This window comes from Pimephales promelas, chromosome 2 (assembly GCF_988280905.1).
Source record: "Pimephales promelas chromosome 2, fPimPro1.hap1.1, whole genome shotgun sequence".
NCBI classification, from domain to species: domain Eukaryota; kingdom Metazoa; phylum Chordata; class Actinopteri; order Cypriniformes; family Leuciscidae; genus Pimephales; species Pimephales promelas.
In genome coordinates this window covers 37,329,417-37,473,595 of record NC_142770.1, presented here as the reverse complement: position 1 = coordinate 37,473,595, position 144,179 = coordinate 37,329,417, and the positions used below count along the sequence as shown (strand labels likewise).

Sequence of the window (144,179 nt, the reverse complement as noted above, 5' to 3'; positions counted from 1 at the left end):
CTAAAATGTAAACAAATACTGCGCTGTGCTGTCTCTCTCGCTATTTCTGGCATATTTAGTCGCGCCTCTGTGTAGTTCTGAAGGCGTTGCCCTTGGCAACCGATAGTGTGTCCTCCCAAAATTGCCGACCGGCTCAGACCCCGCCCAAATCGGCACGTGACTCCTCACTCTCAATAGTGAGCCTACGTGTGACGTAGCCCTACACTATCACACTACGTTAACTGACTACAGGCCCATAGAGAAGGAAGTGAATATTTGAAATAAAGTCGTTATTTTTGTTTGTTTTTGCGCACAAAATGTATTCTCGTCGCTTGATAAAGTTAAGATTGAGCCACTGAAGTCACTTGGACTATTTTAACAATGTCTTTAATGACTTTTCGATGCCAGCAAGTTTCAATCCCTCAAGAAGCCTATGGACTAGTATACAGGAGTGATCCAGCTCTCAGATTTAATCAAAAATATCTTAATTTGTGTTCCGAAGACGAACAAAGGTCTTACGGGGTTGGAACAACTTGAGGGTGAGTAAATACTGACAGAATTTTCATTTTTGGGTGAACTAACCCTTTAATAAAACTGACTGTAAGATAATTTTGAGGAAATTAAATAGTTACCATCTCGAAGAGATTGTGGATCATTCACACTCCCTAACAAGTCACAAAAACATTATTCAGATTAACATCTGTATCAATGTGTCATCAAAAAACAACAACAAAAAAACATTTTAATGTACCTTGATTCTGAAAGTTGGCAGAAATGGACTGATGTGGCTGCAGTTGTGATAAGGGAGATGAAACTTTAAACACATAAAATAAATCATTAGATTAAAATAAAAATGTATGTAAGACCCATTTTTAGTCCAACAGTTGAACTCTTGTACATGCTTGATCTGTAGTTGTTTTTCTTTTTATAAGCCAGAAAAATGTTATTAGCATATGTGTAAATCATGTGACTACAGTATACATTTGAAAACAAAGTATACAGTATTATACCACAAATACTGGAATATTCCTTTCATTCAATGGTACTTCCATTGGGGCAACTATATGACTAAAAACATTTAAATGTACTCACAGCGAGGTGCTTCAGGCAATATAGACCTTTTTGTTATTTTTGTTATAGGTTGTACTTCATCTAACATAAAGAAAAAAAACTGTGAGTAGAAAAATAATGATAAAATAAACATATCAAAGTAAATCCGAGTGATTTTACCTTCATCAGGCTCCTCAGCTAAAAAACAACAACAACAACAACATTAACAGTCTTTGAAAGTTTTTTTTATATATATTTCTAAATGTGTAGGCCTTCTTTTGAGTTTTTTGCACAACATAGAAAGGGACTTCTCTGTACTCTTCAAATTATCATCTAACATATAATTATAATCAAATATTCAACAGTTTTTTTTTTAACACTCTACTTATACTCAGATCTAATTGGTGTCGATCTTGACCGTTTTTGGGTTTTCTTTGCTCTCAAGCTGGACAGCTCATCTTCAGAATCAAATGCAATAGGGAAAGAAAAAAGTTTTAATATAAATTAGAAACAGATGCAAAATGTCTCTGTTCTAAATCCTTTATCATGCCCGCTGTTTAATAATTTAACAATATTTAACATGGATGTAATGACAGTAACATACTGATTTCACCTTGGGATGATTCACTGTCCTCCTGAACTGTAAAACAAAATGATCATTTAAAGAAAATATGTATAGACAACATGCATTTGACTTTCCTTGATCATTTCAACTTCATTTGTTTAATGATGTATGTACTGTATACTTACAGTGTTGTGCTCTTCTGGGCTGGATTTCTTCTTCTGCAAAAAACAAAGTTAAAACTGAAATTGTCTTTCAATGTGACCAACCTTAATTTATTTACAGTGTGAGCACAGATCTAATACCTCTGAATCGTCTTGGTGGGATGATCTTTCGTACACTGTTTTCATCAGAGTCCTCAACATGAGAGGTTTCCATTGCTTTTTGGACCCGGTATCTGGCCAGGTTGTAATTGTCTGCTCTCAAAATAGCACAACTTTTGCTTAATATACATTATATAAACAATTTATATTTTATGAATGTTGCCAGTATTTGATGAGCTTGAAGATAGCCTTGTTTTTTACACTTTACCTGTGTCAGAAAATACTCTGACTGCATATTTTGTCCAGAGGTGTTCGTCTCGAATGGCACATTTTTTGACCTTGGTCCCAACATTTGAATTGGGCCAATAGCAAAACAGTACCTTTCAGACAGAAACAAGGATGTTTGCTTAATGTTTTCTGTATATAGTTGACTTTGTTTTAATGTTTATCATTTATAAATAAATATAATATCTAAATCTTACCCCATCGATCCACTCTAGCCATGAGGATGGTGCCACCTCGACCTCATTTTGCTCAATGAAATTGAGTACTACGTAGCGGAGATAAATCTGTAAGTAATATTCAGATAACTCTGTTAGTTCAGCTTGCAATACAAAAATTTTATGTACACAATTAGCTATTAATAGACAATTATTTGCTACTTTCTCTAACCTCATGCTTAAATTATATTTTTCCAATGTTGTTTTTTGTTGTACTGGAAACATCTAGGTTTTCAAAAGTTAATGGTGCTGGATAGCCAATCACTAGAAGAGGCAGGAACTCATGGGGCAAATCTTCAAAAGGCAGAGACTCGGGGTGCAAAGCTTCAGGAGCCAGACACTCAGGGATGAAGCCAAAGGCGTTAGACACTCAGAGGGCAAAGCTTTAGGAGGCGAAGACTCAGGGATAAAAGATGTAGAGACTCGGGGGACGAAAGGAGTACTTCAAGTATGTATTCTCACTCAAATTGTCATTCTCTCATCATTGTCAAGCTCTAGAAAGTATGAAGAATGGACACCACAATTTTGGTCCCATAGTTTTCCTCCACAATGAATGCCCTCGTCTGAAGTGACTGTTTTTCTAAGCAGAGCATTTTAGAATGCCTAATGTTAACGGTGTATGTTCCATAGAGACGTGAATCACACGGCGTCATCAGATATGGCTGTAGATTTGTGTACACTCTGCATAACACTGTGTTTCTGTCTTCTTCTTCTGACACCACCTCGCAACATTGTTCAGGGCTTAACACAAACACATTGTTTGGGCACTTGACTGACATCAAGATTGTCTTGTTTTCCATCTTGGACTTTGATCTTTCCTCCAGTCGATTTGCAACTTGTGCCAAAACATTTTTCCCAGACCGCACCATTTTCTTCATCTGATGAAGATAGCTCTCAAATTTAAACGCACTGCAGTTATCAAGGCTGCCAAAGTTTTGGGCATCTTCTGCAAGGTGCAGCAAGGAATGGACATTGTAAACCAAAAATGTCTCTCCATACAGCTCCCGTCCTCTCTCCACAAAATATTTCAGCAGCTGGTTTGCATAAGGTACTTGTGACTTTGTAAGGTCTGGGCTCACTAAAATGCAAAGAGCTGTGCTGAAACACAAGAAGTGTTCATACAGCTGATCGTTGAGAACTCCCTTTAGAACAATCTTCCCAGTGTACAAAGCAAACTGTCTGAACTCTGTTGCTTTCCAGCGTTCAATTTCATTCAAACCCCTTGGCTTCCTGGCAAAACAATCAGGAATGGACTTCTTTAGTGTAACCAGCCTCTCACTTACTCTGGTCACATCTCCTGATGACATCCGCAAATCTGTTCTACCTCTTGTCCACAAAAGCAGCAACTTTTTCATTACCCCAAGACAGCTCTGGTGCATATAATCTATGGGGAAGGATTTTATCATGTCAATCGGGAGGACAGAGAAGGGTGAGATCTGCTCTTCTTGATGGTGTTCAGGTTGCCAGCACTCCCTGAATGATTCATCTGTCCTCATGGTCAGGTTATTTGTTTCTTGATATGTAATCCTACCACGCCAGGATCCCCTCTGGTTGCATCTATCGCACCCATAGTATCCAGAAAACTGCTTTACACACTTGACCATAGCTTTTGCTGGAGCGTCGCAGGTAATACATCTTACTTGGATGTTTAAGCATCTGCCTCCCCAGGTCAGACCATTCTGGATTAGTTCTCCCAATTCCTGAATAATGTCATCAACAAAGTTTAGTGTTTTGGGTTTGGATGCAGCAATGGATATGCAGAGGGGGAAAATGCATTCGGGTGACAAGTTTATGGAACAGAGAACTGGCCAGAGGGATAGGTTCGTGCTTTTGAACAATGGTAGCCCATCAATGTTCATCGAAAGGTCAAGTGACTGCAGATGCTCTGTCACAGATGCAGGATATCTGCTCAGATGCTTTGACAGTTGATCTGCCACATTAAACTTAACACTCTCGACACCATCTTTGTTAGAAAGTTCATAGTGGTTTTCGTTTCCAAAGAGTGTCCTTGCTGTTTGGGGGAGTTCTTCATGTCCATGTTTTTTAAGTATGCTTAAGATAGCATCCAAAGCATTATGTTTAATTTGAAATGCACATGCCCATTCAGATAGTTGTTCTCTGAGAGGCATGGTTATACTGTCTTGTTCACTCTCAGAACTTGACAGGGTTGGATCTGAAAAAACATGATTTTCCTCCTCAAAGAGCTGGTTGTGACTAAAACTTTCAGTATCAGGAACGCTGGCCATCTCATCTGAACTGACAGTTTGTTTGTTGGCTGCCTTCTTTTGTGCCCTCGACACTCTTGTCCAAATTCTTTTGTACTGCCTCCTACGCTCTTTGGATGTCATCAAGCTACTGTACTGGTGTCTCTGCCAATGATCCAATAAATTATGTTTTTCAGTAAACTTGTAGATTTAATCTATTTATTCTCCCCTCAAACTACCAGTATCAACCAAACTTGATTTGATTCTGAACTTACCTTTTTGGATGACATAGTTGCAAGAAGTATACTGGCTGAGAAAATAGAAATAAGTATAAATTACACACACACACACACACACACACACAAATATACATGCATATATATATATATATATAACAACTTTTTTTGTGGCAAAGCATATTTAAACTAAAGCCTTAACGTTTAAGTAAACAATTACTTTTTTAAGTAAACAATTTGTAAATTGTCCCTAATTAGATTTTTTGTTGTTGTTTAAATATATAATTTAAATATAAATTGAATTAATTTAAGTTTTCATGTAATGTAAAGGTTTAACCCTCTGATGGTCTTCAAAAAAAAGTCACACTTGTGGTCTTCGGGGTCTATTGGACCCCAGACAATAAGATCTAATTTTGTAACAGAATAATACATATATTTTTTAACAAATATAATTTTACTCTGTTTATTAATGATTTTACTCAACATTTGTGTAGTTTTTGGAGGATTTGTGATTTTTTTTTAATTTATTTCTATAAATAAATAAATAAATATTTATTTAAATAGGATATTTACCAAAAAACAGCATTTTATGTTAAATAGACTTTATAACAGACCCAGATTTATAACTTTCATTCCTAGGGGTTACCATGGATAACTTTACAAGGTTGAATGTAAGATTTTTGCCCATTTCTTTAAAAAAAACAGGTTAAAATTTGTAATAAGTCACTTTAACCACTAGATGTCTATATTGAATTACTGAAAGATTTTGTTTCTAAACTTGGATTCAGTTGGATTCATATCTAAATATTATAAAATTACAATTATAACAAAAATAAAATACTTTTTGTCAAAGTTTAGCATTTGTTTTTGTAAAAAAAAAAAAGTAAATTGGGAAGAAAATCGAACAACTAGGAACAATAGTTTGGAACAATAGAACAATAGTTGGTCTCATCTCTTTTATCTTTTTTATAGCCTTACAAATGTATTCCTGAGTGTGTGTGTGCACATTTCCAATGTGTCTTAGTGTTACCAATTTATTTTTGCGGTGGTTCTGCATTTTAGAGTATTTTATTTTACAAATGATAAGAGAACAGTTTTTATAGTCTGTATGTATTCCTGTATATTGTATTCCTCTATATGTGTGTGTTTGTGTGTGTGTGTGCATGTGTGTGAGCATGATAATTTTGGATTGTGGATGTTTTTTGCATTGTTGGAAGTGTGCCACTTCATTTCTGTCATTTCTGTCTGTGTTCTGCATTATTTCTGATTTTGATGATGAATTTTGTCTATTTTGAGTCCAATGATAAATAAATATTTATTTATTTATATATATTTAAAAGATATCATAAATCCCCTAAAACTGCACAAATGTTGAGTAAAAACATTAATAAACAAAGTAAAATTATATTTGTAAAAAAAAAAAAAACAATTGTTCTGTTGCAAAATTACGTTATTATTTTTTGGGGTCCAATGGACCCCGAAGACCACGAGTGTGACTATTTTTGTCACGCCTACATAAAAACAGATAGAATTCCATTTTTAATTTTTTTTTTTTTTTTTGTAGATCTAGACAGTGTTGAGAGCCGTAGGAAGTTTCATACCATTTGGAAAAAGAGAACATTTTTTTTAATTCAAGCAAAAGTCATTTGGGGTCCAATAGACCCCGAAGACCATCAGAGATGATTCTATAAAGATATGTTTCAGGCTGAATGGTCTGCACAGTCTACACTCAGCTGTGACCTTAGTATTAAGTTCAAATTAACCACATCTCTCTACAAACAAAGGTGAATTAGGCTATTATTGTGATTTGTCCTATTGTTTTTATAGTACACTTAAATAAATACTTTTCAGTGTGTTAGCACAATCCTAGACCTCATTTTAATTAAACTCCAGTACAATAGGTGGCGGTATAGTGTGCTGTCTGCCCGGGGCAGTAACCTTATGCGTTAGTACATCCACAGGTGAACAGGAGCCGCACACACGGCTTGCAGATTGCGGCTACAGAAACACTTTTAAATGGTAATATGTTTCATAATTTAAACGTTTATTATGTGTTTAATTATAATTATATCAAATGTTAGCTTTCTTTTATTCAAGAATCAATTATTTGGATAGATATTGCGTCGCGAGCCCGGGATTGCATGATCTCGCGCAAGAAATGTAATTGTCTCGCGCACTTCACCCACAGCATAAATATGTAATTGGCATATATAACGTTAGCTGTGGACTAGAGGTTATAATATAATAATACATTTAACGTACTTACCAATGTAAAGTATGTGTTCACGGGGACAGTGATGTGATGGGCCTGAATTATAAAACTAAAATTACAAAAACGGTCCACTCGTAACGTTATATGAACACGACGCGTACCAAAACAAATAAGTAAATATAGCTACAAACGGCGTATAAACGTGCTAATCTTATGTACACAAACACGTAAACAACGTATATACACACAACTTAACTGTACACTAAATCTAAGGGTAAAAAACTATGACCTAGCTGAATATCGACCTTATCAATGTACACAACTAATATAAATACGTTAACTAACTAATCCTATAATGTAAATCAAACGAAGTAAGTAACTTGTCTAACAAAATTCGCGCAGTTTATATGAAACAAATAAGAAATCAACTCGAGCTCGTCTACTTCTACCACCGTCTTCAACCAACAAACATTAATTCCGTTATGGCAGTTATTTATCACTGACGTGGAACATTTTAAATGTCTTTGCCGCTCATACTGGACATAGGCAACTTGTTTGGAACTCAAAGGCCATATGTAGTGCACTAATACACACCTAGTTTAATTGTGTGTGTGTAGTATGATAATTATACCAGTATTGCTTTACAACCCTAATCATGTCATAATTATAGCTTGTGAAGGATGTCTAGATTGAAAGAAAAGGATGAGAGACATTAGAGGGGATCCAATGTCCAGCTGAATCAAGATGTATGCTGCCTCACCACCAGAAGATGTTCTAGGATTCATGTATTTAACATCTAGGATGATGATGAGGATGACCCTGCAGCTAATGTTGAGGCTGTTACTCTGTGTATACATGCATAGTTCATGGGGAAATTGTTTAGAGAGCGCATTCACTCAACCTAACAATTGATGCTCATTACTGTGTCCTCTGTTTCTGTGTTCAAGTGCCTGATGACAGTTTATTTTATGGCTTGATGGATGAAGCTGGAGGTAAGCAAATTAAAATGCCACACCACTACCTGACACCTTATCACTATTATTAACCACTAATGCCATGTAATGAGTTAGTAGACATGTAATGAGCGAGAGTTAACAGATGAAATAAAATAAAAAAGTCATTTATTAAAACAATTTACTAAAAAAAAAAAAAGAAATTATACTCCAGAGTGATAAATCCTAAAACAAGCTATAAGCTGGACAGACATAGCAATACCAGTGTTTGTCACAGGATTTTTAGTAAAACTGTGGTATGGGTGGACCTCGGTCCTTCTAGGGGGGTCTCGCCAACCCCCCACCCCAGAAGAGTTTTTTGTGCATTTTAATGTTAAATTCATCAATCTGGTGCACTTTGAGAGTTCAAAATAAAAAGCTCTAACCCATATTCAGTGTGCAAATTGAACAAAGAAAAACTCAATCCTCTTTTAGTTAGTGTCTGTCTACATTGCACTAATAATAAAAGCCATTGTAAAACAAATGCACTGATAAATAAAGGAAACATTCATAATTAGTTTTCACACGTTTAACCTACCTGTCAGTCTCGCAGCTCGCATCAGCTTCATGTGGCCAATGAGAAAGACACATAGACCTTTCTCATATCTTCCATATTTGTGGCCGGAAATACGCAATTGTCGTGGTGATCTACTTCCGTTAGATCCATTACAATTTGCATATCAAGAGGGCAAGGGGGTAAAGGATGCAAAGCTTTTCATTCTTGACAGGGTGTATAAACATCTTGAGAAACCTGCCTCACACGTAAGAATTTTATTTGCTGACTTTAGTTCAGCTTTTAACAAAATGCAGCCCCATATCTTAATTGAACGATTAGCCTCACATTTTAAGTTACCCGAGCAGATCTTATTATTAGTTTTAAAATTTTTAACAAATAGAAGGCAGCAGGTATATGTAAATGGTAAAATGTCATCTGTCATCGTGTCTCTCCTCAGGGCTGTGTGCTTTTACCCTTGCTGTTTATATTATACACCGACAACTGCAGGTCATCTTGGGAGAACAGCTATTTGGTAAAGTTCTCAGACGACACAGCCCTGTTGTCCCTATTACAGGACAACCAATCTGATCAGGTACAAATAGCGCAGGCAACTAGTAAGAGTAGTTGCGTACCAATCTTTCTTTTTTTTTTTTTCATTATTCCCAAAAGCAGCCATATCTGTCGTTTTCATTCGTACTTACTTATAATGTCACCATTCACTAAGCTGTCATTGTTTATGTTTATTATTTATGTATTATGATTTGTATATTGAAGTTGTTCCAGTTTACTTTATTAAGATCCCGGGCAATTTATATGCAGCATTATAAACACATAAAAATATACACCATAATATAAAACAAGATAAATAAGAACACACAACAGAATGCTACATATACATTTAAAATATTAATATATATATATATACCATTTTGAGTATTAAACAATCTGAGTGTACAAGGGATAAATTAATATTTGTATAATTTGCTCTTCATCTTTGATAGTTCTATAGCAAGAGCATTGCAAAAAAGGTCATTCCCTAAGAGCATAACTGTTGAATAAAACTGACAGACTTCTTTCTGGTATTCACATCAAAATGCAGTTTATTGTAAATAATACTCCCTAAATATTAATAACTTTCCACACACTCCACCTTCTCATCTTCAATGAATGTATATTGGGAAGAATGAGCTTCAGTTCTGAAATCAATAGTCATATCGTTGGTCTTAGATACATTCAGCTGCAGACAAGCATCACCATGACATTTTACAAAGTCATCAACAACTGGACCATGACAAGTTTATATATTTTTTGAAGTTGTGAAGACTTGCTGGTCGATTGTATCTTCCTCGGGTATGTTTTTCTGATGTGTTGGCTGTTGACAGGAACTCCGCTTCCACAACGATTACGTGTTTCCGGTTATCGTGAGAAAGGGCCATAAGTCCGGAATTGGACTATACAACAATATACTTAACCCTCATGTGGTGTTCGGGTCAATTTGACCCGGAGAAGATTTTCTTTTTCCTAAAAATACTAGTTAATGTTATCGCTTTAGACTGAAACTTAGTGACTTTGTTCCCAAGCGGTATAACTATATCTCATTTGTTTTTTGAACATTTTCGTATTTTTTTGTGGGAGTTCTGTTACCTTGTTACACTTGTGGTGTTCCCGGTCAAAAATGACCGGTCTATAAAAAATAACTTATAAATCACTCATTATACCATATTTTCACCCAATCTTGGATTCAATCTTTTTGTCAACTTGTTCTCTTTCAATTAGGACTGGTTTTATATTTCTGTTTGAATCTGATTAATCGTGGGCCTCATTTATCCGAGAGTAGGCATCTCATTTTTTGAGTAAAAAATAAATAATTTATGAATAAATTTGGGAATATGAAAATTTTTTTTGAAAAAAATGGCTACTGTTTATCACTCTAGTCTACTCTAATGATTTACCAGGAATTTTGTTTTGAAACTTTTGTTTTGTAAAAAATATGGAACATAGTCACACTTGTGGTGTTCCCGGTCAAAAATGACCGGCCTATAAAAAATAGCTTATAAATCACTCATTATACCATATTTTCACCCAATCTTGGATTCAATCTTTTTGTCAACTTGTTCTCTTTCAATTAGGACTGGTTTTACATTTCTGTTTGCATCTGATTAATCGTGGGCCTCATTTATTTATACGTCAAAGTGGTGAGTATGCTGTGCTATCTATCTATTTATAACCTTTTCTATTAATTTGTGGACTAAGTCCTTAATTGGGAAACCACCTCCGTCTAACGGTCACATTGTCTTTCTTTTAGCCTGGTCACCGCAAACCCCTCCCCAATGAAATCGGCCTGACATTGATGGCCAACAAGGGTCACCAGGTTCCTGAGATCATTAAACTACTGGACTGGGAGGACGACTCAGACCACTACATCATGGTCATGGAACGGCCATCTCCTTGCATGGACTTGTTTAGTTTCGTGGAGCTCCATGGAGGGATCCTCTAAGAGCAGACTGCGCGGCATGTCATGCGGCAGGCCGTTCGTGCTGCTCAAATTTCATGCGAGCGTGGTGTCTTCCATCGTGACATCAAACTGGAGAACTTCCTGGTGAACCTGGACACCATGGAGGTCAAGTTGATTGACTTTGGGTGCGGTGCACTCATGAAGAACACTGCCTTCGATGTCTTCAGTGGTATGTATTATGAACATTATGACCGCTTTGTTCATTATGTATGGTCAACATGCTGTGGAAATGTATTAAATATCAAACATAATCTTTTTCCCCCAGGCACAGAGCTGTATGTCCTCCAGAGGTCGAGTTCTACGGCAAGTACTACGCCAAGCCGACGACAGTGTGGTCTCTAGGCATCCTGCTGTTTGCAATGGTGTGCGGAGCTTATCCCTCAGACAGCGACCTGTACATGGTCAACGCAAACATCTGGAGCAGTCCTGGCCTATCACAAGGTGAGATCTTCATCCAAGAGCAAAGAAGGACAACTGTCCAAGAGCTTTAATATGTAAATGACATGTTAATGTTCATAATGTAATCTCTCTTGTCTTTTTGCACAGAGTGCTGCCAGATGATTTGTGATTGTCTGCAACCTTGGCAACAGCAAAGACCCATTCTGAAGAAGATGCATCTCCACGACTGGTTTAAGGTTAGATTAGCTTAAGTTTTTCAGGGCCCGAGCACCGATGGTGAGAGGACCCTATTGTTTTGGCTCTAGTATGGTCATTTTTTTTAGCTAGCAGATATCAACATGAAACTTTCCCAGTTGATTACCTACATTAAGATGAGAAAAAAAAATTCACAAGTTTTGTGTAATTTTATGTTTAAATATGCAAATTATCTAATAGTAAATAATAGTTGATTAAATTTGAGAGCTGTATAACTACCACATTGGCTCCTAAGGGACTGCCTCTTGACGGCCCAAAAAGTCAATGAAGAAAATGTTTAAATATCCCAAGTGACTACCGTGGCTCAACTATATGTTTATCAAGCGACGCGAATACCTTTTGTGCGAAAAAACAAACAAAAATAACAAGTTTATTCGACTATTTCTTTTCTTCCTTGTAGGCCAGAACGAGACTTCCTTATAGATTTCCACGACGCATGCGCGAGAATTGCGATCTAAGCTGGCGTAAGCAGATCGCAAATCTCGCGCATGCGTCGTGGAAATCTAAGGAATTCTCGTTCTGGCCTACAAGGAAGAAAAGAAATAGTCTAATAAACTCGTTATTTTTGTTTGTTTTTTCGCACAAAAAGTATTCGCGTCGCTTGATAAACATATAGTTGAGCCACGGTAGTCACTTGGGATATTTAAACATTTTCTTCATTGACTTTCTGGGCCGTCAAGAGGCAGTCCCTTAGGAGCCAATGTGGTAGTTATACAGCTCTCAAATTTAATCAAAAATATCTTCATTTGTGTTCCGAAGACGAACGAAGGTCTTACGGGGTTGGTACAGCATGGGGGTGAGTAATTAATGACTTAATTTTCATTTTTGGGTGAACTAACCCTTTAACTTGTGCCTCATGTCTCACTTTACCCCATAGTATTTGTCTCACTTTACCCCACTGCCACATTTTAGCAAAAAACGATCTCTCTTAGTAATTCAGGATACTCTTCAGCTTTCATCATCACATGGTTTTATATGTTAATAGTTCATCAACATGTATGATACATTTTTTCTACCTGAATCAATTTGCTTTACCACAACAGTTGATTAAGTTGACAGCAAGAAAATTTACTTTTACATGCAAAAAACATATTTTTGTGAAAAAAACATGTTTATAACAGCACCATGAGCTCCTCTCCTTTATGGCCAAGGGGAAATGGAATGGGCTTAAAAACATAATGGTCACACAACCACAAATGTGTTTTGTTGACTAGATACAGGGGGTGTCTCACATTACCCGATGTCTCACATTGCCCCGCTCTCCCCTACATTGAACTAGAGTTACAACAGATATTGGAAACGTTTTGAGGTTTGTAGCCTAATAGTGTAGTGCCTCTTTAAGAGATGAGTGTGCTGTATGCAGATCAACTGCAAAAACAAATCAAACAAAATGTTACAAAACAGTTAAGGCATCTGACTGTAAAAAAATAAAAAAAAAGGTATTGCATAAAATCGCGCTGAAATATGTTCACGTGCTCTCTGGGAAAAGCTCCACCCACTGAAAACGAAGAACGAAGACGCCATCTCGTGAGGGTTACGCCCGTTTCACACATACTCCGTTTGCAGTGCGTATGCGGTCCGTATTTTTTTCCGTACCCATGTTAACAGGTTAGAGCTTTCACACTGCACGCGGATGCAGTCCGTCGGTCCGTTCCAGTTGCGGCGCGTATACAGCAGTGCAGAGATCGTTTCCGTACCGAGTCTATTTTCTGCTGTGCTGCACCGCACTGGCAGTGCATTCTTCACATTGAAGAAGACCTAGAGTGACAATAATTTCGTCCTATACGCATAATTACAGTTAATGTGTTCCACAGTTATTACATTACAGGGTCAAGAAAAAAAAAAGTATGTTAATAGTCCAAAAAGTTGCAAAATGCCATCATATATCTTTTTTTGTTTGTTTTTCCCCATTAAAAAATACATATATATATATATATATATATAAATATATATATATATATATATTAGGGGTTTCATCAACTAGTCGACTAGTCGACTGTCACAACCACTAGTTGGCGCTGTTGGCCTTAGTCGACTAGTCGGAAACAAAATGATGACATATATATTAGGGGTGGCACGGTACATGAAAAAACACCCGAACCGTTCGGTTCGCTTGTCTCGGTTCGGAGCGCGTGTGCGTCTCACGGTTCGACGCATGCGCAATGTAACCTCGTGCACGTATGTGACGTGTGTTTTCTTTTCGCGCGACATAAACTTGTTCGACTTGGACCGGCGCTCATCAATAACATCAATCTAGCGCGATTCGGCTCCGTATGCATTCATCACTTTCGCGGTATTTGATGTCATTACCGATCGCTCTGTGCAGCGCCGGTTCAAGTTAATAAACAAGCCAGTAAAAGTGGAGTATGGAGCGCTGCAGGTCACGGCACGCGGAGAAATGGCAAGTGGGAGAGATGAGGGAGTTGGAGGATGCGCCAGCGTCGTATAAGTCTATGGTATAAGTCCGGTGTGTGGGAACATTTTGGATTTCATGTTATGATATTTTAATTTAACTACAGTGGCACTTTATGTATAGATAAGAGCTTCAGTCATACGTTTCCAAACCCTGCACTTTAATTTTAAGTGGAAAAAAGTACCCTCACATTTTGGGAATAGAAGCATTGTTGATACTGTTTTTGTGTTGAGGTTGAATTTCAATTTCACTTTATGTTTATGGCCTTTGCTATTGCTATAGCTTAATTATCTATAGGCAATGAGGTTTCATGTATATTGACATTTAAAAGACAGTGTTTTAAGAGTTCCTCTCTTTTTCTTTTAAAAGATAGAATTTTGGTAAGAGCTACAAAAGTTAGCAGTTGATACATGAAAGTTAATTTCTTTGTGTAAATAAGATTTATGTGATAAAAATGCACAAGTTCTTGTATGATAGTGATACACATTCTCCTTTTTTGCCAAATAAACAAAAAGCATGTCAATTTCTTCTCTCTTGCTGTATCTAAATCTGAGATGAAATCTAAAATTCAGTTTGTGCATGATTGCATGAATATAATATATATTTTTTAATACTGTATCCTAAAGTGTGGATAATTAAGCTATATATCACATGCTGAAGTACATTTCTGGAGTGTTAAAGATTAAAAGAAAAAATAACAAGAACCGTACAGAACCGAAAACCGTGACCCTAAAACCGTGATACAAACCGAACCGTGGGTTTTGTGAACCGTGCCACCCCTAATATATATAGATATATTTTTTTGTGAACTATCCCTTTAAGTACAAGCGGCAGTACTATATACTATAAGCACTATAAGGCGCACCTTCAATGACCTATTTTAGAACATTTTTCAAACGTTTGACTGGGTTTGCGTTATGCATCCACTAGATGTGCTAAAGGGAATGCAGTGAGTGCGCGGCGTCGGAGATGAGGCGCGTGAGCGCGCTGGGGCGGGCACGTAACTTACATTCGCAACCTGACTCGCAGACAGCAACAGCTGGCTGAATGAGACGACCCGGTTACTGTGAACGGGGAGCGCTTTATGCACATTCTGTGACGCCGGGGACAGTGTGTCTGTTCGTGTGTGTAAGAGTGAGCGCTCGTGAGCGGGAGACACACATAACCTACCTGATTTACACGAGGTTGAACTGGCCATATGACAAAGCGGGCATAAGATGGACATGAGCGCGAGCAATTGATCCATATATAATGCGCTCGGATTATAAGGCTTGAGAAAAGGCCGGATTGAGAAAATTAAAGGCTTTTAATTGCGCCTTATTGTGCAGAAAATACGAGTATTACTACTTTCGCTTTTAGACCATGCGACGTGTTTAATAGCCTATAGACGCATATTACACCAGATTTTCTCTCAAATGTTTGCTTTCACTTTAGACATAGCCATTTCTGTTTATGTAAATATTGTGTGTATTTAACAGTATTAGCATAATAAGACTCGAAAGATAACTTAGTCCAGTATTCAGGCGCTGTTTGACAGGCGCCTTTGAGCGTCAGGGGTATGCCGTGAAGGGGTGGTCAAAATCCCTTGCCTCTTCAGCATATATATATCATAATATCCTTTTGAATGATTATGTATTTCTTTTATAAAATCAATAATTAAGTGTATTCATTGTTACTTAATCATTTATTGACATAAATGTATTCTTTGTGCTTTTGCTTGTGAAATAATATTCTTAAATGCATGCTGATGTACATGCACAAGTCACCAGCTTCTTTTAGGTGCACAAGGCCATTTGTCTCTTTCTCTGGTCTCAGGAGAAATGTTTGTGGATCCTAAAGGCGTCGTGAACACATATGTCCAACACATATGATACTTCTCTGTACAGATGGTCAAGCTATATTGAGCATTGCTTTATTGAACTTTAATTGTTATATTTAACTGTATTCTTTCTATTATATTTGCTTTCTGAGAAGCAAATGTTATCTGTTTTTCTCCCAAACGAGTGAATGTTTTACCATTATGTTTTGGTACACTTAACTGATAATAAGACGCTCAGACTCTCTTCAGCCTTGATTAGAGCTCCTATTTGCTACACGCCTAGGTGAATGCAGTAACAGTGAAAATAATAGGGAAATGTGGATTTGGTTTATGTTTGAGTGTTAAAACATAAAGGGGTCATTGAAGCCAACAGTTTAAGGCACCATTTCTTTGTTGAAGTCTTACTCCAGTTAGACTAAAGTTTAGTGCTAGTCTTCTTGGTTGCAGGTTAAGGAACCACTGCCATTATTGGAGATTGAATGAGTTGTTGTTCTGGACACACTGGCGCCAGCAACCCAAATCTGTGACCTGGAAGGTCATGACGTGCCTCATCGATGGAGATATGTTTCGTCTATCTGTATATGTGTGGAAAATTACTGTGTTTATCTATATCGTAGCCAATGAGAATCATTCAACGTGTAAGCAATGACGTAGCTTAGACCTTGAAAATGGTATAACTGCTGTGATCTTTGTAACTGTAAGCGGGCGGCCTACGAACTCCTGAGGGAGTCTTGAAGCTGACTTCTGCTGATGAAATGGCAAACTATGTTCAGTAAAACTTTCTTTAATTTTTATAATTCCGACTCCGGGTCTTCATTCTTCATATCTGGTTCTGGGTCCTTTAACTGTTAACCCCTAACAGTTTGGTGGAGGATGCGCGGGCAATTATTCTCGGTGACACCCCTGGCAAATCAACAAACAAGGTAGTAAGCTTTTGTTAATTGTTAGGGCTGTCTGACTGGAAGAGATTTTGAAGGAGGTCGGGAGAGTCTTCACTCCGATGAGCGAGTGAAGAAGTTAATTATACTAAAGTTTAAAGTATAAAATGAAGTCGCTGATAGCATTGTTTAAGGTTTAAAGTTAACAAGAGCAGACAGCGCAAGTGAAGCGTGCTTTGTGGGGGCCCCACTGGGCATTGTTGGTGTAGCAACACCCCAGCAAAGTACGTCCCTGGATTGGGTTTAAGTTCCAGGGCACCGCAAACCTACTCTATCTCTTCCATCTCAGATAGGGGTACCCCGAATTTAGTGGATTAGGCAGTTAGGGATACTAACAAAAACAGGGTTGTTTGCCAGGGATGCATCAGGAATGATTCCGGGGAAAAAATAAATAAAAAGTTGGGACCCAAATTGGCGTGGACCAGTATATGTAACTATGATTTTGCAGTATACTTTGCAGTTTCATCACGCAGAAGCCAAGCTGAGTTGTTCAAAGATTGCCGCCTCCATTTCTGCAATAACTTCAGGTGAGTATGAACTCTGATTAAGATATGGCAGAAAAAAAAAATTGGATAACTTAATCAGTAATTTGAACAGTCCTAAAACAAATAGTGCGACAGAAGAGAGCAAATGCTGTAAACAGCTGTGCTCTGAAGCCCTCACTTTGAAGAAATTTGCAGAAATTATTAAGAAATGGTAGTCAGGGTTTTGAGTCTGATTGGAAATTTAAACGACAACTTGACTGGTTATAAAGAAACTGAAAGATGAAAATGTTTAGCCTCATATTGCTAATGATCATTACAAAAAGCAGGTAAAATAAATTCTGTGGCGGGAATAATTTCCCTAAGCAAGTGATTAAAGTTAAACTGAAACTTTGTGAAAACAACTTAGAAATATTTTGAGCATTTCGATACAGCCTCTGAAAATTAATGTTCTGTCAATAATAATGATGAAGATTATGATTGGGCTATTGTGATTAAATCCACCACTGGTGGACTGTAAAAGAATACAGAGAACTGCTTATCAGTGGCTCTGTGTGCATTCCTGAATGGGACACACTGCTTCAAGTGTGTGCAGTAAGTTGGAGCAGATAGAGAGTGTTTTAATTGTGTCAGCAGGATCATTTAACGCGTAACTGTAAATGCCCACAGAGAAGGTGTTTCAAAATGTGACAGACAACACATTTCTGGTATTAATGTGGGTTTGGAAGTAGATCCGTGTTTAAATGGCTGCATTAACATTTTTCATCTGAGAAATAAGAGATAAAAACTACGTCAAGAGATTGAAGTTTTAAAAAGTGAGTCCTTTTGAAGAAAAGATCTATAATAGTAATTTTTAAAAGTGAATTGATGAATAGGCCTACAGTTTGATGTAAAATGAATGACTCCAACAAATGTAAGTTGCAAAATATATCAAAGTAACTAAAAGGATGATTGCGTTTTAATTAAACATTTTAAAAAGGTGTTAGATGATCTAGAGAGACTAATCGCACAGATGATTTACAATAACTGCAAAAGTATCACAAGCAGAGAGTGCTTGCCTCGTCAAAGTTAGTGTGAATCCTAATTGGAGATTGATAAACTCCAAGAGAAAACTTAAGTCAAATATTAAGCAATGGTTGAGAACTTGACGATTAAAATTGAGATTGAGAAATGAGAAACGTTATTGAGAACTAGAATAATTATTTTTATTTAAGAACAAATAAGCAGAAGCAGTACTTTATTGGCAGTTGTTGAATGCTGATTAAACAAACAACTTGAGAAGTTGACCATGAAAGAACTAGAATCTGATGTTTAGCTTTCAAAAGATAAGTTTGTTTTGGGCTGTAATGTAACAGTTTGCTTATCTGAATCTGATGTGTACTGTGGCTGAAAACTGCCAGTGCAACAGAGACTCAATCTGAGAGAAAATTTGTAATGCCTTAATTCCCTGATGTGGGCAAAAGACAAATGTAAATAATGTTTATTTGAAACCGTATGTAATTTCTGGCAAAGATGCCTTAAGTTGGAATAGAGTTAAACGATGGGATAAAGTTTGATGTTAGAAGTTTATGAGCATGCAGTACCAGTCCTGAATACCTCACAGTCTCTCTCTCATTCAATGTCAGCTAAAGATGTTATCTGAGCCTGTGTCATTAGTGATAATAAGCTATTTGTATTAAAACACAGTGTTTCAGTTGAAGATCATAGACACAGAGATGTTAAGAGAAATCATTGCCATTCAGAGGCAATTTGTATTTTAAATGTTTTAAAAGTAAAACTGAAGGACTTTCAAGAAGTCTTTAAAATAATAATTAAACTGATGATGTGGATTTGTTTTATTTTATTTATATTTTTGAAACAATAATAATAAAACAGATGTAAGATGTTATACAATTAAACTGATACATGCTTTGTGACCGTAAACTGAATGATAATTTCAGTAAAGACTTAAAAGTGCTTGAATCGATTATCATGGATAATTTTTTGTTGTTATATTTTTGTTAGACAACCATTGTGTTTTGAACCTAAAAGGTCTATAAAGGGGATAGTGAAAATAATGGATTAACTATCCAACGTTGTTTATGATAAAAGGATTTGAAAATTATGTTTTTAAATAAATAAAAAATAGTGCTTATATTGTGGTATTCATGATTATAGACAATGTCCTTATTTAGGATCTGAGTAGTGACTCTGGGTCTAGCCCATGCTAGGAATACAGCAACAGTGCTTGTTTATTTAGCCCGGCTTCCAGAGGATAAATATGTACTTGTTTCGTAATCAGTTATGTGTTTTATAAAAATGTTAACCTGACTAATAAATTGAGGAAGAATGACATTGATGTCCTGTTGTGAGTGGAAGGTGGGAGAGCCTCTTAATGGGGACTGGAATTTTTAGTATCCAGCATGTCCGTGACGAGGTGAAGAGACAAGTGTGACCCGTCAGGGGATCATGCGTCACCACTCCCCCTTCCGTAGGGACCTCACTGGTTAGACCAGACGTGGCGGTATTGGACCCCACATTGGTCTAAAACGGGGGACTGAAGGGGTGGTCAAAATCCCTTGCCTCTTCAGCATATATATATCATAATATCCTTTTGAATGATTATGTATTTCTTTTATAAAATCAATAATTAAGTGTATTCATTGTTACTTAATCATTTATTGACATAAATGTATTCTTTGTGCTTTTGCTTGTGAAATAATATTCTTAAATGCATGCTGATGTACATGCACAAGTCACCAGCTTCTTTTAGGTGCACAAGGCCATTTGTCTCTTTCTCTGGTCTCAGGAGAAATGTTTGTGGATCCTAAAGGCGTCGTGAACACATATGTCCAACACATATGATACTTCTCTGTACAGATGGTCAAGCTATATTGAGCATTGCTTTATTGAACTTTAATTGTTATATTTAACTGTATTCTTTCTATTATATTTGCTTTCTGAGAAGCAAATGTTATCTGTTTTTCTCCCAAACGAGTGAATGTTTTACCATTATGTTTTGGTACACTTAACTGATAATAAGACGCTCAGACTCTCTTCAGCCTTGATTAGAGCTCCTATTTGCTACACGCCTAGGTGAATGCAGTAACAGTGAAAATAATAGGGAAATGTGGATTTGGTTTATGTTTGAGTGTTAAAACATAAAGGGGTCATTGAGTCCAACAGTTTAAGGCACCATTTCTTTGTTGAAGTCTTACTCCAGTTAGACTAAAGTTTAGTGCTAGTCTTCTTGGTTGCAGGTTAAGGAACCACTGCTAATATTGGAGATTGAATGAGTTGTTGTTCTGGACATACTGGCGCCAGCAACCCAAATCTGTGACCTGGAAGGTCATGACGTGCCTCATCGATGGAGATATGTTTCGTCTATCTGTATGTGTGGAAAATTACTGTGTTTATCTATATCGTAGCCAATGAGAATCATTCAACGTGTAAGCAATGACGTAGCTTAGACCTTGAAAATGGTATAACTGCTGTGATCTTTGTAACTGTAAGCGGGCGGCCTACGAACTCCTGAGTGAGTCTTGAAGCTGACTTCTGCTGATGAAATGGCAAACTATGTTCAGTAAAACTTTCTTTAATTTTTATAATTCCGACTCCGGGTCTTCATTCTTCATATCTGGTTCTGGGTCCTTAAACTGTTAACCCCTAACAGCCGCGAGCTCAGGAAAGCGCACGTTAGAACAGCGCATGAATTAATGTTTAACCGGCAAGACTTATGCAAATAATGAACTTTTGTGAATTGCAGTGTACCATACCTATTCCTTAACGTGTGATGTGTAGGCTACGTCGCGTTGTACAGTTGAGACAGAGGCGCCAGAATGCAAACACGATACTACAATATTTCTTCAAAAGCAGATCGTGGAGATATTTACTATTCGTGATATCGCACACCCATAGAATAAACCATTTAACGACTAGTCGACTAGTTGTCGACTGTTATGCAAAACTAGTCGACTAGCAAAAATCAGTAGTTGTGAAACCCCTAATATATATATATATTGTGGGGAGGGTTTTGGGGTACTCGCATCATGCCTGGTAATCACATGATACGCCGATAGAAAAGTAGCCTACTCAAAATCAAGGTGACATGGATGACACTCGTCTCATAGTGGAGGTGGAAAAACACAGAATTCTGTACGACCCCCAAATGGTGTTGTACAAAGATTTGAATGCCAAGGAAAGAGCATGGGAAGCAATTTCCTCGGCTGTTGGTGTTGATGGTAAGTTTTAAAGTTTCATGTGCGATGATGTTTACATTGCCTATAGGCCGATGTTGGCTAGGCCTATTTGATTTGACTAACGAATATATAGTGTATTATTCATGATTATTGCTTTTAAACGAGTTGATTTCTATTGTTTTATTTAAACTTAAATGTATTCTGTGTTTTCCTTTTTATCTATTGTGTTGGTCGTCTTTCACCTTGATGTCATGCTAATTTTAAATTTACCGTGTTGTTCTAAACATTAGAATAAACATAGAAAGTATGAATACATGCATGAACATGTGAATATGTATTTGTAGCTTGATTTCCTAAGTAAATCTTATTATATAATTTTCTTATTTTATATATACATTAGCAAAACATAGTGTTCTGTAATATAACTATAGTTATAATTTCAAAATGTACAAATTTTTGTTGCTACACCCAGCCTTTTAAACAGCAGAGGTAAAATACCTGTTTTTGTAGTGTAGGAAAGGGATATGTACTAATAATAACATATGTATTTCAATTCATTAATACATGTATAATTAATGTAGCTCTTTAATATATATATATATATATATATATATATATATATATTTTTATATTTATATATAATGTATGAATTAAACATGTTTGTTCTTGCATTTAAAAAAATGGTAGACCAGTACTGGTAAAATTCTCTTTATTTACATTTGTACTTCATCAATTTAACGTCAGAATTTTTTTCCCACAACAAATGAAAAACTATTTACAACTTAAAAAGTTCAGTACCATTAAAAACATTTGTGTTTTCTGGTACTTGTAGAAGGTTAAGACAGATCTTACATCATCTGTTCTTGCCAGGACACTCTGCCTTCTGGGGAGTTGAAAAATGCGCAAAATCTCTCGCGTACGTTGTAGGCTTCCCTGCATCCCCTGTTGCCCCCCATATTTCTTACATCTGGAAGCACTTCCCCTCTTTCTTCTGACTCCTCCAGCCGCCTTTGGTTCTCTGAAGGATTCAGGAGGTAGTTGTGCAGTGTGCAGGCTGCAGTGACCACGGAATCAGCATTTGACGGATTCACGTTCATTTTTGTGTGGAGTACTCTCCATCTGGATGACAGAATGCCAAAGGCACACTCAATAACCATCCGTGCACGAGACAATCTGTAATTGAAGATTCTTCGCCATTTTGGAAGTTGTTTCCCTGGAAATGGCCTCATCAGATGGTTCTTCAGGGGAAATGCAGCATCTCCCACCATGGTGTATGGCATCTGGCCTTGTGCCCCAGACCCTGGCAAAGCGCAGTCTGCAGGCACAGACAACTTTTTGGCCTCCATTGCTCTTCCAAGTGCAGAACCACTATATACTCCTCCATCACTTGTTCTACCAAAGTCTCCCACTTGTAGAAAAGTGAATCTGTACTCTGCATCAGCCAGCGCTAAGAGAACAATAGAGAATGTCCCCTTGTAATTAAAATACAAGCTCCCAGAATTTGCTGGTGACACTAAGGTGACATGTTTGCCATCAATTGCACCGATGCAATTTGGAAAGTTCCATTTCTCCCAAAATTTTGTGGCAATATTTCTCCACATTTCCTCAGTTGGTTTTGGGAACTGTGATGCCATCATTTGCCTCTCAATAGCTCGGCATGTCATGTGGACAGATTCAGCCACGGTACTTATCCCAAGCCTATATTGGAACGCTAGGCTGCTGAAACTCTCCCCTGTGCCAAGGAATCTGTGAACAAAATGAACAATAATTTATTAAAATATATATTCATGTTTTTCCAGTGAATGAATGCAAGCGGAGATGGAGACTACTGAGAGATGCCTTTGTAAGGAGTAAAAAACAAAAGAAAATGCCAAGTGGTTCTGCTGGTGGTACTGTTAAGGAGTGGAAATATGAACAAGTGATGTCTTTCTTGTTGCCACATATGCAGGCAAGAAGGTTAGTATGTTTGTAATGTTGAGAAAAAAAATTAATTACAAAAAAAAATGTCTAAAGAAATCTGTTTTGGAATACTGTTATACTGTTTTTTTAAATACAAAAGTTATTATATGTATTTATTTTACATTGTAAATGTACATTAATAACACCTATTATTATTTCAGTTCAAAAACAACTTTGCAGCTAGAGGAGGAACCAGTGGATATGAGTTTGGCTGAGCTAGGGGGATGTGGATCAAGAGATATGTCATCTAAGCAGACCATACAGTCCCTTTATGGCTATACAAAGACCTGCAACTCCTGGCTTGGAAAATCAATTATCTTTAACCCCAACACCACCCCCAACCACCTCTACCACTCAATTACCTACACAGATAGCTGACACCCCTGCCCATCCCAGAGTGCAGGCAATAATCAATGAAGGTCGACAGAGACAAAAAAGAAGAAGAGTTGCATCACCAAGTCCGACAGAACAACAGCTACTTGAAATAATCTCTCAACCAGCAACTACAGCTCCACCTCATGTACCGAGACAGAAGGATGAAATGTATTATTTTGCCCTCAGTTTAGTGCCTAAACTAAACAGGCTTAATCCCAGGAACCAATCGAGGGCACAAATCCATATCCTCAACTTCCTTGCAGATATTGGATTAGAGGATGAAAATCAACGTCTTCAAGCAACACAAGCCGTCTTCTCACGTACCCAGTCCCAACAAACAACAGGATTTCAGCCAATCCACCCTACCACCTCCTGCCATGAAGTCCAGACACATATGACACCTCACCAAACAACATCCTACCATCAGCATGGATCTGAACAGGAATCAGCTCCTGTCTATCATCAGTTCCATTAGTTATATAAAGTTTTTATTTGTACACTGGACCTTTTTTTGAGTTGGATATATTAATAAGGTTTGCAATTTTTGTTAATTAAAATTATGTCAATAAGTGCTTATTTTAATGATAATTTTTTTTAAGGTCTAGTGAAGTGAAGCTGAATAAAATGTGCAAAGTTGGCCCATATATGCATGACTGAGTTTTAATGTTTGTATATTGTAAATTATATAAATAGTTTAATAGGCTATGTTTTTTACTTTATATAAATATACATTATTTTAAAAATAGAAAGAAAATTATTATTAGATACATATAAACACTATTTTTATAAGTAGGCCTAAACTAGTTAACTTTTTCAATTTTATTGTATTTTCTAAATTTGACTAATAAAAAAATAAAAAATAAAACAGCATTATGTTTATTAATTTATAATGAAATTAATGTGTACTTTATCTGTACTGACCTCAGTGTAACAGCAAGCCTTTGCTTGTGTTCGATGGATGCACGAAAAGTTGTGGTTTGCCTTGTGATGTCTGCTCCTATCAGAGAAAGCACATTATCCATCTTTTCGGCACTCATCCGAAAGTACTTTAGGTGCCGGTCACTGTGAAGTCGAAGTTCTGAGACAAGATGGTAATAAGCACCAAACTGTAATCTGCCTCGGTTGACAGAGTGTACCCATTCTTCTCCTTCTTAGCAACAGGTATAGCGCGATAGCTTTCCTTCTGTCAACAACTCGAACTACATGTAACAAAGAATCACATTGATTAGAATTCAATTTCATACTATTTCAATGTCTTAAACAATGTAGAAATTAAGGTTTGGATTTAAAATCTAAATTACTTACCCATTTTTGCTTTTGTAGAACACAGAAACTGCGGAGCAGTAAACGGACTGCAAACGCAGCATATGTGAAAGGTCTATAGCGCGTGCTACTGCTGTACCGGATACGCACCGCAGCACTCACTGCATACGCACTGCATACGGAGTATGTGTGAAACGGGCGTTAGTAAGGGTCTTTTATACTTCACGAATTAGAACGCGATGGGATAGATGAGAAGGTAATAATGACGTGACAATTGAGTCTTCCTGGCAGAGCTTACGCTACGCTTTCATTCAGTTTCAAAATGTGCTTTTTTCATCCTTTTTTGATATTTCAACCACTAAACGAGGTCTCAGGGCCACCAAACTTTTCCGCCCGCACCAGGGGGCCGTGGCGAGTCGGAAAATGTCACCCCCTAGTCAATCGGCCATTGCGAAGTGGTGTCCATGAGGCCACTATGGCAAAATACAATCATTTAATAGGCAAGTGGGATTTTTTCAAAATGTCCCAGGGGCCCCAAATTCAGCATGCTGACCCCTTGGCCGATATACCGACATCCTCTCTCAGGGCTGTTTCACTCTCAGACTGAAAAGGCCATTTCAGTCTTTTAAAAAAATGTATGGGGGAGGGGTGATTTTTTTTAAAAGGTCCTAGAGATCTGTAAGATTAATAGAAAAATAATAAAAAGAATATTCAAATCTATTGAGTTGAATACCCAAATGTAACAACATTAAGAGCAGTCAAATTTTCAAATGAAGGAAAAAAACTTTAAAATTGCATCACTTAAGGCCAGATCAATTAGCACCTTGAGCGATGGGAAAAATATATTTTTATGCAGCTATAACAATGAGACTTCATATTTTGATAAGGGAGCAACCTACTATTTAAAAAAATGTTACAATCAGTAGCAAGTATGGGCGACAAAATTAATATTTTGGCCAAACATCAACAAAATTCAGGGCAGCACCATTTGTCATCAGCAAAGAGCTGGTGAAGGCCCTGTTTCCTCCATCCAGACGATCACTGGAGAGGAAGAGGACATCTTTTCACGGAGGAACTACCTAACCCTCCATGGACAGGCGGAAAAAGTGAGTTATTTTAATGCCGTTACTGAATATCTAAAAATAGGTTCTTCTGCATTCCTCTGGTGCTTACATGAGGATGAAAATAAAGAATAATTTCTTTGTAACCCTCACGAAGTTGAAAGCCTAAAAGCATATGAATTATTGATATAATTTTAAAGGTATCCCATCAAAGTTGGAAATTCCATAAAAATTACAGCATAAATCACGATAACTGAGAACCAATACAAAAAGGTTTAATTTTTCCATTGCCTGGCTAAATTAAGGTCATTTGAGCTAAATTACTTAGCCCTAGTCTCAGCCTCAGACGTCACGCCCACGGAACGTTGGCTAAACGTCTGATGCATATGGTACACTTAACTGGAAACACTTCAGGAATGTCGAAGTCGTCATCTGATTGGTTGAATTTTATCGGATTTCCGGGGGGCGTCAGTGTCGCGTTTATTTTGGGTCCGCCGGGAAACAAAGCGCAGACGTGTGATTGCGGAAGAAAAACTGTTGATTAAACTAGATTAAAAAGTTCGTCGAGACATACTTTAAGTTGGCTTGTGAAAGTTTGGAACAGAAAGTTTGAAGAAGTTTAAAGTAGTTTGAAGAAGTTTAAAGTAGTTTGAAGAAAGTTTAAAGTAGTTTTAATTTTAAAGTAGTTTGAAGTTTAAAAGTTTAAACTAATTTAAAGTTTAACTTAGTTTAAAGTAGTTTAAAGTAATATAAAGTTGCTATGGGTGTTTCTAGTGGGTTGTTAAGGTATTTTGGATAGATAGATAGATAGATACATAGATAGATAGAGTTACTATGGTGGTTGCTATGGTGTTGCTAGGCGGTTACTAGGGTGTTCTGGGTGGATGCTATGGTGTTGCTAGGTGGTTGTTAGGGTGTTCTTGGTGGTTGCTAGGCAGTTGCTAGGGTGTTCTGCGTGGTTGCTATGGTGTTGCTAGGCGGTTGCTAGGGTGTTCTGGGAGGTTGCTATGGTGTTGCTAGGCGGTTGCTTGAGTGTTCTGGGTGGTTGCTATGGTGTTGTTAGGCAGTTGCTAGGGTGTTCTTGGTGGTTGCTAAGGTGTTCTTGGTGGTTGCTAGGGTGTTCTGGGTGGGGTGGTTGCTATGGTGTTGCTAGGCAGTTGCTAGGGTGATCTGGTGGTTGCTAGGGTGTTGCTAGGTAGTTGCTAAGGTGTTCTGGATGGTTGCTATGGTGTTGCTAGGGTATTCTGGGTGGTTGCTATGGTGTTGCTAGGTGGTTGCTAGGGTGTCCTGGGTGGTTGCTATGGTATTGCTACTTGGTTGGTAGTGTTCACATATGGTTACTATAAAGTATCCATATTAGCATGTAGCTATTCACAGCTAGCATGTTTAGCATATTGAAAGTCCTGTGTGCTAGCATTAGTCAAAAGACCCAACCCCCATCGCGATACAATGTTCTGATGCTGAGATATAGCTGTTAAAAAATGGTTGCTAGGGTACTCTGTTTGGTTGCTAGGGACTGGCTTGACTTGGCTTATGATTTTCTCACTTTAATATTTCCAGTTGCGTGGCGTGAGGATGACCAGGACAAATGTCCCCATTCTGGACATGCGGCTCCAGTCTGGAGGCAAGTCATTTGACGTGTCGCTGTGGAGAGACGAGGCGCTGACGGACCTCTGCGTGGGTGACGAGGTGGTGCTCACACACCTTCGCCCCTGCATTTTTAAGAATGGCCAGGGGAAATTCCACTCCTCAGCCTACACGTCTGTACAGGTACATAATGCACAACTGCTGCCATAGTTTACACTGAAAAATAGGAAACATTTTTGGAGATGTAAACCTACATTTCAATTAATAAATATCACATGGACAAAAGCAAACTGTTCAGAATATCAGCATGACTGTATCTGATAATAGGCTAGAATTGCAAGTGTGTTTTCTAATACAACAGGTCAATAAACAAGAATTTAATATACAGAAAAGCAAAATTGTACAAAAAGAAATACTTACATTGAGGTGTTTTTAGTACTAATACACTGGCATTTCCCACATTGATTTCTTTCCACAGATACCTGAGGCCAGGTTGAGGAAACGGAGGCAGAAATCATTGGTGTCACTGACGTAAACGAGACCTGCCACTTCCTCAGCAGTAAATCGGAAGTGTTCATTGTACCATCCACAGTCTTTTCTGGCAACCCAGACGACCTAATTACAAGATTACCTATGAAACTTGTGCTGAAGCACCTTAATAGACGGGTCTTGCAGATCCGCGAGAGGGAGAGCTCAGAATAGCCTGGAGAATAGCCTGCTCCCTCAACCATTTTTCTACATTTATTTAAAGTGTTTGTATTCTGGGGAAAATGATTTAATTGTTATTGTTTAGTTTAGTTTATTGTTCTGTAGTTTGTTCGAAAATAAAATATAATTTCACCTTTCAAAGTGTTGTCTTGTCTATCATCCGTATATTTTTGACAATAATGCATACCCTCTAATTACCTGCAGAATAGTAACACTGTTTTGCTTACCTGTTGTGATACAATATAATGATCGAGAAATTCGTGGACCTTTGTCACCCATTTGAATGCAACACTGTGGGAGAATTGAAACAAAAAAGTTAAAATCTTACAACAAGTGTGAAATTACACAAATATAATGCAAAATATATTAATTGAGATCTATCAACAAAGTCATACATTTGTCATACATGTAACAGAATGTAGTCCCTGTCAAATATTAATCCTATCCTGATTGTAAAAAAGTGAAGCTTGCACTTTTAATCACATCGTGATCCAGTGTTTCCCGACTCAGGACAACATGGTAACAGGTATGAAATTAAAATCCCCTCAGGTTCCCTCAAGAGTTTTAGAATCGGGTTTTTTTTTTCAATTTAGGAGTAAAATAACATACATGTTTAATAAAACTGCATAAATTCCACAGACCCATACCAAAAACACGAGTTTTAAAAGCACCGGTTGATTTTCAATGACTCACTCAATAATAGTGAATTGCTGCCACCTAGTGGCGGTTTTAAAATAACATTTAAATTTTAAGTTAAATTTGAAATTATTTCAAAAGTAAAGTATTAAACATTTCATGTTTAAATCGAAGCATGAAAAAAGTCCTTTACTTATTAAGGCATTACTCATTCCGTGTGAGCTGCATTAAATAATGCTATTTCAGATGCTGTAACTGTTTTTCCTTAGCATTGCACATTTTAATTTCTACACTTATTTCTTCCGCTCTATTGTGTCTTTTTATTGTAATTCAATTTATTGTCGTTTCTTCGTAACTTCATAAAACAAATCATGAATTTAATTCAGAAAATAAAAATTTTCTTTCAGAGCCCATCTCAGACCAAATCCTGTATTTGTTTTAATTAATTAATTAAATGTAAGAATTCACACATCTAGCAGACAGAATTCCCCAAAAGATTGAAGCTATTTTCAAAACAACGTTTTAACTTGTAAGTGAAAAGCATCATTCATTATTGTCGAACATTGTTTGTGATAAAATTATTAAAAGTCATTACAATCATATAGTAAACGTTTTTTGTGTGTTGCACAGTCAAGAACCGTTTATGAAGTAGTTAATTGCTTTTATGCATAAGAAAATCAAGACATTATTATTTTAGTAGCATGAAAAACAAAATTATAAATCAAAATCTTTCTTACATCGTATCTGCACTTTGCCCCGACAGAATTCGCAATCTGACTGAGGTGTTGAACGAGGAACTCCCGCGAATTAGCATTACCTTTCTTCATCGGTAACTAATCTATACTCATAGACATATACACTAGACCTCACCTTGGATACGGCAGTTCATTGGAACGAATGCGTCAATAGAGCCGCCATCTTGAAACAGGGGAGCCCCTCCTCCACTTTAATGCATCAGCGTCAATGTAGTAGACGCAGGTCTAACGCAAATAAAATCATCACAAATCATCATGAATGCGATTTTTCTTGTTTTTTGGTTTGTTCCAACGGTCAGACATGTATTTATCATTGATTCCAGAAAGAAATTTTTTTTTTTAATTTTTTTAAATTTTTTGTAAAACATTCTTCCTAGTTCAGATTTCATCCGTGAACTTCATACGCTGCACAAAAGTCCGCCACCATCAATGAATTCGAAGTAATGGCAGAGATAGCAGCGTTACCTAGCTACTTCCTATGACAAGACCCCTGTTCCAAGATGGCGGCGGTTTTGACGCATGCTTAGAACCCCCAGGTGAGGTCTAGTGTATATGTCTATGATCTATACTAACCTGATTGGTTATTGCATTATGAGCTCAGTAGAGACTTCTGTGATTGGTGGTAATGCTAAACGCTGAAAAAAGTAATCTTGCATGTCACGTGAGCATCTTTAACTGTAATGACGCAACACTGTTTTTCTTCACATTTCACCTCAATAGTGCAGAGTCATGATAGATTAATTTTGATTGTGTTGTAGATATTGTTTAACCATGTCCAATATGCCGTTTTGTCCATTTTAGAGGGAGCAATTGTGTCTCAAAATGTAGCAACTTAATTTCCTCATTACCTTCACCTGGTTACTGTGACAACGCGCGTCCATCCATTCCCCACATAAGCTGTGTAATTTCCTTATTATTACTAGTTGTTGCTAGACCTTATTATGCACCAGAGAAACATGGGCGCTGTCTTCTTTAGAATATTGTCTTTGAACTTCCGTTTTTGCGGTCGCTCTGTATATTTCTATGGCAACGTTGTCAAGGAGTAATTAGCTGGTGAAGTCGATTTACTTATTGTAGAGTTAACAAAAGTTATCATGAGCATTGTAATGTTTATCATTGTAAAGTAGATGTCTTAACAAATGTCGACCGGGATTTTTTTTTTTATGAGCAGTTCATTCATACCAAATATCACTGATAAAATAAAATCTATCTATCTATCTATCTATCTATCTATCTATCTATCTATCTATCTATCTATCTATCTATCTATCTATCTATCTATCTATCTATCTATCTATCTATCTCTTTCTAACTCTATCTATCTATCTATCTATCTATCTATCTATCTATCTATCTAACGTTAAAGGAGCAATGTGTGATTTTTAGCGACATCTAGTGGTTTGGTTGCGAGTTTGCACCAGGTTTGCACTAAGGGCTCCGCCCACTGCTCACCCCTCCCTTTCGAAGAAGCTACGGTTGCTAAAACGGGACAAACATCTCGTCGGCTGAGACAGCAGAGAATAGCCAGAGTAAGCCAAGAGTGTGTAACATTGTCACTGTTTCTGTACCACAGTCCATTATAAACCACATCATGAATACTGTCTGTTTACAAGTCAGGTGAGGATCAAGGGTTTTAATATATAATTTAATAAAATAATAATCAGCTGATTGTCTCACAAACGTAACCAGCAGCACATTTCTCCCCACATACTGTAGCAAACCCATAATACAGCGAGGGAGCAGCTATATATTTTTTCTAACAGGGTAGTAATAGTTTAGCTGGCTAATATGAGCTGTTACTGTGGCTTAGCTGGGACCTTTACTGTGGCTTTACTGTGGCTTAGCTGCATGAGTCCAAAGGTCGGAAGTGCGCGCGCTGTTACAATCATGTCATCTCCGCATCCCATAGATACTATTTACTACACACAATAGGCTTTTTCTCTGATTTTGAAAATTCTTCGCGATCGACTTTAGTGATAAAAGACTTTAGTAAAAGTCTCTATCGACGGGTTAGTGATTCCTGTAACGTACTGTTTTACGGTCAATGACATGAATACTAATCATCAGCTGTCTCACGAACGTAACAGCACATCTATCCCCAACATAACAAACCCATAACACAGCGAGGGAGAACTAAGTTACATGAAACAATCCCAACTACATATTTTACACCACTCACAAGGGAAAAGTCACTACTCACGGAGTGTAAGGCTAGCTTCCAGCTTTCCGCTACTTCTCTTTCAAGGTAGTGATGAAACGCGTTCTGTAGCGCTGTTTGTTCGCGTTCGGCTACGGTAGGAATATGACGTCACAACATGGCGACCTTCATAGAAGGGGATTCCCGCGGTTATGGGGCTATTAATGTCTCATTCTAAGGTAATAAAAACATTACGGCTAATTAAGTAAGTTCTTTATACACCACTGAAAACATAGTTATGGATGTCATATTGCATTTCTGTTAATAGATACTCAACTTTGTTACACATTGCACCTTTAAACTTAATTTAAACTTTAGACTAATTTAAACTTCAAACTACTTTAAACTTCTTCAAACTACTTTAAACTTCTTCAAACTTTCTGTTCCAAACTTTCACAAGCCAACTTAAAAACTGTTGTGTTTATATTAGTGACAATGAGCATTAATCAAGATCAGCTAAACGTAGTTGTATGTCCCCTCCTATCTATTATGGAAGATCAAGTTAAGTTTGAGGGCAAACATGAAACAACAGACGCTACAACGACATCACAGCTGGCCGATTCAGTATTCATATATAGGGCGCACACTGGATTATAAGGCGCATAAGACACTGCAGAGTCAAAGGTTTGACTGGGTTTGCATTATGCATCCACTAGATATGCTAAACTAAAGGCTAAAGGGAATGTAGCGAGTGCGCGGCGCCGGAGGTGAGGCGTTTATTTAGTAGGCGTGAGCGCGCTGGGGCGGGGATGTAACTTACATTCGCAGCCTGACTCATCATGTGAGTATTCAATGTGCGGCGGCTCGCTGACAGCTACAGCTGGAGACGAGCCGGTTACTGTGAACGGGGAGTGCTTTATGAACATTCGGTGACGCACGAGCAGCGCCGGGGACAGTGTGTCTGTTAAGAGTGAGCGCTAATGATCGGGCACGTGATTTACACACATAACCTGATTTATACGAGGTTGTACTGGCCGTGTGACAAAGCGGACATAAGATGGACATGAGCGCGAGTTCGTGGGTGAATTTAATAACGCGGAGCGATGTTAACGAGCGCCTCCGGTGACTGCTGACTGACTTGTTGCACGCCGGTCTGTTGTTGTGGGGACATTTCCACGCCCCGAAACGTGACACTGAACGAAACGAACTGTAATTGGTTGTTTGACATGTCGGTCAAACGGCCTTATGGGCGGGCCTTGGCCAAAGAAAGCTGCTATGAATTCCAGACCTTCAGCCGTCAGTCTGAAGGTCTGGCTACGCGAGACTAAATTAGCCCTAACGCAACGTAACCATTGGGCTATTATTCTGCAGACACAAGTGCTGAGGATGGCAGAGGTCCAGGGAAGCCCGGTGCCCGTTCTGGACCTGTCCCTTAGATGTGGCCAGAAGTTCCTGGACATCACCTTATGGAGGGATGAGGCGTTGTGTGAGCTCTACCTTGGAGATGAGGTGGAGCATACACACCTCAAGGTGTTTGACTGGGACAATGGAAACGGGAAGCTGAATTCCTCTAATTACACCACTGTGACGGTACACAATGCAAAACACATGCTTCTCTAGAACTGGGGATGCACAATATTAAGATTTTTGCAACAATTTCAACAAATTTTGGCCACCATGCGATTATACATCTCTCTTTATTATTTATATTAATTTACAAGTGTTTTGTTAGAGTCAGACCATTAAGTCAAATCAGACTATAGATATAATATTGTCCATCCCCATCCATAACATGTCTCACAAACTCCCACCCCATTAGAAATATAAAATCTGTGCATAGTGTAAGTCTAACATGTAGTTAACCTATTCTTGTAATTGTAGCATTAACCGTTCTCATTGCTGGTTACATGGTTGCTGTAATTTAACTACAGCAATATGTGATCTGTAAGATGTAATTGAGGTGTCATTGTGGCGGGATGAAGCCCTCGTCGGCATGAAGATGGGGGTTCAGATTGAGGCCACACACCTAAAGGCCAGTGTCTGGCCCAATGGGAGGGCGAAGATGAATTTGACCTCTTATACCTCAGTCAAGGTACATTAGTCCCCATAGACTACAATGCAAAGATGATGTAAAGATTCCACATTTCACTTTATAGGTCTCTGAGAGGGCAATGAAGACAGTCGAGGTTAGCCTAGAAATCTAGATGCACACTGGCGGCAGCAAAAATTATTTTGCAGCAAAGTGTGGTCTAGCAACTCCCCATAGACATTTTAGCTGGAAAACCCCAACTCTGGTAGGGTCAATCACATCGTGTATAGAGTCGGCGGGCGGGCTTAACATAGTGATGACAGAGTTGGGACGATCACAGTAAGCTCGGACATATTTGGTTTTAAGTCGTTCATCCTCGGATGCGGCCGGCACCACGCACGCTCTACAAAAAAGCTGTGGCGAAACGATCAAATTGTCATTTTTGCCGCACTCGTGCTGTAGCGTCTAATATAAAGGCTTTGCGCGCTCTGATCGGTAAGGTGCACGGACCTCTCCCGAATCATTTCCTGCACTCCGAAGCACCACTACTCCACCTCCGTTTCCCCCGTAAGCTGATATTAGCATTTAAACATTCTCTATGATATTATTATTTTTTTATGACACACTGTCTCTTTCTCTCTCACACATGTAGGCTAATTATAACATAATATGTAGGTCTGTCGGCGTTACGCACCGTTTTAATATATTGGTGTTAATTGCATTTTCTGAGAATTTATATTTTACGTTTTCGCTGCAAATGTCGAAATCCAGTCAATTTGTTGATTACAACCATTGATTAAAATAAAATACAATTTATAAAAAAACTAAATTCTTTAAAAAAACATAATACGTCAGAATTATGTATGACCCACTCCAAATGTTTTCCGATATATGGTGATCAAGCACTATGGACTGCTCCTTGACCCATCAGTGCTTGAGTCACCATATATCGGAAAACAAAACGTTTAAACATCAAGAAAACATCTCTTGTTAACTTAGTTCATTTAAATAAGAGATCTATCGCTCAAATGTTTTGTTTCTGAAATCAAGTAGAGCGCCCGGGGGAGGGGTGGCGGCTGGGGGAGGGTGGTGGTCTGACATATAATCAATTTTTGCTTGCTGTTCTCCATACTTACATCCATTATAAGAACACCTAACCAAGTCTAGTCATCATGGTATGTGTTTTAAATTATATAGACGACCTATGGTTGTTCCTATTTAATGCTATAATGATCAGGATAGTGCAGCAACACTAACATAAGGTGCGTTCCATTCGACCGTAAGTGGACTGCGAAGTGGACTTCACAGGGTATTTCGCCATCTTAAAGCTATGGTATACGATGTTAAAAATCGGTCGAGACGGTAGGGAAGTTTTAAAAAACTCATCCCGCCCCTCCACACACATATGGAATGCCAAAGCTGACTAAATTAAAAATAAATAAATACATAAATAAATATACGAAGAAATGTAAAAAAGCAAAAATACATAAATAAATACATAAATAAATATACAAAGAAATGTAAAAAAGTGAATATAAATGAGTATTTATACTTTTATTTCCATATTTATGTATAATTGTATTTTTCCACACATTTACTTATTTATACATTTATTCATTTATTTATTTTAACTTTTTTTTATTTCCACATTTATTTCAGTATTTATGTTTTTATGTCTACATTTCTTTATTTTCACATTTCTTTATTTCTATATTTATTTATTTCCACATTTCATCATTTCCACATTTATTTATTCCAACATTTCTTTCTCCGTATGTTAATGAGGGGGGCGTGTTTTACCTCAGACATGAGCAATCGATCTCAGAGTGGCAGTTCTGAAGCTTTGAGGCCACAGTGACGCCTTGTGGTGTAGGACCAAACGAACCGCAAGAGCTGTGCAGGCAATATCACATTTTAAGTCATGTATTTCACCCTAACTGTATGTAGGGAAGGCTATAGGGTTAACAGATACTTGAACATGAAAGCTCATGAAAGTATCCACTATTAATAACAATAGGCCTAAACGTGGTGGATAGGGCTGATATCTTGCGTTTATCAGTGGTGGAGGAAGTACTGAATCTCAGTACTTAAGTAAAAGTACAAATACCCAGATAAATATTTACTTTAGTAAAAGTAGAAGTGACACAATGACAACCATACTTAAGTAAAAAGTAAAAAGTACTTTATTTTAAATGTACTTTAAGTATTAAAAGTATAACAATATAACATAATTGCATAACAATTTATTATCTTAATGTCTATTTTCTAATGATTAATAAAACATTTAATTCTAACTCATTCAACCTAATAGCCTACTCCTATAATGATGTTCAATAATGATGGAAAAAAATGTCACCATTTCTGAAACAAGCTTGCAATTAGGCAATATACACTTAATGCTTATCCTTACTATATGTTAATAACTATGTTTGGCAGTAAACGAGATTAATTTATGGTGTAATTATGAACCTCTTGGCTTGCCATAATCCTAACCAAACCAAACATATACTACACACGGTGTGTTCCTATGCACGTAAAAACAAATTTTCGCGTACGAGTTGCACGATTATAAACACACTGCGTGTGAGACGCATTTAGTGTGACCGGGTTGATATACTGTATCTATGGCAACCAAACGTCACTGGTGAGACAAACGTGCAACAAACGGACGGTCAGATTACGTTTTGGCAGGGGAAAAACTGATCAGAAAATGTAACGAAAATGTAACAGAAGTTGTAGAAATGTAGTGGAGTAGAAAGTATAATAATTGCTGCAAAATGTAACGAAGTAAAAGTAAAAAGTATGCACTATTTATTCTACTTAAGTAAAGTAAAGATACGTGAAAAATGTACTTAAGTAAAGTAACGAAGTATTTGTACTTCGTTACATTCCACCACTGGATTTCTTTTAGTATTTTAATCATATATTCACTGTTAGTGTAAGGATACTATAGCATGTCATAGCAGTGGTGGTGTGGCATGCATGAAACATTTACACTTTTGCTTTACTGGTTGTATCAATTTAATTTATTGCTTGGTTTCTGTTGATTTTTAGTACGGTGGCTGAGATGGCTCAACACGCTGCAACAGAAGAAAATGGATGCAAACAGAAAAAAAAACCTATATAAAATAAGAACATCTTTATCACATGAGCTAAAACACATCCAAATACAGAAACGCACTCCAAATGTCTGACCAACCATGCAAATATCTACTCAACAGTGCTGTTTATTGTTTAATTTATTATTATTTATTGTTTGCATTGTATTTGCAGCATGTGTGTTGTGAAACTGATGTCTTGACTTGCTGGTATTTTTCTTGTTTGCATGTTTTCTTCTGTTGCAGGACTTTGAAGTCTCTTGCCGTTTGCAGTGCGTTTTTGTATGTGGTTGCATGTGTGTTGTCAAACTGATGAAGATGTTCTCCTAATTTGCTGGTGTTTTTTACTGTTTACATGTTTTCTTGTTTCAATTCGTTAATCTCTCGGCCGTATTTTGATGCCACATACACTTTTTTTGTAACATTTTCATTGCTGTGTCTTTTTATTATTCTTGTAATGTGAATGATAGTTATTTTGTTTTGTCTTACTCTATTGGTTTGTCTTTTTTTGTTTTTAGTTTTCCTTTTAAAGGGTTAGTTCACCCAAAAATGAAAATTAAGTCATTAATTACTCACCCCCATGCTGTACCAACCCCGTAAGACCTTCGTTCATCTTCGGAACACAAATAAAGATATTTTTGATTGAATCTGAGAGCTGGATCAGTCCTACATAGACTGCCTAAGGGACTGGCTCTTGACGGCCCAGAAAGTCATTAAAGAAAAGGATTAAATATTCCATGTGCCTACAGCGGCTCAATTATAAGTTTATCAAGCGACGAGACTACTTTTTGTGCAAAAAAAAACATAAATAACGATTTTATTCCATTATTCCATTACTTCCTTATGGGCGCATGCGCGAGAACTGAGACGAGGACGTTCTCCTTCGTCTACTTCTTGTTACCGGCTGCTCCGCTTAGGAGTTTTACCGCCACCTACCGTATAAGATGATGTGCTGATATAGCTGGAAGTGCAAAACTTTCTGTTTACAAGCAGAGGAAGATGTGCGCTGTGCACTTAAAAGCCTTTAATCTTCTCAAAAAACGACAGTGTTCCTTATAATCCGGAGCGCCTTATATATGGATCATCATTTTATACGGTAGGTGGCGGTAAAACTCCTAAGCGGTGAGCAGCCGGTAACAAGAAGTAAACGAATGAGAACGTCCTCGTCTCAGTTCTCGCGCATGCGCCCATAAGGAAGTAATGGAATAGTGGAATAAAGTCGTTATTTATGTTTTTTTCGCACAAAAAGTAGTCTCGTCGCTTGATAAACTTATAATTGAGCCGCTGTTGGCACATGGAATATTTAAACATTTTCTTTAATGACTTTATGGGCCGTCAAGAGCCAGTCCCTTAGGCAGTCTATGTAGGACTGATCCAGCTCTCAGATTCAATCAAAAATATCTTTATTTGTGTTCCGAAGATGAACGGTCTTACGGGGTTGGTACAGCATGGGGGTGAGTAATTAATGACTTAATTTTCATTTTTGGGTGAACTAACCCTTTAACTGGCTGAAATTTTCTTCCCTTTTCAATAAAATATTGTTCTTTGCATTTCTGTAGTGTCATTTTTTTTTTTATTCCTTGCACAATACATAAGTATTACACAGGGATAATTTCTGGTTTAGTTTTGGGGACTGTGGTATAATATTGGCCCAGTTATGGCTGTTTTCTGCAGCTTCTGGATAAGATGTGGCTGAGTTCTGGCCTAAAGGTGGTGGCAGTTTGGCTTTTGTCTGGCTGACATATTGGGATTACGGCGTTGTTTTGGGCCAGTTCTGGATAATATCTGGGTACATAGAAAAGCTCTGGGCGAGTTTTGGTTTGCTCCCGGCCTTGATCTGGTTGACTTACGGCAAACAGCACTTGGGCCAACCTTGGCCCGTAATTCCATGCGGTATGTGGGCCAAAATCTCAGCTGAAATTAAGCCAGATCCGGCCCAAAGCCAATTTGCTGTCCTATGAGAAGGACGGCCGGGGGACATGAGAGAAAGTTGCGAGGCCGGTGGTGTGATTGCTAATGAGCAGCACCTGTGAAGCACACCGGTCTCGCATCTCTCACGGAGGAGCAGAAGCGTAAAAGGGAAGCGACGAAGTGGATGATCGAGAGAGGAACAGGCCTGCTTTTGTTTGTATTTTATATTTTCTTTTGGTAAGCCAGCAATCGTCCGTGAGGGACTATGTTTTATTTAGTTATGTTTTATTTGGGTAGTCAGCAGTTCCATGAGGTAGCTGTAGTCATTTCAAGAAAGCCTTTACGAACAAATGTGCCTTACTATAGTTAGGATTCTAACCAAACCCTGTTATGTTTTCATGTTGGTTTGCACCTCCAGGCCACCATACTTTTATGTGCGAGCCTAACATTGTTGTTCCACGTATCCCAAGTTCCACTTGCTGATCAGTGTTTTTTGTCTTGGAGTGTTGTACTGGTGTTACACAAATACAGTTTTCAACTCTTCAATATTGAGTATTGTTTTTACAATTATTTCTAATTAATAAAGACAATTCATCTTTAAAGTGCATTCTCGATTTGTTCTTGTATTTCTCAAATATACCTCAGATATCATTCTCATATATATCTTCAGTAAGACATTAAAGAGAAATAATCAAGAGATGGAAGAGACGTTGGACACAATAATAAGATCTCTTTTAAGGCTCATAATTCTCAGATTTGTCTCATAAAACCCACCCAGCACCAGACGTCATTAAGACGTTGTTTTTTGGGCTAAATCAAGTCGGCCCGTCATAGCCTTCATTTAGCCCAGAAATAGATGTTGAAAATTGGGCTTTGTGAGGTCCATCCCATTTGGACCAAATTTAGCCCAAACAAAGACGTTTAAATTTTGGCTTTGTTTGGTCCATCCGATTTTTTTTTTTTTTAGAGTGTGCAGGTGACCTCATAATTCTGTCTTTTTACGATGCACTTGGGGATTTACAATTACTCCAGAGCACACGTTGGTCTAAGATGATTTTCATTACTCCAGAAAGACTGAGCAAAGAGATGATGAATGGAAATGTTAACAAGATAAAAAAAAATAAGACTAAAATAAAGAAGTAATATGGAAATTTTCAAGCGTTACTTATGATGCTTTGGGAAACAAGACCATATATTAAGATCAGTCATATGATCGTTTTTACGATCTACTTACAATGCTTTTTGGGGAAACGCAGCGCAGAAGTTCCGATTGGATCAGATCAAGAGATTCTGCACGCCTCGAGATGATGCACTATGAGACGACGTTCATTTGCAGAGCGCAAGTTTCTGGCACATAAGCCTGTAATAAGTTTATGGAAAAGCTGGGAGAAGAGCTAGTGGTTGTTCAATAGCCAAAGGTCAGTGACTTGAATATACTTCAATACAAAACACAATATAGTTTAGCCAGTCAGATAAAGGCTTTTTATCAATTTCTAAAGAAGAGTGCCTTGGATTTCCTTCCACTACCCACAATTAGTTTCAGAATTTCTTTAATTGCAACTTAATATAACAATTTTCTTCTTGGTTTTAACCGTGTCATAAGTGCGGCATGCCAATTCATCAGGAAAGTAACATCCACAAAATGAAACATGGGCAATAAAACTTGTTAGCCTACAACTGTGTAATTATTCGGGCATTACTGTTTTATGTTTAAATGGCAAGTAAAGCATTTACTACTTGAAATAGATTTACAAGATATTAAAAATTAAGTGTCTCATCAGTGTCTGCAAAGATGAAAATTGACGATCATCATTTCTGTAGTGAACACTCCTAGAGAAATATGCACGTAGGCCTGTTGTGGATTATAAGCAGAGAGTATCCTATTTATTTTTGTTTTAATTGTTTTGTTTAAAGACATTTCAAGCTTATAAATATATATATATATATATATATATATATATATATATATATATATATACACCTTTCTATTTAACTTTTTTTTTTTTTTTTTTTTTTTACAATTTATAGGCTATATATATTTCTCGTGTGAGGCAGACGCTGAGTAGTCTCGGTTAATTTCTGATAAGATGGTGAAGTATTGTTCACGTGCAAAGTGACCGCGCCCGTGCCCATAAAGAAAAAAAAAATACATATATGCTAAATTTTGGCTTTAATCAACTTTTTGGCTTTAATCAACTTTTTTTATGTTAACAGTTGCATTTAATTAACTTTTTTTATGTCAACAGGATGCACATAACTAGGTTAGCCTACATTGGATTTATGTAAAAAATAAATAAATTTACTTTAATTACGTAGTTAATTACGTAATCCAACGTACACTCTAAAAAGAGATGTGTTAAAAAACAACACACATCATGTGTTGGTATTTTGACACAAGTTGTGTAGTTTTTAACACACAATGTGTGTTAAAATGTAACTGGATAGAATTTTAATGGGTTGAGGGAAGTTTGTGTTTATGAACCTAATTAGAGGTAGTATATTTTCTATGGTATCCCATAACAAGCTCTAAAATAAATGAAACAATACATTACAATAAATAAATAAAATCTTAATTCATAAAAAACTTCAGATTAATGAGTGTTTTTGGCAGCCAATCACATCATGCCTCGGTTTCAATGTTTTTTTTTCAAATGCTGATTTCACTTGTTATTAATAACTAATTTATTATAACAAACAATTTATTTCTGTCAGACGTCTACAGAAACACTTATTGAGAATTACCAGGTTTTGTGTTGACGATTCATTGAATGTTTGTTTTGATGTCACCAGAATCGTGATTAGTGGCAGCTTTATTTAGGCTCTTGACCCTTCACTCTTTAACATTCGTTTCTCTGTTTGCTGTTTCTGTGTATTTATATTGCACATCTGAAACAGTTGAAATTATCTTATGGAAAAAGATCATTAAATGATCATTTTTCAACATGAATTTTTCTAACATAGCAAGAGAAGTTTAATGTTTAAGAGATAACTTATATTTGGTTACAGATACTCAGTGTTTACATGATATTATGGTGTATGCACCCTTATGCTATAGTGATGGGAAGTCCGGTTCTTTTCCGCGAACCGGTTCTTTCGGACAGTTCGTTTTAATGAACCGGTTCAAAAAACCGGTTCACCAGTTCTTTTACGTCATCACGTAATGACGTTAATTCTATCATCCCGGCGGACAAAAATACTTCAAATTAAAGGCATTTGTAATCACAACTTCAGTTAAATAATAGTATGCATTGTCATAATCATCTTGGATAAGTTTCTTACATTTACATTTTGAAAACGAACCCTGCTGCAGCCTAGTCGATGTGCTAACGCGGATGTTTTACATGTTTTAAATATATAAAATGCTTAAATGGTCTTCATCATTTTATTTGTTATTAAATAAACTTACATTTCGCCGATTCGCCCTCTCATTTAAGTCCTGGGTTCACCCGTACTACTGCGTGCTCGTATATCAGCACAGGATCAGCCGGCCGAAAGAAAGTTCTGTTCAGAGACGGTGCTATCACGCATGCGCAGTATCTCCAGCTCATCGGTTCTCCGTATCGAACGTGTCCGAAAGAAACAGTTCTCGGTTCTGCACTAGTGATTCAAGAGCTGCAACAACCAGTTCTCGACTCGAGAACCATAGCATAGGCCTGTGCTGAGCTGAAACCTGAATATACAGTCGACAAAACTAAAAAATCGATGCATGTCTGTCTCCAATATAGCCTGTAGCCTATATACGTAACAGTATACATCATGTTTATAATGTGTTAACATAACGAATTAAACATATATGTTTAATTCGTTAAACATATATGTTTAATTCGTTATGTTAACACATAAACATTTACTAAGCAGTGCACCAAACCTTGGCAAGAGTTTACATCAAAGATTTATAATATTGTTACTTAGAAATTAAATGAGCTGTTCCTGAAAATATTATTTTAGTATAATAATAAATGTTTAGTAGTTTGACAGTTTTAGAATCCAATCATTATTTCCAATCGTTAAAATAATACAGTGATACAGTAATGGGATGAACATGTTTCCAAAATGTTTTATTTTGTTACACTTACTGATGTTCAACTAAAGACGTGGAAACGTACATTTCGTCCCTCAGAAAAAAAATGCACGCATGCTCAGCTCATCAACTCATCAGTTCTCAATATGTCGAACGTGTCCGAAAGAAACAGTTCTTCTCGGTTCTGTACTGGTTATCCGACCGCTGTATCTGTACGTTCGGTAGTACACGCATGCGCAGTATCAGCTGCTCGTGCTCATCACTTCTCTCAGCACCAACATATGTCTCCGTTCAGTGAACTTTTTGAGTTACTGGAATAAAATGTACTTCTGGATATTGGTTTATTTCGATTCGGAGGGACTGTCAGGCATGTCTGAAAGTGAGTAACTTTAGTAACTTGTGGTTTAGCGCTGACGCAAGACGCGAACTGTTTCGAACGATTCAGTCCGATTTAGTGTACTGGTTCGACCGGTTCACTAAAAAGAACCGGTTCAAAAGAACGATTCGTTCACGAACCGGCCATCACTATTATGCTATAATTCTTTAAAAAATATGTTTAGAGAAAGTTTAAAGCTGCAGCACAAACTAGTCAAATACAGACATCAAGAATCAGCATATGACTCTCAACAATGGTGGCAAAGCTTCATGTCTCTAGTATGAAGCTCATCCATAAGTCCCAGCATGCATTGCGGCATGAAACTTTTCGTTTGTCACCATTATTGAGATCCATACGCTGATTCTTGATATCTGTATTTGACTGGTTTCTGCTGTAGCTTTGAACTTTTTTTGTCATTCTGCACTTTTTGATTGCTGGATGTAATTTCACAAAACTTTCAGAACTAACAATACATCATTAAAATAAAGCACACCATCCATATACTCAAAAACTTGATCATAACTTGCTAATTATGACATCATCAAGAACCTTCTGATCATATTTTCTGACACTATAACAGATGTATTTTATTAAAATACAGTTACAGCAGAGAAACACTATAACGAGAGTAAAGGGTCAAGAGCCCAAATAAAGGAGCCATTAATCACGATTCTGGTGACTTGAAATAAAACTGAAATGAAACATCAAACCTCTGTTAATTCTCAATAAGAGCTTGTCTATATAGATTAATGATGTTTAAAACATCCAAATGTTCAAACAAACTCTATTAAACATCACTGGACTACATAAATACAAGTTACCAATACGTGTCAGTGTTCATCCAAACACTTTTGTAAGCACACGGGAAGTAACTCAAATATATAATACTCTCCGACTACAGTCACATGTGACACATATCTGACACAAGTTGTGTTACTGTAACACATTAGTGTGTAAAAGGTTTCAACAACACACTGCTGTCTAACACATTAGTTGTGTTAAACGTAACACAAAATGTGTAATCCTTATAAACACAGAGATGTGTAAAGAAACGACACAGGTTGTGTGTTAAATTTGACACAACATGTGTTGTCCTTGAGCAAACACACTACATGTGTTAAAATCTACAAAACGGGTTAAAATCTACACAACATGTGTTCAAATCTACACAAAATGTGTTGTCCCTAAGCACACACACTACATGTGTTAAAATCTACACAAAATGTGTTGTCCCTGAGCACACACACTACATGTGTTAAAATCTACACAGCATGTGTTAAAATCTACACAAAATGTGTTGTCCCTAAGCACACACACTATATGTGTTAAAATCTACACAGCATGTGTCATTTTTAACTTCTCTTTTTACAGGTTGTGTTATTTACAAAATCATTTTATAAGAGTGCACCAGTGTAAATAAAACTTATTTACACCCAATATTTTGTCAGTTGCTACATTTTAATCTAATTCAAAGTGCAAACTTAGTGAAATCACACTCCATGTGTTAAGAACAATAACACACTGGCTGAGTTAAAAGTAACACAAAATGTGTTGTCCTTAACTATACACACAGGTGTGTTAAGATATAACACAGGTTGTGTTGTTTTTAACACATCCATTTTAAGAGTGTAGTCTCGATGGGACTGACAGGAAGAACGAAAGACTCAGACCTGGCCGATCCCGAGCTCGAGACTCGAGAGATGAACTAATCATTTTGTATATCACACACGGCACCACGGTCCAGCAGACAGCACAGATCAGAGTCAGACACTGACGAGTCAACAACTAACGACACGAGAGGAGGACAACAAACCTGATAAATATGAAGTTGCAAAAGAATGAACGTCTCGGATCAGGAGGTGAGGTGAACTAACAGAATGACACAGATATATATTATCAAATGTATTGTCAAAAATTTTTGTTCTGGGTTTTCAGAGCGATTTCATTCAGAGACAGTGACATCACCCGCACTTCCGCTCGCGGCCGCCATGAAAACGCGCACGTTGGTTTTCACCTGATATCTCTTCCAAAACTCCGCCAAAAATTATGAAACTTATATTGTCATTTTCAGTGCGAATATACGATTCCAACGAGCCCTGTGGCGTTCAGATCCGTTCAGTTTTCGCCGAGATATGGTTTTCACAGAATTTGCTGATAGTGACGTCACCCGCGTCTCATCTCGCGGACAACAACGCGCATGTTGGTTTTCGACAGATATCTCAGCCAATATTCTGCCAAAAAAATATGAGAATTATATTGTTATTTTCAGTGCTAATAGACGATTTCAACGAGGCCTGTGTCGTTAGGATCAGTTGAGTTTTCACCGAGATAGGGTTTTCACAGAATTTGCTGGGATTGATATTGTTGTGAGTCTGAACCAGGCAGACCAAGTGCCATCTTCCCAGGATCACCAAGTGGAGGATTATTTTTTGAATTGCTCCAAGAGTAAACCAACTTGCAATCTTACTTGAACATGAATATTTTACAGTCCTGTAAAACAAGTTCCTCTTTGGACTTCATAAACTTTGATTAAATTCCCAAAGCGTTATTGTAATTCAACATCTGAAAATTTCAGATGAGCTACAGGTGGGACACAAAGTATTGGACTGGGTACATGTACAACACATCTGTCCCTGTCTAATATGTTGCATGTGGACTTCAAGATGTCTATTCAATCATTAGAGATGTTCTCTGTGCTTGCAACATAGATGGAGAAAAAGTATGTATTTAACAACTCCCATTCCCACTTCCATGAATCCCATTTCTGATGGGATGCTGTTTAGAATTTGGTGTATATGCTGCAAACCTAATTATGTACATTATAGGAATTATGCAATTGTGATAGTGATTATGAATTATGATGGGGTGTGCTTATAATTTTGAAATTTTAAATACAATTTCTAAGTCAAAAACAGCATCCCAGCTGTAACCTATTCATTTTGCATAATTAATAGCTGAAATGTAAATTGTGTGTTGGGTAAAGCATGTTTCACCTCATAAAGTCAATGTAATTCTGAAAAATGACCCATAAGTGTGCTGTCCATGAACAGTAATAATTAAACTTGACAACTTTTTTCAAGACAACAAATTTTATTAAGAATTAGAAGAAACTATATACAATAAATAAATAAAAAAATAAACATATAAAAAACAGAACTATTAAATAAGTAATTTTAAAAAATGTGTGTTTTTATGGAACTGGCTTATTCGTCGAGCCATTCTAGACTCAGGCCCTCTCCACGGTAAGAGCCTCTCTTTAGTCATATTTGAGCTGTGTGCCAACAGTGATGTCCTTCAGTGCTTTAAATAAGATTATATCCTTGTCTTCCCCATTAATTTTAATCTTGCAATGGAACGGTTTAAGGTTTGGCATCTTTGAAGAATGGTTTATTCTTCTGCCAAAAGTGTTTGTAAGAGGGCGGCTCTCGCATGGATAATTCTGTGAATCTACACACAGTTCTCTTTCTCCAGCTTTGAAAAAGAAACAATATCCAGGCTCGTCGTTCAGGCTCTGCACTATGGCCCTCCCTGGCCCCTCCCTGCTGGGACACGCACTGAATGACAAAACTGTCTTCTTCTACTTTTTGCTTTGGGGCTGGTCTCCACTGCAGCACAATCTCCTCCGGCTTTGGCCAGTTCACCGTCCAGCCCTCCTGTGTGATAAGACCTTCGCTGCAGACGGTTTGCGCAGTGTGAAGTATGCTGAAAGGCAGAATGAAATAACTTTACTCATGTGATTCACTGTAAATAAATGGCCTAGTTCGTGTCGAGTCAGTGTGTGTTAATGCTGTATTGATGGATTCGGAGACTTACACAGCAGATGTTTCTCCCGCTGGGCGTACTGGGCGGCCCTCCATTTATTATAAAAGATACGGTCTTCTGGAAAACCGTATTCCACCCTTTTCTTTTTACATGGAGGCAGACCCTCCAGCGAAACTGGAAATCTTTCAATGAATTCCCCAAAGTCTCTCCGATGTCCCCCAGAAGCGCCAGGCGTAGCCAAGGATGTCTCGTCCGCAGACCCACTTTGTAAGTGAGGAATACAAGGTTTATAATATGCAAAAAAATATGAATGAAAACTTGCTAATCTGCTGTGCAAATAGTTTGTGATGAGTTATGTCCTGGTTGGACGAAGAGACGTACCTGGCCAATGATTCCTGTCCATGACATCCTGAGGCTGGGCCGCACCAGCGCTGAAGGACAGGTAATTCAGTAATGCCCCCCTTTGTTGCTCTGGGAGCTGTTTCAACTGCCCTCCGCACACACTGGCTGGTGAAAGGGGCCATCTCATACCTGCAGAAAGACAATGAAAAATGAAATGTTAATTGTGCTGTGACTGACAAAATGTGGATCCATTCACACACACGCATACCAGTTTGCATTTTGAAAGTGACACACTTCCTGCTGCCAGTTGGTGGCGCTATAACTTTGACTCACAATAGTCACATCCATGTGATCGTCACATCGTCACACCAGTCACATCCTCGCACTGTTAGTGCTCGGGCCCTAATGATGAAGTCTTATCCTACTTACAGGTTGTGGCCCAACAACTGCTGCCTCTGGTTTTAAAGTTGAAACTGCTTCATGTTTTAGTAACAGTTTCTTGTTGAATCCGGTGTTGAACTCGTGGAGATTCTGGAAGCTGTCTTCCGTAAATGCGCAGCACAGAGAGCTAGATTACCATCGTCATTTTCAGGAACATAATCAAACATAAATTGTATCCATTGTTGAAGTACAGCGCGAAGTAAGCCCGAACACAGAAGACCTGACAGCTGCGTGAACAACTCACTCGACGAGCTGGAGCTGCTGAAATATGGTCATGCTCTTTTCTGCTTATTCCGGAGGGAGGGTTGATGCAAATGTGTGGGTTAGTGACGTACCATAACCCAGCTGTAGTCCCAATCCAGTCGTTTTTGTAGACAATATACTTCCTGATTTTTAAAAGACGATATCTCTGCTTACACTGAACTTTCAGCGCTGCAACTTTGCAGATACTGTTCATGCACCAACAGCAACATTACACACTATTTAACATGAAAAAAGTGAAATCGCAGTCAACCCCCCCTTTAATATTCATCAATTACGAAATCATGTTAAACACAGAGAGGAAATAATAAAAACGTGACTTCACTCAATGTGAAGTAGAAGTTATCGTTGGCGAGGTGGAAAAGAGGAGAGAAATGTTGTTTGGAGGGCACAGTGTGGGCATTACTAATGCCAAAAAGGCACTTGAGTGGCAAAAGGTTGCAGACGCCGTAAATGCTGTGTCCTCACAACCTCGGACTGTGGCCAAAATAAAAAAATAAATGGTCGGATATCAAAGTCGAGGCAAAAAAAGCGTCTAGTCATTAATTCAATTAGAGAGGGCCAAGGAGTTGAACGAAATCAAGACTGTCCAAACTGAAATAAACTGCACAATGAGGGAATTCTTCAATAAATAATATATTTTTCCACACCTTTTGTTGTGAAGATGATGCTTCGAATCCTTCCATTTAATCGCCACATCTTCTAAGAGCTCAAGATCAGCCATTGTGCGTCATTATACGCATTGTGATGGGGCATTTTACTTACATCCATTTAATTCTGCATCTGACAAGCTACGGATGTCGCTTATAATCTAAATGGGAAATAGATCAGCGCAAATGTAATTTCTTGCAGCTTTCTGAATGTTTTATTTTTGATAAAATAACGTATGATGTGTCTCAACCAAACTAAAGGCATATGCATGAATACCATGATTCCGGAGCTGATGAAGACATTTTATGATGAATACAACTTTCCCCAGTGGACAAATAATACACTAGGCTATATATCTCCCTAATTATCTATCTATCTATCTGACTGACGATTTAATTGCTATATCTGCTCCGTTAGACGGACATATTGGCGAGAATATCAGTTTTGTACATTATTTCGTTCTGTTTACCATCTTATTTATGAGAATGTATTGTATAAGCCAATATTATTGAAGAACATATTAATTTCTTTTTTGGAAATATGTGTTAATTTTCATTTCTGTTGCAGATCGATCAAACGGGTGTTCGTGTAGGCTGTTAATTGTAAGACTTGCTTTGTGAAGTCTTCGTGTTATTTATGAGAGGCAGTATTGCCATTTATTTTACACAACCGTCTACAGTTTCACACACTTTCACGTGTTTTTCCATCTGCCGATGGTGTCTCCATTTCTCATTTCACCCGTTTTTGTGCGTACGCCTGGGTCAGAGCTGGCGTGAAGGACCGCACATTTTACCGTCAAGTTTGCTTTTTATAAATACCAACTATTGCGTAGAGTAAAAAGTAATGTGATTACTAATTACTTCTTTTGTGCGTACGCAACGTTTATAAACGAGGCCCCTGGAGCTTATCTCCTGACTTGTGTATAGGCTTTACTATGGCTGTTTTCAGAGCTGTAGGGAAAGTACTTTCATTTATAGACTGATTTATAACTTTAGTTAGCACCAGAGTTGGGTAAGTTACTCAAAAAAAGTAATCCACTACAAATTACCAATTTTTACTTTAAATTTAATTTAATTTACATTACTGATTACTGCATGTAAAAAGTAATGTAATTACTAATTACTTGACTTTCAAGTTACTTCGAAAACCTATTAAAACTACACAAAATACACTACAAAGTGAAACCCAGTTCTTTCCGTAATTTAATATTGACATGAAAAATATTACAGAAATATGAAAATAGCAATTTGACTAAAAGATCCAATGCATTTCTAGAAAATTCTTAGCATAAACCTGACTAACAATGGAAACTCTATTTTTGAATGTCTACAGTATTTAGCGTAGACCTACACTCAGTAAGTATCTTAAGTTTATTGACATTAGTAACTGTAATCAAATTACATAAATTTTAAATGTAATGAGTTACATTACTGCGTTATCACGAAATGTAATTACACTACTGTAACACGTTAAGCCCGGTATAATAAACAGAAAATTTAAGAAAGAAAAAAAAACACTGTAAACGTTTTTAAATTTTGGAGACTTTTTTTTTTTACGGCACGTTTCAATAGTTTTTTAACCTTCTTTGATGCCTCTTTTGATTTTTGTACGGCCCTGACTTTATTTTTGTAATACAACATGTCTGGATGTAGTCTCATTACAGGATATCAGATGACCTTATCAGACTCCAGAGTGGACACCCCCGACTCCTTCTTGTCCGCATCCTCTGGGCTGGTGCTGGTGGGCGTCTCGCTCGAGGAGGTGCTTGGTGCAGCTCGTTTACAGGGCTGAGGGGCCTTTCTCAGAGCGCTTGCTCTTCTTTGGGTTTTCAGTTTGCGGCGGTGACCTCTCCTCTCCCTGCAGCGCTGCCTCCAACAATCGTCTCTGTTCCACCGCCTGCTTTGCAGTCAATCTGCGCCTTTTCGTCGATGGGCGTGTCCGTGGCGTCGATGATTCGCCATGAAACAGGAAGTTGTAGTAACTTGGCTGTAAATGCCCAGATCTGCACCAAATTGTACACATTTGACAAGAGTCCCGCTCTGAATAAATCTACATGGCGACATTCACCCACAGTCATAGCGCCACCTGCTGGCAACAGGAAGTGGCCTTTAATGAAGCAGCGGTAACGTTACAGCTGGTGAAACGTCAAACAGACACGAGTGCTCCTGCCAAATTTATACTCATTTGTCTTCCATTTATTGTGTCCAAATAGACCGAGAAGAAGCTTTTTTTGTTGAAACAATGCCATATCATGTTGATATGTGATCTATAACTCCTCCCCGAACTCCCTGCTGCTCTGTATCTTGCTCTCTCACTGGCTGCCGGTGATCGCCGATGTAGTTTTCAGTCAAAACACTTTTCACACAGCAGGATTTTGAATCGCCGACAGGTCCAGATATTTAGCATGCCAAATATCTCACGGGCGTCGGCGACTCGTCGGTGATTCTCTCAGTTCGTGTCTTTGCTCATTCACACTGCGTGATTGTCACTCGCGTGAACGAGCGCCGATTTGCCTGTGATTTCGGGCATTTGTCTGCGATTTCTCAAAACCTGTCGGCGAGCCAAAATCGTGGCTAAAATCATGCAGTCTGAACTCGGCATAAGGCTGCTCAGCTCTCTGTAGGAACATTGAAGATGTGTTGAATATTTACACACCACTCATTCAAATGCATAACATATTTGTTGAGATATGCCAGAGATCCTACTTAGAAATGATGATTTCATGGAGGATTTCAGTTCACGAAATGTTTTCTGGTGTACACCGTTGACTTGCTGACTTCCTTCTACTGGGATGATCTATGGAAATTACACTTAAACATCACTTCAGTCATTTTTGTATGTTTAAGAAATAATTCTGCTTAAAAATCAGTGACTAAACATCTATTTACATAAATAGATATAATATTTAAAATACATTTTGAACTTATGTATGTGTTATGTGCATTAAGTCACCCTGTGCCCTGTAAGACAGTAAATAGTATGCTTCTACAATGAAATTGCATATGGATAAATTGAGCACATACTTTGAGAGCGACGGTATTATTGGAATGGGATATAGCGGAGAAGACCTCTGCAAATTTCCCTTCACCGATCTTTATACAGTGTTTCGTGGCAGCTGGAGGGATGCATTCACCAAAGGAAAGTGGGCCGCTCTGCTGACATTCCCAATACACTTTTTCTGCATCGCTGATATTATCATCACATGAAGTCTGGAACACAAAGGCAGAGTAAAAAAAAAAAAAAATGGGAGAAAAGAGACATCATGGAATAAAGAGACTTATTAATTTTCTGAGAAAGTAACAAAAACAATCATTAAAATGTATATTGTTGTATATATTGTAGACTGTACATTATTCAACCCTTGTCTCTTATTTTCTCTTTCACAAAAAATAAACTCAATTCACTTTCACTCTGTGACTTTAAGATAAACTAACTCACTTTAAATTATTTCACTAGAATGAAAACAAAGTTAGGAATAACCTTTTCAATTACATCACATAAATCTCAAATAACACTTTTGAACACTTTTGTGAAATGTAAACACTGTACCGTACTTTGCAGAAAAAAAGGAAAAAAATAACCCTAACAGTTTCAAGAGGGTCCTCGCACTGTTAGTGATCGGGCCCTAAAAATTACTTGGACTTAGTATTTACCAGCCATGTCCCTTGACAAGTCTATTCATACCTATAGCTATAAGGAAAAGCCAAGCAAAACACAAGTCCTTACCAAGTATGGCATGTCTACAAATCGAGGATATTGTTCAAAAATCTCTTTAACTGTTGGAGACTTGTTTGCGACCCATAATCTGCGATTATTGTACGTTTTCTCCATGCCAGATTTGATGGTATTGAGGTTTTCTGGAGATGGTTTCATCCTTTTGATCACAGTCGTCCACTCCCGAGAGGACTCCTCCTCCCCTTCAGCAGTTATTTCCAAAGTTATAGACACTCCTGATTCGACTACGTTTGCGCTGGTAGCGACGCTGATCATCATGAAGTTTCCTCCGTAGATTCCGAAGTCTCATCTCAATAAATCCACTGTGGGAAACTGGGTCATAGAGATGTTCCTGGATGAAAGGGGGAGGATAACAATTACAACTTTTACAAGAACCCATGTATGATGAGCAAACCAGCAGAGTGTATGTACATTGGGTGTCATGCAACTAATTTAAAAAATAAAACCTGTATCCTTTAAAAAATTGTATCCCGTAAACGAATTAACATACCACACTTAGCAACTTACAAATCCTTCATTCTCTTCTCCCATCTTGATCTTCAGAGAAGGAAACAGCGTTACCATACTTTCTGCCAACATCCGTTTCTCTTCATTAGAAGGGTAACTATAAGCAAAATAAAGAGGTGAGGAATACTTCCTGGAACTACCTCAAGTTACCTGTTTCATTTCGAGGAGCACACTGATTCAGCTGATGTAGTAAGTCATTTATTCTTACAGTAAGTGCTTTGTTCTAATAGCATTATTGAATAGTGACTGTAAACTGCATAACGCGTGCGCTGTGCGTTCATTCACTCTCGCTACATTAGTAAGAAGACTATAAACTACTGTGTTCTATACAGATCTGTAAAACCAAAAAAAACTGTTTACAGTATTTCTCGATTGTTTACTCACATTTCCTGCAAGTATGCCTCATACTCTCAGAACTCTACACACAAATCTAAAAACACACTCACACAATCGGCAAACCCCCTCAATTCTAGTGAAAAATGAAACTTTACATTCAAAACAATGTTATATATTCTCAAAATGTTATTTTGTTTTCAAATGACACACTCAAACCATTATAGGAATAGACATTCATGAACCAGTTGAACACTGATGTGCTCAATGTAAAACACTATGATCAATGTAAAACACTTCTTCTCCATTCATCATAATGACTCAGGCCTTTTTGTTCAGTATTGCACCTACCACAGACATTATACATAAGTGTGTTGTAAAATATTTGAGAATATTGTGTGTATACCCAGAACACACAAATACACAGTAACAAATATATTTTGAAGTATTTTCCCACAAAAATCAATGGGAGATAGATCGCAGATTTCAAACACCCCAACCAAAACAAAGTTGCACATACAGTAGTGTACATACAAAACAACAGAAAAAAATGTTTATGCTGTTACAGTAAAAAAAAAAAAAAATCTACGCTGCATCTCTTCGGTTTTGGTATTTTATGCTAAAGCTCTGATTGCTAATTGTAAAACTGTGTGACATGTGTTTACTCATGTGACGAGTCAGTGTGAATATTTGAATGGCAGTGTTTCTCATGAAAACAAGAGATTTTCTGCATGAAAATTGTGCCAAATGCAGAGAATTTGTGTGTAGTGTTTTGAAAAAAGTGTGTTTTAGAACTGCAATTTGAGTGTAAAGCAGGAATTGTGCTTGTAGTTTAGCAGAATTGGTTCAGGGGGTTGGCGAATGAGTTACATGTTGTGGCCATTGTGTCTCAAGTACCAGAATTTGCGTGTAAACAATCGAGAAAAACTGTAAAATATGTGGGGTGTGTGGCGTGCGTACATGTGGGGTGTGTGATGTAGGGTGCCTGCCTGCCTGGGGTGTGTGGTGTTGGGTATGAGTGTGGTGTGTGGTGTGTATTACCACCAGCTTGGTCCTTTTTTCTTTGGTGCCCAGTTCTGTGGAAAGACTTTGTAGTTCTTCTACAGTCTGGCCAACCCGGTCTCATCCCAAATCGTCATATAACTGACGTTTTGGGACGTCTTTTGACCATACGTCAATATTCGCCTTTTTAGGGCCCCCTTAAACGTCGGTAGATGAGGTTATGGGATCCTAACTCTACCCCATACCTAAACTTAACCCTAAACCCAACCCGTCACCTAACTGACGTTAAAGGTAAAGCGTCAGTTGTATGACGGCCCGGGATCGCCATCTACCGACGTTTAAGGGGGCCCTAAAAAGGCGGATATTGACGTATGGTCAAAATACGTCCCAAAACGTCAGTTATATGACGATTTGGGATGAGACTGTGTTAGTCTGGCATGGTCCGTTTTCCAGGACATCCTCCCCTTCCTCAGTCACTGTCACAGACACAGCAGCCAGCAAACTTCTTTGCATGGCCAGGATGTCTTGCTGGTTCTCTGTAATCTCTTGCAGTTTTTGCAAGACTTTTGTGCGGTAGTCTGTGAAGCAATATTGCAGATCGGTCCTTGAAAATACAGTATTGTTTTAGTGTGAAGATGAAAACATGACTCACTCTTTGTTGCTGCTTCAGAAGAACACTGGGGCTCTTCTAAGAGAAGCTGTGAGGCAGCTGTGGGATGACATCAAAATATACTTTTCAAAGTTTAATAATAAATTACTCTAAATAGAATGGTTAATATGATAACATTTATACCTTGAAGTGTTTGTGACGTGCTTGATTGTCCAAACTCTGGCAGTGATGTTTTTGCTGCAAAAAACAAAATCCAAATAGACTTAACATTCCTAGTAGAGTTGCAGGTAGAATTAAACAGAAAAAGAAACAGAGAGACAACCTCAAATTTCAAATTTCTCTGTTGCCTGTGAGAGGGCAAAGATATTTATATATATTTTTTTCAAATGTCTTTATACTTAAAAATACATTTTTATATTTTACGAACCCTTGTCAAGAGGATGAATATTGGAGAATGGCTTATCTGTAAATACAATTAAAATGGATTGGACATTCCATTTGTTGATTTAATCATTTGTTAATCGTGTTGCATGTCAACAACTTACATTTGGGTGGAAGTGGTTTTGATAGATTATCCTTAGGGAAAACTCTGACATCATCTAAAATAGAAATATGCTTTAAAATTAAAAACAAAGTTTACAAATAGAATAGAAATTGATCAATAAAAACAAATATGACACATTGTTCACTCATTTCACTCACTTAAATTGTCCGCTCTGTGTGAAGTGCACAGTTTCAGTTTTGTAACCAAACAATTCACAGTTAAAGGTTTTATTTAAGGTTATTTTCATTGTGGTGCCCTTAAACGGTGGTGCCCTTAAATTTAAATGTTGTTTGTTTGTTGTTTTTTTTCAGCAAAAAATATTATTTAATGTGTTTTGAATACTTACCATCTGAGGAGGAATCTGTTTCAGGCAGAAATCTCTGTGGTTTTTTGTGTGCCCTCTTTTTGTTTGTTGTGGAGCTGTCCTCCGTTTCAATGTTTGAGGTCTCTACTACACGCCGGCATTTCTGGACACCTTTGGTGTATGAGTCTGGAAATTATGTTGTTGTTGTAAGTGTTGTTTTGTTTGTTGCAACTTTCTTCTTATTTGGATGTTTTAACAACTCTCACTTAAATACTGTAGATTAATTTATATAATGTAAAAATGACTATATTACCTGTTCTTAGCCAAATTTTTTTACCAAACACTTGCTCCACTTTGCTTTGTCTGGCATTGCGCAATTTTTTACAAGCTGCCTTGCATTTCCATAAGTCCAATAACAGAACGTTCCCTGGGGAAAAAAATAGCGGACTTTAGCGGACTTTACAGTTTTACTAAAACACATTTCTAAAAACCATCAAAATTTTATAATAACAGATTTTCAAATGAACTTGAACTTGTTTAATGTTTTATAATGTTTTACAGAAAGACTGACTTATTTGACTAATTGGTTTAGGCTGTTAAGAAATTGATTCAGATAATGGGGAATAGTTTTTTATTAATTCTGAAAAACTGTTATAATGTAATGTAAACGAATGTGAAAATGTATTGAAAACAAAAACAGACCTCTTTGGTCACCTCCAACCATGATGTTGGGACTACTTCGACTGCACTGTCCTCTGTGAATTCCACCACTGAATATTTTTTTGTAGACCTTAACATCGAGTCTTTTACTGTTATATGTCAACAAGATTCAAAAAAACATTTTCATCTGCTATACCCAATGTTTAGATCTGTTTGGGTAATTATGCAAATTAGCACATCTGTAATTAGATTATGCACAATTTGTCCATGTTAACAAACAATTGCAAAAAACTTGTAATACATTCTTTTGTTGGTCTTGATGTAAGTAATCAACTCAGTGATTTTCATGATGATATCTAAAGGTTAAATTTTTTACCCTATTCACGTGAGAAAAAGAATAAATATGTGAATGAATGGGATAAATTTGGGTCTTTTTCGAAACTTTCCCCTAATGGGATTCTTCGGGGCTTTTTTTCCTTACTCAGGACATATTAAGGATACAAAATCAGTTGAGTTTGCTTCTGTTGCAATTTGTAATTTGGACTGAGAGAGAGAGAGAGAGAGAGAGAGAGAGACTTTTGACTTTAGATCTTCTTTAATTAATCAATATTAACATTTTTTTTTTAAAAAAAACCCTTAAAACATTCATATTAAAAAAAAAAAAAAAAAAACTGAACACTCATAAATTTAATACAAAACCACTCTGATCATCAGCTTCACATAAAACACCATCAATTCCCCACACATGAAAAAAAGAGTTAACATCATTTATGAGGCTAAAATACGCAAATTCCATCATTAATCTCTTCTTTATAAAACCTCTCATCATCAAATGTCCACACTTTCCCTCCCTTCCACCTTATTTCTTCTTGTACACCAAATTGCCAGCTTTGCTGCACCAAACAAGTAGTTTAGTAAAACCACTTTGGATTTATATTTTGCTGTATATTTGGGACCAAAAATAAACAATTCTCGGTTAAACTTTCCCATGAGCTGTAAACTCCAGCTTTCCATAAAACGTCTCAGGTTACGACTGTAACCTATGTTCCCTGAGAACAGGGAACGAGACAATACGTCGAATGATGCTATGGGGAACGCCTCAGGCGTGACAGGTGTCTGAAATCAAATATCAACTCACAGTAATCAGGTTGACCGGCGACAGCCCGTGCATCATCAGCTTGAATGATGAGCGCGTCAATCTGGATGTATAAGAAGGGCGCCTTGAAACCGTGACAACATCCTATCGTCTGAAGGGACTGTTGCAGGCAGGCCCCGAGGCATGGCAACGAGACGTATTGTCTCGTTCCCTGTTCTCAGGGAACATAGGTTACAGTCGTAACCTGAGACGTTCCCTTTCGAAGGGAACTCAACAATACGTCGAATGACGCTATGGGGAACGAAATACCCACTCCGCCATGCTGAGGGGAGTGCATGCCGAAAGGCAGTGACAACTGTCAGAACCAGTAATTCCAAGAAACACTGAAACCACTCACCCTATGTTACATCGGGCTGTCAGTGACAGCACTCCCTACCGGTCATAGCCCAAGCTAATGAACCAAGAAAAACCAGAACGTAATAACGTGGGTAAATCAGGGCCAGCTCAAAGGCTTTAGGACCACAACTTCAAAATAGAAGGGGTCCCTTCTAGGGAGTGTGGCTAGGGGGCCAAAGAGACCCCCAGCCAGTCACTATTCAGGAGAACACTCCTCCTGAAATGCCCCCAGGCTGGCCTGGTGATCTGTACTAAGACACACAGTCTGGCCATAGCCTGTCCGTCCAAGACAGAGCCTCTGGAAATTGCCTAGAAAAGGCATCCAAAAACTGAAGGCCCGCGAAGCTGGCGGAAACCATCGAGTTTCGGATCACAGAGACGGGATCCTCCGGAGAGTGTGACTCAACCTCGAACCAATGGGAATCGTACACTCAATCCACGAGTTTCCACCCAGTGCTCGCTTTTGAGCACTGAGGAAGTAAGAGAGGGATCAAAAATCAGGAAGGTCAAAGAGACCTAAGACCTGATGACCCCATGTGTGGGGAGCTCCGATACATGAGGGCTCATGTCAGGAAGGCCGTACGTTGTGCGGCCTGAAACCCAACGACCACAGCATGTGGAAGCTCATCCTTCAGGAAAGCCAGAGGCTAGAAACCTGACAGACCCACAATGTTGGGCTACCTCGAAAAAGGTCTAATCAGACCTAAAACCACAGTTGTGGGAGATAGCTTGAACAAGGGAAGTGCCTGTCGTAATGTATTGCGACAAAGACACATCTACAGTGGGACCCAAAGTGAAGAACCGGAGTCTGAACCACATAAGAAGGGACCGAAGCATACCGCGCGTGACCCTCACCATATGAAATGGATTTTAAAAACTGCACAAGACATCTCGTCAGGTGACTTACCACAATAATAGGTGAAGTATGGGTTTGTGTACTTCACTCTGAATTCAGGAAGGCCTGTTGAGGCCTGTAACCTGGCGTCCACAGTGTGTGGGAGCTCATGGCTAGGAAGGCCTGGTAAGGCCTGTAACCTGGCGACCACAGTATGCGGGAGCTCGTAACCTGGCGACCACAGTATGTGGGAGCTCATAACCAGGAAGGCCTAGTGAGGCCTGTAACCTGGCGACCACATCCGGTGGGAGCTCGTACTCAGGAAGGTCAGTGAGACCCAGCCTGGTGTACCTGAAAAACCACACCAAGTGGGAGCTACTTCCAGAAGTTAGCTCTTAAGAACTCTTAAAGTGGGACCCGAGGAAAGACCGGGGTCTGAGCCACATAAGAAGGGACCGAAGCATACTGCGCGTGACCCTCACCATAAGAAATGGATTTTAAAAAGTGCACAAGACATCTCGTCGGGTGACTTACCACAATAATAGGTGAAGTATGGGTTTGTGTACTTCACTCTGAATTCAGGAAGGCCTGGTGAGGCCTGTAACCCAGCAACCACAATATGTGGGAGCTCATAACCAGGAAGGCCTGTTGAGGCCTGTAACCTGGCGACCACAGTGTGTGGGAGCTCATGACCAGGAAGGCCTGGTAAGGCCTGTAACCTGGCGACCACATTGGGTGGGAGCTCGTACTCAGGAAGGTCAGTGAGACCCAGCCTGGTGACCACAACCTGTGGGAGCTTACTCCACCAAGTGGAAGCTACTTCTTCCAGAAGTTAGCCAGAGAAGGGCGTCCCTGTAGCCAGTGACAGGACGCCACTTAAAGTGGGACCCAAGGGAAGACCGGGGTCTGAGCCACATAAGAAGGGACCGAAGCATACCACGCGTGACCCTTACCATACAAAATGGATTTTAGAAAGTACACAAGACATCCCGTCATGTGATTTACCACAATAATAGGTGAAGTAGGGGTTAGTGTACTTCACTCTGAATTCAGAAAGGCAAAACTTGAGGCCTGTAACCTGGCAGCCACAACAAGTGGGAACCCATAATCAGGAAGGCCTGACAAGGCCTAACACCCGATAGTCCCAATGCATGGGGAGCTCACATTCAGGAAGGCCGCTGAGGCCTGCAGCCTGACATGTGAAGACTCACCACTACAACATAGCGACCACGAAAAGTGGGGGTTTCACATTCAGGAAGGCCTGGTGAAGCCTGCAACCTGACATGTGACAACTCACAACCAGGAAGGCCAATGAAGCCTGAAGCCTGGTGACCACAGAGTGGGCGCAAAGTGCTCAGGGAAGGTGGTGAGGCTGTAGTCTGGCTACCGCATCATGTGGGAGCCCACATTCAGAAAGGCTGGGTGAGGCCTGTAAACTGACTACCACAGTATGTGGGAACTCATAACCAGGAAGGCCCCTTTGAGGCCTGTAACCTAGCAACCACAATGTGTGGGAGCTCATCACCAGGAAGGCCTGGTGAGGCCTATAACCTGACCACCACAGAAAGTGGGAACTCATAACCAGGAAGGCCCCTTTGAGGCCTGTAACCTAGCAACCACAATGTGTGGGAGCTCATAACCAGGAAGGCCTGGTGAGGCCTGTAACCTGGCGACCACAATGTGTGGGAGCTCATAACCAGGAAGGCCTGGTGAGGCCTTTAACCTGGCGACCACAGTACGTGAGAGCTCGTATCCTGGTGACCACAGTATGTGGGAGCTCATAACCAGGAAGGCCTGGTGAGGCCTGTAACCTGGCGACCACAGTATGTGGGAGCTCATAACCAGGAAGGCCTGGTGAGGCCTGTAACCTGGCGACCACAGTATGTGGGAGCTCATAACCAGGAAGGCCTGGTGAGGCCTGTAACCTGGCGCCCACAATGTGTGGGAGCTCATAACCAGGAAGGCCTGGTGAGGCCTTTAACCTGGCGACCACAGTATGTGGGAGCTCATAACCAGGAAGGCCTGGTGAAGCCTGTAACCCAGCGACCACAGCATGTGGGAGCTCATAACCAGGAAGGCCTGGTGAGGCCTGTAACCCGGTGACCACAATCAGTGGGAGCTCATAACCAGGAAGGCCTGGTGAGGCCTGTAACCTGGCAACCACAGTATGTGGGAGCTCCCACAGATGTCTCTCCGTGGCCACCATAGCACCGACAGAACAGCAGCTTGCTTGGTGGCCCGGAGTCCCGCAACAGATCGGTCTGGTAGGCCTGAGGACCACAAGGGCGTGCAGAACCGCACCTGCCTGACCTGCTGCCGTGTACGCTCTGTCATTCAAGCATGAAGATGTCTTGAGCAGCTTGGATGACAGGGTCAGAGCTCTTAGTGAAGAGGACCAACCAGAGACGAGATAGTTAGCCAACGTCTCGTCCACTGGCGGCCTCGACACTTATCCGTTCTCCACGGCTCCCTCCACAGCAGCGAAACTAGCCCGCTGATGCAGATAGAGACGTGAGGAGAACGGATTCTTCCATACCCTCTCGATCCCAGCGTGGAGATCGGAAACGAATGGAAGGCTCATCCGGGCTGGTGGCTTATGGGTGGGGAGGAACCAGCCATCCAAAATACCATGAGCGGGTTCCTCCCAGACGCGCCTCCACTGCAACTGCAATCTGTCTGTGGCGCGCCCCATAATGTCAACCAGCTCAGCGTACACTGGGCAGGAGGGCTGAAATGATTCGGTCTCAACCAAACTGACATCCTTTTCTATATATATATATATATATATATTACAGCCAACTCCTGCCCTGCCCAAAGAGAACAGTTACAGATTCACCAAAGAGAGAGAGAGCTCATTTTCTCTCTTCTTAGATGTTCAACATTAATCTGTAACTCACCCTCGTCAGCTGGTAGATCATCCGCGAGGTTAACGCCCCTCTCCCGATAATCTGCCAGCTCCATCTGAAAGCTCCACGAGCTCAACCGCCACTGAGCCTCAGCCCGAGCGGGAACCGGAACCGCGGGGTTCAGATGCCGCGCCCACTTCCCTCGAGAAGTGGGTCAGACGAGAGCAGAGAGTTCTGAAAGGAAAAACTCTCAGTTCGCGCAAAAAACTCCCTCGAGAGCTTCCCGCACATGCTCTTCTTTCAGGCAGAACACGCACAGATCGTGTGAATCCTCCGGTGTCAAATATCTGGACACAAGTCGGCACACTCGCGCAAAGTGTTTCTCCACGTCTCTGCGCGCTTAATCGTTGATACTATCACACAGACAAACAGTCCCTGAAGACGAAAAGATGTTGTCACGGTTTCAAGGCGCCCTTCTTATACATCCAGATTGACGCGCTCATCATTCAAGCTGATGATGCACGGGCTGTCGCCGGTCAACCTGATTACTGTGAGTTGATATTTGATTTCAGACACCTGTCACGCCTGAGGCGTTCCCCATAGCGTCATTCGACGTATTGTTGAGTTCCCTTCGAAAGGGAACCCAAAATTATTCCTAAACGTTGACACTCAATAAAAAGATGAAAAACAGTTTCAGGTACCCCACAAAAAGGACAACCCTCATCATCTGAGACATTAAGGAGTGCTTTGTGTCTGTTAGTAGCTAAAATCCCATGCACAATTCTCCACTGAAGATCACCCACCCTTTTCTCAATGGGTCTTTTGTACAGGGACCGCCAGCTACCTTTCGGGGAAGAGCCTGAATCAAACACCATTGTCCATTTAGTGTCTCTTACATCCTTAAGATGTTGGAAATTTATAGTTTTTACACAAGCTCTATAAACTGTTTGTCTGCTCAAATTGCTAAAAACATTCAGTTCTGGTATCTCCATTGAAAGCAACTTTCTGCCATCTTCCTGCCAGTCTTCTTTTTTTATGGAAACATGCAGTTCAGGAAAATGGGCATTACCACCATCATAACAGTTCTCCACAGGGTAAACTTTCATGATATCCCTTATGGGAACAGGGAGGACCTCCTCAAGATCCTCCAACATCCTCTTGATAAGCCGTTCAGACCTGAAGCCCACCTTTTGTGCCAGTTCCTCCACAGATATCCAGCTCAGTCCCCTGCGTAGATGGCAGATTTTGGATACTCCTGCTTTCAACATTGCCGATCTTACAGTGGCAGAGCTCAGCAACTCGACAGAGATACAAGGATTGAAAAATAAAGGCTCTTCATATATCCACTGATTGGATCCTTCCCGTTCTCTTGAACATGATTAAGTCTGCCAAGCTTGCAACACACTCTTATAAAAGCCCACCAATCCTTCCAATGCTAGTCCATCCAAGGACATGACGAACCATTGCTTATCCAACCCCATTCTTCTGGTTTTTTGCAGCAGAGCACATGCTACGTCCATCCACTGCTGATGCTGACCATATAAAAGCCGCTGTGCCACTTGCAATCGGAAAACAGCAATCCTTGACCAAATGTCAATTAATCCTTGTCCTCCCTCATGAACTGGAAGGTATAAGACAGCAGCTTTTAGCCAGTGTTGTCCTGACCAAAAAAATTTAACAAGAGTCTTTTGAATATCTTCAATTATGTTTTTTGGAGGGTCTAAAACCATCAACTTGTGCCAAAGGGTGGAAGCTATAAGATTGTTGGCTATCAGGACTCTTCCCCTGTAGGATAACTGGGGTAGCAGCCATTGCCATTTAGACAACTTTACAAGCACTCCTTCTACTAACCCCTCCCAGTTCTTCATCTTGCATTCATCTTTACCAAGATAAACTCCTAAAAATTTAAAACCAGTCATCCCCCACATCACATTTCCTGGTAATTCAGGCAAAGGGTTTCTTTCACACCCACACCATAATGCCTCTGTTTTTTGCCAATTTAGTTTGGCTGATGATGCTCCTTCATACATCTTTAAAGCTTCCTTTATAACTTGAACATCATGTGAATTCCTAACCATTAGAGTAATATCGTCTGCATACGCAGAAAGTTTAATAGTATCAGCTTCTGGCTTATTACTCACAAGAATACCTGTCAATTTTCTTCTTAATAAACAAAGTAGCGGCTCTATTGCCAAAGTATATAATTGACCTGACATAGGGCACCCTTGCCTTATCCCTCTATTCATTTGAATTGGTACACTTAAACCTCCTCCTATTTTAACCATACTAACAGCATCAGCATATAATTTTCTTATCCATGATAAAAAATGTTCTCCAAACCCATAACACTTAAGAACCTTGAAAAGATAGTGATGATCTACACGATCAAAGGCTTTCTCCTGATCCAGAGAAAGCAGACCAAAATCAACATTATATATTCCAGCATAATCCATAATATCTCTCATTAAAAATAAATTATCATAAATAGACCTTTTTGGTACACAGTATGTTTGGTCTTTTTGTACTAAAACATCAAGAACACCTTTAAGTCTGTTTGCCAAACACTTAGATAATATTTTATAATCGGAACATAAAACAGCTACTGGTCTCCAGTTCTTTAGCAGACACAAGTCTCCCTTCTTTGGGATCAGAGAGAGCACTGCTCGTTGACAACTTTTAGGTAGAGCCTCAGCTTTAAAGATTTCTTGTACAACTTTAAAAAAGTCTTTTCCGATTATTCCCCAAAAAGTTTTATAAAAATCTGCTGGTAATCCATCGATCCCTGGTGCACGACCAGATGAAAGTTGATTCACTGCTTTTGTAACTTCCTCAAAAGACAGATCAGAGTCTAAGTCCTTTACGTTTTCTTCATCCAGCACAGGCAAGTTGTTAAAAAGTTCATCAGCGTCAAAATTACCTGTGCACTCTTTAGCATATAAGTCCACATAAAAATCAACAGCAAGTCTCCTCATTTCCAAAGGATCTGAAGTAACATTCTCATCAGGTGTGCGTAATGCATGCATATAATTAGTATGTATACACTTCTTATTCAAATTAAAAAAGAATGTTGTGGGAGCATCCATGTCATGTACAGAAACAAAATGTGATTTTACAAGAGCTCTTTTTACTTTTTCATTTAACATTTGACTTAGCTCTTGTCTCTTCTGGCTAAGATCTTCTTGTAAATTTACATTATTCTGATCAATTAACATATTTTGAATTTTTGAAATATCTTTCTCTAATTTTGCCATTTCATACTTAGCTTTACAAGAGGTATGTACCATAAATTGTTGACAGAAAAGCTTAATCTGCGTTTTCCCTATTTCCCACCACTGAAGCAGATTTTCATAATCATTTTTTTCTTCAACCCAACAATTCCAAAACATTATAAAATTCTCATAAAAATTAACATCTTGAAGTAATTTAATATCAAAACGCCAATAAAAGAATTGTGGTTTTGTTTCTGATAAAACAACATTCATTGAAATGAGCTGATGATCAGAGATAATGCAGGGTGTTATGTATGCACCTATCACTCTATTACACTGACTATTATGTAAATAAAATCGATCCAGGCGTGCCGCACTAACTCTATCTACTGCCACTTTAAGCCAACTATATTGTCTCACGTTTTTATTTTTTTCCCTCCACACATCTACTAGCCCAAACTGAGAGGTTATTGCTTTCAAAACTTTAACAGAAGGAGGATGTGGTTCTTCTCCAATCCTATCAATAACAAAATCAGGGGTGCAATTAAAATCTCCACCTAAAATTAAAACATCTTCTTGTGAAAGAGAAACAAGAGTATCTTTTAACATCTCAAAAAGCTTAATTCTATCCTTACCAATATTTGGTGCATAGATATTAACCAAGACAAAACACATATCTTTTATTTTAGCTTTAATTAGAAGAAGTCGCCCCTTTTCTAATTCATCAATTGATAAAATCTTTACATCTAATTCAGGAGAAAACAAAATTGCCACCCCTGCACTAAAATTTGTCCCATGACTAAGAACACACTGACCATCAAACCACAAACCCCAGTCTACTTCATTGTTTATGTCACTGTGTGTTTCTTGTAGAAACATCACATTAAATTCTTTTATCTTTATGCATTCTTTTAACATCGCCCATTTATTTCTTGCCCTAAGACCATTTACATTAAGGGACCCCATTCTTAGGACATCCATAGTGAAATAGTGTAGGAAAGCAGAAATCAACAGAATTGTGAAAAGAATACCAGGAGAAGGATAGATACCCATTGTGCACTTATTTTTGTTTTCCTTTCGCAGCCCGGCGTTTCACAGCCCTGCCTGGTTTTACTCCTCCTTGCCTAATTGTTGTTATATATTTTTTTAATCTGAACCTTTTCTGCTGGGATAATACTTCTAGACTGCATTCTTGTCTCGCTTTCATAACAGATACCACAAATTTATCCCCATCTGGAAAGAACTTACCAATTTCAACACTTTTACCCTTAGTCTCATCCAAAAAAGCATTAATCTGCTCAACTGAATACAGATCACTTCCACAATTTACCACATCAACATCAGCCAATGACTCATCATCTCTACAACTCTCTACAGTTGCTTCTGACGAATCATCCATCTCTTCACTTTGCCCCTCATGCGTCTCATTTTCCTGTACTTGGCCTACTACCCCAACACAAACATCACTCTTACCACCACCACCACTACAGCCTGGAACCACAGCATCAATGACAATATTTTCCAAAACAATTGGCCTTACCTCGGTATTTGTATCTGCCGTTCCAGACTGTTGCGGTGTGCTTTCCATCACAATCTGCGGTGCATCAGGTGTTTCAGTTTGGCCTCGCTCTTCATCATTACGCGCTTTGTGCGGACAAGTGAAACGTTTATGACCAATATCCCCGCATTCAAAACAACGCAAAGTCTCCGTACTAGCATACACCATATATGAGCTCTCTCTGTGAGGTATCCGAAAAGATACGTCAAGCGTTTTAGTGGGAGAGCTCAAAAACATGTAAACGTGTCTTCTAAAAGATAGCACGTGCTTCAGTGCAGCGTTTTTGCACCCTAAAGGAATCTCTTTTATAGCGCCGGCAATTTTACCAAATCTAGTCAACACTTTAATAATAATCTCATTGCCGACGAATGGGGGCACATTTGAGATTACAATTTTCGTTGCCGGTGCTGACAACGGTGTAATCGGCACATACGTTTCATTGATCCATATTCCACTTTCAATTAAGGTTTTTACTTGATTTTCACTTTTCAAAAAAACAACGACCGCCTTGTTCATTCTTGAATCAGAACTAATATTATCATTTCCAACCTTGGCTCCTACCGCAAGGAGAACATCCTCAATAGAAGTATTCGCCTCCGGGGCGCACCTGAAACCATTTCGGAGGGTGAGAGGCGACGCTCCCCCCGCGGGGGAAGACGTCATACGGCCTCACACACACACACCCACCCCACGTTGAACTTATCCCTACCCTAACCCCTAAATATGTGATCAGATGTGTAAAACAAAAAGGAAAAAAAAGAAATAAAGAGAAGAAAGAAAAGCTTGAAAAACGCAAAACGCTCTCCCACACGTGTCTCTCACACACGCACTCACTCCCAACATCCGCTCCGAAAGAGAGAGAGAGAGAGAGAGAGAGAGAGAGAGAGAGAGATTTTAACAAACTTTTATTACAAAATCATTTCACAGTGTATTTACAATACAATATGCATAAATATTAAGAGCAGCTCCAACTCTCAATCATTGTGCAAAAAACAAGTCACCTTCAAATACAGAGCACAATGCCTCATTGCAACACCAAATATCTTCAAAGGCAATGAGATCATCCATATGCTTGTAAAAAGCAAAATCAATTAGTATCCTAGCTTTCAACATGTTTGAAAACATAGCAACTACATTCTGCTCAGAATTTTGCTCAATTTTCCTTCTTCTACTAGTATAAATAGCCAACTTTGCTTGGCCCAACACAAAATTCAACAACTGACATACAAATCTATTTTTCAACACATATTTAAAACCAAAAATAAATAACACTGTCGAAAAAGTTTCATTACACCTCTGAAAAATACTTTCTAAAAGCAACAATAAATGTTTTAATCTTGCACAGTTCACAAATGCATGAAAAATGGTTTCCCTTTCAGTACAAAAAGGACATTGAGCATCAACCTCAGAATTTAAAATTGAAACAAAAGCATTGACGGCGACAGCGCCGTGAAGAATTCTCCACTGTAAGTCACCTGTCTTTTTCGTCAACGGTGGTTTATAAAGTGCTCTCCACTCAGGTTTTCTGTCCACATTCAATGTAAAAAAGTCACGCCACGGGGTATCTCTTTTTTTATCTAGCATTTTTTTGTTAAACATAATGACACAATACTTATACAAAGTTTTCCCAGTACAAGAAAAAAAGTCTACACACAATGAATCAAAACTTTCTAAAAACACTCCAGAAACCTCTTCTAGGTTCAAAAGCGTCTGCCATTTCACCAATAGCTGCGCAACTAGACGGGTTGATCTAATTCCCAGATGTTGAGCCGTTGCTTCTTCATTCTTAAAATCAAGTCCTGCTATTTCCAGTAATTGCCTCAAAGTGGTGGTTTTACTGTCAATGAGTGTTTTGTTAAGTCCTGGGAAAAGGCCACCAGCAGACACATCCAGACGTGCTCCACGAACTAGAGGCTCTTCCAAAAGCCAATGAAGTGACTGTGAAACCTCTGCTTTTTTAAGAACAAAAAGACTCCAAACCTTAAAAAGGTTCTTATAGAACACTGGTAAACCAGAAGTGTTCAATTTTGTAGGGTCCAGAAAAAAAATTGTTTTTTCCAAACCCAGATCCTCAAGTTTACGTAAAATAACAAATGCGACAGAACACCATTTATATTCAATTGACCCAACAAGTAGTTTTTGTATGAGTTGCAACCGAAAAGTTGCGATTCTGCTGTGAAGATGTATTAGCCCCTGTCCACCCTCCTCCTTAGGCAAGAATAACACACTCTGTGGGACCCAATGCAATTTATCCCAGAAGAAATCTACCAAAATTGTCTGGATTTTCGCTAAAAGATGTGAGGGAGGATCAATACATGCAAACTTATGCCACAGTGAAGAAGCAACTAAATTATTTATAATTAAAATACGCCCTCTATATGACATCTTTGGAGTTAACCATCTCCATTTATCCAGACGACCTTTAACCTTTTCAATGACTCCTTCCCAATTTTTTTTCACTGTAACATCATCACCAAGATACACTCCTAAGTATTTAAACCCTGATTTTCCCCAACCTAAACCTTCAGGGAGATCTGGTGGTCTCCCACCTCCCCATTTACCTAATAATAAAGTTTCACTCTTGCTCCAGTTTACACTTGCAGAAGATAAACCTTTAAAAACATTAAGTAAACCTAACAAAACCTGTATGTCACTTTGCCTATTAACCATTATTATCATGACATTCGTGCCTTGAGACAATCATGTAGGAAAGCAGAAAGGAAATGGAAGAAAGACAAACTGCAAATATCTTTTGATATATTCAAAAACTGTTTGGTGATGTATCAGAATGCTGCTAAGAAAGCCAAGTTTATCTAACTTGATTGAAAAACACCATCAAACTCCTAGAGTCCTCTTTTCGGTTATAGACTCAGTACTCAATCCTTCTGTATCGATTTTTAACAATGTGACCAATGCTTTGTGTGAAGATTTTTTAAATTATTTTGGAACAAAAATTACCAACCTTAGAGCTCAAATACATGTGACCAAGGGTGAAATGTCATTGCTTAAGATTCCTTCGGCCTCCTGGACTACTTTTAATTCCATCTCCCTGCAATTTCTTAAAGAAGTAATTGCAAAGCTAAAAAGCTCCCCGAGTCCCCATGATATTATACACCCCCGCTACCTAAAGCAAGTAATTGACACTGTAGGACCAGGTCTTGTGTCTCTACTTAATAACTGTCTGAAAGCAGGGCTCATCCCTGAGAGCTTAAAAATGGCCACAGTCACCCCCGTATTAAAGAAACCTACACTGGATCCTACTATTTTAGCAAATTTTCGGCCTGTTTCTGTTCTACCCTTTATCTCTAAGGTGATGGAAAAAATAGTCTTTCTGCAACTTCAATCATTTTTAACTAATAATTCCATCTACGAGACCTTCCAATCAGGTTTCAAAACATTGCATAGTACGGAAACGGCCCTTGCTAGAGTCCTAAACGACATTTTAATGGCTACTGACTCAGGAGATTCTGTCATGCTAGTCATGCTTGACCTGTCCTCTGCCTTCGACACCGTCGATTATGAAATTCTCATATCTCGGCTAGAGTCCTATGTGGGTCTTGGAGGAACGGTCTTAAAGTGGTTCAAATCTTTTTTAACAGATAGAACGTTTTCAGTTAAAATCGGTAACTCAAATTCTTCATCGCGCAAGCTAACCTGTGGTGTGCCGCAGGGGTCTGTTCTAGCACCTACTCTTTTCTCTCTCTATCTGCTTCCCTTGGGATCTATCTTTAGAAAACATAATGTCTCTTTTCATTGCTATGCCGATGATATGCAAATCTATCTGCCTCTGACCTCTGATAATAAGCATGCTCGTAGTTGCTTATCCGCGTGTCTGGACGACGTAAAAGCATGGCTCACAAATAATTTCCTGTTTTTGAATTCAGATAAAACAGAAGCCATTGTTTTTAGCCCCTCCGAAACAAATAGACAAAACTTACAAAATTTTGAATCTTTAAACTTGAGTACCTTATCTCAAGTGCGTAATTTAGGTGTGATGATCGACAATAGTCTGAAATTTGACAAGCAAATTGCCTCTGTAGTGGGCTCTAGCTTTTTCTACTTACGCTCTCTCTCTAAAATTAAATCTTTTCTCTCTACTGCCTCTTTAGAGGTTGCTGTCCATGCCTTTATAACATCGAGGCTGGACTACTGCAACTCTCTATATTATGGTGTGGCTAAGACTCAAATTACACGTCTACAAGTCGTTCAAAACGCAGCAGCGAGATTCCTGAAGGGAGGTAAAAAGTTTGAGCATGTTACACCCCTCCTGAAATCCCTACATTGGTAACCGGTTCAGTTCAGAATTGAATACAAAATTCTATTGCTTGTCTACAAATCACTTAATAATCTTGCACCACTTTACTTATCGGAACTACTTCACTTGTATACCCCTAAACGAGGGCTTAGATCTGTAAATAAATGCCTCCTTCAGATTCCCAGAACCCGATTGAAAAACAGGGGAAATAGAGCGTTCGAAGTAGCGGGCCCCACATTGTGGAACAAACTCCCAACTCAAATTAAATTGGCTTCTTCCTTATCTGAGTTTAAATCTGCTCTGAAAACTCATCTATTTGATGCAGCTTTTAACATGTAATTGACTTGTACTCACTGATCCTAAGTGATCACTGTTTATTTTATTGTGTTTTATTGTAATTTTTGTACAGCACTTTGGTCGGTTACCAGCCGGTAGTAAATGTGCTCTATAAATAAACGGAACTTGAACTTGAACTTGAACTTGAACATCATCGGCATAAGCTGAAAGTATCATGTTATTTTTACAGTTTGGCAAACATATACCATGAAGTTTTACCCGTAGCATGAATGACTCTGCTCTGACCGTTCTTTTTCTCCAAGTTAAAAAAGAACCTGGATGGAGCATCCATTTGATCCACACTCTGGAATCCGACCTGACCAGCGCCCCCTGTGTTTTAATGCCCAGTAAATCAGCCAACTGTGTCCTCTTGTTTGACAAAGAATCTAGATAACCCTGACCACCAGTTGACTCAACTAATTCTTGAAGTTTTAAAATGTCGGTCTCCAAGGTGTTCATACTCACATCTATCTCTCTAGTGACGTTTCGAGTATACTGCATACAGAACTGCTTTATTTGGGCTTTCCCAAAATCCCACCACTGTCGTAGAGAATTATAAGACCCCTTTATGGTTCTGAACTCATCCCAAAACAGCTTAAATGTACTTTTAAAGTACTTGTCACTTAACAAAGTGGTATTTATCTGCCAGTATGCACTCCTTGGCTTAATGGAGTTTAAAAACACAGAACACTGCACCATACTGTGATCAGAAAAACACAGTGGAGTAATTGAACATTTTCTTACAATGTTAAAGTGATGCTTTAAAACATAGAAACGGTCTAATCTTGCAAGTGAAATCACACTATCACGAACATGAGTCCAAGTATATTGTTTTTGTGTGTCATGAAGCTGCCTCCAAACATCACAAAGCTCATGCATTTTAACAAGCTGAACCAAACGATTACGAGAGGGCAAGTGAGGTTCAATATGATTTCTGTCCATGTTTGACAATGTGCAGTTAAAGTCACCACCCAAAAATAAAAATTCTTCGACACAACCTTTTTGTAAAACTGAACACAAAGTATTTAAAAACAACATTCTTTCTATTTGTGCAGTTGGGATGTACACACAAATAAAAACAAATATATAATTCTCAAAAATGGCTCTTACTTTTAATAGTCTACCTTTAACTACTTCGTCAACCTGATAAGAAGTTGGACTAAAACTCTTAGCAAAAAGAATAGCAACCCCTCCGCTTAGTGAGGTGTTGTGGCTCAACACAGAGACCCCATCCCACTCCTCAGCCCAATCAGCAGCATTCCTCAAATCACTATGCGTTTCTTGCAGCATAACAACATCTATTCTTTTTTGTTAAACCATTTCAAAAATTCCTGCTCTTTTTCTCAATTCCCTTGCTCCATTTACATTCAAAGTCGCAATATTCACTTCACTCATACTTGGAGAAATGAAAAAGACTAAGAAACAAATCAGCACTCCACACACACACACCACATTACTATCCAGGCTATACTTTCTCACCTTCATTGGCACTATCAGAAGTGAGTTTTCTTACGATCTTTTTCAGTCGATATATCTCCTTATTTGTAAACAAACCTTCCGACATAAAGAACCTGGTTTTCTCAACAAACTGCTTTGTGTCTGAAAAATAATTATTTACACAGACCCCTCTCTTGTTCTTAGTAGCTTTTAAAAAAAGTTTAATGTTGTAACAAAGTTCAGGGAAGAAGGAGGCAGGAACCGGATAATAATAATAAAATAAAACTTTATTTAAATAAAATAAACAAACAAAATACCTGCCAGCAGCCCCTCACGGACGACTGCTGGCTACCGAAAATAAAATATAAAATACCGGCCAGCAGCCCCTCGCGGACGACTGCTGGCTTACCAAATAAAATATAAAACACAAACAAAAGCAGGCCTGTTCCTCTCTCGATCATCCACTCCGTCGCTCCCAAAAAAAAAAAAAAATAGTCCGGCTCCCACAACGCGCTGCCATCTTGTCCCTCACCAGCTGGGCGATCTCCTCCGCGGTGCCCGGCGGCGACGCTGGATGGCCCTCGGTGAACGCCTCGACGCTCCCCCGCCCCCGGTGGACGGCGACGGCTCCTCGGGTGCCTTGGGCAGACGGCAGGAGTCCCCCGCTCCCTGCTCCTCCCCTTCACTGGCGGATGGCAGCAGGCTCCGGCCCACGGCAAGCGGCGGTGACTCCTCCTCTCCCTCCCGAACGGCAGCCGCCCCTCCATTTTCCAGGCGGTCGGCGGCGAGTTCGGGTGTCCCACCGGCAACTCATCCCAGCGCCCCGCCTCGAGCGTCCATGGCCGCGAGTCCCCCGTTCCCTGCTCCTCCCCTTATGCGGCGGATGGCAGCAGGCTCCGGCCCACGGCGAGCGGCGGCGACTCGCGCACCATGCTCGATGGCACCGCGGATTCCCCACAGCGGCGAGGACCCTCGGACAGCGCGTTCCTCCCTCTTCCCGGGTTTCGGCACCAGTGTAACAAAGTTCAGGGAAGAAGGAGGCAGGAACCGGATAATAATGAAAAATAAAACTTTATTTAAACAAAATAAACAAACAAAATACCTGCCAGCAGCCCCTCACGGACGACTGCTGGCTACCGAAAATAAAATATAAAATACCGGCCAGCAGCCCCTCGCGGACGACTTGAAGTATTGAACGATAGAGGAGACGCCACCGGCCTGCTGACCCACACGTGTGTTTCTCCATTCGATTGGAGACGTGACGAATTCCTGAAGTGGGCAGGTCTCCCTACCCAGGGAGTGGGTATACTCGGCTTTAGGGAAGCGGTTGCCAGCAACTCGTGGCTGAGGAAGCCCGCATGTATGACCGAAAGGCAGTACATTACGGCTCTTCAGCTACGTGCCGGGGTGTATCCCACTCGAGAGTTTCGGTGTCGGGGTAGAAGCAAGACTGAGGCAACTTGCAGGAGATGTCCACATAGGTTGGAGTCATGTTCACACATACTAGGGCAATGCCCGACCATGAGCGTGGCCAGGATTGCCCGGCACCACAAGTTGTGCCGTCTCCTCGGGGCTGAGGCGGAGTCCCTCGGGTGGGAGGCACGCCAGGAATGGGAGTTCAGAACCTGTAACGTGATTGTGAGACGACTTGACCTGGTACTCATCCGTGGGGATTGCACCCTGGTCATTGACGTAACGGTCCGATATGAGTTGGCTCCTGACACTCTCACGGTGGCAGGGCTGCAAAAAGAGGACTATTACGGGCCCTATAAGAATGTGATCGCATCGAAATTGGGTGTTAAGCATGTACAGATCTTCGGGTTCCCCTTGGGCGTGAGAGGCCTATGGCACAAAGGCAATACCAAACTGCTTGAAACCATGGGCATGGGGAAGCGGAGGATGAAATCCTTTGCGAAGTTGATGAGCCGGAGGTGCCTCCTCTACTCGTTGGAAATTCTGCGAAGGTTCTCCTCCACCCGAAGGAAGTAGGTATCGAGGGCGTGATTCCCGTTGTGCATGCCTGCTGTGATGTACAGGCCTGAATGGGGTAATGTGCCAAGCTGGTCCCGTGAAGGGTTAACAGTGTCAACATGCCTGAATAGGTTTTGTCACACGGCAGTGTACAGAATAACGGTATGGACAGAAATGGGGGGCTGGTGTGGATCCTCGTGGGGTCGGTGAGAGGAGGTTGCATCTCTGACTACCGGCTCGGCGGGGACCTGCTCGGCCCCCTATAGACAAGCAGAAGGCGAGTGCTCGGGGTGTTGGGGTCGCGGCTCCTGTGAAGGCGATGGGTATGAGGAGCCCATTGTACAGAACGGGGCTGCGGTTCTGACCTCGAGCACTCAAGGGCGGTTGAACGATGACAGCCTCGATACTGACGGGAGCGGACAAGCCCGGTTGCCAAAGGGGTGCCATAGTAGTAGCAAGCGTAATGTCTCGAAAGGACCCAGCCTGAGGGCAAAGACACAGGACCCAACGCCAATGAATGGGCTGATCGCATCAGCTCACATCTGGTAATGGGTTACCTGTAGGGTCAAGGGAAGGGGAAGGAACCGGACGTACCGGAAGGGCAGAACCCGAGTTCAGAACCTATCACTTGTATGATGACTCCCCCGTTGTCATTTGCAGGTTGGGTAGGCAATCTGAAGTGCTAATGCCCTCTCCCTAGGTACAAAACCGAAAGATGGGCATTCTGTCTAGAAGCAGGCATGCTTCTCCACCAACTCATGGGCGGTAATGGGACGGGCATCTCCAATATGGCCGAACTCCTAGCGAAGGGACATGCCAATGGCAGGAAGACCTCCCCAGTACGGGGCAGGAGCATTTCGCCCAGGGAGCGAGGAATGTTGCGAGGAAGAAGTCTCATGACCAACCTACTCACCCGAAAGATGGATATGAGTCCCTATCTAATGGCACCCTGATGGCAGAGAAGCGCGGGGTGGGGGGGGGGGGGCAGAACTTGACCCTCACTAATTATCTCTCTCTTTGTGTTCTGTTACAGGTGCTGGTGCAGATGCGGGAGAGGGGGAGCAACGGTTGCGGACAAGGCCGGTGCCGGTTGGCAGGATAGGGACGGAAACGGGACTTGATATGATTAAACATAATGCTGCCCACTGGAACAATGCGGATGCACTAGTGACACTAATTCGCAGCATGATTGGCCTTCATGTCTACTGGGTGACGTGAGTATACTACCTTCCGATACATGCTCAATGGCGTCTCGCCGTGTCGCTAGCCAAATGCCTCGTCATCTAATTAGTGACGCGCATGAATGGATGAACGAGATTCCCACTGTCCCTACCTGCTATCTAGCGAAACCACAGCCAAGGGAACGGGCTTGGCAGAATCAGCGGGGAAAGAAGACCCTGTTGAGATTTACCCCAAAATGTTCGTGAAGCTGAAGAAAGCTGGAGGTATGATATTGTCATTCCATGTCGTATTTTCTTGTTTTAATACCCATAATTTTGCAGAAAACATTTGCTCAATAACCTTTCTGTTATTGTTACACAGGTGGAGTGTTGCATATGGGCTGCACCCATGGTGTTTTATACCATAACAGGGAAATAAAAATATTAACACGACTTTTCAACATTAGGACAAAATCTCACATCTCTATTCTGTCGAGAAGAGAGACTCCACTGTCATCGCAAAAATCTCTCACTACACCTCATTGGAACTACGTGACCTGAAAAGCGTTTGCCCACCTGATCTCTTGAAAGACACCGGTATTTTGATGCCATGGCTAACTGATAATGTGAGTACCAATTATTTTGACAAATATTTGTTTAATATTCTTGATAATATTTTTAGTGAACTTCTTATCTAAAATGTAATGTTTAACTTTTAAGACATGTACAGTAGATATTGAAACTCACATCATAATTTTCCTCAAATTTATTTTCGTATTGCGCTTTAAAGGCAGTAAATTGTAGGGTTGCACAAATTGCAGCAGAGACCCAGAATGTAAGTAATCACTTGAGAACATAAACTTTTTTTCACACTACTATTCAGAAACGTAATTAAGTATTCCTATTGTGCGATTTATTCAACATACAGGTTATGTGACAGATGTAGCGCACTCTCTTTATACAATATACATGTAATTTTGTTCTCTCTTTAGTGTATAGCCTTGACGACTGACACATTCATTTTGTGGCATAGAGACTGGCTTGCTTCAAAAACAGTTTCAGATTCTCATTTGAAAATTCTTGAGGTACTGTACAATTTGCAAAATAAATATATATTAAGCTCTCCTGCATGTTTATACATGTAATGGCACAGTATGTGTTTCCTATTTCTTTCATTACAGTATGATGCACAGAAAATTCTGTTTCCAAGAATTGTTGGTGGCCAGACACCAGAGAGAGGATGCCACTTCATTCTTTGGGTTAGTTCAAATCGAGGAGTGTTAATCACATGATGTAGAAATTTGATAATAAAGAGACTGTACAGTGAAGTTAAAATTTTGTAAATAAGTAAATTTATCATCCGTAAGCATTGTAAATTTGACCCTTTTTTTATTTCTTCTACAGGTCTTTGACAAGACAGCCAAAAAAATTAGAATTTATGACAACACACAGCACCACATTAACATTTCAGCAACAAACATGGACATTCTGAAGTACGATCCATAATCTATTTAATAATTGTGTACATTTAAAAATATTTAATGACTTGGTCGCCTACTTTACTTTAATTCTATTTCCTAGAGATGCGTTTAGAAATCTAGACTCCCTGGAAGTGTGTGCAAGTCCAGAGAAAATGATGGAAGCAACTGTGGTGTTTTTGTTTGCACAGTGAGTAGATGGAGATTTATTTCCGCAAATGTGTACATGAATTAACGTTTATATAATAAATACAAAGAGTCTTCAATCAAAATGTGTTTACTAGTTCACTACATTATACAAAGCGCTTTATATTTTCATAGACTGCAGAGATGGATGCAAAAGGTCTCAACATGTCATCTGAGTTGCTCCACACTGAACAGTTGATTCACCTAAGAGTTTACCATGCTTCATGTTTGGTTGAAAATATACAAATTGAGGTAAAGCAGAGTTTAAATTTCTAAATTAAATCATGCTTCTTTTTCTATAAAATGGATGCATGTATGGTCTGTTTAGTGTCCTTTAGTAAATAATAAAATACATTTTATAATTACTATTTTGCTTAAAATTATAAGCTAGTTTACACCTCTTCTGTTCTTTGGACTTCACACCAAATATGACAACTTCTGAGGCTGAAAACAGATGTTTGGCCCAGGAGATTGGTGTTTGCGTTTTTCAAAAAATCCGGAATAAGTAAGTCACCATACTGCGTTTACCATGTTAAACTATATAGATTGAATAGTTATGTAAATGTGCATATTGTTTCTTCTGCAGAACCATGCATCCAGATATGAAGACACTGCAATGGATTCAGTGTGACATTTGCAATGAGTGGCTGCACTACGACTGTGCTGGCATAAATCAAGCAACGGTCACAAAGGACATGGCATTCAGCTGTGGATGTGACATTGAAAAGGCATATCCTTATGAGAAGTATGCAGTTGACATTTCTAAACAAAGTTCACTCACTGCATTAAAATCAATTTATTTATTATTTTTCTAACCATCCCATTTCTTTTTACAGAACTCTATCCATGTTGAAGCAGGGATTGGTGGTAAACGTAGTGACAGAACAGGACATAATGGTAAACAACATAAATACTTCTTCACACCAATAACTGAATAAATGTGACTTGCCTTTTTTGTAAGGTGAAGCTTTGTGACAATTAAAAAATAATGTATGGTTGTTTCACTTGTTTAAAAGAGATACTATATGAACCCCTATACAGTTATTTCCTTACTGTTTGAAATGAATTAACCATTTCTTCACATTGTAGGAACTACACAGTGGCTTGACAAGTGGCATAATAAGATCAAACAGGATGTTTTTGCATAAACATCCAACATTTGCCCCTAAGCTGAAGACAAAACTTAATGAACGGATTTCTTTTTTTGATGAACAACAGGTAAAACAATTGTATAATAAACAACCAATCAAGTAACCTTTGGAGGAAAAACAACAAATATAAACAATTATTTACTAACATTTGGAAATAATGTACACTTCAGAAATAACAAATATACTGTAACAATGTTGAATGCAATGCCTTTTGCCAACAGACAGAGGGGATCATTGATAGAACTCAACAAGTCACAAAGATAGACATGAAAGAGTTAATCAATACATCCTACATTTTGGAAGTAGTAACTCCTGAGGTAAATTTTATAATTTTGTTCTCCTATGACTCACTTCATGGGTCATTCGTAAATCAAATTAAATGCATTTTAAATGGACATCCTCTCTTTCCTTTCTTGGTCTTTCAAAGGTAACCCTATTAATCCTAAAAAAAAAGACAGAAAAGGTTCTGCAAACAAAGGGACATTTGGCGTAAATGTAGCATAAAGGCATTTTTTGTACCCTTTTTCCTGATTTTAGTATTTGCTTTATAGCATTGTCAATTCTATGTGTTTTATAAACCCTTACATTATTAAACTCTTATCATTTTTACAGAATATCCAAAGATTTTGATCCAGACTGGTTTTGAGGACAAAGGAATGCCTCATGTTGCTGTGCCACACACATTGTACTAGGACTTTTTCTCTGTCCCCCTTCCTTGTTACCTTTGTCATGTTTGTTAATTATTAGTTACTTATTTAATAGAGTAAGCCGTTTGAGTTTGCTTCAGTGTCAAAATGTAAGGGTTAATTTAATAACTGTTTTTTAACTTTAAAATTATCGAATAAAATACATGTCACAGAAAATTTTAGTAGCCTCCCATTAATGGTAAAGCAGTGTATTTTATATATACGTACCTTTCAATCATATTTTTGCTAGAGTTTTTTTCTTTGCCAAATGCACTTGAGCCCTGTAAGCAATAAATGAAAACAAATAATGATCACAAATGCTTTTTCAATTCTTCTGAGTGACACAAATATTTAAAGAAATCGTTTAGCTTTATAAATGTTTCACCAAATGAGTACTTAATGTTTTTAAACAATATTTCATGAAACGATGTGATTTTTAAATATTGAATTTGCTCACCATGACTGTGGCATTCTGTAAAAAGCAGTTTGTATAATATATAACTAGCCACGAGCGCCCTCCAATACGGGTTTAGCAAATAAAAAATAAGATCAGATGATAAATGTGTAAAAAAGATCTGTATTGCACTGAATGTGTGCTCTTGTGTACCATTAGGAGTGTCTGATAAGTGTAAACAGTGAGAGATCTTATGGCTAGGAAGACGAAAAGCGTTTGGTTAATGGTGAATATTGACCTATTGTGCGTTCCGTTCTGGCTCTCGCTGCCTTCCTTTCTACATATTGTGTAAGTTCGAGTGGCAGTCGCATATATCTGTGACTGGTCGAGTGGCAGGTGCTATATAATTCAGTGGCAGGCGCACATATCCGTGGCCGGTCGAGTGGCAGCTCCCCCTGCCACGCAAAGATTTTACCCCCTCTCTCCGGTTCTTTTCCGGGAACCAGTTCTTTCGGACAGTTCTTTTTAATGAACCAGTTCAAAAAAACGATTCACCAGTTCTTTTACGTCATCACGTAATGACATCAATTCTATCATCCCGGCAGATAAAAATACTATACATATTAACAATTGACTCTATAACAATTGACAAAACAAACTATATATTTAACATATGAGCAGAAACTGTCTAACTAAAGCTTATTTGATGTCTAGTTTATAGTAAAAACATTATAATCTATTTCGTCTGTAACAGTAGGCTATGCATCTGTGCGTTCGTTCATTATTTCACACACCCAGACAACCGATTCAGTCTTTTTGGCTTTACAGATACTATTCTTGTCATAGTGTCTGGTTGTGTTCCCTTGTTTGTCACTAGAGGTCCTCGTTATCACGGTGTCCTTCACTATTGACTTCATTTCCCAGCATTCTGTCTGTCACTGTCACTCATCAGTTGATTGCACTCAGCTGTTCCCCGTAATCATTGTTCCCAGCTGTTCTGTGTTAGTCTTGTTAGATCTGTGTATATATTCCCTGTCTGTGTTAGTACGTGTACGGAGTCGTTGTTAGATATCACCATTCCTTGGTCGGGTTTCTAGTTGGTTTCTGTTTTTTATTTCATGGATTTTGACTACGATTTGGATTACCCTTGTATGTCATACCAGTGAATAATGGATCAGAAAGCAAGCGCGAGTTAACCAGTTTATTGAAATGAACAATGACGGGCGTGGAGGATGGCGCAGGGACTTCGCTGGTGACAACAGGAAGAGATGAGATGATGACGACGGAATCCACACAAAGACAACAATAATCCAACACCAACGATAATCCACGGAAACACGAACACCAGACGAGCGGGAAGACAGGACTGGAAGACTGACACAGGAGACCTGACAAAGAGGACAAAAACCCTTTGAGTATTTATAAGGTGAGGAAATGGGCTGCAACTGGTGATAATAATGATCAGCTGGAGTGGATCAGGTAATGACACAACACTCTCACCCCCACTAAACATGTGCATTCACACCACAACATAAAAACAAGATAAGAAGGAGCCAGAAAATGAGTATATTCATCCATGACATTATATTAATAAACTGCTGCAATTGGATCTTCTGTCCCGTCTCGTGTGTGTCATGACAATTCTAAATCGCGATTAGAACAAAAAAGCATTTAAAACCTTTAAAAAAAAACGCCATTCAATATAGATCTATAGAATATATGTCCAAGTCTAAAAAGTACCATAGTCGGAGAATCACCCATATATAATATGATTCAAGTAGTTATTCTAGTGATATATGATATGTTGGCCTAATGCTAGATCCGGTTTGCTAGTACATTTGTATGTGAAAAAGGAGGCAGGAACAGGCAAACATTCAACAAGTTTAATAATAAATAAACAAATACAAAATGAAAGTATAAGCCAGCAGCCCCTCATAGACAACACAAAACAGAACATAAAATCACAATGTAAAACCAGGCCTGTTCCTCTCTCCACTGTCGCCGTTCCTCCTTTATGCCATCCTTTTAATATTTCACTAATTTAAAGAAAGTATCTATGTTGTTTCACTTTTAAGATATAGTCTTTTAAAATCAAGATGTCAAAATCGAATGTTTTAGGAAAAAACCTTTGCCGCCTAAAGGCCATTGCACACCGAGTCCGAAATTCGCATCCGAAATTTTCGCACGTTAAAAAAAAAATTCGACCTCACGTTATGTCAGTCACGCTTGCACACCGCCTCCGAAACTTTCGTCCGTCATAAAATTGATCGGATCGGGTTCGATTTTCTGCGTTTTTCGCATCCAGAGCCAGCATTTTGAGAGGTCTTTTGACAATTCAGGGCCGGGGGGAGCTCGTCCTCAAATCATTGCACATATGCGCCGTGCTTTCAGTTTCGGTTTTCAATTCGATCAAGTGTTTATGTTCTCTTCTCTATATTGGATTATGAAATTAATAAACCTCCCCTTTCAATCAGATTGAAATTTAGGATCGAATAAAGTGTGATTGAGCAGCCTATTCGATAACTAATGTATTATTTGGGCACAATACACAATAACAGCCTAGCTGTTCTGTCTGCCCAGCGCTTCCAACGGGCCGCGCGCGGGTGTGTGTTTGTCCGTGTGTGTGTGTCCATACCTGGTCCATTTCAGACTGACACACTGCCAGTCTCCGTTCAGAATCGATTGGTTCACGGAAATTGGTGGTCTTGTTTTTAATATGTGGCTCCAGAATCGCTAGCAAAGCATCGAACTGTCCCACTGACATTCTGAGGTAAATTTTGAATCGCTCAGGATAAATTCGCAACTCCTTCAAGGAACTCTCCTTCCTCTCGGCGCAATTTCAGGATTGGATGGACGTAATATTTTCTCTTCCTTCCCTTTTCAATAAGAGAGGGCAAAAATCATCCTCACTGCTTGACGAATCCATTTGGTATTTTTGCGTTTTTTCCCGCAAAGGTTTAAGAAATACGCAACGGACTCGGTGTGCAAAGTTTCTATGCGTGGCGAATTTTTAAGCTAACGAACACGAAAATACGCATACGAATATTTCGTGCTCAGTGTGCAATGGCCTTAAAGGGTTAATTTGTTCTGTTTTTTATTTAGGCTACTTCTATTTATATATTTCAGACTACTTTAAAAGTTTAATATATTTTTTTTTAAAGCAGTTCTTTAAATGTCATTCACCATTGTTTTAAGGCTCTAAACAGTATTGAATAAAAAAAAAGAAAAGAATACCTAAACCTACTAATTAATTACACACACAAGGATGCACAGCAGCATACAAATCAATCAAATATAAAAAATAAAAGAATTACAATAATAATATTTTACATTAAGTACATAAAAAGATAGTGGAATCCTGCTTGTTTCAGACAGTAGATGGTCTGCTTGCCCACTTTATCCTCACACATGAGTAAATCTGTTTGCGCTCCGGAGACGTATTCAATCTTTCCACTATCAAATTCGGTCAAACTTACACAACTTTAAAACTTACATTTAAAGGGAATGGGACATGAGACTCTGAAACTGCACTTACCACCACTTATCATTCTGTTTATATAATTAATTTTACTATGTTAAATCTGCACTTTCTTTTATATTTTTCAAATATCTGCAACAAAACAAAAACGACTTCCATCCGCACCATACATGCACACCACTGACTGTTGGTAACATCAATTAACAAGCTTACTAACCAATCTAGATTAATTTCTATAAACTATATGAATCTTAAAATAAATTTTAAAATAATATAAATCTCCCAATTCATTTGCTTGTCCAAATGTTTTTTCTCCTTTATTTAATTATGTACTTCAATTATGACATAATTTTCTTCATTACAGATCACCAAACTGGAAGCAACTGTCCAGACAATGGACATTTCGAACACCACAGTCACAATCAATGACAGTGATAGTGAATTGAAGACCTGCTGGCTGGCAGACACAACTGGAACAATTGACTTTATGCCTAGCTGCACTACTTCCTGAACTTCAGCCAGCTCCTTGTTTCCTGTCTGCCATTATTGGCCAAATTGATTAATTCAGGTGTGTCTGGTTATTGTTGCCATGACTACTTAGGTCAAGCAAACCTGAATTAATCAATTTGGCCAATAATGGCAGACAGGAAACAAGGAGCTGGCTGAAGTTCAGGAAGTAGTGCAGCTGGGCATAAAGCCCATTGCACTGTCCTTAAGGGACTCACAAATTGAACTTGTGGAAGCAGGCAAGTCATACTGCTTTACAAATTTGACGACCAGAAAATTCTGTGAAAACACCACACTCACCACTACACGTACATCTACTTTCACACCAATACATACAAAAAATATCAGTACCTACAACTCATGACATACAAACACCTCCGCCCACACTACACACACTTTACACAGAGATCACAGGTGCAGCTATAACAATCAAAAAGCAATGTCCAAAATGTCATACCCCCCAACATACCTTGTCCTCAAAAGACAACTTCCACAGGTGCAGTACCTGCAAGATATTACGTAAAGGTACCAGTTACATTACTAGATGTAGTGGATTTGTAACTATTCAACAAAACACTCAAGAAACATCTCTATCAATCACACATTCCCTACTCACACACTTTGTAAACCAAGAAAAAGATGTCAGCACCATGGACAACCAAGACATTAAAGAATATTTCATGACATACGGTCCACTCACACTCACTGACAATAATCAATTAATAGATATTCAAACACAAATGCAAAACACAGAAGAATTCAATTACAGTGATGAGGAACTATAATGATAGATGTCCCTGAAGATCACCCACAAACATCTGACAATCAGTCACACATTCCAGCCACTAAACAGACAATTACCCGGTCAACACTAAAGTCTACACACGAGAACATCGAAAAGAAAAAAAAACACAAAGCAGTCTAACAGCTTGTACACACACTACATTACATACTTATAAACAATTTTGATTTACACATTACATTTACATTTCAACAAACAAAACTTGTTCAAAAAAACCTCAAACTATTTTTTATCTATTTTTTTTTTCATTTGTAAATACAAAAATGTTACTACACATTACAGACAACAGAAATGTTTATAAAGCTGTTTTTTTACACATTTGTTTAATGAATTCATCAATGTTCAGATGGATTATGTTCAATAAATAAAGACACATGTAAGCAAAAGAGCAGATTTATCCTTTTGTTTAAAGATAACGGCCGAGGGACGTGAGAGGAAGTCGCGAGCACACCGGTCTCGCATCTCTCACGGATGAGCGGAAGGGTAAAAGGGAAGCGACGGAGTGGATGATCAAGAGAGGAACAGGCCTGCTTTTGTTTTGTATTTTACATTTTCTTGTGGTAAACCAGCAGGCGTCCACGAGGGGCTGCTGGCCGGTAGTTATGTTTTATTTGGCTAGCCAGCAGTTCCATGAGGTAGCTAGCCTGGATGCCAGCCCGAACTCCACCCACAATATTTTTTGGTCGGGAAGTTCGGTCTGGACTCGATCCATTGAGGAGAAATTATGATCTGGCAATAAATGAACGGGCCAATCAAATTGCCAGGGCGGGCTTTATACGATGATGGACAGATGATCTGCATGGACGTAATCATCATGTTATCAAAGAGCGCTTGTCGAAGATGACTGCAGCTGGAGAATTGAGATGTATAGATTCCGCTGTCGCGTCTGTTGTAAAATAAATCGACAGCGCATTCATTTTAATAGACAAACAGAGAACTGCAATGTCGATCGGAAAGATATTTTTGGCGTCCTTCCTACATGAACCGGGGAAAAGTGTAACTTATCAGCTGGCTCTGACGGTCGCTAAGAAGATGGGACGTAATGAAAAGCCTGTGGTCGTTGTGGTTTCTCCTTTGGTGGCACTCATGGAGAAGTAAGTAAAAGAAGTAACACTTGTTATTTAACTTCTAAAATAAATAAAGTAGGCTACGTTCTGTATTTGAAAACTGCGCTATGCAAAGGAGTTGACTTATGCATTGCTTTGATTGGTTGTAGGTCTACCGACTATCTAATTGAGTGCAGAGGGATTTTTTTTGTCCTGGTTTGGTTACGACACGCCTCATAATCAAAGCCCAATGGAGGATTTTCAGACTCATATTCTCTCTTGAATATGAGTATGACGAAGTCAGGCTATGAGGTAGCTGCAGTCATTTCAAGATAGCCTTTGTGAACAAATGTATGGTTAGAGCAGGCTCCAAGGAATAGGCCACTGATATAGCCTGTCCTATGTGGACCGCTATCTCTCTCTCTACCCCTTCTTTTATTTTTCTTATTCATTTTCATGGTAGTAGTAGGCAACGGTACCGCCAGACCGGTAATGACCATGGCAAATTCACATACGGTAGTCTACTGCCGGCAACGGCACTGATCGGGTCAGAATGAACACCATCAACAACAAAAACTCCTATTGGCTGCTCCCATTCACCTCTGGTTGGTAAATTTGTCTTGGTGTTTGTAAAAGTGTGTTCTTAGTAATTTGTTTTTTCGTGACTTGTAATTGTGTTATGGTAATGTCATTTGTTTTATGATATGGAAAAAATGTTTTCTAAAATTTCAAATTTCAAGCTCTGTAAAAGTGTTTCAGATTTTGTAATGTTAGTTTGCACCTCCAGGCCACCATACTTTTCATGTGTGTGAGCCAAACATTATTGTTCCATGTGCTAATTAGTGCTTTATTTTTACAATCTGGAAGTGTTGGACTGTAGTGATGTCCCCACACTCTAGCACCTACATCTGAGGACTGAGCTGAGTTGGTACAAGTGTGCCTTACTATAGTAAACATTCTAAACAAACCCTGTTATCTTTTCAAGTTGGTTTGCACCTCCAGGCCACCATACTTTTCTTGTGTGAGCCTAACATTGTTGTTCCAGGTATCCCAAGTTCCAATTGCTGGTCAGTGTTTGTCTTGAAGTGTTGTACTGGTGTTACACAAATACAGTTTTCAACTTTTCAATATTGAGTATTATTTTTACAATTATCTCTAATTAATAAAGATAATTCATCTTTAAATTGCATTCTCAATTTGTTCTTGTATTTCTCAAATATACCTCAGATATCATTCTCATATATAGCTTCAGTAAGACATTAAAGAGAAATAATCAAGAGAAGGAAGAGACGTTGGACACACAATAATAAGATCTCTTTTAAGGCTCATTATTCTCAGATTTGTCTCATAAAAGACTCAGATTCATTTCATGTTATTCTCTTTAATTCTCCTTCAAATAACCAAGACGTAATTGAGATCAGGGATATGAGATCTCCGCTGTTTATCCCACTTCTCAAATATTGCTCAAATGGTTTTCTCAAATTAACCTCCTTTGTCTTACTGGTGTCTTGTCTCTTTCAAGCTTATGTCTTGCTCCTAAGGGACCCTTAGGAGAAGTAACTCAGAAACAAATGATCACAGAATGATATAAATATGAGAAGCTCAAATTGGTCTCAAGAGATGAGATTGAACAACAGATGAGCAACACATTTTTCCTATGGGATAGGCTCAAGAATGAACAAAAAGGCATGGCACGGCACAAACACACTTAAATAGGGCAAGACACAGGTGTGATACATCAGGCATAATGAGAAGTAGTGTTCAGCAGGAGTCAGACGAGAAGCGCCACCTGCTGACCAGGAGGAAAACATTGGTTCAGTTAAGGGATCCTTACACCTTGGCTTTATCTAAAATCATTTACCTTTTTTATTTTTGTTATCTTGTTTTTCATGAATGTATTTTACAACATTACAAAGAGCAATGTGTATAATCCACGAATCTAGTTTATAAAGGCATTTTTGTCATAGTTTATGATCATTTATTTTTTGGATTTGTTGTTTATCTTTTTAATGAAGTTGTCTGTATTAAGTAGATTGTGTTTAACACACACAAGAGTGACTTATTAGTTCAACACACAGAGTTATAGAAATTCTACTTGATTTATTAAAAGAACTGTGCTGGTATGGGATCGGTATCGCTCAGTTCTCAGAATTTTTGGTATCGGATTGATTCTGAAAAAGACGGTATCGGTGCATCCCTAGCACAAATACTCCCAAATATATTTTTAGGACGCACAGATTAACCCTCTGAGGACCAAAAACGCGTCCCCGTCATGCTGCCCTCAAATGTTAATCTACTACAATATTACATTTCATTTTGTCCAAGGAGCTGTTTTTTTAAATGCTCCTAAGAAAAGTCAAGTATCGTTCCATCATTGCTCAAAGTTAAAAATATCATACTTTATGATGTTAGTTTTAATAAAAATATAATTAAAAAAATTTAATCAAAGAAATTTCTCTGCCATTTCTTTCTTTTTGCTGTATTTGAAACGTACCGAACCGTACTGTGACACAAGTGTATCGTATTAAACCGAACCGTGAATTCTGTGAACCGTTACACCCCTAATATATATATATATATATATATATGTTGTCCTTTCAATTTTTTCTTGTCTGACTCACCTGAATGAAAGGCTTGTTATTATGCGTGTCTTTGTCTCTCAGGAGAGAATCACCTAATTATTCATGATATGGGCTGTTTGGCATTGGCATATTGCCCATTGGCATATTGCCTTGGCAAACAAAAAATGTTTTTCACAATATAACCCAATTCACAGTTTTATGTGAACATTTAGGAGGATGATTTTCAGATCATTGTGAAGAAAAAACCCTAGGCAACAACATCCATTAGTCAAAAGTCTTGTGGATGCATATTTCGTATGTGTTTTGTGGCCTTATTTCAGAAACTTTCATTTTTAGTTTTTACAATAATTAATATTCTCTCAAAAATACAAACATGTACAAACATGTTGCAAATATATTATAGTTGCCCTGTTTGTGCTAAATATAGTGTAATTTCACCTGTGCACATTAATATGTTTATTAGCAGCTGAAAAAAAGACATGTCAAGGCATGTCAGAACATCTCAAGGAGCCCAAATACACCTTGGTCACCAGGGGGTTAAATTTTAGGAGCATATATGCAACCAAAATGGTCTCAATTTTGAGTCTTGTGTAATATTTTCTCATCAGTGGGTGAATGAGACGGGAGATAATCTTGACAGCATTGCATTCAATCCTCTGCCAACGCTGTCTCTCTCTCTCATGTCATTGGTTAGTCTCTGCTCTACCTGTGCGTGTTCATGTATTTGAGAAGGCATGGCTTTGCAGATTTATCATGCTGGGATGGTGGATTAGGATTGCTATTGCCGGCCTTTCCAAAATTGCCTACCCTACCTTTACATAGTTTAAATTGTTTAACAGTTTCTTCTTGATTACTTCATTTAGGTCGGGGTGTGTTTGCCACAACATCTTGAAAGGTTCCTTTATTGGTCAATATAAAGGAACATTATTAGACAAATGGAAGTTAAAAACAACAACAAATGATTATACATACCACCTCAAACACAGAGGGCTGGACTACTATGTAAATCCCTGTGTATCTTTTGAAATGTGTTTCTCAACCCTGAAACCAAATACCACACACAGTTTTGGGGAAGATTAAAGTGATTACTAATTATGTATTCCTCTCTAGAGCATAACTTTAGTGAACATTTGCATCTAAACTTTTTTTTTTCTTATATAGCATGGATGCCTCCTTTGATGATGATTCACTCGGGTAAATGACCGTCAAAAGCCAAATGCCAAAATGAGGAAAAATTGAGCTGGAAGGAAAGCCTCATCTTTGTTTATTTGCTCTGAAAGACATCAATAATGGTGAAGAGATAACATATGATTATGGAGGATATGACTTGCCATGGTGTTCTCGCTGTGGGCAGAAAAACGTGCAAGGTAGAATATTTTCAAATGTTATTAAAACAATTATACTATCATCATCCAGTTGCTTCAGATTTTTTCTGTCTTCCATCTTGTCCATGAGCCTGTCGCTCCAGCCTTGACAGGAAGTGAAGTCACATCTGAGGTCGATCCAAATCCGATATTGTGCATATACTATTCTGTTTTATTGTTTAGCCCCACAAAAGGCACAAAAGAAATTAATATTTAAGTCGTTAAATTCAAGTTCACGTAAACTTTTCTGTTCGCTGTGGCTGTCAGTCATTCTCCATTCAGTGTTCAAAGAGCGCGTCGAGTTCGGTTATGACAGTCAACACGATGACACTCTCAACAAGATTATTATTATTATTATTATACTTGATCTGTAGATTAAGGTTTTGCATAATACAACTTTTTCATGCTGAACTGTACTGCTGTACCTTAATCATGTTACTTTCTACCAGGTGTCTCTTAGATCACAAAACTACAGTAGTCACCGCACTACCCAGACAGCAAACTGACATTGAATCAACGTGGAAACGACGTCTCTCATGACATTGAAACAACGTTGATTTGCTCATCGAATTAACGTTGAACCAACGTCAGACTTGCGTCATTCTTCAAAGCTAAATAAAATCGAAAATTGGTTTGCTTTCATATTGTTGAAACAACGCGTTGATTTTCCGTTAGTTTTGAAAGAATGACGCGTCTGACGTTGGTTCAACGTTAATTCGATGAGCAAAACAATGTCAGATCAACGTTGTTTCGATGTCATATTTCCACGTTGATTCAATGTCAGTCTGCTATCTGGGTATAATTGTTCTTCATGTGCAAAGTAACTAATATTTAAAACTATTAAAAGAAAATGCTGAATAAACTATTGCATAGATAGTTAATGTATAATACACTGTCCATCAATATGTTTTCCCTTTGTTCTTTGAACTTTTCAATGCGGATTCGACACGCTGTGACTCATGTTGCTTCAAGCACATCATCCTGCGCTCGAGATGGAGCCTTTCACCTCATAATATTTTTGCACAATGAAATATTATTCATAGCATTTCTTGTACTGTCCTATCATATGTTACTGCCTCATTAAACAGCTGCGCTATAAATATTAAAAAAATCTTACTTTTATATCCTAAACGTTTTTTTTTTATCTTTTTGATTTTTTTATCTTATTTATCATGAATGTATTTTACTTCAATACAAAGATCAATGTGTAACGGTTTACCTGCTTTAGTACACTTATAGTCTGTTATTTGTTCCCCACTAAATATATATATATATATATATATATATATATATATATATATATATATATATTTTACTAAATGTTCAGATTTTATAAAATTATTGTGCACTCGTGATTTTTCTAGAGTAGATTTTACTGCAGAATTATCCTCTAATCTAGTTTATAATAGCAGTTTTGCTATAGAGTATGATCATATATTTTTGTAGTTGTTAAAGTTGTCTATATTACATAGATTGTGTGTTGAACTGATAATCACTCTTCTGTGTGTTAAACACAGGGTGATAAAATACTTATTACTTCATACTTCTACTTAATAAAATAAAGAATTGCACTGGTATCAGACCGGTATCAGTCGATACTCAGAAATTTTTATATCAGATCGGATCGGTTCCCGAAAAAAAATTGTAGCAGTGTATCCCTATCCTTTATCACGCTTAAAGGGCGACCTGTGGGCGATGGGATTGCAGGGGGCAGCTCGTCAGACTCTGCTACCAAGACAAGTGGCTTAGTAAAATGTTGGTGAACCATATTAATCAGACCTGCAAACTTTTCGGCGATAATTGCCGTTTTGGGTCATTTAAGTGAATCACATAGAACCGGAGAGTAATTTATTTGGGGGGTTGGGGTTTTCATTTCTTGTCCTCAAAACAGAGCACTAATCTGTTTATTTTTAAGTGTTTATGGTATTATTTTATACGGAATTATTTATAATTCTGATGAGAATACAGTTCCTCATCAACACAGAACGTTTAGGGAACGTTAGAGAACGTTAGTTTATGGTTCTCTAAAGGTAAGTTTGAACCAAACCAAAAACTAACGTTTAGGGAACGTTCCCTCAGGGTTATAAAGTTCCCTAAATGTTAAGGGAACCAACCAACTAAAACGTTCTCCTGTGGTTGCACTATACCTCTACACAGCATTCCCGTTTGGTTGTTCCGAGTGCGGTTTTGAAATGTTTATAAACCAGCTCCATCAAATCCATTTAAACATTTTAAACCACCACTGTTTGTGAGTTTTACGTAGGATTAAACAAATAATAATAGTTATAAATATTTTTTATAAAAGGTAATAAAAATATTTTTAATAATATTTTTCTGCTATCACTGTTAGAATAACTTACATTCATTCATTTACTGTTGGCATTCCTGTACCATCGAGCAAATAAGGATGTGTAATGTCACACACTGTAGCATTATACATTATACATTTGCAACAGTACATTTAAAAAACAAACTCCATGTATAATATCCAAGGAAAGAAGCAAAGAGATAAAAAAAAAAACAGGGAATGTGAAGATGACGTCACGCCCACTGCATGAAAAGTGGGATTTTCGTCCCCGTAAACTGTCGGAAATCTCCCTAATTTTCGGCAGTTAACGACAATTTACAGACTGTGAACGTCGCGTTCCACTGTGCCACATATTGACGGAAACGAACCATGACGTATGCATGGAGCGCTCGCGGAGGTGTGAATGGCCCTAATTAGTATGAATAGCAGCACTGCGCGCGCCTTGCCAGAGAATGGCTTGAATTTCCTCACTCAGTATTGGTTGAAATTCACTACATTTAAACAAGATAATCACTCGTGATTGGTTGGCAGATCTGTTATTATTGGTCAGCTTACATAAAATTATAATAATTATTATTTATTTATATATATTCATATGATATGCTATTATGTTGTATATTCATGTCATTGTTATCCTATGGACTAAACTATTATTACCATCAAGGACATGAATTTATTGAGGAAAGGAACATATGCCAGATACTGTTTATTCAAAGAAATAGCTTTATTAGAACAAACACACAATGTACAAAGCATAGGAGAACATCTTCAAAGCACAGAAAACATCTCCTCCACCCTCTGGAAACATGGGATAACATACATACAGCACTACAGTTATACAAATAAATCAATAATATATTGTATCTTTATTCAAAAATAAATTGCCCTGAATGGCATCAGAATTGGGCACCAGAGATATCAAACACAATGTACAGTGGAGGCAGAATTGTGAACAAATAATAAGGATGTAATTTATAGGGATAGTTCAGTTTTTGAAATTAATTTTTGATATGTTTTAGCTTACCTCAAGGGCATCCAAGATGTAGGTGTCTTTGTTTCCACAATATTTTTAAATTTTGATATTTTTAGGTCAAACCGTTCTTGTCTGTCAGTCATATAATGGAGGTCTATGGTCACCACCTCAAAGAGCATGCACAGAGAAGTCCAACTTAAACATGATTTAATGACTAATAAATTAAGTACACATTGATGGCCTAAGACACGAAACGAGCGATTTGTGAGAGAAAACAAACAGTTTATATATATATATATATATATATATATATATACACACACTGTTCATTTTCTCACACAAACCGCTCGTTTCGTATCTTAAGCCATCAATGTGTACTTACAGTTACGAGTCATTAAATCATGTTTAATCTGGATTTCTCTGTGCATGCTCTTTTAAGAGATCCCCATAGATTTCCATTATATGACTGACAGACAAGAATGGTTTGACGTAAAAATATAAAAATTGAAACTACTGTGGAAACAAAGACACCTACATCTTGGATGCCCTTGAGGTAAGCTAAAACATATCAAAAATTAATTTTAAAGTGAACTATCCCTTTAAAACTCTTAATTCAAGTCCTGTAGGCTCATCGGGGCGTAGTGAACCCTCCACCTCCAAGTCTTTGCGACACGTGCTTGAGGTGCTCACACACGTTCACCTTGATGTACATACACCTCAGTGGCTATGGAACCAAATTTCATGATCCCTTCTGCAAAGTTGAAAAAGACCAATGATTTAGATGTATGCAAAGACAATCTGCCCCAAGTCCCCACATTTGTAAGCAAAAATATGTTTCCTTTGCATCCACTACCTGGTTTCCTTCAGGCGATGGCGGATGTCGACCAGTAGTTTTTCAGGACATTTTTCTGGAACACTGAAATAAACAAACACATTTGGTGAGGTTTGCAATGCTCTAATTAGAATAGCAAAGTTTGCTAGCTCACAAGAGAGAAGGTGTCTATTAAAAGTGTCTTCTCCACTGCCAATAGATCAATACTTACCAGTCTCAGTCACTGCATCTCCCAGTCTCAGTCACTGCATCTACACCACAAAAAATGTTATACAAGTTATTATCAAATGATGAAACTGAACATATTTATAAGATGATAAATAATAAATCTGCAATATTGTAACAATTAGAGATACATCTATAAAACTTGGTGAACTGCAAAGTACTTTGATTAAAATTGCGGCCTTAATTGTAAAAAAATTCTAAATTACTTGATTTCTTGTTCAAAGCAATGTGTACACTGTGTAACAGGCATCCAGGGTCATATGACCACCACCTGAATAGCAAAATAATCCTAAATGAGCTTAATGTGAACGCAGCCGACAACTCACCGTGCCTGTCATGTGCTGAGATCACTGCGCTGTACTCTTTTATCATGTCTGGACCTGGGCGGGGGACTGGGGGCATCACTACGGGATCGGTCTTCATGGATTTATTAGTTCCATATGGTTATACCTGAAATTAAAATAATTTTGTAATTATAATACGTTTCCTGTTGTGTTAGTATATGTGCACTGGAAGCCTCAGCACACAAACAAATTCCTTATGTGTGCAAGCACACTAGATAATAAAGCTCTTTCTGATTCAGATTCAAAGTAATAGCAGTGATTTGAAGACTGTGTGCCTCGCACGTGCCGTGACCCATCATGTCTGGACCTGAAGGTGTGCCTCGAACAATCTCTGTGCAGGACCTGATGGTGAATCGAACACTGGACCTAGTAACATTTAAACTTGGCCAAACATTTATGAACATAACATGCCATGTTCCAGTTCTCTTTGGCGTTTTCACCACTGTCTTACTCTCAAAGTCATCCGTAAACACAGACGTTAATACCAAATTAGTTTAGTTTTACTGTTTATTTGACTGGGGCCTGATCAAAAGAAAAGAGGATGAGATCACAACACGTAACGTTACCTTGTTTAGGTGTTTTTTCTTCTATCAGGGAAGGGCACCTCACTCCTTACAGCACCTGAGAGACAAAACAAATGCGTTAACAAACATCACAAACAGATGGAGTTAAAGATTTCACTCCATCACACAACAGCGTTGCAGTTTTACAAACGAGGATAGCCTACACTAGAGCATACAAGCACATTACGAACTTTGAGTTTGTATGATCCTGGCACATATAATTTTTCCATAATTTCTGACGATATTCAGAGTAAACGCATCGGGAAAAGCCCGTTGAACACCCAATACGAGTTAGTTTGATTACTAGCAAAGAATGGTAGCTACCTAGCAGCCAGATAACAACGTGCAAAATACAATTTAGTGTCAAGAATTAAGAGCAGCAAGCTAACGCAAAACAAAAAAACTGTGCCGTTAAGGTTAACGCCCTTGAACATTCGCGGCAGTAATCACAGCAGGTTTGTGAAGTTTAAGACAATAACGCTAAACTACCAAACACTATAAGTAGACATGGACATAGAATTCACTAGATTGGACGAACTTACCTTCAATTTAGAGGAGATGGGTTCACCAGTGATCATGACAGCGATGCGGGCTGAATATCTGTGCCGTTATTTTCTGCTTCCTTTATTGGGGTTTTGCATCTGTGCCGTTATTTTCTGCTTGAAAAACCAACCATGTGAAAAACACGCTGAATCGCGCCGCTCGCGCCACATGGCTCGCATGTTGCCTCGGCCTATCAGAGTGGCTGGCGTTACAGGTGAGTAACCCCAGAGTGCACTCTGGACGATGGGGTGGGGCGACACTTTTGGGTGGAGCGACACGTGTCGCCCTGCCCCTATTTTCCTGTTCCCGCCTTTGCCATTTTCCTCCGACCCCCCAGGGGGCAGTTTGCGATAAAAGGCAACAGCGGCAGCATTAACGAACGAACGACACTCCAAGTTGATTGTAATTCCAAATGGTGAGTAAAACTGGTTGTGTGGATTTATATAAACATATTTAAAAATGTACCATGATGTTCGTGAATCAAATGTGGAATAGTTTCATTCTGAAAGAATGTCATGAATAAAGACACAGGTAATTGAATCTTGAAGAACTTGCTCTGTTATACAATAGCAATATGTTTAGTTTTTTTAAAGCTATGTTTATTTATGTTCATTATGTTTACTTTAGATCGAGAGCAATAAATTACTGAATTGTTAAAGTTTGAATGAATTAATAATTTCTAATTTTTTTATGAATAATTGTTGATTGTGTAGTGGGTCTGAGCGTACAGCACGAGCAAGCACCTGCAGCTCGGTAGCAGAGAGGTTTGGAGCTGAATCCTGCATTAGAGAGAGCCCTGCATTGAAAGTGGAGATGTTTTGTGATACAGCAAAAAGACAAGATCCCACATCGACAACTTCCGCTTCTTCAAACAGAGGTTTGACTTCTTGACAAAAATAGAGTATCACATATTTGTTTGGCATAATCCTCTCCATGTAAGGCAAGGCAAGGCAAGGCAAGTTTATTTATATAGCACATTTCATACACAATGGCAATTCAAAGTGCTTTACATAGAAGAAATTAAAATAATCAAAAGAAATCAGAATAATTAAAACAGTTTAGAATAAAAAAATAAGAAATAATGAAAAATAAAAATTATGATAAAAATAAAATACAATAAATTAAAACAATTTAGAATAAAATGAAGTGCAGTAACAGTCGGACGAACAGTGGCACAGTGCTCATTCAGTAAATGCACAGCTAAACAGATGTGTTTTGAGTCTTGATTTGAATGTGACTACTGTAGGAGCACACCTGATCTCTTCTGGAAGCTGGTTCCAGCTGCGGCTGGCATAATAGCTAAAAGCAGACTCTCCATGCTTAGAGTGAACCCTTGGTATTTCTAGCTGATGTGATCCTAATGATCTGAGTGATCTGTTGGGTTTATATTCAGTGAGCATATCTGCAATATATTGAGGTCCTAACCCATTAAATGATTTATATACCAGTAATAATACTTTAAAATCAATCCTAAATGTAACTGGGAGCCAGTGTAAAGACCTGAGGACTGGTGTGATATGTTCATATTTTCTGGTCCTGCTCAGAATCCTGGCAGCAGCGTTTTGTATGAGCTGCAACTGTCTTATGGTCTTTTTTGGAAGGCCAGTGAGGAGGCCATTACAGTAATCCACCCTGCTGGTGATGAAAGCATGCACAAGTTTCTCTAAGTCTTGACTGGAAACAAAGCATCTAATTCTTGAAATATTTTTCAGATGATAGTATGCTGATTTAGTTATTGCTTTGACATGACTATTGAAACTAAGGTCTGACTCTAGTGACACACCAAGATTCCTGACTTGATTTTTAGTTGTTAGACCCCTAGCGTCAAGGTATGCATTCACCTTGAGAACTTCATCTTTGTTTCCAAATGCAATAACTTCAGTTTTGTCTTTGTTTAACTGCAGAAAGTTTTGACACATCCAACCGTTTACTTCATCAATGCATTGGCACAGGGAGTTAATGGGGCTGTAATCGTTAGGCGATAGGGCTAAGTAGAGCTGTGTGTCGTCTGCATAGCTGTGGTAAGCGATTTGGTTCTTTTTCATTATTTGGCTCATTGGGAGCATATACAGGTTGAATAGGAGTGGCGCAAGAATCGAGCCCTGAGGGACTTGGATGTCCACTCAGACTTATGTTCTCCCATACTCACAAAATAACCTCTCCCTTCTAAGTATGAGCTGAACCATTTTAGGACTATCCCAGAAAGCCCCACCCAGTTTTCCAGCCTGTCAAGAAGTATGTTGTGATCAACAGTGTCAAATGCAGCACTGAGGTCGAGTAGTACCAACACGGATAATTTGCCTGTATCAGTATTTAAGCGAATGTCGTTTATTATCTTTATGAGAGCTGTCTCCGTGCTGTGATGCGATCGGAAACCAGATTGAAAATTGTCAAAATATCCATTTGAGCTTAAGAATTTGTTCAGCTGATTGAAGACAACCTTTTCAATGATCTTGCCTATGAAAGGAAGATTTGAGATCGGTCTATAATTGCTCAAGATGGTCTTATCCAGATTGCTCTTTTTCAGGAGGGGCTTGACAACTGCAGTTTTCAGGGAGTTCGGAAAATTCCCAGAGCGAAGTGAGGCATTTACAACTTCTAGGAGATCTGCTTCTAAACAGTTTAACACACTTTTGAAAAAAGATGTGGGAAGTGTGTCAAGGGCGCAGGTGGATGTTTTAAGGTGCTGTACGGTTTCTACCAAAATTGTGTCATCAATTTCTTCGAAATCAGACATAGTAACTACTTTCTCAGGTTGTGGTCTGATCTGCCTGACCCCAGAGCAACTCAAGGATGTGCTGATCACCTTTCTGATGTTATTGATTTTCTCAGAGAAGAAAGAAGCAAACTCACTGCACTTGCTGTCTGAGAGCATTTCTATGGGAATCTGGCTCGGGGGGTTTGTCAGTCTCTCTACAGTAGCAAAAAGAGTGCGTGTGTTGTTTATATTGCTGTTTATAATATTTGAGAAGAAAGTCTGTCTGGCTTTGCCTAGTTCCCCATTGAAAGCGTGGATGCTGTCTTTGTAGATGTTGTAATGGACTACAAGTTTTGTCTTCCGCCACATGCGTTCTGCTTTTCTGCATTGTCTTTTCATATTTTGCACAGCTGTTGAGTTTCTCCAAGGTGCTTTTTGTCTGCCACTATTCTTCCTGACTTTCACAGGAGCAATATCATCAATTACACTCTTAACTTTTGAGTTAAAAGAATCAAGGAGAAAATCAACAGAGTCAGCAGATATGCTTGGTTTTAAAGCTATAGCCTTCATAAATAGCACACCAGTGTTTTCATTTAAGCATCTCTTCTTGACAGACACAGCTCTAGCTTCAACGGCAGGAGAGATTAATATATCAAAGAAAATACAGAAATGATCAGACAGTGCTACATCCTTAATAACGATCGATGAGATGTTTAAACCCGTACTGATAAGTAAATCTAGAGTGTGTCCACGATTGTGTGTGGGACCGTGTACATGCTGTGTCAGATCAAAAGTTTTTAAAACAGTTTTGATTTCTTTTGCCATATTGTTTTCTGCGTTATCTATGTGAATGTTAAAATCTCCAGCAATGGCAAAACAGTCAAACTCAGAGGCAATTGTTGATAGCAATTCAGTAAAATCCTCAGCAAAGGCTGGAGAGTATTTTGGAGGCCTGTAAACAATGATAAGTAAAATACGTGGAGCACCTTTTAACACAATACCCAGATATTCGAAAGAGGGGTAATTCCCAAATGATATTTGCTTACATTGATAAACATCTTTAAAAAGAACAGCTAAGCCGCCACCTCTCTTACCCGCTCTGCAGACACTCATATAAGTAAAGTTAGGAGGGGATGTTTCGTTTAGGACCGTTGCACTACAGCTGTCTTCTAGCCAAGTTTCAGTTAGAAACATAAAGTCCAGGTTGTGTGTGGTTATTAAGTCATTGACTAGAAGTGATTTATTTTTAATGGAGCGGATGTTTAAAAGTGCTAACTTTATAGTCTTACTTTTTGTCCCCACAGCAGTCTTAGTTTGGCGTGTAATGGGCACCAGATTAGATGGGTTTGCTGTACGGCTGTTGAAGGCCTTAGATTTTCTATCATGTAAATGAACAGCAATAGAGAAAGATTCAGGCACACTGGGTTCCCGCTTGTTCTGTAAACATTTGATAAAGTTATTGTTTTCATAGCAAGGAACCGAGATATTTCACTTAGAGCTAGTATCAGTTGTTTTTGGTTCACCTCGAGCCGATGGGGGAGGCTGTGGGCCCTGGCGCTGTGGCAGAGGCCGAAGAGCTCTCCGAGGGGAGGGAGGGGGAGGGCGAGCTGGGCCCGAAAGCTTTGGGGGTTTTGGGGCCTGCCGTTTTTTGGTTGGAATCTGGGGGCTTGCAGCAAAAGAGTGTGATAGTTTGGTTCCAGCAGACACCAGTTGTTCCATTTTCTCTGAGAAGCACAGAAGTGGAGATGCTGGAGAGAGTGATAACGTGTCAGGTGAGATGGGCTGTTGCTCTGGTGTTATTGGAGGGTGTAAAATGCTGTCCTGGTTTCCCTCGTTGTTTTCCAGAAAGTCGTCCTTGGGAGCTGAATCTGGGAGCAGTTCTGATATGTCACAGTCTGTCTGTGGTGAGCTCTGTGGGCAGAGCTCTGCTGAGATTGTATCCGTGAGCAGAGGTTGTTGTTGTGGCTGAGTGGTGTTATCATTGTCCTTGTGTGATGTGTCAGCAATATGTCCATTCAGGTGCTGAAATGAAGTCCTGTGGTCTTTCATACTATGTCCAGGTGTGTGAGTGCCATTCAGGTTGAATGGATTGGCACACACAGCAGAAGGATGATGGAGGGAGAAGTAGATATTGTCCTTTAGTACTCTTGAACCAAGTTTGTTTGGGTGATGGCCATCCCGTTGAAACAGTTGCCTCTGACTCCAGAAAAGATTGAAGTTGTCAATAAAGTTCACTCCTTTTATATTGCAGGTTTTTTGCAGCCATGTGTTGAGCCCAAGCAACCGTGAAAACCTGTTTGTTCCTCTTGCTGGGAGTGGTCCACTGATGAATGTTTCAACTTTCAGTCTTTGAAGTGTTTCAAAAAGTTCATTGAAATCCTTCTTAAGGAGTTCCGACTGCTCTTTATGAATATCGTTCTTCCCCACATGAATGATGAGTCGATTTGCAGTTTTATGTTTCACCAGAATGTTCTGAAGTTCCCTGTTTACATCAGAAGTTGTTCCTTGTGGAAGACAGCATGTAGTTGTATCCCTGATACTAATGTTTCTGATTATGGAGTCGCCCACTATCAGAGTCCTGGGCCCCGCTGTGCTCTGAGCTGAGTGCCGCTGTCTGCTCGACCTTGAGCGCCGGTTAGCATCAGCGTTAGCTACAGGCTGACTCAGTCTGTGTTCGATCACATTCGTCAAATTCAGGGATTCCTCATTCATTAATACTTCGAATCTGTTCTCAAGATGAATAGGCGGTGGTAGGAGACCAGTGGTTGCAATCCTGGTCAGAGTCATATCTGGGGTAGATGATGCTACTGCTAAAATATGTGGTGCTCGTGACAATCTGATGTCTCGAGTGCCTTTGGGTCTCGCTCCCTGTTTGTGCCATCGATTTGTAAGTCGATCGGCTTGTTTCTCTACAGTCAGTATAGCTTGTCGAGGAGCACTAGATTCATGGGACTCACCGGCTGTGCGCTGAGGGCGTCCACGACGGAGCTCTGTTGTGCCTTCCGTCTGATTTGTCGGTCCCGAATTTAACTTTGTTTCAAGAACTGCAATCCTTTGTAAAAGTCTGTGGCAGTTAGAGCAGCAAGTAGATTCCCGAAGAGGCATTTTCTTATCCTTATGAATGTAGGGAGTTGTGTTTTCTCTTCCCCGGAATGTAAGCAGTGAGAGGCTGGTTGAATAAAAGTGTGAAGTACTTTTTAAGTAATCCCAGCGTCTGAGCACTGTGCTGATTTGCTGAAGTTAAAATTAGGTGAAAAGGAGATAAAATATATAAAAAATATTAAAGCGATAGAGCAAAGCGCGGAGCAGTAAGCAGGAGCGTCCGAACAGTAGCTGAGCAGGAAGTCAGGAAGAGTAATCTGTTCTATCTGGTAATATCTTTATTGCTTTATAAGGATCTCTTCCAAACACGGAGACCAAAAACCAAATGGATACCCAGCCAACACAGTCATGTGGGGCCCACATTGGTTTGACCTGGGCTATCTAACTGGGACCCAGCCAGTTTTGTCCAAGGTTTCCATGGTGGCCCCAGATGGGTTTGCCCAGATGAAATGAACACTGCTCAGTGTGCACACTACAGGCTGTTAAATGTAACACTGAATCAGTGTGGGAGTTAACGAAATAATTAATTGATTGAATAATGATTGAGCATTATTGATGAACACCTGATTTTAATAAGCAGAATCACTGAAGACAAGAGAAGCACAAGAACTAATTGCAGCCACAGCCTTAAATGAAATCAACTGAAGATACAGTACATTCAATCTCATAAGATCTGATTACACAACTCCACAAACAGCATTACCAGCTTCACTTATTACTAACCAGATTTACTTTATTTCTGGTAGACATCTACAAAAGTTCCTATTGAAAATTAACTGAGGTTAAGATGTTAATTATTTACTGAATATAATAGTTTGGTTTGATGCCACCATTATAGTGATCAGTGTTTGCTTTAGTTGGGCTCTTGACTTTTTAACATTAGCTTCTCTCTGCTCAGTTGGATCTGATTGTTATGTTGAGAACAGCAAAAGAAAATGCAATCAGATGCTATAAACTGATTGATGAGTAGAATATAATCAAGTAGTGGCTTAACTTATCAGGATGTTATTCCAAATATGTTATTCATTTTGTTTTATTGTTGTGATTCAACAGCAAGAGAACCAGCACATTTTTTTCAAATGATTTTTAAAACACCATTTACACATTTTGTGTAGGGCTGGGCGATATATTGAACGATATTGTTATGCGCATCTCATCAGTAAAGCCGGTTCCTTGATTAGTAGTAAATCACCTTCACCTGCTTTCAGATGGAAGATATGATGCAGATATGAGTGTTAAATTAACACTCAAGAGTGTTAAAGTTAATGAGATAATTAAGTGATTAATTTAGTGATGATTGAGCATTATTGAAGACATCTGATGATAACAAGCAGAATCTCTGAAGGAGAAAATCACAAATTGTAAGCCACCGTTATGGAGATCAGTGTTTGCTTTAGTTGGGCCCTTGACCCTTATACTTTCACTTTAAATTTTGTTTGTTTGCTGTTATTGATTTATAACAGTCAACTGAACATAGAAAAGTATGATCTGATAGTGTTAGTTATGTTGTGGCATAATCATGCTGTGTTCCGAAAACTGAAACTTATTCAGATGATTTGGTTAAATTTGTTAGGAACAGCTCTGGGATAATGGAGAGTGTGATTATCAATAATTTCTTATAATCCAAAACGTTTAATATAAATTGTTCTGATCAAATAACTTTCAACAGAATTTATTTAGAAACACAGACATCAATAATCAGCCTGTGAATCTCAACAGTGGTGGCAATAATAGTCCTTGTTGCAGTGGCTGCTGCCAATCACAACTCATTAATGGCTCCCATCATGCATTGCGGTATGAATAAATTATGATCTGAATTGCCTATGTAATGTACTTTTCCTAATTGAATATTCTGCTCGTCACCGTTGTAGAGAAGCATTGACTGAATCTTGAGGTCTGTGTGTGCCTAAAAGAGAGATTTTTTTAAACAACTTTTAAGAAATCCATTATATTATATCTCAAACTCTGGATATTTATGCAGAATCACAATTATACTGTAACCAACAGCAGAGACCACAAAGATAAAGTTATAATGATGATTGTCATAATATAACTAAAACCATTAGATCATTTGTTTTCTTTGTTCATCTGGCAGTTATAACTCAGATAAAACAGCCAAACAAAATCTAAAGTTAATAATATAAGGGTCAAGAGCCCAACTAAAGCAAACACTGATCACCATAACGGTGGCTTACAATTTATGATTTTCTCCTTCAGTGATTCTGCTTTAGGTGTCTTCAATAATGCTCAATCATCACTCAATTAATCACTTAATCATCTCATTAACTTTACCACTCTTGAGTGTTAATTTAACACTCATATCTGCATCATATCGTCCATCTGAAAGCCACTACTACATTATATTCTACTCATCAATCAAACTATTATTTTCAATAAATAATCAACATCTTAACCTCAGTTAATTTTCAATAGGAACTTTTGTAGACGTCTACCAGAAATAAAGAAAATCTGGTTAGTAATAAGTGAAGCTGGTAATGCTGTTTGTGGAGTTGTGTAATCAGATCTTATGAGATTGAATGTACTGTATCTTCAGTTGATTTCATTTAAGGCTGTGGCTGCAAGTAGTTCTTGTGTTTCTCTTGTCTTCAGTGATTCTGCTTATTAAAATCAGGTGCTCATCAATAATGCTCAATCATTATTCAATCAATTAATTATTTCATTAACTCCCACACTGATTCAGTGTTACATTTAACAGCCTGTAGTGTGCACACTGAGCAGTGTTCATTTCATCTGGGCAAACCCATCTGGGGCCGCCATGGAAACCTTGGACAAAACTGGCTGGGTCCCAGTTAGATAGCCCAGGTCAAACCAATGTGGGCCCCACATGACTGTGTTGGCTGGGTAATAGGACCAAGCCAGCAGTTACACCTGAATCTGAACTTAAGTGTGGAAATGTCAAGAGTTCTACAGGTAACCGACTTGTAAACTTGTACTTCTTAGCGTTGCAGTGGTATGAGATTTTCACAGTACAAAAGCAGTTTCAGAAATTATTGTGGTTTAATGGTATATGGTCCTGCTCAATCAAATGTGAGAGTCATTTTTAAATATTTTATGTTTTTAAAAATAGTTTGCCATTGGATCATTTTTTACTCCTACTCCAATAACAATAAATATTATTACTTAATTATTTCTGTAAGTCCTTTTACTTTAGTACAGCTTTTGGATATTCTGCCCACCTCTGCTGTCACACCACAGTGATTTTCAAAACTGCATTTACTGTTTGAATTGTGTGATAAAAGTAACATAATTTGAGACTTTTTGCTTTATTTTTGACTAGATACAAAGCTCATCACATTTTACATCCGTAAATTGTGGATGGAAGGGATGCAATAAATAGTGTTTAGTTGGGCAACTACTGAAAATAGCATAGGCTAAAACATTGATCTCGGGATTTAAGGTTTGATATAGAGCAATAGTACATTACAGTACTGTAAATAATCAAATGTGTGAGATATAACTCTTTTAAGCATGAAACTGTCATACTGCTGCAACCCTACTATAATATACTGTATAAAAGTTAGTATGCATAGTGATCTTAAAACATTAGTCACATTAAAGTGCAGTAGTAAAGACTGAACTTTAAACATGTTGTTACATACTGATGGTAGGTTAAATTTTAATTGTTATTGTAGTTAATTATTGTAAGTTATACCCTGCTCATTTTCTTGCACTTTGTGAATTGTAACAGTACACTCTATACATGGCTTTGGGGCTCCGATTTGATTTTACAGAGTTATGTCATTACCTCATTACATATTTCACGTTAAATAAACAGACATGCATAATTGTTTATTATTATTATTATTATTTTTTAAATTCAGGATGACATGCCCCTGATCAGGAGGTGGTGGTGTGCTCTCATACTGGACAACTTCACTCTGCAAATGCATGTAGCTGTTTGCATGTTCCTACATTAAACTTTAGTTTATGTACTACATCTACCAATGTACATGCCTACCTCTTGTCATTTGTTTTTCTTGGCACTCAACCTTACAAAAGGCAATGTCTTCGGAGAGATTAAGGTCATTTATTGTGCACATACATTCATTAAGCAATTTCTTTGAATAGTTTTATGGTAAAACTTCCATTTGTTGGTGAAACAATGGAGTTATTTGTCATTGTTCAAGACAGGCATGTTAAGGGAGGGCTTTAGTGAAGCGCTGCAGAGCTTCTGTCCTAACGGTGGAAACACAGTGTGATTTTGTGCTTGGTGCTACAGGTCCAAGGCTATTAACACCGCCCGACCCTTGAAAGCCCTGGCTCACACTGGCCCGACAGTGGGGAAAGCAGCTAATGTGTGTTGGAGCGATATTTATTTTAATATTATCGTTATAAGAGAATATTAATCTATTTATTATTTTATTCAGAGCATGCAGTTATGACAACAATATATCACACTGTTAGACCTTACCAGGTTTTTTACAGTAAAATACTGGCAACAGGCCAAATTCTGACACTATCATACCATTTTCCATTAAAACAGTAATATACCGTAGAAAACAAAACCTACAGGAATATACTGTGAATTAATAATTGACACTCAGACTGTGTTCATAATCACATTCACACCCTATACCATCATTCACAATTCCCTACATTAGTTCACTAATATAGTCCACTTGAATGAAAAGAAGTGAGTGAATTGAGACACTGATGAACACCTGATAAGCAGAATCACTGAAGGACAGAGAAACAAGAACTGAAAAAGAGAAACACAAGATCTACAACTGACTTCCAGCAACACAGAGTGTGAAAACAGTTTACAAACCAGTTTAACATTATTTATTTCATACATGTACAAAAGTTCTTGTTGAGAATTTAATTAATAATAAAGTTTTTGTCACCATAATGGAGATTGGTATTTGCTTTAGTAGGTCTCTTATCCCTGGACTTGTTACATTCATCTCTTTTTGACTGCTGTAACAGTGAGTTTTAAAACACAATTGTTGTAGCAAGAAAAAGTCATGAGGAAGTTGATCTGTGATCTGGTGTTGTTGGCTTTTGCGATGATGTCATGATCATTCTGGATATGTCTGATTTTCAGATCTTTCCTGTATATACTCTTTGAATATATGGGTATATAATATGAAACTTACATTAAGTTATGAGTATAAAATAAATCTGTGAATCTACAACATGACATCAATATGTTGGTTAATCATGTCTTCTGAATAATATTCTAAGTATATAAAAAAGAAAAATAATATCCTGCTTGAGTCAGACACACACAGACATCAACAATTATAATATTCATCTCAATAATGGTAACATTCAAAAGTTTCATGCAGCAGTGCATGCTGGGTTACAGGATAGTATAAAACTCCTAGCATGCACTGCTGCATGAATAAAAAAAAATATACTGCCACCATCATTGAGATTAATGTGCTAAATTTTGATATCTTTGTGGTTCTACAAGACAATGTAGCTCTTTTTTGGTTTATGTATGATGTGTTAAAAAAAAGAGTCATAATTTATTGCTGTGTTTTCACGGTGGTGGTAATGCAACACTTTTGGTTGAGGATTAAACTCTGAACGAGTGAGAATGATTTTTTTTTTTACTAAATGAACAGACAATATGATGATTTACATATTTTGAAAAATCAAATCATTACTAAACTGTGTGTCTGCACAAGTGTGACTTGCTTAAACACAGCTCACAGCGTCTAAAGAAAATCTCGTGTTACAGCGTCAGCATACCAACTAAAGCAAACACTGATCTCTATAATGGTAACTTCAAACCAAACATTTTCAATTAAACATCTCAACAACATCTTCTATAGATGTATGACAGAAATAAAGCCATACTGGTTAATAATAAGTGTAATAATGTGTAATGGCTGAAGTCAGTTGTAGTTCTTGTGTTTCTCTATTTTCTGTTCTTGTTGTTCCTCTTTCCTTCAGTGATTCTGCTTGTTAACAGCAGGTGTTCATGCTCAACAATCACTTACATATTCCCTTAATTATCTCACTGCATGTCTGCATCAATGTTAATTTTACTCTTTGAAGTGTGAATTTTCCTGTGGGGTAGAAAGGGTTAACAGTGTAAGATAAAAAGACACTCCCGCAAAATGTATTTTAACAGTAATAAACTGTAAGTTATAAAACAGGTTTATACTGGCAACACTGTTGCCAGTAGTTTACTGTAAAATCATGTTTTTTGGGTCACCGTTGTGCTGAAGAGTAGAGCCTGTGCTTCAGTCCAGGAGAAGATCTACAAACATTGATGATATGCTGCATGTTGCTTTATTTAAAAGGCACTGTCTGTGTTGGTTGCAGAATCTGGTGGAAATCTTTATTTACAAAAGTTCATTTTTATTGTTTCTAATTAAATAAGTTCACAATAATACCTTGCTCACATTATTAATGCATTATACATTTAGTTGATTCTTTTAAGTTTGTTTCTGCAAGTTAAGTTAGTTAACTCAAGTTTTAGTCCATTTTTACAGTAAATAACTGGCAACACTGTTGCCAGTTATTTACTGTAAAAATGCACTAAAACTAATAAGTTGTATTTTTTTTTAGTTAACTCAAGTTTTAGTGCATTTCTACAGTAAATAACTGGCAACAGTGTTGCCAGTATTTTACTGTAAAAAAAACCTGGTAAGGTCTAACAGTGCAGGTTTGTCTGAACCAAGGTTTATATTTTTTTCAACAACATTTATATACAAGTATAAATAACAATGTTTTTTGTTTCAACAGCTTCCCCATGAAATAATAGCAACTGGTGATTCTGCATATTTGATGCTTTCACTGGTATGCAGATGGTTTAGGGATGTGGTCACAAATGAAATTTTCCAGAAAGCAGCACACTTTGCCTGGCTAGACTGTAATATGTTTTTTTCTGTTCAATGTACATTTCTTGGATTGAAATTTGTGGTATGTGACATTTAAACTTGAATCTCCACACTTATATCTTTTCTGTATTTTGTCTTTACATTTTAAGGTGTGGTCAACTGGAAAAAAAATTCTCCGGACTACTGTGATGAGTTTCGCCGGATCTACAGCTTCAGGGAATGCTTGGAGCTTTTTTTAAGTCCTATCCACCAGGGTACAGGGGAAGAGGAAGACGAGGGGAACTGCTGGGCTTTTACTCCGAAGATCTTTGTACAGGATTTTTCTCGCAGGATTGTTTTTTTGCTGCAGGAAATGAATTTCTGTAAAACTCAAAACTTGTAGATTGGAATTGGCTTTATGCCCAGCTGCACTACTTCCTGAACTTCAGCCAGCTCCCTTGTTTCCTGTCTGCCATTATTGGCCAAATTGATTAATTCAGGCGTGTCTGATTATTGTTGCCATGACTACTGAGGTCAAGCACAACTGAATTAATCAATTTGACCAATAATGGCAGACAGGAAACAAGGAGCTGGCTGAAGTTCAGGAAGTAGTGCAGCTGGGCATAAAGCCCATTGAGAGATGAACTGGTTTTGATGTAGTAATTGATGCAACTAAAAGTTAAACTTAAAGGTCAAACTTGAAAAATTAGAATTTTGTGCAAAAGTTCATGTTCAGTAATTCAAATTAAAAAGTGAAACTAATATATTTAGTATAAATAACTATTTATGCATATGGCATGATTATATATAATTTTCAGAGGGCTTACATTTTTGTAATATTCTGATTTTGTGAGATTTTGAATTTGATGTTCATCAAAATTATAACTTTTGCACGATATTAAAATTTTTCGAGTTTCACCTGTATAGTGTTCTATTGAAAAGCTATGGCAAAAACATAGGTTTCACTAATTGTGAATATGGTAAAGTACCTTGGTTCTTTAAGGTTTGCATAAATTACATTCTGCTGATGCATAAGTGCAGTTTGGAGTCTATAATAACGAAAAAGTGACAAAGTCTTTGTTTTGTTGTGTTCTTAAGAGCATGTATAGAAACTCCCTTATAAGTTTATTATAGTACAACCATTATTAATTACATTTATGTAAACGCACAAATACTATAATTACCATAGTTAATTTGTGATTACCATGGCTTTTTGGAGCTATGATCAGTGAAGTTTAACAGCCGTAAATGTAGTTAAAAAAAATGTTCGTAGGATCTTACGGAAACTCGTGGTTACTATCAGGTGAGACTGGTGACATGTCCGCTATAGTTTGCTCTCTCTCTCTCTCTCTCTCTCTCTCTCGCTATCTATCTATAGATAGAGAGCGAGATGTCATTAACTTACAAAAAAACAGTGAGCAGTAATACAGAGGTAACGGACCATCTAACTTACTACAGCTGTTGAGGGAGTGATTGTGAATTAGACCATTATTTCTATTCTCTTTGTATTTCTACTTCAATGGAATAATGTGGAATCGCATTAATGTCCGCAAAATCAACAAGTTTATTCGTCTGTTGTGTTCTTCCGCATTCCCAGCCTGCCCAAAGCGTCACACTTCTCTGCACCAATGATCTGTAATAGCGTCACACTTCTCTGCACCAATAAGATCATCTTTATTATAAACCAATAAACGTTAAGGTGGGCGGGGCGACACGTGTCGCTCCGCCCAAAAGTGTCGCCCCGCCCCATCGTCCAGAGTGCACTCTGGGGTACTACGTCGTACCCGTAATATTAACTCTAATTAGTTGCTGCAATGATTCTCCCATCGCGACGATAACTGACCTTCTCATCTGATCTGCTTCAGCACTCAAACACCTGCTCGTCAATGTCAAAATGTTCGTGGGACCAATCAAAGAATGCAAGATTTTTGTTCATAGAAGCGCGAGCCGAGCGCGAATCCCAACTCGACGCTTCACTTCAGTTAACGATCATACAGTGTTTAAGATGCAACTAGGCAGCTCAAATTTACGGCTGATTTTCAATACGTTTTAAATGACCGACAGAAATAATCAGTTTGATTAAAGACAATGAAAATTATAAGCTCAATTTAACACAAGCACCCTATTAAATATATTGCCATTATTATTGTATAAATATATTTGTATAACGCTTTTTCGAATGTGTTTGACTTTTCACCGTTTGTCTGCGTTTGCGCCACTTGCATCATTAAGCCAGAGGGTGGCGACAAGTGACTGTCTTTTTGAGTGAGCAATTGAACCATTAATTAAATTAACAGATTAGTCCAAAAACATTGATTAATTTAGGAAAGAAAAGTCGCTGAAACTGGAACTGATTCTCATGTTTAAGAATCTGATCAAATAGGCTGCAGAAACTCTTCATCAAGAGGTAGAAGATCTGCTAGCTGATAGTGAAGACATTCAGTGCATAAATCCGACTTCCTCAAACACTTGGTCTATTCGCATGGCGCAGAGCAAAAAGAAGTGGGAAGCTTTGAGGCCAGAGATAGTGGAATCTTTATTAATGGCCGAGTATACAGAAATCAAGCAGTGCCAGCATTGCAGACTGAAGCCGCCGTCTATTATCCGCTGTAAAGACTGCTATCCTAAACAGCTGTACTGTGGAGACTGTGATATACTGGCCCATGAGAGGAAACTTCACAACCGAGAGACAAATGTGAAAGGATTCTTTCAGCCCCTATCCCCAACAACTTTGGTGAAGGTGGATATTGAAGGCCAATTCCAATTTGAAGAAAAAAGTACACTCTAAAAAGAGATGTGTTAAAAAACAACACACATCATGTGTTGATGGTATTTTGACACAAGTTGTGTAGTTTTTAACACACAACGTGTGTTAAAATGTAACTGGATAGAATTTTAATGGGTGGAGGAGGGAAGTTTGTGTTTAAGAACATAATTAGAGGTAGTATATTTTATATGGTATCCCATAACAAGCTCTAAAATAAATGAAACAATACATTACAATAAATAAATAAAATCTTAATTCATAAAAAAACTTCAGATTAATGATTGTTTTTGGCAGCCAATCACATCATGCCTCGGTTTCAATGTTTTTTCAAATGCTGATTTCACTTGTTATTAATAACTAATTTATTATAACAAACAATTTATTTCCGTCAGACGTCTACAGATACACTTATTGAGAATTACCAGGTTTTGTGTTGACAATTCATTGAATGTTTGTTTTGATGTCACCAGAATCGTGATTAGTGGCAGCTTTATTTGGGCTCTTGACCCTTCACTCTTTATCACTCGTTTCTCTGTGTGCTGTTTCTGTGTATTTTTATTGCACAGTGAAATAGTTGAAATTATCTTGAGGAAAAAGATCATTAAATGATCAGTTTTCAACATGATGTTTTTTTAACATAACAAGAGAAGTTTAATGTTTAAGAGATAACTTATATTTGATCACTTATATTTGATTACAGATACTCAGTTTTACATGATATTATGGTGTATGCTACCTCTTTCTATAATTCTTAAAAAATATATGTTTAGAGAACGTTTAAAGCTGCAGCAGAAACTAGTCAAATACAGACATCAAGAATCAGCATATGACTCTCAACAATGGTGGCAAAGCTTCATGTCTCTAGTATGAAGCTCATCCATAAGTCCCAGCATGCATTGCGGCCTGAATTTTTCGTTTGTCACCATTATTGAGATCCATACGCTGATTCTTGATATCTGTGTTTGACTGGTTTCTGCTGTAGCTTTAAACTTTTTTTTGTCATTCTGCACTTTTTGATTGCTGGATGTAGTTTCACAAAACTTTCAGAACTAACAATAAATCATTAAAATAAAGCACTCCATCCATATACTCAAAAACTTGATCATAACTTGCTGATTATGACATCATCAAGAACCATCTGATCATATTTTCTATCACCATAACAGATGCATTTTATTAAAATACAGTTACAGCAGCCAGGGAAACACTAAAACAAGAGTAAAGGGTCAAGAGCCCAAATAAAGGAGCCATTAATCACGATTCTGGTGACTTGAAATAAAACTGAAATGAAACATCAAACCTCTGTTAATTCTCAATAAGAGCTTGTCTATGTAGATTAATGATGTTTAAAACATCCAAATGTTCAAACAAACTCTATTAAACATCACTGGACTACATAAACACAAGTTACCAATACGTGTCAGTGTTCATCCAAACACTTTTGTAAGCACACGGGAAGTAACTCTGGCAAATACTCTCCGAATACAGTCACATGTGACGCATATCTGACACAAGTTGTGTTACTATAACACATTAGTGTGTAAAAGGTTTCAACAACACACTGCTGCTGTGTAACACATTAGTTGTGTTAAATGTAACACAAAATGTGTAATCCTTATAAACACAGAGATGTGTAAAGAAACGACACAGGTTGTGTGTTAAATTTGACACAACATGTGTTGTCCCTGAGCAAACACACTAAATGTGTTAAAATCTACAAAACGTGTTAAAATCTACACAACGTGTTAAAATCTACACAAAATGTGTTGTCCCTGAGCACACACACTACATGTGTTAAAATCTACACAGCATGTGTCATTTTTGACATCTCTTTTTACAGGTTGTGTTATTTACAAAATCATTTTATAACCCACATAGCAAACAGATCCGGAACGGATCTGCCGCGGAGGTAAGAACCAGGTCCGGAACAGATCCGGATTGCGGATCCAGACTAGATCCGCGGCAGACCCTATCCGGATCCGATCTGGACCCGTTCATTTTGGAATGAAAACCTTTCAGATCACTCATTCAAAACTAGTAATCTGGCCAAAACTACAAAAATATTTCAAATCTATTGGTGGGCCAACATTAGATAGACTGCCCACTAAACAACATGATGTCCAAAAGATGTCTTTTCAACGTCTTTGTCACAAAAGTCGGATGCTGAAAAGACGTCCACTGAGGAGCCAGAATGAAAGTTTTTATGACGTGTTTTTTTTACGTGTTCTGCACGTCCGATGTAGACGTTCATCAAACCTTCGTACACGTTTAAAAACTAGGTCAAATGTGGCCATCGTGTTTAAAACTCATGTTTATATCAATGTCATTTCCTTACATTGTTTAGATGAGGTTTAGATGTTGATATGTTTCATTTTAAGTCACCATTGTGGTGATGAGTGTTTGCTTTAGTTGGGGTCTTGGTCCCAATTCTTCTTACTTTAACTTCTCTTTGGTTGTTGTAACTGTGTGTTTGTATAACACTATTGTTGTTGCATAGAAAGCCAAGAAAAAGTAAAATAGGCTGTCATCAGCTCTTTGCTGATGATGACAAAAACACAAAGCGAGCTTTTAATGATGTGTGTAGACTTTTGTCCTTATATCTGCTGTTTATAACCACCTATTTAGTGGAACTGCGTTATTTGGACCAGCACCATTACAATTATTGCTTCTTTGAAGGTCAATAAAAATCATGTGTACTCAATGTTTTGAGTAAATATGTCACATAGTCACACACAGACATCAAGATTTTGCATATGATTCTCAACAACGGTGACAACCAAAACAAAAAAGCTTGGGAATCAAGGATTTTTGTACTTTGAAAACTACCCATCATGCATTGCAGCATTAAGCTTTTTTTATTGTCACCGTTCTTGTGATACATACGCAAAATCTTGATGTCTGTGTGTGACTATAAGGTAAATTTCCTAATAACATTGTTTAACAAGCTTTTTTTATTCACCTTCAAATATGTGCTAATTTTTATGGTATACAAATAACACAGTTCCACAAGATAGGTGGTTATACATGGCAGAAATAAAAACTAGAGTCTAAACACAACATCACATGCTCACTTTGTGACTTAGCAATGATAATCAACAAGCTGATGCCAGCATCTCACTTTTTCTTGGCTTTCTGTGCATCAACAATAGTGTTATACAATCACACAGTTACTACAACCAAAGTAAAGTTAAAGTAAGATGAATTGGGACCAAGAGCCCAACTAAAGCAAACACTCATCACCACAATGGTTTCTTAAAATGAAACATATCAACATCTAAACCTCATCTAAACAATGTAAGGAAATGACATTGATTTAAACATGAGTTTTAAACTCAATGGCCAACATTTGACCTAGTTTTTAAACGTGTACGAAGGTTCGATGAACGTCTACATCGGACGTGCAGAACACGTCAAAAAAAACACGTCATAAAAACTTTAATTCTGGCTCCTCAGTCTCTTTTCAGCATCCGACTTTTGTGACAAAGACGTTGAAAAGACATCTTTTGGACATCATGTTGTTTAGTGGGCAGTCTATCTAATGTTGGCCCACCAATAGATTTGAAATATTTTTGTAGTTTTGGCCAGATTACTAGTTTTGAATGAGTGATCTGAAAGGTTTTCATTCCAAAATGAACGGGTCCAGATCGGATCCGGATAGGGTCTGCCGCGGATCTAGTCTGGATCCGCAATCCGGATCTGTTCCGGATCCGTTGCGCTGTGCAAGTGGACTCCGTTCCGGACCTGGTTCTTACCTCCGCGGCAGATCCGTTCCGGATCTGTTTGCTATGTGGGAAGAGTGCACCAGTGTAAATAAAACTTATTTACACACAATATTTTGTCAGTTGCTACATTTTAATCTAATTCAAAGTGCAAACTTAGTGAAATCACACTCCGTGTTAAGAACAATAACACACTGGTTGAGTTAAAAGTAACACAAAATGTGTTGTCCTTAACTAAACACACAGATGTGTTAAGATATAACACAGGTTGTGTTGTTTTTAACACATCCATTTTAAGAGTGCACTCTAAAAAGAGATGTGTTAAAAAACAACACACATCATGTGTTGATGGTATTTTGACACAAGTTGTGTAGTTTTTAACACACAATGTGTGTTAAAATGTAACTGGATAGAATTTTAATGGGTGGAGGGAAGTTTGTGTTTAAGAACCTAATTAGAGGTAGTGTATTTTATATGGTATCCCATAACAAGCTCTAAAATAAATGAAACAATACATTACAATAAATAAATAAAATCTTAATTCATAAAAAAACTTCAGATTAATGAGTGTTTTTGGCAGCCAATCACATCATGCCTCGGTTTCAATGTTTTTTTCAAATGCTGATTTCACTTGTTATTAATAACTAATTTATTTTAACAAACAATTTATTTCTGTCAGACGTCTACAGAAACACTTATTGAGAATTACCAGGTTTTGTGTTGACGATTCATTGAATGTTTGTTTTGATGTCACCAGAATCGTGATTAGTGGCAGCTTTATTTGGGCTCTTGACCCTTCACTCTTTACCATTCGTTTCTCTGTTTGCTGTTTCTGTGTATTTATATTGCACATCTGAAACAGTTGAAATTATCTTGAGGAAAAAGATCATTAAATGATCATTTTTCAACATGATGTTTTTTAACATAGCAAGAGAAGTTTAATGTTTAAGAGATAATGTATATTTGATCACTTTTATTTGATTACAGATACTCAGTTTTTACATGATATTATGGTGTATGTTACCTTATGCTATAATTCTTAAAAAAATATGTTTAGAGAAAGTTTAAAGCTGCAGCAGAAACTAGTCAAATACAGACATCAAGAATCAGCATATGACTCTCAACAATGGTGGCAAAGCTTCATGTCTCTATAAAGCTCATCCATAAGTACCAGCATGCATTGCGGCCTGAAATTTTTCGTTTGTCACCATTATTGAGATACATACGCTGATTCTTGATATCTGTGTTTGACTGGTTTCTGCCGTAGCTTTAAACTTTTTTTTGTTATTCTGCACTTTTTGATTGCTGGATGTAGTTTCACAAAACTTTCAGAACTAACAATAAATCATTAAAATAAAGCACTCCATCCATATACTCAAAAACTTGATCATAACTTGCTGATTATGACATCATCAAGAACCATCTGATCATATTTTCTATCACCATAATAGATGTATTTTATTAAAATACAGTTACAGCAGCCAGGGAAACACTAAAACAAGAGTAAAGGGTCAAGAGCCCAAATAAAGGAGCCATTAATCACGATTCTGGTGACTTGAAATAAAACTGAAATGAAACATCAAACCTCTGTTAATTCTCAATAAGAGCTTGTCTTTGTAGATTAATGATGTTTAAAACATCCAAATGTTCAAACAAACTCTATTAAACATCACTGGACTACATAAACACAAGTTACCAATACGTGTCAGTGTTCATCCAAAAACTTCTGTAAGCACACGGGAAGTAACTCTGGCAAATACTCTCCGTCTACAGTCACATGTGACGCATATCTGACACAAGTTGTGTTACTATAACACATTAGTGTGTAAAAGGTTTCAACAACACACTGCTGCTGTCTAACACATTAGTTGTGTTAAACGTAACACAAAATGTGTAATCCTTATAAACACAGAGATGTGTAAAGAAACAACACAGGTTGTGTGTTAAATTTGACACAACATGTGTTGTCCTTGAGCAAACACACTAAATGTGTTAAAATCTACAAAACGTGTTAAAATCTACACAACATGTGTTAAAATCTACACAAAATGTGTTGTCCCTGAGCACACACACTACATGTGTTAAAATCTACACAACATGTGTTAAAATCTACACAAAATGTGTTGTCCCTAAGCACACACACTTTATGTGTTAAAATCTACACAGCATGTGTCATTTTTAACAGCTCTTTTTACAGGTTGTGTTATTTACAAAATCATTTTATAAGAGTGCACCAGTGTAGATAAAACTTATTTACACACAATATTTTGTCAGTTGCTACATTTTAATCTAATTCAAAGTGCAAACTTAGTGAAATCACACTCCCTGTGTTAAGAACAATAACACACTGGTTGAGTTCAAAGTAACACAAAATGTGTTGTCCTTAACTAAACACACAGATGTGTTAAGATATAACACAGGTTGTGTTGTTTTTAACACATCCATTTTAAGAGTGTAGGAATCGATGGTGAGTCCAGTGTAGAAAAAACAAATATTTGAATGATTGTTTGTTTTGTTATATCACAAATACATTATACATACACTGTTATTATTTCAATAGGTCGCTACAATGTCAGCTTGCCACACTTCATGTGTCCAAAATGTCTTGTGAGCAGAACAACCAGCATCCCGCAACTGATCAAGTCTGGTTATGGCCTGCCACAGCAAGCTGTGAAACATTATACAAAATAGATGTGTTTGTGTCCTATGACCACATGAAACTCACTGCTCCTGGAATGTCTAGACAGTCTTTCACCAGTTTATTAGAACAGCGGACAGAGTTCTTTGGCCGAGTATTAATTGAATTAATAACCAATTATTTATTTTTCATCTTTCTTTCTTTGGAGTGAGCTTTTTCTTATATGGTTTTTGATCGTTTTGTTTTATAGAATGGAAAGATATGCGCAGATGCTTTTCAAAGAAGTTTTTTTGAATGGAGATACTGCCAGTTTGAAATCGATCAGCTCTGTGGACTGAAAGTATTTGACTGTCCAGCCTGTTCTCCATTTATGCTTGCTGTGGCAGTAGATGGTAATAGAAAAATGTATCGCTTCAAAAGAGGGTAGGGGAAGTTATATAATTGTCTTTCAAAAAGCATTTCAAAATAGTATTTCATTCCAGTTAGTTTTTCATTAGATAATTAATTGAAGCCCTTCTAAATATTTTCAAGGGATGAAGATCATGGTCTGTTTAAGGGTGTCTTTGTCTGTGAGGATGAAGATGTTTCCAACACTGTTAGACCTTACCAGGTTTTTTTTACAGTAAAATACTGGCAACACTGTTGCCAGTTATTTACTGTAGAAATGCACTAAAACTCGAGTTAACTAAAAAAAAATACAACTTATTAGTTTTAGTGCATTTTTACAGTAAACTTATTTACTGTAAACTTATTTACTGTAAAAATGGACTAAAACTCGAGTTAACTAACTTAACTTGCAGAAACAAACTTAAAAGAATCAACTAAATGTATAATGCATTAATAATGTGAACAAGGTATTATTGTGAACTTATTTAATTAGAAACAATAAAAATGAACTTTTGTAAATAAAGATTTCCACCGGATTCTGCAACCAACACAGACAGTGCCTTTTAAATAAAGCAACATGCAGCATATCATCAATGTTTGTAGATCTTCTCCTGGACTGAAGCTCAGGCTCTACTCTTCAGCACAACGGTGACCCAAAAAACATGATTTTACAGTAAACTACTGGCAACAGTGTTGCCAGTATAAACCTGTTTTATAACTTACAGTTTATTACTGTTAAAATACATTTTGTGGGAGTGTCTTTTTATCTTACACTGTTAACCCTTTCTACCCCACAGGAAAATTCACACTTCAAAGAGTAAAATTAACATTGATGCAGACATGCAGTGAGATAATTAAGGGAATATGTAAGTGATTGTTGAGCATGAACACCTGCTGTTAACAAGCAGAATCACTGAAGGAAAGAGGAACAACAAGAACAGAAAATAGAGAAACACAAGAACTACAACTGACTTCAGCCATTACACATTATTACACTTATTATTAACCAGTATGGCTTTATTTCGGTCATACATCTATAGAAGATGTTGTTGAGATGTTTAATTAAAAATGTTTAGCTTGAAGTTAACATCATAAAGATCAGTGTTTGCTTTAGTTGGTATGCTGACGCTGTAACACGAGATTTTCTTTAGACGCTGTGAGCTGTGTTTAAGCAAGTCACACTTGTGCAGACACACAGTTTAGTAACGATTTGTCAAAACATGCAATCATCATATGGTCTGTTCATTTACTAAATAATTCATTTTTACTCATTCAGAGTTTAAACCTCAACCAAAAGTGTTACATTACCCCCACCATGAAACCACAGCAATTAATTACGAGTATTTGTTTTTAACATATTATACATAAACCAAAACAGCGCTACAGTATTGTTGAAACATCAATATATCAAAATTTAGCACATTAATCTTAATAATGGTGGCAATTTTTTTTTATTCTGGGAGTTTTATACAATCCTGGAACCCAGCATGCACTGCTGCATGAAACTTTTGAATGTTACCGTTGTTGAGATGAATATTATAATTGTTGATGTCTGTGTGTGTCTGACTTCAGCAAAATATTATTTAAATGTTTTATATGATTACAATATTATTCAGAAGACATGATTAACCAACATATTGATTTCATGTTGTAGATTCTCAGATTTATTTTATAATCATAATGTATATTTCATATTAAATACCCATTTATTCAAAGAGAATAAACAGGAATGATCTGAAAATCAGACATGTCCAGAATGATCATGACATCATCACAGAAGCCAATAACACCAGATCAACTTCCTCTTGTATTTTTCTGGCTACAACAAAAGTGTTTTAAAACTCACTGTTACAGCAGTCAGAGAGATATAAATGTAACAAATCCAGGGATAAGAGGCCTACTAAAGCAAGTACTGATCTCCATTATGGTGACAAAAAACTTTATTATTAATTAAATCTCTGTTAATTCTCAACAAGAACTTTTGTACATGTATGAAATAAATCATGTTAAACTGGTTTGTAAACTGTTTTCACACTCTGTGTGTCTGGAAGTCAGTTGTAGATCTTGTGTTTCTCTTTTTCTGATCTTGTTTCTCTGTCCTTCAGTGATTCTGCTTATCAGGTGTTCATCAGTGTCTCAATTCACTCACTTCTTTTCATTCAAGTGGACTATATTAGTGAACTAATGTAGGGAATAGTGAATGAGGGTATAGGGTGTGATTAGGAACACAGTCTCTGAGTGTTGACTTTGAGAGCTGTTAATTCACAGTATATTCCTGTAGGCTAGTTTTGTTTTCTACGGTATATTACTGTTTTAATGGAAAATGGTATGATAGTGTCAGAATTTGGCCTGTTGCCAGTATTTTACTGTAAAATACCTGGTAAGGTCTAACAGTGAAGTTTGTGGACTACATTAATGATAAGACAAAGCATGTAAGTAGTATTGCTGTTTAATTTTTGTGATCTTTGAAATTGTACTGTATATCCTGAACAAAAATAGGAATGCAATGTTTCTACAATAGCAAAATTAAAACTACAATAGCAAAATTAAGAACAATGATATGAATTGTAAAATATTGACATCTTATATGGCTTGAAATTACAGTAAAGCAAAAAAAAAAATGCGAACAGTCTGAGATGTCTTTACACATATGTATTTAGACATTTATCCATATAGGTAATTTAGTACTGTGTTGTTAAATAATTTTAAAAATCACTTTGTTCTCATCTTGATAGTCAGTTGGTAAAGGTGTCTGTGGATCGAGTCAGTGGACTGCAGCACGGGAGTCTGTCCTAAAGACAAACAACAAGTTGGATGAGGAGGGCATGGAGGTGGCTGTCTGTCGACATGGTGTGCTTCTGAGAAGTCTCAACATGATGAGGGGAGAAATATTTGCATACCCCTTGTATCTACAAAAGGAGTTGACTCCCAGGAATGTGCAGTTCATGTGCACAGATGTAATATGCAAGTACTGGCCATACCTGAACAGAGTTGTTAATGATTGTCTCTCCTCTCCTGGACATGAAGCCATTCCTGTCAGTGATGCATGCAAAGGCCCACTCTTGGAAATGTGAGGTAAACTGTTTTACAGAAAATAAAGATACGAATTTGTGACTTCTGTAATTACTTTCAATAATTGCTGCTTATATTCTAAAACACATTGTTGAGATTATTTTAACCTTGTTAAATATTTGATCCATGCACAAGATTAAGTGGGGTGGTCGAAACCAAGATGGAGCAGGCACCACCTTGGGTGAAGAGGTCGAACAAGTGAATAGCTTCTTGTCAAGAACTGCTATATGCAGCAAATACATGACCAAAGGAGGTAAGTGTATGCTGCAAACAGACAATACAAAGTTAACAAATAGAAGTTAAAGGTACACACAAAATACATTAGTTTTTGAATGACATGACGCCTTAGCGCAAGTCAAGACCATTTTCATATTTGCATTTAAAATGAATAAATTTTTTTAAAAAAGTAACATTTATTTATTTTTTAACATAAATAAACTATTGACTTTAACTATTGATTTTTTTTCATGTATTGTTTAGCTAGAACAGACATGATTACTATCCAGGCCATGGCATGGAACCAACGCAAAATTGAGAACCTAGCAAAAGTGCTGTCCCGAAGATTAGTGAAGGTATATTTCTGAATTGCCCTTATCTTTTACAGGTGAAAGCTATTTTTTAGTGTTTAATAATGTCTATCGCAGTTTGTAGTGCAAATAAGTAGGTAAGTGTTATAGAACAAACACTAAAAAGTCAAAACCTTTGCTACTTATAAAATTGTTTTATGCTGTTTTCCGTGCCCATGTTTATTAATCATGTATCCAGTCAGTACTGTTAATGTTTTAATAAATGCACTTAATGGTGTTTTGTTATTCACTACAAAAGCAAAAATTCAGGAGGAGTCCTTAAACCTTGAAGCAATGAAGACAGATTTGGCAGTAACGGATGATGAGCTTCAAGGCTGGATCAGTGAAATCAAGTAGTGGGCAGATACAGGTAGTCATGTTTTAGATTACCTTAACACTGTACTTTAAATACCAAAAGGTAACACTTTATTTTTTGGTGTCCGTGATACTCACAAATATATTCACAAAATGAATGACTTCCGGCCAGTTTGACGCTCTCCCCGGCGGCGGTGTGAATGCACAGTAAGGCAAACGCCTGCAGTTACACATGTTCATTTTGTACCTTCTAAAATAAAGTTTGTCAATTTTGTACTTAAGTGTACTTCATGTGTATCTACATACCCTATCCATCTGAAATAACCCTTTAGTTTACAGATTAAATACATGCAGTAGCTTCTTAATTGCATTCAATTTACAAAATATTACACAGGTATGAGCTACGTAAAATAAAGTGTATCAAGATTGTACTTATGTGTAATTCATGTGTATCTACAAACCTTATCCATATGTACTTTAGTTTGATTTAGGCCTAACTCCCTCGTTCACAGCATCAATGCATGCGGTAGCTTCCTAATTACATTGCAATTACATAATATTACACAGGGATAAGCTATGTAAAATAAAGTGCATCAAGATTGTACTTAAGTGTACTACGTATGTATCTACCTTATACACATGAAGTACACTTCAGTACAAACTTAATACACTATTTTAGAAGGTACAAAATGACCATGTGTAAATGCAGCCTTTTCTCATAGTAACATATTTAAGTACTTATTACATTAAGTAGTACAAAGTACTTTATTATATAATACGGTAACACGTATGTAACAGACTCGGCCTGTTACATATGTGTAACAGTAGCTGCCTATTACATGAGTGTAATTACAATCTGTAAGTACAGGCTGTTCCATAACTTAGTTGCATGTTAATTACATTTTGTTACATGTTATTACAATGTCAACTACTATAAGTAATTAATTAAGTAATTACACTGCATCACGGACACCGTAAACTAAAGTGTTACCATACAGTTAAATTTCTATTGTTAAAAGCATATCTTATCAATAATTTAGCAACAAGTGAGGAGAACGCAGGCAGTCAACAGGGGCTGCAAAAGATGATTGAGACGCTTTATGTGAGCATCAGGCAGAGGAAGCAAAACCTTTACCGTCAAACAGGTTAGAGCACTTTTAACAATAAATAATTTTAAAGCTTTTAACAATTTCTTGGGGCAAAAAAATTAATGTTATGTATTTCAAGCATTCCTTGTAGTATGCAGCAGCAAAATACATATTTAGGGAGCTAAATCCTACCCCCATAAGCGATAATGAATTAGAAGATGACAACGATGTTGCTGCAGGACCCAACTGTTCTTTTCTCAAACTTTGGGAAAATGTAACCACCAGCATGTAACCATTGACACCTGATGTTCAAGGTGAATTTCAGCGTTTGTTGTCTGAAAACATATTGCTCAAACTACAACTAAAAACATTCAGGATGACACAGGAAGTACTAGCTGATAGACAAGACTTGGTAACATACTATACTGGATTGCCTTCATTTGATGTCTTAAAGATGATTTACGATGACATCGAGCCATACTTACCACCAGCAAGGCTTAGTAATCTGGGTAAATTTGAACGATTAGTCATGACATTGTCTCGTATGAAGCTAAACACACCTCTTCAAGATTTGGCTTATCGTTACCAGACTTCAACATCAACAGCCTCCAGGATTTTCCTTGTGTACATTCACGTTCTTTATGTGAGGTTGAAACACATTATTCGCTGGCCAACACGGGAAGAATTAAGAAAGACCATGCCAATGGAGTTCCGCAAAAACTTTGGACAGAGAACTGCAGTGATAATTGACTGCTTCGAAATACCCATTCAGAGACCGAAGAACCTGATGGCAAGGGCAAAAACATGGTCTGCCTACAAGCACTGCAATACAACCAAGTTCCTGGTTGGGATAACGCCGCAAGGTTCTGTTTCCTTCTTATCCAGTGCATGGGGAGGAAGAGCCAGTGACAAGCACATCACCGAAAACTGTGGATTGCTCAGAAATCTATTGCCTGGAGACCTCATTCTTGCTGACCGGGGTTTTGACATTTCAGACAGTGTAGGGTTCTATTGCGCTCAAATCAACATTCCCAGTTTCACAAGAGGAAAATCCCAACTGTCACCCCTTGAAGTTGAACAGACAAGAAAAATTGCTCATGTACGCATACATGTAGAACGTGTCATGGGTCTTGTTCGCAACAAATACACCATCCTCCAGAGCAAATTGCCAATTGACATCTTGATGAATGAAAATGAAGAACTACCTGTTGTTGACAAAATTGCATGTGTTGCATGTTGCTTGTCAAATTTATGTGTTTCTGTTGTTCCTTTCAATTAAGAGGTTAAACATCTGAAACTAGAAAGATCAGTGCAACAAGATATGTCTTGTACAAACTATTTGTCTAAGTGTGTAAAAACACTGAACATTGTTATCCATGCATATTGTGCATCCATGCATATAACGCTTTATTTTTGCAACTTTACATATTTGTTCATTTCTGCTAATCCTGGTTATAGTGCCATTTTTCAATTCAATTTCATTTTTTGTGTAGTCCAATAGTACAAGTTATCTCACAAGACTTTACAGAATTCAAAATAAAAAACAAAGAACAAACGGTAAAACAAGGAGCAAATGTAATGTCAAACCAATGACAAAACATATGTAATGACCAAATTAATGTAAATGTAATGTCCAAACTTTCTGTCAAACAAGACGAAATATACGTTTGCATTTTGTCTCTGTAAATAAATTGTTCTGAAGAGCGTCCCCTCTGATATTCCAAAAAATGTAACACTACACAATCAAGAGAAATAATATGCAGTGAAATTCAAATGAGAATACTAGTCAAGGTCACTAGAGCTTACTACTCTTGATCTTAGCTTTGCCTTTGCCTTTGCCTTTACATGTCTTGCATGTGTATGCCTTCGGTATCCTCTTCAACTTCACACATTGTAGATGGAACCACGTTATCATACACATTTTACTGGTACATTTAATGACTGTGTCAGTGGCAACATGGGATTTTTGGCAGTGGCATACCACTTCCCCAACATCAGGCTTATCTTGATGTTTTCTGTATTTCTCCTGTTCAATTTCTCTGGTAATGAGGTTTCCCATGACTTCTGGCAACACCACTTTCAAAAAATAGTCCTCTGCTTTACTTAGTATTTCCTGGAAGACATCAGTATCAGGGGTGATCCTCTGAATGCTCATTTCATGTGGAGTCCAAATGACAAAATCACCATAGTCAGTTTCTGTCACGAGCAGCTGGGTCTGAACTTGATAAAAGTATTTGTCTGTTATCTTCAAAGTGCCATCGTCATTAAGAAAAGGCAACTGAGATTCATTAAGTGTGCTTTCTCTGGCATTATATGTACATTTTATTTCTAAAATGCCTTTACCACAGCAAATGCACTCCTGGATGCCATCAGGAGTAGCACAAATATAAGGGTAGCTCTTGTTAATCCAAAGTCCAGATTTACATAGACTAAAGTGGTTATGTTTTTCTTTGGTATACTTCTCAAAGTCGTCATAAGCCTCGTCTTCATGACTTTTTCCCCAATCAGTGGCAACTGTTGAGAAGTGACTTTTTTCACAGATTGCCGCAACTGTTGAGGGAGCTGGCTGTTGGCAGTTACCGCTAATGACTAGCTTCATGTTGCTAGCAGTGATTCTTCCATACCTCAGCGCATGCCACTCCTTGCTTTTATGTTGAGGCCGGGTTAGTTCCTCAGTATTTTTCACTTGCTGATCAGTTACTGCCAGCTTAGTAAATACAGATGGTGCTTCAGCTAATAATGAGTTCTTGTCCATGTTAATATATTTATCCTCTTTCAGGGTAATCAAGACAATGGGTAGGCTACCTTCTTGCAAAATTGTTGGAATGAAACTATCTTGATATTTTTCAGTAACAGAAAGAATGACCGATTTGACACCAGTATTATGAAGCTTGTCCATAAAGGCACTGATATTTTCCTCTGAAGGTATTTGAACATTTGGTAATTTTGTAGCTGTTCGGGTTGTCAGTTGTGTTCCAGCAATGGTACTATCAATTCTCTTCTTTTTAGTAGCTGGTGTGGAAAAATCTATGTTTCTTATTTCTGCATAGTCCACCTTGTTGATGGTTGGGAGTACCCATTTTGCTTTTTGTTGAGTGCAAGTTGTTGATGCACTCAGTCGAGCAGCAGCCTCACAGTAGAACAGAAGCGCACCAACATGTGAGCACACCTCGCCAAGCCCGGCCATGCAGGTACAGTGGGCAAAGTTGACGGAACCATCAGGCTCGCAGATGACCCAGGGACGCAGTGGCTTGTCATTGAGACTTTGGGAATGTTTGACCTAAACAAAGAACATTTTTATTTAGTTCAAAAACTTATTTGGGTTAATGAAAACAAATGGGTTTATATAATGTCATTGATATATTATATGCATGATGTACAAGTTGCTTGTTGTACATAGATTGATATGCAGATTCTAATAATATTCTTCAGTAGGGGTGGAACGGCACACAGAAGTCACGGTTCGGTTCATAGCTCGGTTCTGAGATCCTTGTATTATTTAAATAACTTTTTATTTAAAAGGTTAAGGCATAGAACCAGTTTATTTGTAGTGCATTGACAATAGTTGTATATAATTAATTTAATAAATGACAAAAGACCTTGAGATATGTTTGGTAATTGTACCTGAATGCATTAAAAAATAATTTGCTATATTTGAGATCAATATATTTGTTTTCCTTAATTAACACTAACTTTATTCTCATCTTAATTACAAGTAATTTATTTCTGTATTAAATAATACTACCATTAAAACAATATTTTTAATCACTGTAGAATGTGTAACTTAAAAATAAACAGATTAGTCCTGTTTGAGGTGTGTGTGTGTGAGAGAGAGATTTTGGTTGGCTGACAGTTGTAGTTTACAGTTTGACAAAAGCACAATGTTGTGTTTTATTGCGAGTGCACACATTTACCTTTATTCATTTAGCTGACGCTTTTATCCCAAAAAAATCACAACTGCTATAAATATCAGAGGTCTTGCTCTGGAACAGTTTGACAGTGGATTCAAACCTGGGTCTCCCACACCAAAGAAGTGTCTTATCCACTGCGCCATCACCACCCCCAATTTAAGAAATATAAGTTAACACTTTGGAGTTTGAATTATGTCTTATATAAACAAAATGACGACGTATTACAACCATACAACACAACAGGGTTTCCACTGTTAGATCGCACCTGCGCAAACTAGCCTGCTCGCTCTCTCTCTCTCTCTCTCTCTCTCTCTCTCTCTCTCTCACACACACACACACACACACACACACATTCCAGCATTGAAATCTCAGATTATGTCCCTAAAGAACCCGCGTATAAAGTAGTTCCACATTACATTTATTCATTTGCACGCGAGTTTTATTTAATTTTATATTCATGCACAGAACCGTCCATGACACCCACACCGGTTTGTTTCAATTCGAATACATGTATGTTCCACCCCTATTCTTCAGTGTACAAATAAGTACATGCATATTATAGAAAGCATCGGTGACTGTTTTATAAGGTGAAGGAATTAAGTTGTGCAGGGTATGGCTTTTTAATAGACAGATAGTCTAGCATCATACTATACCTTTGCTATGATGACGACTTTTCCATTGATTGCACTTGAGCGAACGTCACCAACCCAACCCTCGGCAAACTGATTGTACGCGTCGAGTGATTTCCAGGTTCGGAATTGCTCAAATGTGTAAAAACTCCTAGCCAATACTAGATAATGGTACACATGAAAATATTGTATCTGAGGCAAAGCTGCATAATCAGTGCTCAGTGCGTCCTTAGTTAGCGCATACGGATCCACACCATTTATTAATGAAATTTTCGCATAGTACCTCTCTCTGTCTTGTGGTGATAGATTCTCTTTATAATCTCTTTCACATTGCCTCTTCATGATTTGCGTTACATTATAAACAGAAAAGTAAAACTCTAGTAAAAATCTCTAGTAAAACTCAGACGGTAAAATAAAACTTGGTAAACACTGCAGCTTTTGCCCTCAAAGATGGCGTCTCCGGGGAGGTCACGTGACAATTTTTTTGCCTGTGGGAACTATGTATACATGTTTACTGTGCGTGTGTCACATAAGGTGGACTTCTGCTGCTTGCAAACGGACTCTTTTGAGGAGACAGTGGATTTCCAAATGTGGTGCCCTGATTTCACACACAATGCACGAATACACTGCAGGCTCACTCTCGCTCGTACCCAAGGTAAATCATCAACACTATCATCCCTTACAAGTGTTTTATTTAACTGAATACATCACAATAAGCTAAAACACATGCGCAGGATACTTTACTTCCTGAAAAAGTGCGCGCCCGGATTAATCCGTGCTGCTTTCACATTCACGCGAACCGCGGCACGATGTAATAAAATGTACATTAGCCTACCAGGTCTTGCATGGAACCCAACAAAGAGGACTTCTTCTGTTCCCTACAGAAGAAACACAAAAAACATACTTTGTTGGAAATATTAACATGTAATAACATTTAAACAATAAATTTTACTTCTGTAAGATGGTGTTTCAAAGTTGTACAGTACAATATCATACAATATCAATTAGCACAACATCGATCTTTTGTGGCCACACCATTCACACATTTCATGTTGTTTTCACACAATATGCAGTCAGTGAACACATTTCCACAATGCTTACATTTTCTTAACACACAAGCTATAGACCCTTTGCACGTGACGTCACGCTCTACTCGCGCGAATTCTGAACGCCATGACGGACAGCGGAAGAGCTATTCTGTAGACGGACGGCAAGCCAAATTAGTACGTGTTTGTGTTCGTTCTTCATATAAAATGGTTATTTCGTGTTGTGCCGTGGGGTGTGCTAATAGACAGGGTAAAGCCAATACATCCTTTTATCGCATTCCATTTGATGGGAAGAGAAGGCATCGATGGATTGCTGCTATCAGACGAAAGGACTGGCAGCCCTCCAAGTAGTCAAGTCAAGTCACATTTATTTATATAGCGCTTTTCACAATACAGATTGTATCAAAGCAGCTTCACAGTGATAACATGAAAGTAGCACAACACAGATCAACAACATTGCTAAACACTAAATAACCCCAACTGAGCAAGCTCAAAGCAAGCCAAAAGCAAGGCGACAGTGGCAAGGAACCAAAACTCCATCAGATTGGATGGAGAAAAAACCTTGGGAGAACCCAGGCTCAGTCGGGGGCCAGTTCTCCTCTGGCTTACATTCATATTGTTTAAATATAAATATTAAATATAAATATTGTTTATGAATCAAACGGCGCCATAACATATCGCAGGCGTTGAGTCGTCTCTTCACAGGCGTTGAGTCGTCTCATCACAGGCGTTGGGGCATCCGAAATCCCCGTGAGAGGCTGGACACAAAACTGGACCTGACGAACGCCATTTTTCTCGGGACAAGCGTCCCGAGATAACAGCAGAAAGGCAGATGGGAAATAATTAGCATAGCTGATGTTCATAATAATTTCCGTTATAACTCACAAACTCTCCGTAACCCGAACTCTCCGCAACCCAACCATACGCGCCGACCCGTTTGTCTAAAAGGCGGTCGAGCCCCACTGGTGCGTTAAGCAGTTTCAGTGGCAAACGGTTCCGTATGGCATAACAGAGGACTAGAAGGTAAGCATTATATGAATGCTTGACTAAAGAGATGCGTCTTTAATCTAGTTTTAAACTGTGTCAGCGAGTCAGAGGCTCGGACCGTATCGGGAAGGCCATTCCAGAGTTTTGGAGCTAAATGCGAGAACGCCCTCCCTCCTTTACTGGACTTCGATATCCTAGGAATGACCAGAAGCCTTGAATTTAGTGATCTTAAGGAACGCGGTGGATTGTAGGGCGAAAGAAGGTCCGTTAAGTACATAGGTGCTAAACCATTTAGGGCTTTATAGGTCAGTAGTAGTATTTTGTAGTTGATGCGGAACTTAATAGGTAACCAGTGTAGAGATGATAAAATCTGTGTTATATGATCATATTTTCTTGACCTAGTAAGAACTCTAGCAGCTGCATTTTGTACTAACTGTAGCTTGTTTATTGAGGATGCAGGACAACCGGCTAATAAAGCATTACAGTAATCTAGTCTCGAGGTCATGAATGCGTGAACTAATTTTTCTGCATCAGAAATAGATAGCATGTTACGCAGCTTAGCAATGTTTCTAAGGTGGAAAAAGGCTGTTCTTGTAACATATGAAATATGATTTTCGAACGACAAGTTGCGGTCTAGTATAACACCCAGGTCTTTTACTGTTGTGGATAAAGTAACAGGACATCCGTCTATATTAAAGTTGTATTGTGAGAGGTTTTGTGAGTAGTTTTTTGGACCAATAAGTAATACCTCCGTTTTATCTGAATTTAATAGCAGGAAATTACGCGTCATCCAGCATTTTATATCTTTGAGACACTCTGTCATTTTAGATGAGTTAGTGTTTTCATCTGGTCGTGATGAAATATATAATTGAGTGTCGTCAGCGTAACAGTGGAAATTAATTCCATGTTTTCTTATAATATTACCAAGTGGCAGCATATATATTGAGAATAGCAGAGGGCCTAAAACCGATCCTTGCGGTACTCCATAGTCTACTGACGTTATCTTTGATTTTTTCCCATTTAAACAGAAAAAATGAGAACGGTCCGATAAGTACGATCTAAACCAGCTTAATGCCTGTCCCTGGACACCAGTGAAGTTTTGTAGTCGATCCAAGAGTATTATATGATCTATAGTGTCGAACGCAGCGCTAAGATCAAGTAGGACTAGTATTGAGATACAGCCTTGGTCAGAAGCTAAAAGTAAATCATTTGTAATTAATTACAAATGTCACTCAAAAAATGAGAAAGTTGTAAACGGCTAACCACTGATGTCACCAAACAATATTAGACCGGTTTAAAAAATGATGCCCAAAAGATTGTGAACTCAACAATACAGTATAGACGTTACAAGACTCAACTTACTGAACAGAAACCGGACTTTATTAATACAGGCGGATGCAAAGCAGTCACAAAAACTAAACAAGCTAAATTTATTTAAATATGTGATAAGATTATAGAAAATAAACAACCCTATGAAATGTAAAGGTTAACAGATGGTTATCGAAGAAATGACTGTGTGTGTATGTGTGTGCTTTTCCAACGCAGTCCTCAGATCAGGAGGGTAGCAGGGCAGACTGGAGACAGAATATCAGCAGTCACAAAAACTAATCAAGTTAAATTAATTTAAATATGTTATAAGATCATAGACAATAAACAACCCTATGTAATGTAAAGCTAAACAGATGGTTATCAAACAAATGACTGTATGTTTGCTTTTCCAACGCAGTCCTTAGATCAGGAGGGTAGCAGGGCAGACTGGAGATCAGCAGGACAGAAGATCAGCAGGGCAGACTGGAGATGGTCCCTCTTTCAAGACTGTCTGGCACTGTAAATCAATTGGTTTTTGGGTTCAAAAGTTTGGGTTTACTGGCTCTTTTTTAAGATGCGTTAGCAAGCTGCATTGGTGCGTTTGGGTTGGTTTTGCATTGAGGAAGAGATTGCAGATTGGTAGCGTTTGGGTTGCGAGCAAGCAAGCAGCAAGCAGAGCAGCAGCGTTTTGGGATGCAAGGCCAGATTTTTTTTTTTATCAGTTTGGGAAGAGAAAGTGAAGAAATGGCAAAGGTTTAAGCAAATAAGCAGGATAAAGGTTTGAATGAAAATGGATATAAGGTGTTGATAGGATAGGATAGGACAGGATAGATAACACACACACACACACACACACACACACACAGACAGACAGACACACACACACACACACACAAAAACAAGTTAAATACATTCTTAAAACACACAAACATGCCTATATAAAAGTACAGGAATTATTGAATCATTAAATGTGAATAAGAACTATATTGCCATTGCATTAATCATTTTGAATACATCAATAAGTAACTTATATTTTTTGTTATAACTAAAGATGGAATTTATTATTATTTTTTAAATCTTAGTAAACAACATTCCAAATTTCACTATACAGATTTCTCTGTTGCAAAAACATTCTGTTAAACAATTATACTTGTCACGATTAGCCACGCACTCCCTGGATTATCATGGACTACATTTCCCATCACGCACCTCCCTGGACTGATTATATGAAACACCATACACCTGCACTGTGCTGATTACACAGTTCAGGTGTACGGTTCCACACACCAAACCAGGGCGAAGTCTTGATGTGCCCAGGCCATCATTTCTAAGCGTTATCTTCCCGAGTTTGATTCCTGTGTTTGACCTGTGGATTGTTTACTGTTGCTGACCCTTCTCTGCCTGTCCTGACCCTGGACTGTTTACTGGACTCTGATTCTCTCTACCTGTCTTGACCCTTTTCTTGTATATGGTTTGTCTCTGCCTTGTCTCCGTTGCCAATCCATGCCTGTCAGACTACTCTATAAAAGCTGCATATGGATCCCCTTGTGTCTGCTGACTCATTACAATACTTACCTAGATGGACACAACTTCCAATCTAAAATAAAAAAGAAGAAAAAAAAAGAAACAATTTAGATTTGTTCACAGCTCAAATAAGTCCACGTTTACATTTATCAAAATTGTGTATTGTTATACATTCTTCTTCAAAGATATATTATGTTGTCCCATAATAATTCATAAACATGCTGCAGTGATTTTAAAACTTTCTACCAATCAAAAGTAAGTGAACAATATACAGTGCAAATGGCCAACAAATGAGCATTACAGTAGTACTTACATGGTGAGCTTCTCCAGAGATGACCAACACTGCGAACAAGAAAACAATGTTAAGTTTTAACAGCAAAACAGAACTGACAACATTTTTCATTCACCATTTTCATAGTGTTGGGCGACATGCTCCATTTTCATATCCGAGATCGGCAATACATGATCTTATCGTGAGGGGGCGGGGCTTACTTATTTGATTATTAACTATTTTGCTAGCAAAGGTGGAGTGTTTATTAATAGGCTTGATTAGGTTATTTCCCGATATAGTGAGGTAAAAAAGATCTTTACAGATGCAGCATTTTGACAGTATTTCTGTAGTTAAAAACAGGTTTTAATAATTTCTTGGGTCAAGAGTCAGAGTTTAAGATATGCGTCTTCCTACACTTCACATATGCGCACTTCAATAAGCCCAAAGAACGCGAGTTAATGTGTTTTAAACGGCAGGAGAAATCAGAATAAGGGGCAAAAATCTAGCTGAGTCGATCGGTTTATACAAACTTACGACTTGACTTCGATAAAGGAAAACGGGTTAGTGCGTTTACATGACCACATGCATTGTCAGTTTATTCAGCAAAATCGGGTTAAGAACGTGCATGTAACCGCGCTCATTCTCTGGAAGTGAAAGTAAAAAAAACGGACTGACGTTTCGGCATCTGTCGCTGAATTCTCTCAGAGATGATGATGGATATAATGATATAGTGAATGTCTTAATTTACTGGCTTAATATTTCTACATTAATGACAGTGGGGAAAAAAGGAAGAAGAATATTTCTTGTTTAACAAGTATTTGAAGCTACTTTTGATTTTTAAAGATGGCAGAGTTTTGCTGTGTTCGTAAACTAAAGACTGTTATTAGGCCTGTGTCATTTTAGTGATGTTACTTTTATTTAGTAGCATAAGTGTTATTAGTGTCATTAATTGTTTTGTTAATGTGCTAAGGAAACAAAATAGTGACGAACACGATGCCGTTTTCATCTTGGATCTGTATAAGAACGATGCGTGTGTTAAAACACGCACTCTTGATCATTTGAGAATGAATGGATCACTTTGCAATTAAATTTTGTGGGATAAATTAAATATGGGATGTAGTTTTTTAGTCTGTTTTAAAAACATTTTCTTAGATGAGTCATCATACGCATTGATAATTATATTGCATTAACATTTAGTGGTAAATATATGCAGTGCAAATAGCATTACAGTAGTACTTACATGGCGAGCATCACCAGAGATGACCAGCACTGCAACAAAAAAGGCATTAAAAACCGTATTCCATAAACCAAATTCCATAGAGATCAATTTCCATAAAGAGATAATCATAACAATGTTTCAAAAAATACTATACAAAATTAATTAAATAAACATACTTTATAAACATTTATTTGAATATATATTCATAAATTCATGATGATCTCAATTCTAGAAATACTCAACCAATAATTCTGGGAAATTTAGTTATAGTTTGTTTGCAAAAAATTAAAAATTTGATCCATATTAAAATAAAATAATAAAGAAACTGCATGAAACCAGCAGAATGTGATGCTTGCCTCATCTGGCTGGATGAGCAGGGCATCTGGATCAAAAGTAACTTTAAGAGTGACAGCAACAAGTACCTGTGATTGCAGAAGGGCAGATGGCTCTTAAAAGAGCCTTTGGGTTTCTTTTATGCTGTTAAGAAAAAACAAAAAGGATGAAAAAAATAATCACCATCTTATATATTACATAGGTGTGTGAGAATTTGGAAAGCGTGAATCAAAAAGGATACTTACCTAGCAGAGGCAATGACCGTTTTCTAAAGTGAAAAAGGAAGAAGAAAAAAAGCATCACTGAATATCTTAGTCAATGTAGATATTTATTCAATCTAAAGAGAAATCATCACTGACCAATCAGTTTGCTATGCCTAAGATCATATAATGCCTATAATCATTTATGTCTAGAATAGAATAGTGAGAAATAGAATGTACTGATGATGAACTTTATATAGTTAATAGAAATGATTACAGCAATATGTTACAAATACAAACATCATAAGTAGATTATATTGCATAAATTATGTAAAGAAAAAAATTGGGTGGACAATATGTGCAGCCAACGAAAGTAATGTTCTTCTTAAATTGTGTAATGATGTAGAGCAAAAACATACATTTACATGTAAATATATTGTAAATAAAACAGTTTGTGTGTGTGTGTGTGCGAGAGAGCGAGAGAGAGAGAGAGAGAGAGAGAGAGAGAGAGAGAGAGAGAGTGAGAAGCTGAATCTGACAGCAATCTATAGAGGGAATGCATTTGACACGTGACTTTCCCGCGTGACAACCCCCCTCAGCCTGACCGAGTGGCAAAAGATCTGCTGCGTGACTGGATTCAATAGGGAAAAACTGCGGAAATGCGACTAAATCGAACAATTTTATCAATTTAAACTAAATGTTGGACTCAATATAGTGTTCCTTACAACTTACTAAAGATCCAGTGATCCATGGATATTGACATGCAGCCAGGAATCGTGTTGCCTGACATTTACTGCCTGATTTCGACACCAGGGAAATAAAAGCAAGACCTAAACATAAAGCAAATTTGCCTGTGAACGCTTTAAATATAATATAGGTAGGTCTAAATCCGGGTGATCACTTATATCAGTGTTATATCCTATATCATATCGTCCAGCTCTAAAACTTTATACGGTTTTTGGTCAGTGTTTATAAAAAAAACAACATCCAATAATGCAAAATATGCAATGATAAATATTTAATTGATGAGCTGTTAATGTATATAACAATACAAAATATACAGGTATGGTTTTACAGCTAAATTCAGCATATTGACACAAAATGATAACTGCAAATCCACCTTTGGCTGACTGGAGTCCAGTTGTTTCTGTGAATTGCTACGATCCATTTGCTCCTCTTTCCATAGCAGTCTGTAAAAATATACCTCCGATGTTTTGTCAAATCTAGTTGTAGGCCTACAGTCAATCGCAAAGCTCTTTCCCACTTTATTTGTGTGTGTGGTGTTTGTTTTTCGCGGTATTCACGCTGAACACATATACAGCCGCTCAGTCTTTTTGCCACTCACTGTGAGGAACTGCAGGCACGCCGGCCGACGGTGACGTCATGCGCATTCCCTCTATTATGAAAGGCTGAAACATGAATCATACGTAATTGACCCTTTGCAGGGAGTTTGATTGACAGGTGACCTGACCAATCATAATCCGCCATTTTGTCCGACACAGCAGACAGGAGAATTATATTAACGTTGGAGGATTTGAACTTGAGAAACGGAGTGTAACGTTACTGACGTCTTTCCGCGGTTAAAACAACATACATTCAGCTGTTCATTCATGTTTATTTGATGCTATAACGTAAATGAACTAGAAAGAAGAGATGGTCGGCTTTAACTGATTATCTAAGCGTTCTGTCAGACACATTATAAAGCCACAAAGATATATTTATAGTTTGAATTTCTTTTTTAAATTGACCAAATTTGAAAGGTGAGCGCTTGTTTCATATTAAAAGTTTTCAATTCAATACTAGTAAGAATTGAATTGTAGAGCTCTCTAAATCAGTTTTTACTAGTAATAATTGCATTAAAGAGCTCTCTTAATGTAATTCTTACTAGTAAAAAAACTGATTTAGAGAGCTCTCTAATGTAATTCTTACTAGTAAGAATGCAATTGCAGAGCTCTGGAATTCAATTAAAGAGCTCTGCAATTATATTCTTACTAGTAAAAATCGAATTAAAGAGCTCTCTAATCGTAATTGTTATTAGTACGAATTTAATCAGAGAGCTATATAATTGTAATTGCTACTAGTAGGAATTAAATTGTAAAGCTCTCTAATTGAATTCTTACTGGTAAAAATGCAATAATGACGAGTAAGGCTGGGTACAATTTAAGCTAAAACGGCTTGCCTGCCATAGTACGCGAGAACATGGAGTGGCGTCGTGTGAGTGAGAGCGTCGTAGCAACGTTATCTTGTGTATTACATAAACAGCTTCGTTTGCTTTTGTATTTAAAACGTAAGTTAAAGCCTTTACATGTTCAATTTGTGCACAATATCGACTTAGCCCGGCATTTATGGCTCGGCTATTAACATCACATCCCAATAACAAAACGGACGTAAATAAATTCCAGTTAACGTTAATTAACTCCTATACGTTTCAAAAGATAAACATTTAAAACGCAAATTAACTCTGAAATTACCGTTAAGTTACCTTGGAGTGTAACAATAACGTTAATGGCTTGTCTACTCGGCTAACGTTACGTTACATCAGGCCTCTAAGTTTGAACAGCATAGACGAAAGTAATACTCATAGGTCGTAATACTCTGTCGTAATCAGGAAATAATACGTTTATTTTTAGTCCAATTAATTCATTCACCACTATTTTGACGATTCTTCTGAATTTTAAAAGACATAAGACAGTTACCTGACTGCAGCAACACGAGTTCGTCGACGAGAGAACAGGATGATTGATTTCCGAAACGCAGTTCCAGCAGTCTCATTGGTTATAATCAATCACGTGCTGAAAACTGGTAACGGTCACCTATTTTTGTACGTTTTAAATTTTATAAAATTTCCCCATTGTGTTTAATCAAATAATACATCATTAAAGAATACCAACAACAATAAAATTATTAAAGAAATAAAGTCAATAAAAAAAATAAAGTTAAATAAAATGAAGTTAAATACATCAATTTTTAAAATAATAAATAGGCATACTAGTGCATAAAAAACAAGTTTATTTAAATACATTATAATAAATGAAGTTCATTAAAAAGAAGTTAATTTAAATACATGCATTACTATAATAAATACAATTAATTAAAATACGTTTATTTAAATAAATAATAATAGTTAATTAAAAATAAGTTCATTTTAAACATTATAATAAATACAATTAAAAATAAGTTATTTAATGCATATAATATAGCAATAAATACAATCATTAAAATAATAAATTCAATAAAAACATATTAAATAACATTTATTAAAAACAAATCATTCCACCGGGCGTCCAATGTACTGTAGAAAAACAAACAGAACAAAATTAGAGTTAATGACCCAGTAGCGCTGAAAAGGGGCGGGGCTTCATAAGGTTTATTATTACATGCACGCAAGAAAAAAGAAGACAATTGGCCAAAGGTCATCATGTGCCTTGGTGATATTTCTGATTGGACTTCTGCCAAGAATAAAAGACCCTGGCGCCCCTTGTCTTTGATCATTCATCAACACCTGTTTTCTGAGGTCACTTCTGAAGTCACTTTGTGTTTTTCTTCAAATGTTGCCTAAATTGTAACTGAATCACAACAAAAAACGTAATTATTCCAATAAAAGGAAAGTGATATATAGGGCCCAAATGATGGTGACGAGACAGCCTGACAATAGAGGATTAATAAACTATAATTTGACAGGATTTGTTGTGAGAGGAGTATTTCTGACAGCAAAATGTATTTTCTGAAGTAATTTTTTTTAAACTTAATTTTATATTATATGAATGATTTTATAAAACGAAATGAAGTCCCTGACAGTACACTATTGTGTCAAGATTCGTTCTGAGAGGAGTATTTCTGACAGGAAAATGTAGGTTCTTAAGTAATTTAACTTAATATAGTTTATTGTATTGTCATGTCTTCATTACGTTTTAAAAATCATTAATGTAATTTGAAGTTAAATTACTTCAGAAACTAAATTTTCCTGTCAGATATACTCCTTTCAAAACGAATCCTGTCACAATGAGTATTTCTGACAGGAAAATTTAGTTTCTGAAGTAATTTAACTTAATATAGTTTATTGTATTGTCATGTCCTCATTATGTTTTAAAAATCATTAATGTAATTTGAAGTTAAATCACTTCAGAAACCAACTTTTCCTGTCAGAAATACTCTTCTCAAAACAAATCCTGTCACAATATAGTTCATTGTATTGTCATGTCTTTGTTTTAAAAATCATTAATGTAATTTGAATTGTGACAGGATTTGTTGAGAGGAGTATTTCTGACAGGAAAGTTGTGAGAGGAGTATTTCTGACAGGAAAATTTAGTTTCTGAAGTAATTTAACTTAATATAGTTTATTGTATTGTCATGTCTTCATTATGTTTTAAAAATCATTAATGTAATTTGAATTGTGACAGGATTTGTTGAGAGGAGTATTTCTGACAGGAAAGTTGTGAGGAGTATTTCTGACAGGAAAATTTAGTTTCTGAAGTAATTTAACTTAATATAGTTTGTTGTATTGTCATGTCTTCATTATGTTTTAAAAATCATTAATGTAATTTGAAGTTAAATTACTTCAGAAACCAAATTACACTTAAACATCACTTCAGTCATTTTTGTATGTTTAAGAAATAATTCTGCTTAAAAATCAGTGACTAAACATCTATTTACATAAATAGATATAATATTTAAAATACATTTTGAACTTATGTATGTGTTAGGTGCATTAAGTCACCCTGTGCCCTGTAAGACAGTAAATAGTATGCTTCTACAATGAAATTGTATATGGATAAATTGAGCACATACTTTGAGAGCGACGGTCTCATTGGAATGGGATATAGCTGAGAAGACCTCTGCACATGTCCCCTCGCCAATCTTTAGACAATGGTTCATGCCAGCTGGAGGGACACAGTCAAAAAAACAAAGTGGTCCGCTCTGCTGGCATTCCCGATATATTCTATCGGCATCGCTGATATTCTCATCATTTGAAGTCTGGAACACAAAGGCAGAGTAAAAAAAAAAAAAAAAAAATGGGAGAAAAGAGACATCATGGAATAAAGAGACTTATTAATTTTCTGAGAAAGTAACAAAAACAATCATTAAAATTTATATTGTTGTATATATTGTAGACTGTACATTATTCTATTATACTTCTTACACTTAAAGGATTAGTTCACTTCAAAATGAAAATTCTGCCATCATTTACTCACCCTCAAGTTGTTTCAAACTTATGAATTTCTTTCTTCTGTTGAAATCAAAATAAGATATTTTGAAGAACGTCGGTAACCAGACAGTTGATGGACCCCATTGACTTCCATAGGAAAAAAAAAATACAATGGAGGTCAATGGGGCCTAGGGCTGTGTATTGGCAAGAATTTGGCGATACGATATGCATCATGGGTCACGATTCAATATATTGCGATATATTTCGATACTGTCCATAAGGCGATAAATTGGGATTATTTTTTTTAAGTAGGACTATAATTTTAGAAAAAGCCATAAAAAGAGCCAAAAAGCCATTGGTTAAATGTGTTTTTAGAAGTTGGTTATAAACTTAAAAATAGACAGGGGGGGTGGGGAGGTCGCACACCAGACGAGAAGCGCAGCGCTGCAGCGGCTGCACCACGCAGGATAACTCCAGGTAGGCATAACTATCCCACACCGGACGTGCACTTTCTCATCAGTGTATGGCCAGCAATATTGTTATGTTTAATGACATGAAATGAAGGTAATGTCTGTTCTATGTTATGATTGTACTGCACAATAAAATACAATCGTTGTTTAGTCTGCAGTCTTAACCTCAGAGCATCCGTTCACTGAATGAATTGAGAATCTTAGCTGAAAATCCAATAACATCAGCAATTGTCATTCAAGCAGCTGATTTCTGTAAATGGATGCAAAACTAAATGCATATTGCAGGATAGGGCGAAGTCAGGAGACATTAGCAACGATTTGAGCCAAAAATAATTTAAATTTTATATAAAACTATGTAAATGGCGCTCTGTGGCGCAGCAGGATTTTGAACACGGCCCTGAGCCGTTGCTGGGCGCCGCGGGCAGACGCCGAATGGCGCCGCCGGTGTACACTCATAGAGAATAATGTGTTCGAATTTTAAAGATGTGGTGCTGAGCTTCTCGTCTGGTGTGCGACGCCCTTATATACTCTCTGCCGAAACCCCCGTTTCACTGTTGCTCACGCGACGGTCCTGCTCGAGCCTCGACGGGCACGGCTACTGCTTGCGGTGTGAATGAACGCACTCATTGATTAACATGCCGAAAAGAACAGAGCAGGAGCCGGGTCTTGACACTGGGTTCAGCCATAGCCATGTTGGTTCTAGCAAAACGTTAGGCTAGTGGTGCGTCTGGTGCGTCTTTTGTGTGCATAGCCACAAAAAAAAAAACGATATTGTGTTTCTGAAAATCGATACAGTATTGCACAATAAAATATCGCGATACTCAAGAGTATCAATTTTTTCTTACACCCCTAATGGGGCCCATCAACAGTTTGGTTACCGACATTCTTCAAAATATCTTCTTTTGTGTTCAACAGAAGAAAGAAATTCATAAGATGGAAACAACTTGAGGGTGAGTAAATGACAGAATTTTCATTTTGAAGTGAACTAATCCTTTAACATACACAAGCATGCAGTTACATTAACAAAATCCATTCTGTGTGTGTAAATGTATATACATCACAGACAAACAATTAGAAAAATTAAACAAAGTCTTTTGAACCTTTTTTGCGTATGGAAGCTTGTTTCTGCCACAGAATAAAGAAAAAATTAAAAAGGTAACTGACTTTTTCTCTCACAAATCTGACTTTCTTAAAATTGCAAGATTATCTCAAAATTAGGAAGGGGAAAAAAAATCTTCTGACAATACATCAACATTTTCTCATGTTACACACACACAAAAAAAAAAACAATAACAATAATAAATACTGTTACTTACAATTTCCATAGTTTGGCTGGGTTGTGCTGGACTTTCGGGGACAAGGGGATCTTCTAACCCATTATTGGAACTACAGAGATAGAAAGTATTTCACTGATACGGAAACAAACAACAGTTACGACATTCTGATTTTTTTTACAAAACATATAATAAAAATTACACAGCAAATTCATCAGCAGATGTTTTTGCATGGCCTTTCTTCATCGGGACTTCAAAGGACTCATCATCATTTTCATCGCTGTTGCGGAGTATTAATTGTTTATATATTTTAGCATAAATCACCAATAGTTTTTTTTTCTCCTCTCTCTGTAAATTAGCAGCCATTACTCACTTCTCATTTAGGTTCTCTGCTGAGGATTCTCGGTGTTCTGGGGCTCGTTCTTCGTACGTTGCTTAAAACATCCGAGATCAAATGAGACATCCAAGATAATATCATCGTGCTAATCATGATCCGGCTAATTGGGTTCTTCGAACACACCTGTTGTTTATTATTAGTATCGCTGGATTGAGTTATCTGAGATAACTGCGCGTTCTCGCGTTGGTTTAAAAGGGGACATGTATCGATAGCAGAACCAGTGATCAGCAGCGCTGCTATTGGCTGTTCAGCATGGCCAAAGAACACGCCCAGTTTTTCTCCCAAGCAGAGCAAGCGCTTTTAATGCAAGGTTATGCCGAATTTCAGTCTTTAATTAAAACGCCAGGAACACCTCAAAGTGTGCAAAAGCCAGGAGAGAGTGCTGGCAAAACTAGAAGACAAATTAAATGCGTTTGTGGTGGCCATGTTAAATGTTTTAATAACTTATTATTATTTTATTTTTATTTTCATAATTTCATAATTACTTTGTTCATTGTAATGTCGAGTCACCACACTATAATAATGGACATGGTGAAAGTTAAGTACAAAAATATTCTACTTAATGGTAATTTTACTAGACCTTAATAGGCCTACTAGTCTCTTTTAAAAAGGCACTGTTAAATAAATGATTGTCTGTTTATAAAAGCAACCAGAAAAAAGGCTGAGAAAAAAAAAATAATGATGCTCCTGACCCTGGCAGAAGAGCTGACCCTTGGGTTGAATGTGAATTGCCCTGTTGTGAAGGGCATCCCTGGGTTCAGCTCTCCCAGACTCACATCAGGGACCAGTAGCAACACCTTCATCACTGGGAAATGAGATTTAAATTATCTTTGTACACTGTGAAATAATTTGTTGCTGCATTAAATGAAGTAGACCTATAATCCAAATGTCTGGTTTAGTCATTTCAACTGTTAAATCTTGAGTAATGATAAATTGCTTTGTCTTGTGAAAGTAAAAACTGATAAACTTATGTTAATGTAAAAATATTTTGCCATGAGTTATCAATCACATTGCACTGGAGACTGAAGAAAACTTCTCAGATGACTGTCCTTTGGAGGAAGTACTTTAATTTAATTGATGGCTTTAATTGATTTCTACTTGTGCCTATGCCTATTATTTCTGACAAGAGTCCACATGTACAGAAAGGCCTACAGAAGAGTCTGCACACAGCAGTGATACAGGGGTGGGCAGTGTAGACAACTTTTGCTTTTTATTTGTTGCATTTTTTCCCTTTATGAGTCTTCAACAGAAAATAGAGTATTTTGAAAAAACAAAAATCAGGGGGAGAAACAGAACTTGACTAAGAAAAAATTGCACTAGAAATAGAGTTGCTTCAAAATAAACTTCAGAGTAAAATCACACAGAGTACTATTGCAATAAAAACTAAAGAACTATTGAAATAAAACTCTAAGCAAATAGAGTTTTGCAAATTTGTCTTGTCTTTTATTTTAGGCTTAATTAAACTTTTTTTTTTTCTTTTTCTGATGTTGGCAGTGTTGTGTAATATGGCACATGCAATGTCACAGGCCCTGTCAGGTGCAACCCTCAGGCTTTTTAGACCCTGAAATCTTCCCTTTATTGGCCAAAGCTCATGTCATTGTGTGCCCTTGTCCTAGAGCTGCATTGTAACTGGTCTGGGGTTTGGGTCAGGGAATGGGGTCATAAAACACCTGTCTCCATGCAGGATCCTGTTGTAATCACCTGTTTAATGGAAAAATGCAGTTCTCAGCATAAGTGTATGTAATACCGTGAGTTTGATATTTATAACTTTCCTTACCATGTTCAAATAATGTTCATAAATGTGAATCTCTTAAAATTCTTGAGTCATGCACAGATCCTGGCCATTTTGCTTTACACTGATTTGTGATATAGAACATGGTCACACACCATCTAAGAGATTTTACTCAGTCAAATGCCTTTTAAAAAAAGTGATATAATATTCCAAATCTGGAATATTAAAAATTATAATAGTAATTTGGCTGCACTGTATAAGCCCCCTTTCTGCTCACAAAATCCCTTCATTGAGGCCTTGATGGGAACATGTGTGTAGTCTACAGTGTATGGCACCAATCACGTAAGTTAAGCCTGAGGGACTGTAAGTCATAATCGGCATGGTCATCATGATTGCATTATCTTCATTAAAAATTATAATATACCCTAAGTTGGCAAAAAAAAAAAAAAAAAACTAAGAGCACTACTTTGTGAATGGCACGACAGAAAGCTTATCAAGTTCTCCGCATCTCCAAATAATTTTAGGGCAATGCAAACATTTTGTGCTGTTGTTGAAGCCCGATATCAAATCGAACATTAATGTGCATTTCCAACAAAATAAAAATGTATTTAAACGACACCCTCACGACGATCGTTTCACGAGAAAACAAAAATAAATCTCAGAAATTAAGCTACACTATCGCGCTGCGCTGAAGGACTTTCCGTATCAGCCGCGATCTAATCCTGTTTACATGAAATAAGCCTGCTCACGAGCAGGTTCAAGCTGACGGACCTGTTGCTATGACAGCAAGTCCAGGATGAGCGTCGAAGAACCAAACGATCCAAGATCATGGCAAATCGCCAACAATCAAATCCAGCTGAGTTAGCGACGTACGAAGAACGAGCCCCAGGACCCTAAACTGGAGGGTCCTGTTAGCTACTTATGTTATCCTAAGTTAGCTACTTGTCAAATACATGACCATGATTTATTTTTGAAATTGTTTAATAATATTTTATTTTGCTTCAAGAAAGTCTTCAACATTTTGCCCTAAACTGTAAGGACAAGTTTTCACTTTATTTCTTTTTTTTTTTCTTAACAGTCTTTGGTTGATTACTCAGACAGTGAAGACGACATTTTGTGTCCTAAAATGATGATGACATCCTATAAACGGGTATTTATTTTTCAATGCTACTACCATTTCTCTTTAATTGCCTCATACTTCAAAAGCATTTTTTTTGTAAAGCCTGTTTGCCTGTTTTGTCTTTCTTAGATGAGACCTGCAACTTATGAGGACTCTGATAATTCCAGTGTAGATGAGAGTACAGACATTCAAGGTGACATCAGACTGAAACATACACCGTTTGCAACGAGTGAACAACGTTCCACTTGTACCACAACAATCAAAAGAGCAAAAAACACCATAGTAAGTGTTTATTTTATTATTTATTTATTATTCTATGACAGAGGATTAACTGAACTGGATGG

The 144,179-nt window shown here is 37.9% G+C and overlaps 3 protein-coding genes, 5 long non-coding RNA genes and 4 pseudogenes across 12 annotated transcripts; 5 read left to right on the top strand and 7 right to left on the bottom strand.

Moving 5' to 3' along the window:
- Nucleotides 1–2,848: 2,848 nt before the first annotated feature.
- Nucleotides 2,849–4,600, bottom strand: LOC148997330 (uncharacterized). Its single transcript, XM_089119809.1, has one exon. It carries the CDS (start codon nucleotides 4,598–4,600, stop codon nucleotides 2,849–2,851), a length of 1,752 nt encoding a protein of 583 aa, XP_088975935.1.
- A 3,382-nt stretch (nucleotides 4,601–7,982) lies between these two features.
- LOC148997329 (serine/threonine-protein kinase pim-2-like) lies at nucleotides 7,983–13,430 on the top strand (annotated as a pseudogene).
- Nucleotides 13,431–23,264: 9,834 nt separating this feature from the next.
- LOC148997328 (uncharacterized) lies at nucleotides 23,265–24,671 on the top strand (annotated as a pseudogene). Its single transcript, XR_016169246.1, has 2 exons — nucleotides 23,265–23,449; nucleotides 23,614–24,671. The product of XR_016169246.1 is annotated as an uncharacterized LOC148997328 (transcript).
- A 21,940-nt stretch (nucleotides 24,672–46,611) lies between these two features.
- Nucleotides 46,612–52,856, bottom strand: LOC120467042 (uncharacterized; annotated as a pseudogene).
- A 2,239-nt stretch (nucleotides 52,857–55,095) lies between these two features.
- Nucleotides 55,096–56,081, bottom strand: LOC120467051 (uncharacterized). The gene is made up of 5 exons (XR_016146298.1): nucleotides 55,944–56,081; nucleotides 55,599–55,652; nucleotides 55,481–55,516; nucleotides 55,237–55,290; nucleotides 55,096–55,152 (listed from the first exon to the last, which is right to left on the bottom strand). It is a non-coding gene; the product is annotated as an uncharacterized LOC120467051 (long non-coding RNA).
- A 36,986-nt stretch (nucleotides 56,082–93,067) lies between these two features.
- Nucleotides 93,068–95,330, bottom strand: LOC148997327 (uncharacterized). 4 transcript variants are annotated; one of them, XR_016146244.1, is made up of 6 exons: nucleotides 95,122–95,330; nucleotides 94,583–94,637; nucleotides 93,999–94,122; nucleotides 93,659–93,698; nucleotides 93,469–93,531; nucleotides 93,068–93,366 (listed from the first exon to the last, which is right to left on the bottom strand). It is a non-coding gene; the product is annotated as an uncharacterized LOC148997327 (long non-coding RNA). The 4 variants fall into 4 exon arrangements; XR_016146250.1 differs by having other exon boundaries at nucleotides 93,072–93,366; nucleotides 93,999–94,627; XR_016146256.1 differs by lacking the exon at nucleotides 95,122–95,330 and adding an exon at nucleotides 94,904–95,096 and having other exon boundaries at nucleotides 93,072–93,366; nucleotides 93,999–94,637.
- An 8,456-nt stretch (nucleotides 95,331–103,786) lies between these two features.
- Nucleotides 103,787–108,251, top strand: LOC148997326 (uncharacterized). Its single transcript, XR_016146267.1, has 3 exons — nucleotides 103,787–103,853; nucleotides 107,643–107,769; nucleotides 107,887–108,251. It is a non-coding gene; the product is annotated as an uncharacterized LOC148997326 (long non-coding RNA).
- An 855-nt stretch (nucleotides 108,252–109,106) lies between these two features.
- On the top strand, nucleotides 109,107–122,330 carry LOC120491071 (uncharacterized; annotated as a pseudogene).
- Nucleotides 122,331–122,657: 327 nt separating this feature from the next.
- LOC148997325 (uncharacterized) lies at nucleotides 122,658–123,669 on the top strand. The gene has a single exon (XM_089119020.1). It carries the CDS (start codon nucleotides 122,723–122,725, stop codon nucleotides 123,545–123,547), a length of 825 nt encoding a protein of 274 aa, XP_088975146.1. The 5' UTR covers nucleotides 122,658–122,722; the 3' UTR covers nucleotides 123,548–123,669.
- A 394-nt stretch (nucleotides 123,670–124,063) lies between these two features.
- LOC148997324 (uncharacterized) lies at nucleotides 124,064–127,123 on the bottom strand. Its single transcript, XM_089119795.1, has 2 exons — nucleotides 126,833–127,123; nucleotides 124,064–125,548 (listed from the first exon to the last, which is right to left on the bottom strand). Exon 2 carries the CDS (start codon nucleotides 125,453–125,455, stop codon nucleotides 124,064–124,066), a length of 1,392 nt encoding a protein of 463 aa, XP_088975921.1. The 5' UTR covers nucleotides 125,456–125,548; nucleotides 126,833–127,123.
- Nucleotides 127,124–130,199: 3,076 nt separating this feature from the next.
- On the bottom strand, nucleotides 130,200–133,273 carry LOC120479984 (uncharacterized). Its single transcript, XR_016168938.1, has 4 exons — nucleotides 133,185–133,273; nucleotides 131,987–132,015; nucleotides 131,725–131,746; nucleotides 130,200–130,736 (listed from the first exon to the last, which is right to left on the bottom strand). It is a non-coding gene; the product is annotated as an uncharacterized LOC120479984 (long non-coding RNA).
- A 4,435-nt stretch (nucleotides 133,274–137,708) lies between these two features.
- Nucleotides 137,709–141,484, bottom strand: LOC148997323 (uncharacterized). Its single transcript, XR_016146287.1, has 3 exons — nucleotides 140,960–141,484; nucleotides 140,629–140,698; nucleotides 137,709–138,670 (listed from the first exon to the last, which is right to left on the bottom strand). It is a non-coding gene; the product is annotated as an uncharacterized LOC148997323 (long non-coding RNA).
- Nucleotides 141,485–144,179: the final 2,695 nt, after the last annotated feature.

Excerpts from the sequence above, each read along its gene's own strand:
- LOC148997330 (XM_089119809.1), bottom strand. The coding sequence starts at position 4,600 with ATGGCCAGCGTTCCTGATACTGAAAGTTTTAGTCACAACCAGCTCTTT.
- LOC148997324 (XM_089119795.1), bottom strand. The coding sequence starts at position 125,455 with ATGGCCGGGCTTGGCGAGGTGTGCTCACATGTTGGTGCGCTTCTGTTC.
- LOC148997325 (XM_089119020.1), top strand. The coding sequence starts at position 122,723 with ATGATTTACGATGACATCGAGCCATACTTACCACCAGCAAGGCTTAGT.